This window comes from Thermobia domestica, chromosome 11 (genome assembly GCF_964235325.1).
Source record: "Thermobia domestica chromosome 11, izTheDome1.hap1.1, whole genome shotgun sequence".
NCBI classification, from domain to species: Eukaryota; Metazoa; Arthropoda; class Insecta; order Zygentoma; family Lepismatidae; genus Thermobia; species Thermobia domestica.
Genome location: NC_137464.1, coordinates 206,179,685 through 206,323,863, shown reverse-complemented (window position 1 = coordinate 206,323,863; position 144,179 = coordinate 206,179,685). Strand labels below are relative to the sequence as shown.

The 144,179-nt window shown below is 36.0% G+C and overlaps 2 protein-coding genes across 5 annotated transcripts; one reads left to right on the top strand and one right to left on the bottom strand.

Annotated features, from left to right (window-relative positions):
• Positions 1–69,391: 69,391 nt before the first annotated feature.
• LOC145664676 (uncharacterized) lies at positions 69,392–86,842 on the bottom strand. The gene is made up of 3 exons (XM_081731531.1): positions 86,545–86,842; positions 80,658–80,699; positions 69,392–72,706 (listed from the first exon to the last, which is right to left on the bottom strand). The coding sequence occupies exons 1-3, from the start codon at positions 86,787–86,789 to the stop codon at positions 72,445–72,447; spliced, it is 549 nt and encodes a 182-aa protein (XP_081587657.1). The 5' UTR covers positions 86,790–86,842; the 3' UTR covers positions 69,392–72,444.
• Positions 86,843–94,928: 8,086 nt separating this feature from the next.
• On the top strand, positions 94,929–133,951 carry LOC145664673 (uncharacterized). Of its 4 annotated transcripts, XM_081731522.1 has the most exons (5): positions 94,929–95,098; positions 107,565–107,758; positions 115,478–115,617; positions 119,051–119,207; positions 129,363–133,951. In XM_081731522.1, exon 5 carries the CDS (start codon positions 129,767–129,769, stop codon positions 130,982–130,984), a length of 1,218 nt encoding a protein of 405 aa, XP_081587648.1. In that variant the 5' UTR covers positions 94,929–95,098; positions 107,565–107,758; positions 115,478–115,617; positions 119,051–119,207; positions 129,363–129,766; the 3' UTR covers positions 130,985–133,951. The 4 variants fall into 4 exon arrangements, with proteins under 4 accessions (XP_081587648.1, XP_081587647.1, XP_081587650.1 ...); XM_081731521.1 differs by lacking the exon at positions 107,565–107,758; XM_081731523.1 differs by lacking the exons at positions 94,929–95,098; positions 107,565–107,758 and adding an exon at positions 96,633–96,655.
• The last annotated feature ends 10,228 nt before the right edge of the window (positions 133,952–144,179 follow it).

Below are 144,179 nucleotides of genomic sequence, written 5' to 3'. Positions count from 1 at the left end.
CTTCTTGGGGCGAGGGAGAAATGAGTGCTACTACTCCATTAACTGTTGTTTCGTTTCAGGATCATAGTGGTACAACCATATTTCGTTCATGGTTACTATTCGTGAGCGAAATGATCAGCATTGCATTCAAATTGGAAGAAGACTTCTCTTAATGCCGTCACTCTTTTATTCTCCTGACAGATTTTTGGGAACCCATTGTGTCAAGAACTTGCGCATACCCAAGCCATTCTGAATTATACTACCTACGCGTTCCAAAGAAATGCCCACAATCTCTGACACAAGTTTTACTGAGACGGTAAAAACTGGGGAAGGGGGTTGCAGCCAGACCTCAGACTATAAGTATATCGTGAGTTTACTATACACTTTCTAAAGTGTATAAATAATAGCTTAAATTTTTTTTGTCAGTCAAAATCTGGGGTGGCCTAGGAACCCCGGTCTCAGGTTATATCTACCACTGGCTGAAATGCTTATTTTCAAGAATAATGTCACAAATTGCATCCATGATTTCGGGAACAGTCACTGGATGTAAAGTCATCCTGGATGTAAAGCATAGTTTGTTGAGAAACCGCAACGTTTGAACTAAACCATCACTTCTTCACCACTGTATGTAATGGAGGAGAGTCCCGTAGTGTTTCACTGATTTTCTCATTAATTTACTTTGGTAACTATCCTTGGTGGAACAAAAATGTTATAATAGTTGTGATCTGGATGTTCGTGAAATTCGCTGTTTGGGCACACATAATCACTTCAGAGGCCTGAGAAAGCAATAAGAATTTCATTATTAATATGAAAATTTTTCATTATTATGAAAATTTGTTGAAAACATGTTTTTCAAAACTACAGTTTCATCTTTGTACCTAGTACCTACTCTCCATCTGGGTTGGATTACGAGATTTTCAGCAGCCTCTCTTAAATTTTATATATATTTCAGTATTCAATTTAATTCAAAGTAATTCAATTTAGGTTTCAAAAGTTGCATTGAAAAATATTTCATGTGCAGACGTTACTTATTTGTTAGTTACAAATTTTATTTGAAATAAGTTTATCATATAGGCCTAATATAAAAGCAACAATGAAGTACACGATGTAAAGTAACTCAAACATAATAAATCCCATTTTTGGTGTGGAAAATAGCCACCCCCCGAAAATGTATCTGCCCCTCCTTTGCCTCCCTAGGAACATATAGCTGGCGTCGTCACTGATTAGTAGGCAATCTATGTAATCCTCAAACTCTTGGGGGTGCAATTGCACTGTTCTTTTTCAGGTGTACCTAGGTAGAATAAGACAGATTCAATATTACACAAACATATTAGCTTCCCTCAACCCCGCAAAAATACTTTGAACGCCTCCCAGCAAAACATTTCTGTGTGTGCGGCGCCACGCTTGGCAACGGTCGAAGATATTTTCCGGGCTATTTATTAAAATCATCACTGGATCTACAGATAAAACTAAAGGGTGTGAATGGGGTGACAGTATATACAATTTAATCATACAATATATTACTATGATTGTCTCATTGTCCACAATAATGCCAACCCGTGGGGAAAATCCCATTTTGTGTTTTTTTTTTTTTTGACAACAATTTCTCCAAAAGAGATAAAGGGAATTTTCGTAGAAATTGACAGCATATATGGGATTTTTCATACATTTAGTTCATCGAACCCAATAAACTTCTCTATGCACAAGAAATAGACTAATGAGTCTTCAATAAACATGAGATCAAGGCTAATTTGTGAAATGTTGTTACTGTAAAATGCAAGCTAGTATGGAAGTGATTTATTTAGTGACTTGAGAACTTTTTTTTTTTAAAGCGCACCTTGAAACTTATTAATAACAGTGGTATTTAAAAATAATGCCAAACGGGAAACAACCATCTTCCTTTTGTTACATTCGATGGAAGATTACCACGCAAATGCGTGATGTAAATACTAATTTCTAACAACAAAATATACTTGTTTCCGTCAACACTTTTAAATTTCTCTCTTAATTACTTATTCATAAACTGTTTGATTAAGACAGAAGATGTAAATTCACTTATATATTGAAGAAAAGCAGTGACATACTGAACAGTAGTTTCAGTATTTGTATTTTGTAAATTTTGAAAATTTTGTAGAGCTTGGGTAGTTCAAGAGCAAAATGGGAATTTCTGCTATCAAGATGGGATTTTAGCACATTAAGAGAAACCAAAGTTAGACAGAACTACTCTTTCTTACCTTGATTTCTTTCAATATCCTACAGACAATCCTACGGAAAAGTTATGACTGGCCTTTTTCAATACTATAAATTGTTGATTACTTTACTCTCGTGTTCGCAACTATGGAAATTAGCATTGTGCGTTAGTCAAATTCTTAATATGGCGCTAAAAAATGCCTCTAAATAGGGCCTCGGGTGATTACTTCTCCATTTCTTGAGAAAACTACACACTCCTGCAATGCAATTTGGTATCACATCGCACGTCGGCGAAACGAAACTTATCGGGCCTAAGATGTTTACCTAATCTAAGGTCATTTTACAGCCAAAATTATGTTGAATCAATAAGGGAGGAAAATCCAAGTTTCTACATTCGTTTCGAGCTACTATAGATTTTTTTTTCTGTTATTTGAAGAGCCTTATCATTTCTCTGCATACAAAATGAAATATTGAGGGGAAAAACGAAATTGCGCAGATTTATTTATTTATGAATGTTTCAGATACAGATTAATGTCCATTTTACACTAAAGCAATGTAACAATAATGTTTAGATTTAAGCTTTAAGCGTGTAGATTCAAGCGAAAGTACATAGTAGATCAGTAGTTCAATACTAAAACCACTAAATCTAGTCATACTCGTATAGAGCCATCATATTATCCGTTTCTACCGGATGCTACCCATGTGGGAGGCTAAAACTCCCGCGTGGCTATATGGGTAGAATACACATCTTTGGAACAGAAGAACGGGTTCGATTCCTGGCGTGAGCTCATGTGTAGATTTCCCACGAGATGAGAGGTAGATTCTGAAGTTCGAGACGAGACAAGGAAGTTCTCGAGTCTCGTGGACTATACTAGTTCACCGAAGTTGTAGATATCAAATACTGTTCTAGCATTACATGATTCATAGTATAAAAGCTACAAACAGAAAAAAAGTTATTGTACGAACATAATGATCATTTACTATCGTCTAAAGATACACAAGTCATTACACACTATACTCCAATAACAAATATGGTTTAGATGTTCTTATATTACATTCTTCGTAAACCTCTTGTGATGCGCAAGGATTCTGATCACCTCTAAATGAAATTAATGAAAACAATCAAGACATATATTTTGTACAAAAATTTATAAAAAACGAGACGAGAACGATTTTGAGACGAGACAAGGTTTCCGAGAATCGAGACGAGAAAACTTTATTTCTCGTCCTGTCTCATTTCGTGGACAGCCATACTCATGTTATTCGAATCCCACGTTAAGCTGTAAGCCCACATCTTATAGCGTAGATTCCTCATGTGTAAGCAGGGACTATGTGTCTTTGGTATAAGATACCTGGGGGTTCGATTCCCAGTGAGAGCTCATGTGGTTAGGACCCCACATAAGCTTGTAGGTGCACGTCATAAATAGCCTCGCTGCTGAAAAATACGCTAAATTGTAAACGAAATCAGATCATGTCAAATATCTCATCATAGCGTAGGTGTTGAAAGGAAGGAGAGGATAAATTCTTATGGAATCAAACAGTTTTGGCGGTTATTTCCTTTCGTTTTTAACTATCGCTTGAGCACTATTTTCTTACTACAGAGAAAAGCCTGTTTTGTTTCAGGTCCAAGAAACAGAAGGAAACAGTTAAATTGCTACACTCTACTTATTAAGTACACCTCTTAAACCCTTTCCATTTGTACTTCTTTACCCCTTTCCATCCCAATAACTGTAGTCGTTCCATGTGCTATACTTATTACATCTGTAGGGCAGTGCTCAAAAGTTTTCTTTGAATCGGGGCGCCAGTTGCGAAAATCAGGCGTTACGATTTGAGGCATAGGTATTTTCTATATGTTTTGACCTTAAATTGTAACTAGTTGCAAAACTTAGGTTTGGTGTTGAAAATTTTACGTTACGTTCTCCTACATTATTATTATTATTATACCGTAAACTTTATTTGTAATAGCAGTACCATGAAAGAAACACTTACATAAAGTGAAAAATTTACGAGATATTCATTATTTGTGGAAAACTAAGTTTGAAAAATTTAAGGCGCTTTCACTTTTCACCACAGAAAATCATAATGTCGACGTTCTATCACTTTCATACGGGAATTACAATGTTTTCTCATAACTTTACTACTTTCTGACAAATTCCATCTCATACAGTTAAGTGACCCTAGTATACAGTATCTACTGTAAGTGTTTGATTACTCAAAATTTCATAGTTTAACCGAAATATCTCGTTAAAACAAATACTGAAAATGTTTAGAAATTAAAAAAATAATCAATGTATTCATTCAGAAAATAAAGCAAATTGTAATTAATGAACAGGTTGAATTTTGCAGTTGTTCTATTAATATAAATTATACAGTATATATATATATATATATATATATATATATATATATGTGTGTGTGTGTGTGTGTGTGTTATTTCTAAATTATACCACAAATTAATCAGTGGTGCCCACCCCCCTCATGACCATGACGCGCGCCCCCCTCAATTGCCTATCCGTACGTGTTCTTCCATGAAAAAAATCTTTTCGATTAATTTTTACACCCTCTCAAACATATTTATATAGATTTTTACCCCCCCCAAATAATTCAATGACGCAGTTTGCGTCATAGCCCCCCCCTTGTGGGCACCCCTTAATTAATATGACCATTGTCATAAACAGCTGATTTGTAGTCATATGAGGAAATGTGACAGTGTGCAGTAGTTTAACATTGGCGACAGGGACAAAAGATCCCAGTTTGGATATTGAAAAGGTCATGTGCTTTGCATTCGCTATTGGGGGTCTAGAAAGCGGAGTGTTCCTCACAGGAGCAACTGGAAGATCACGAAAAACACCTGCCTTCGAAACTTTCCTTGTTGTTCCGACTTGTTGCACATGATTGTAAATAAATACTTGGTTTGACGTCGGCTTTTTAGCCGACAAAGGTCAAATCGTACCCAACAGTGAAATTCACTGGATTCCGTTGACAGTAATTTGAAAAGAGCGGAAACCCTGTGGAAACTACATGTAGACCTAGTTCATGTGCTGTTTATATGCATAAACATTTTCACAAACCATTTGTTGCTGCTGGTGAGCAGTGTTGACGTCAGCTTTAATTTTCTAAGGGGAAGCAGAAGGGCGGAGACATGTTCGGGAGAGGCAGTTTTTTTTTTTTTTTTTTTTTTTTGTATACTGAAAATAATAGTTGTATATTACTTGATCTAAACTACAATACATGTCTGAGAGCAGTCAGAAAAGGCAAACGATACCACCGGATAACGCTCGCGCCCTTACTTCCGCTAGTGTCATCACTGTTGGTGAGCGCAAAGTGCAGTTTGCATTTTAGTATGGGGAAAACTGTAATTTGGAAGCACTTTAGAAAAGATACGACTGGCAAATTTGCGGTATGCCTTTTTTTGTAAAATAAACTTTAAATTGACTGGAACCACTAGCAGCCTATGGAAGCATCTGCAAGTTTTGCATCCAACAATATTATCTGAGTTACAAATTATTCTTACCGTTGAAGATGATGAAGAATATAAGTTCTACAAAGACTACCTACTAAGGAAACTAATCGCTTATCGTAATCGATAGTCAGTAATCGCTTATCGTGTCACCAGTGCTCCATAGAAAAAAATATGAACGAAGGCTGAGGGATTGATTGCTTGTGTTGAGTTTAGCGTCTCTTTCAGCAACGAGGCTATATGAGACGTGGACCTATAGCCTAACGTGAATGAAATCTGAGCAACGTGAGTTCTCGCTGGTAATCTAACCTGGGTCTCCCGCGCGAAAGGCGAGGACACTATCCGTATAGTTACGAGAAGGTTCACGAAGGCTAAGGGAGACGGTGGTGATGAGATGGAAGATAATGGTGGAATGATGAAAGTGGGAGGAAGCGGGAGAACTCCCACACACGGTGTTTGTCCACCACAGGCCCACTTTGCGGGAGCTGAGATCAGAGATGGAGTGGGTTAGTGGGTCGGTGTTTCAGTGGATCAAGTTTTCTGAGTGGGTCGTGGGTCAACAGCATGTGACCTTCTGTGATCAACCACCCACCGTGACCCACTGCGACCCACCACCCACTGTAACCCACCACCCACCATGACCCACTGCGACCCTCCGACTCAGTCTGACCTACCGACTCTGCTTACTGCATTGTAGACAGTATCTTCTGAAGACTGGTAAATTTGTCTGCATTTTACTTTCAAGACCTTCGTTTCTCTTCCATTTGTTTCTGTCTACTTATCTGAGGTGAGTATATCTAAGTGAAAAAAAAAAAAAAAAAAGAACTTCAGGTACTTCGGGATATTAATATTTGTAATTGTAATAATAGCAATAGAACTTATACTATTACTTGGCTTTCGAGGCCTGTGAGTTTTTAGAGGAGCTAACTACTGGAAAAATACATTTTTGAATCACTGTAGTATATAAATTATTATATAAAATTTGAATGTAACAATATGTGCCTGATCATCACTGCCAAATCTCAAAGTCAAATGAAATGATTTTTGGTATAGCCTATAGTTAGGCCTTAATCCAAACTGGGATGTTATATTGCTTTCATTATAATACATATCCTAAGGAGGTGGTGAGGATCCGAATTTTTTCGAAAAAAAAAAAATTGAGTACCCGCAAGCCATTAAATTTACGGAGCTGAAATTCAGTATATTAATTCTTTATTGAAAATGAACAGAATGTGTCAGATGAATTCTTATGTAATACATTTTTTTAATTTACATAAAAGTGATTAGTAAAAGCAATTCTATAGCCAAAACTGAAAAGTGAAATGTGAAATTTTTACATGTGTGTAAACGATCTAAGGACGAATAGACGGTTTCTTTTATATCAATTTCATAAATTTGATATTCTTTTAAGTTTTTGGCTTTGTGCACTTTTTTTTGAAGGGTCGGTTGTTGCAAGAAAAAAACGTCTCGACTTCGGGTTACAAAACAGTTTTCCACTCCTCTTTCCTTCCCTTTGTCGGTTTGTTGCTAGTGGGTCATCCTACAGACCTTCTTAGGTTGCGGGTCATCCTATCCTTGTTTCTGAGTGTGTAATAAAAAAAAAGTTCCTTGAAGAAAAGGCTCATTGGCAACAGAGAAAACAAGTTCAAACTACATTGAACCTAGCCAATATATGGTGCAGCATGAATGGGGCTTGGATGTGGTTAGTAAAACGCAGAAATACGTACAGTAGGTCACTGAAACAGTAACGGCATTCTTCAGGCCCGAAAATATAGAAAAATACACTCGTTTTTTCTCTTTTCAGTTCGTTTTTCATTTGAAGTATTGATATATCGGATACCTATTCACACCCGTTGTAAAAACCTACATACAGCATTTCCAAGATTTCTCCTCGTGGGACGCCACGAACTTTACTCAGAAAACATCCCGATCAAAGGGACTCTCTCTCTCTCTCTCACTGTAATTATTCTATAATTACTCATTATAGTACAGAAAATGCGATACAAAATTTAGGTAAGACGCCCTTAGCTCTACTAGGGGAGGAGGTAGGAAGGGGTGGCATGTATAAATAATCAAAAATCGAAAGATATTAAGTCCAATCCATAGTTTCCGGTATCGCTGTTATGAATAGGCGCTACTGTGGTATCCAAGTTCAGCACCCAATACGGAAGACACCCATGGGAGCAGGGATGGGAATGAGTGACTTGTAAAAATAATCGAAAACAAACGATATTATGGTCAAAATCATAGTTTCGTGGTCGCTGAGATGGCACGAAGACGTGAAAATAAAATGTCCGAGAATTGCGTTAAATCCATTGTTTTTGGAGGGCGGAAAAATAGCCATCTGTTTGAAATGGCTTCTGAACCAGTTATTATCAACCTCAACCTACTTTTTTTTTCTAATCATGTCACTTTCATGAAAGCTCATATTCTAGGGGTGTAGGGTGTTTGAAAATGTATGCCAAAAGTAAAGGACATTATGGATTCTTATCGTTTCAGCTTTATTGAAACATATATTCTAAATAGGAAGTAGATAGAAATAATTTCCATAAACCTATCCTTCCAGTGTTAAGAGTCTTCATCCCGGCGAAATTAAAATACCGCTAAGTTTACATTAATTATGTGATATCTTCAAATAGATAAAAGATAATTGAAATATGGAACAAGAGCGCCCTAGACAATGTTATTTTGCGTGAGGTACCGTTATCACAAGTCCCCTAGTGGCTTTATGTTTTCAGCTGTTTAGAAACGCGAAAATAAATGCCGATTTTCAAAATGGCTCGAAATCGAAAGCAGATAAGTGAGTCGTGATAACGGTTTCTCATGTAAAATGATATTGTCTAGGGAGCTCTTGTTCGACATTTCGATTATCTTCTATCTATTTGAAGATATCACATAATTAATGTAAAATTAGCGGTATTTTAATTTCGCCGGGATGAAGACTCTTAAGAGCAGGCATTCTAGCTAGTAATAAATTATTTCACAGTCAATAAAAGAGTGTTATAGTAACTATATACTTTTTAGAGCGGATATACAAATATTATTAGTTACTTCCAGGCTTACATGTATGCAATTTTAGTATTAATATAAAATTGCATACATGTAAACCTACAAGCAACTAATAATATTTGTATATCAGCTCTGAAAAGTACATAGTTACTCTAACACTCTTTTATTGACTGTGAAATAATTTATTGAAAAGAAATCTTTTTAAAACATTGAAATTTAAGTGCACAGTTTGAAAGAAATTACTTTTTTAATTTCTAAAAATTACTTAAGATTTACAACATATACATTAATGATTATTACTGCTTTTTATCTTTCTTTTTAAAGTTATGTTTCTTTCTTGTTTTTAATAGTATTTCATAATTTTGTCTAAGTCCAAACTCCTGCTAATTTAGAATCATTCGACAAAATTGCCAGACTTTTTGAGACGTATGTTGGTCTACGTATCTTGATCTGGGACTTTCAAATTTAATCCGTTTTTCCACTGAATTTCCTCGATAATTCACCAAGGAAATAATTAGATTATGATAATTTAATTGAAATTCATCGTAAGTTTGTCCATGATAAACACTTTACCTTGATTATCTAAACCAAGTTTTCATGAATTTCAACGTGGAGAAACTCCATTCCTAGACGCCACAGTGAAAGGGATTGTAAAGAAAAGTATATATTACAATGTATATATTCATATGTGTATTTGGCAATCGAGAGTAGCTTACACTCTAGTGCAATGGTTCTCAACCTAATCCCTATCACGACCCCTGTTTTATCACATCCTCTTGCCAGCGAACCCCCTTATGATTTCTGGTTCGTAATAAGCTTGTGTAGTATTTTTAATTTACCTATTGCGGAGATCTCACGATATCCATCTATTTCTATAATAGTAGAATCCATTCCTTGTAAATAGTGGATACAGTAACTTCCCTGAAAGAGAATGGATTAAAACGAAATTTGGTCAGTTCATTCATAATACTGTATAAATATCAAATCTGATCCGTCATACTGTTTCAAAATTTAGCCTTCGAAAATTTTAAAACTTCGTAACTCCCTTAATTTTGGGTCATATGATAAAAAAATAAAATATAAAGTGGTTTCTAATTTTGCTTTTTAAAAAACTTGGACAATTGTTAAAACAGTTATTGAGTATTGAGATAATGTGCGCCACGAACATTGAACCGGACATTGCCGCACTAGTGAAATCACACCATGCTCAGGTATCTCATTAGCTTTCAATCTTAATTGTTTCAATATGCAGTTCTCATTAGTTTCATATCGTACCTCTGTCATTTAAATGGATTTTTAAACAACTCTGCTCCTGTTGAAAATTTTTAGTAGACCTATTTTGTTGTTCTTAACAGTATGTATAAAAATAAAAATATGCCCATCAGAACAAAATTCAAAATAACACTTAAAATTATTTTCCGGTATTAGATTCTAATTATATTTATCTCTTCCGCATATCTTCACGATACCCATGAAACCCTCTCACGACCTCTCTAGGGGTCGCGACCCCCAGGTTGAGAAATCCTGCTGTAGCGCACGGGGCCGGACTCGAAATAATCGGTTTAATCGACGTAATTCCGACTTTCGAGTGCGACTAGGGCGTTCGATTTTTTAGAATAAGAGGTTATTTAATTAACTATTGAGAAATCAATGCGCCACTGAATATTAGCCCTTTAATAATTTTTCTAATTCTATATACAGCAGCCCTGCCCACGGCGAGCAGATAGTGGAAACTCTCCTCGTGAACGCTCACGAGCATTCTACGAGCAAATACCATTGTTCGTGCTTCGTGGATCTTCGGGTTTTGTCCTTAGAGGAGCGGAAGTGTTGTCAACCTTGGCGGTAATCACTAGCTTACCAAAATAAAAAAAAAAAAAAAAGTATGTATGGTAACTGATTGCCATTTAGTGTAAAGTGTTTTTTACAATGTGGTAACCGTTAACTGTAGACAATACAAACTTGTAACAGCAATCAAATGATAAACTATGTACGTTCCTTTTCTTCTTTTTTCTTTCCTTTTGTTAAAGAGGGATGTGGGTTTGTTATATCCGAGTGTGGGTTTGTTATATTATGTTGTTTCGCTTTTTAGGAAAAGAGATAATCTGTTGATAAGAAAAAACTGTAGCACTTGTTTGTAATTATCTAAGTATATCTCCAGAAAATTAGCTTATGCATGTATGTGTGTACGAATAGGCTTAGCAAGGGGTTGGTTGTGGAGATTAGAAGCCACTATTACACTATCAATAGGAAGAATAGTATTTCTTACTCCACTTTTAAAGTTACTTTGATCGCAAAGAATCAAACAAAATATTAAGAGAGCCAAAGAGATTTTCCATTTTTAAGTGTGACCGTTAGTGACTGCAATTAGTTTTTTTTTTTTTTTTTTTTTTTAACAAGGAGTGTCTTTTTAATAAGGAAAAATGTATTGTCCCTGGCTGGTTGCTTGCCGGTGGCTTGTTAAAAGTGAAAAAGAATGTTAAATCATTTCAACGACTGAAGATACACGCTTGTCTTTCTTCGATAGTTACTGACTGATTTTGAAAGTCACAATGTTGTAGGCCTACTGTAATAGCGTAGGCCTACTGTAATAGCGTAGGTCTACTGTAATAGCGTAAATTCGAAAGGAAACGTTCCAACTGAATGATACGAACAATTATTCCCAATGTCTTGAACATGAAACGTGGGTTGCACGGATAACGCTTAAAGTAGGCTGGACTGCACTGGAATTTCCTTCCGGCAAATTAGTGTTTGGTCGAAACTCGGTTCTTCTGTGTAATTGTCTCTTAACAACATTTGAACATTTCTTTTAGATAATAATAACTAACTAACTCTATGGTCTATGGAACCCGAAGGTTCAATGCCGCGTTTACAAAATATTTCCACTAACTTATGTCCTTAGCCAACTGGATCCAGTTTCTACTCTGTACTCTTATTTCTGCAAGATCCATCTTAATATTGTCTTCCCATCTACGCCTAGGTCTTCGCCCACCTGAGCCTTCTACACTTCATAACCCTAATAATGTTAGGTGAGCGGTATAAACTATGCAATTCCTAGTTATGAATTTCCTCCAATCCCCATTTTCATCCCTCTTTGGTCCGAATAATAATAATAATAATAATAATAATAATAATAATAATAATAATAATAATAATAATAATAATAATAATAATAATAATAATAATAATAATAATAATAATGCGTATTATTATTATTATTATTATTATTATTATTATTATTATTATTATTATTATTATTATTATTATTATTATTATTATTATTATTTTCAACCTCCCGTCGTTCTCCTATCAATCTAGCAACGAAAGGCGTTTACAACTTAGCAAACGTGAAGCGAATGACAAATTACAGACCGAGTGCTAATGTAATACAACGTCACTAATTGTGTAAGCAAGCTCTGAAACAATTCGTTTCCGATTTTTGCAGTCGTTTTTACGTCTGTAAGATGACATGTTTAATATTAGTTTCTTTCTTTCTTTCTTTCTTGTTCATTTGTTAGTTACTTCAACGCTAACTGTAACCTCTATCATGCGTCTTCCTCAACCAAAAAACGTACCAATTTTATTTCCTGCAGTGTTTTCGCGTCACTGCTTTCGAAATGGGGAGGGGGAGAGCACACCTGCACATTTCACGCTTGCGTCTGCTCAATGCATATCATCGTGCGAATTTCTGGCCAGGCTTGGCCATAGGTTTTTTGCCATCATGTGTGGTTGGCAACACTTATCGGATGCAGTGGAAGAAGCGAAGCTAGCAGCACCTGTGCTCACCTGTTCTTATCTTCGCTCGTGCCCGCTCACGCTTTGGCTCCGGGAGCCAATTCATGGACAGGCCTGATATACAGTATGAATATAAATTCTACTATCAACGAAAGAAATTAATAAATGAAAAAGATCTCTATTGTACTTAACAAAGAAAGAAGCCCTAAATGGTATAGTTTGCATCATTTTCGGAACAGTTTCTGGAGACTTGGAAAGTGAAGTAAACCAAACGGCATATATCCATAAGGCATGTCCTTCAAGCGATATTCGCCAAGTTAATAAGGACAGACAACTCCACTATAACAAAGTGGTTAAGTTAAAACTAATCATAATCTCGATTTCTCTCGGAGCAGTGCTTAAAGTGACATTAGATGAGGTGACGGTATGGAACAAATATGACCACTTAGAGCAGTAATTTAGACAGAACCCTAAATACCATCCTTACTCCTGACATTTTTGCACATTTTTTATGTGAAGAATACATAGAAAAAAGGGAGATACATTGAAAGAGAGAGAGAGAGAGAGAGAGAGAGAGAAAGAAAGAGAGAGAGAGAGAGAGAGAGAGAGAGAGAGAGGACTAATGTAGTAAATGTTTTACTCCCCACTATCATCAGCCTAACAGAAATAAAATTTATAAAATAATTTTGTTTTTCTACGATTTTGTTTGAGCATATCGGTGATCTAAATTTGGAAGAACGAGGATGGTACGTTTACTAAAACATTGCATTTATAAAAGTAACCAAGTATGTTCTGTCGCTTTTTGTGGAGGTCTATGTTCAATTCGCCGTCACACCATGAGTTGAATGCGAATGGAGATAAGGCGAAGGTCAGCTGTTGGTGCGGGTATATCCAAAATACTACCTGGTTGTGGCAGTTCAATTACACCGTGAACTTGCGTAACGACACAGTGAACATGGGTCTTCCCAGCGCTGTAGCTTAGATAGCAATAACACGAGTATATGGGCTCCCGTAGAAAAAGGTGTTTTTCTAATTCATAGGCCCCCTCTTTTGATCTTTCTATTATCCTTTATGGGCCCCCGGACCTGCGGGCCCTCCAGCACAGCAAGGTCTTCGGGGTCGTTAGTTACGACCCTGGGCCCGTTTCATACATGACAAATTAATGAAGGGGACATTATTGATAAACCTCAAAGCCATAAGAATGAATATTATTTCTAGGGTTCCTCGTAGCAATTGAGGCGATCAGTGGCCAGACATGTGAGGAACTGGGATTATAATTCAGTATCACTGAAGAAACCATTCGGCAGAACCTCCATCAACTTGGGAAGCACTACTGGTTGGGTCGATGGGTCCCACATGATTTGAATTCGGGCCAGAAGGCAACGCGAGCAGACACCTGTGTTTCTTTGATGTCTCGACTGAGGAAGGAGCCATTTGTGGACAGAGTATTGACATGTGATGAGAAGTGGTCCTGTACGAAGCTCCACGGCACCGTCATCATTAATTAGCATCCCATGAACCGGTTCCAAAGCAACCGAAACCATCACTACACCAGAAGGTCCTTCTGTGTGTTTGGTGGACTGCTTGCAGCTTCGTGCACCGGGAACTGCTACCAGCCGGTCAGAACATCAATGCAACTTTGTACTGTCAGCAGTTGAGCCGTGTTCAAGAAAAAGTCAACACTCTGGAGCCAGCACTTCAGAATTGCAAAGGGATTATCCTGTTACAGGACAACGCTAAGCCCCACGTGGCTAGGATGACCCGGGGTACCATTCTACGCCTTGGATGGGAAACACTAATGCATCCGCTATAGTTTCATGATATTGCACCGACCGATTATCTCCTGCTCCGTTCCTTGGATAATCACCTTAGAGGACGCCAGTTTAAATCCCTAGTAGAGATGCAAAATGAACTTGATATCTTCTTCGCTTCACGGCCCACCAAGTTCTACCGCGATGGAATCCATGGCCTTCCAGAACGTTGTAGAAAGTCGTCGATGCTGACAGGGACTATTTTTGATCTTCCAGCTACGTCTTAGATGACATATCGAAGTTCGAAGGTGGTGGGTGAAAAAGTGACAGAACTTTCTTGGTTACCTTCATACAATAACATAGTGATCCAACGTGGCTTTTAAGTCGATTCAAACAGACAAACAAAGAAAAAACATATATGCCCATAGCTTTTTCTTCTCGTTTTCAAGGCTTTGTAGGCACTTTCGTCTCGTCTCTAGTATCTAATATTTAATGATTCTTTCCAGTCTCATTTCTATTTTCAAAAGCTTCATCTGGTCTCGTCTCGTCTCATGGTCAACACTAATTTTGTTATAGTTGTAAACACAGAAGTTCAGACATTGTGAAAAGAATAATTTTGAATTTTTTTAAAAAAGTCAATGCCAGGGGTGGATCCATGTTAACCATTTTTGGCGGGCGATACGGTAGTTGGAATTTTTGAAGGGGGATGTTTGGAATTGCTCGCACAAATGTTGAAAAATTCAAGAGCACAAATTCTGCCATTAAATAGGGTGATATGGAACTGTTATATCTTAGGAAGCAGCACAAACGAAATCTTTGACAGTACAAACATATTTGTTGACTCAATGTTAACGTCATACTTATTTCTATTTGTAAAATCTGTTTTTTCCTAAGCGCAAATTGCAATTTAAATGTTATTTTTACCGGTATGCCATACCGGCCGATTTTCTAACTTTCGGATGCATAACCGGCTCATACCGGCTCACTTTAAGCACTGTCTCGGAGAAACAAAGAACTGGAAATTACTAAAATTTTAAATTAAGTTGTCTATTCTGAACCACAACCAAGTCGGGTAAGGTGCCATAGACCCTTGCCAATCCCACTCTAGCCATGGGTTTGTGTTGAGTAATTTCAGACAAGAGTATTTATCAGACCACGCCCTGAACGAGATTGGAATCCACAATAGTCAGGAATTACCATCGCTAGTCCAATTAATGGCTAACCTGTGGCTAGTGTTACAGACGAGACGACATGAGACGAGAAAGGATTTTCTTGATAAGATACTAGATTAGAAAGAGGTCTATACACTTTTAGATTTTTCAAGACGAGAAGCTACCATAACGACACCTTTTGGAGATGAAAAAATCCCTAAACTGCGTCTCATGGGCAAGGGCAACACAGCCTGGAGTCGCGGTATAGAGTATTCGAAGTCATTAAGTGCGACCTTTTGGGTCTGTAGTGAAAAATGATAAATTAGGACTATGAGACACAGGAGGAATCAACAACACTTTGAAAACTCAGATAACAATATACCTTGAAGACCAATTGATGCTCAAAATATTCATGCTAGAAAATGATATCCTGATGCTGTCTCGACAAAAGCAATCGCAAAGAAGTAAGTAAAAAAAAAAAAAAAAAAAAAAAAAGAAAAAAAAAATCATTGAGTTTTACGTCCCACGGTTATGCCGGTTAGGCTAAAGGAGACGGTGATGATGAGAGATAAATGAAATGGTGGAATGAAGAAAGTGGGAGGAAACGGGAGAACCCCGAGAAAACCCACGCACACGGTGTTTGTCCACCACAAGGTTCACTTGGCGGGAGAAGGGTTTGAACCCGGAACCCCAAGCACCAGAGGTGAAAGCTCTACCACTGAGCCACCGCGGCCCCACAGAGGAGTAAAAAGTAAATTAATAATAATAAATATCCTTACTTTATCTCTTTACTACGTTCTATATTTTACTGTAAATTATGTATTAGTGTAACTAATAAATGCAAAATAACTACAAAAATTAGGTCCTTTCAAAATTATCGTATACACCCTTCATGTGAAATGCATATTGTCAATGTGGAATGTAAAACAGAAAAGTTTCCCATCCTTGGTTTAGACCACTCGATCATGCTACTATCTCACTTGAACCTTTGGAAATATACTAAAATACAAGGGCACCTCAGTGAAACTACTGAGGGCACGGTTTCTCATTGATAGAGCATTACCTCTGGTGTGAGGGTTCCTTGGTTTGATCCCCGGCCAAGTAAGTATGTCGTCGACAGCATTGTGTCCTTGGTTTCTCTCCGGTTACTCCCGTTTCCTCCTACAACCTCATTCCATCAATTCTTCCATCATCATCCTAAAGGGCATAATCGTGGAACATTAAACCTCATAAATTGTTTCATTCTATATTAATTTTATTAACATTTAATTTACTAAAATTACACACGTACTATTTGTTAAATAACTAATAAATACGGTTGAGAGTGATAAACGGAAACGTTTTTGGAGCCAGCGTTAAAATAAATATAATTGTTCATCGATGTGAATAATAAATAAAAGAAATATAATCTTACCTTCAAATACAAATCAATCCTGCTCGTCTTCCACTACTAACGAACGATTAAGTTACACTCAACTAACTGAAATCCACCCAACTTCCTTCCTAGTGCAAGACAACGAAGAAAGAAAAAAATTACTTTTTTTTTTAGTATCCATCAATAAAAATAAAAAAAAAACGACTTGTCAACTGTTGCTGATTTATTATATGTTAGAAAGTCTCTAGACCTTCTCACTTTTTTTTTTTTTTTTTTTTGTTCCTGTGGTCATGGTAGAGGGAAGAAAACTTTCTAAATTTTATGATATGTACTCTTGCTTTGCTCATTCAAAGAACATTTTCGAGCCCCCGTCCAATCGAGTGTCAGGGGACCCTTTTCCTTTATCTTTTTCTTTCTGGTTTTGGAAGAGTAGAAAGACGCTTTACAATACGGTCTGGACTCAATCAGCTTTTTAAGTCAAGATTGAATAAAATAAAGGATTACGAAACACCAGTACTCCCAAAATACGAACAATTAATACACTTTTTGAAACGATACAGGTTTATGTACTTGAAATGAAAACTACATGATAATACACAAGACATAGGGTAATTAAAAAGTATGATTTTAGCCACCGACATGGGAGAGGGATTCAGATATATATGTATTTCATTGCAAGACATTGACTACCAAAATATCATTGTTCATTAAAGATTTTAACAGAAATAGATATGGGGTCTCCAATTAACCATCGGGGAGCGGCGACCCAGAATAGGTGTCTGTAATCTTAGTCCACATATGTGAATAATTATTGTTAACTGCTTTGTGAATTGTGTCAGATGCAGGCATATATATCTCATTTCTAAACTTTTCAATTTTATGTCAAGTTCAACCTCAACCTCGAGTTGACTTTCAAGTTCAACCTCAAACAACTTTAAACTCACAGCATTTTTTAAAGTTGAATTGATTTTAGTTTAGCGTCCTTTTCAGCAGCGAGGCTATATGAGATGTGTGCCTACTGATTAACGTGGAATCCGAACCACATGAGCTGCTGCCGGGAATTGAACGCGGGTCTCCCACGCCAAAGGCGCGTACGCTAACCGCTTAGCCACGAGGAAGCTCAGCATATTTTGAATTTCAATCTCTTATCATCTGGTGATCGCTTCATTAATTATCTGTTCACAGCCATAGCAAACACAGCTACCCAACGAAAAAAAAAAAAAAAAGAGGTTATGTCGACTATCGAAAACTAAATAGCAAATTCTGCTTTGACGTAAACCGTTACGGAATGCGTCCGTTTGTCAGAAACTCAGGACAACAGGGACTTTCCGGTTTTGTGAATAATAGATAGACCAGGAAGTTGTAGCTCTGGTATAATTTATTCCCGTCCCATTGAATTCAAAATAAATTTACTACACATGGTAGGCCTACCATATAACATCACTGGCGGATCTAACCGGGGGCCGGGGATTAGGCCTCCCAGTTTTTGAGGTACAGAAATATTGAAGCCATTATTTATACATTTTTGAAAGTTATAGTAAACTCATGATATATCTATCACAGTATGGGTGCTGGCTGCAACCCTCCAGCTTTTACCTTCTGGACCTCACACTGCACAGCATAGGAGTGGGCATTCGATGGGAGAATAATTTCACCATTTCATTGTAATGCGTTAGTTTGATTGTAGTTTTTCTTCTTTGCATAAAAATAATAAGTATTTGGACTTTAAATCCCTCCATATTTAAAAGATCTTGTAGGGCGGTGTACGATACAATATTTTCCTCTGGGAAGCCCAGGAAATAAATGTAGTCCACTACAATCGGGAATCTCACCCGGATCTCCCGTCCAATGCAATTGTGGTGCATACGGTGATTTGAGGTGCCTGTATCAAATGCCGCCAAATCCATTTTTTTTCTTACTGAAATTGAGTTATATATCGCTTGTTATATGTTTGATCTAAAGGAATTCCATGGAAACAGAATTTTCTTTAAAAGCTTAATATTTCATACTAAAAAAAACTAGTTCAAATATGGGACTTTGTATGCCCGTATATGGTGCTTCACTGCACTTTTTACGAGATTACTCGAAACTAAGCGAAATACATGTGGCGGATTTTGATACTAGGAGCCTCATTTATACATTTCCTACCAGTTTCGTTTAGTTTCGCAGTGTTAGATGAATACTCAAATCACTAGAAATAAAATATGGCTATATTTAATAATACTAATACTAATACTAATACTAATACTAATACTAATACTAATACTAATACTAATAATAATAATAATAATTCTTTCCAGTTTTTGCTCTTCCTCTACCCATTCACATCTTCTGAACAATTGGCCGTAACGATTGTCGTACGTAACCTTCCTCCATACCAGGGGCGTAAATAAGAGTCTCGCAGACCCCGCATTGCAAAGGGGCCGAAATCATGAAATGGGACGTAGAGAAGGGGCCTCACTCTATGCTGTTTGCGGGGAGGCCCCCAAGCCTTTAGTTACGCCACTGCTCCATACATATAAAGTTCTGCAGTTCTAAGACTTAAGAAAGCTAAAATACTTTCAATTGATTATAAACGGTCAATGGGAGGAGTTGCAACAACCTCCACCGATACCCCACTGTATACACGACTCCAAAAGTGCATTACCACCTGCAATTCTCCTTTTCCTGCAATAGCAGGCAACCCAAAAAGCTCAGCGGTTGGGTTGGTTGCAAATTCGAAAGGCCTTGGACCAAACCTCAATTTTGTCACAAATATATCAGTGTGCCAAACTGCAAATAAGAGATTAAAACAAATTATTAAGAATGACAATTTTATTATTGTGACGGAGTTGGATGACATCAAAAGTTACAAAATGACTTTCTTAAGCAGTTCAAACAGGATGAATGGTAAGAAACAGATATAAGAAGAAAGCATTTCTCTCTTTCCCCCCACCCCACCCAAAAAAGAAACTCATAAAAAGAAAAGTTATATAATATAAAGGTTTCATATAAAAGCCTCATAGCACAAAAAGAAATAGCTAAACGAAACGAAAAAGAGACAAATACAGAATAGAGGACACCAGTGGCGTAGCAGACTTGCGGCCCTCCCATGCAAGATAAACAGATGGGACCCTACTTGTAAACCCCATTGTTATAATAATAATAATAATAATAATAATAATAATAATAATAATATCATTATTAAAAAGTCGATTCCTTTACAAAATCTGACTCTGCCTAAGAGCATGAATGCATATAGCGATCATGTGTGCACGTTTTGCCAATGAGCGGTCCCAAAGCCCAAAAGGGGTGGAAATCTCCAAGAGAGAGAAATAAAAAACTTTCTTATGGTAAGTGCTTTTGCACGTGATTTTTTTGTTTCTTTTTTCAGGGAACAGAAAAGTTCTGGCGCCTAAGAAATTATACCATATAATATTGCAAATTTGCAAGTGGACTTATATACATTGCAATTTGTGGTAATAAAGATATTATGATTAGAATACAATATTGTAAAAAGTAAGTTTAATTTCTTCATCCATCGCAAGTCTTAGGGGCCCCTTATACCTCGCCGCCCCCCGAATATCGATATCGAAAATTTACAATGATATATTCATGTCCATATATTTGCGATATCGAATGTTGATATATGATAATATAGATATCGACGATAGCGATATATCGACATATCACAGGCCCAGGTCTGAGAAGTGATGCTTAAAATATACTGGAATCAACAATCAAATTCTAAATAAGTTCTCCATTTCTGTATTCAATGTAGAGGGGGAAGGATGTGAACCCGAATAGAAATTTTAAGAAAAAAAAGTAGGTTTTCCGTTTCCCCTTGAATACAAAACTATTAACAGAAAACTATTACTGTAATTTACCTTTTACTTCTGTTTCTGATTGTTATCACAAATCAGTACACATACTTTACATAGTATACCAATACACTCTATAACTTTTCACAACCAAGCAAGCAGAAAGATGAATTCCTGTGATATTAAAGTGGAATGATCTACAAAATAGTCATAATTCATTGGCCACATTTCTATCAGTGCATTGGTACTGACTAAGAGCTACAAGACTAACAGAACTAGAAATTAGAGATTTCATTCCTTTTTTTCTCAGACTAAAAGACTTCTGCATTTTCCTGAGACTTTCATTGTCTTCATATAAGTCCCGTATCATGGGCTAATTCTGGCTACCGCGGTTTGGAGGTAATCGGTAAACGAAAGAGTAAAGTTTGTCGACTCTAAACCTTCGACAGTTTGTGAAAAGATATTTCACCGCTATTAAAAGATGATCATCGGGCAGCGGTCTTTACCTTTGAAAGATACTCCTTCTCAAAATGTTTCCTAGTAACTTCCAATTTTCTTGTTTTTGTTGTGGGGCGCGGTCACTCAATGGTAGAGCGATTCCTTTGGTGCGTGAAGTCCTTATTCTTTCGATCCACGGCAAAATGAGTTGTGTGGTGGACAAGATCGTATCCGTGGGTTTTCTCAGGGTACTCCCGCTTCTTCCCTAGTTTTAATTCCACCAATTCCTCTATTATCATTGACTTGCTTTAATCATAAGGCGTGGTAGCTCAGTAATAGAGCGCTTCCTCTGGTTCATGGGGTGCTTATTGTATCGATTCCCGGCCAAGGAAGTTTGTGGTGGACAAAATCGTATCCGTGGGTTTTCTCGGGGTACTCCCACCTCCTCCCACTTTTCATTCCACCAATTCTTCTATTATCATTGATTTGCTTTAATCATTGGGCACGGTGGTTCAGTGGTAGAGCGCTTCCTCTGATGCGTGGGGTTCTTATTGTTTCGATCCCCGGCCACGTAAGTTGTATTGTGGACAAGATCGCATCCGTGGGTTATCCCAGAGTACTCCCGCTTTTTCCTACGTTTAATTCCAGCAATTTTTCTATTATCATTGACTTGCTCTAATCATTGGGCGCGGTAGCTCAGTGTTAGAGCGCTCCCTCTTATGCGTGGGGCCCCTATTGTTTCGATCCCCGGCCAAGTAAGTTGCGTGGTGAGCAAGATCATATCCGTGGGTTTTCCCAGAGTACTCCCGCTTTTCCCACGTTTAATTCCACCAATTTTTCTATTATCATTGACTTGCTTTAATCATTGGACGCGGTAGCTCAGGGTTAGAGCGCTTACTCTTGTGCGTGGGGCCCTTATTGTTTCGATCCCCGGCCAAGTAAGTTGTGTGGTGGACAAGATCATATCCGTGGGTTATCCCAGAGTACTCCCGCTTTTTCCCACGTTTAATTCCACTAATTCTTCTATTATCATTGACTTCCTCTAATTATTGGGCGCGGTAGCTCAGTGTTAGAACGCTTCCTCTTGTGCGTGGAGCCCTTATTGTTTCGATCCCCGGCCAAGTAAGTTGTGTGGTGCACAAGATCGTATCCGTGGGTTATCCCAGAGTACACCCGCTTTTTCCCACGTTTAATTCCACCAATTCTCCTATTATCATTGACTTGCTCTAATCATTGGGCGCGGTAGCTCAGGGTTAGAGCGCTTCCTCATGTCCGTGGGACCCTTATTGTTTCGATCCCCGGCCAAGTAAGTTGTGTGGTGCACAAGATCGTATACGTGGGTTATCCGAGAGTACTCCTGCTTTCTCCCACGTTTAATTCCACCAATTCTTCTATTATCATTGACTTGCTCTAATCATTGGGCGCCTTAGCTCAGGGTTAGAGCGCTTCCTCTTGTGCGTGGGACCCTTATTGTTTCGATCCCCGGCCAAGTAAGTTGTGTGGTGCACAAGATCGTATACGTGGGTTATCCGAGAGTACTCCTGCTTTCTCCCACGTTTAATTCCACGAATTTTTCTATTATCATTGACTTGCTCTAATCATTGGGCGCGGTAGCTCAGGGTTAGAGCGCTTCGTCTTGTGCGTGGGACCCTTATTGTTTCGATCCCCGGCCAAGTAAGTTGTGTGGTGCACAAGATCGTATATGTGGGTTATCCGAGAGTACTCCTGCTTTCTCCCACGTTTAATTCCACCAATTTTTCTATTATCATTGACTTGCTCTAATCATTGGGCGCGGTAGCTCAGGGTTAGAGCGCTTCCTCTTGTGCGTGGAGCCCTTATTGTTTCGATCCCCGGCCAAGTAAGTTGTGTGGTGCACAAGATCGTATACGTGGTTATCCGAGAGTACTCCTGCTTTCTCCCACGTTTAATTCCACTAATTCTTCTATTATCATTGACTTGCTCTAATCATTGGGCGCGGTAGCTCAAGGTTAGAGCGCTTCCTCTTGTGCGTGGGACCCTTATTGTTTCGATCCCCGGCCAAGTAAGTTGTGTGGTGCACAAGATCGTATATGTGGGTTATCCGAGAGTACTCCTGCTTTCTCCCACGTTTAATTCCACCAATTCTTCTATTATCATTGACTTTCTCTAATCATTGGGCGTGGTAGCTCAGGGTTAGAGCGCTTCCTCTTGTGCGTGGAGCCCTTATTGTTTCGATCCCCGGCCAAGTAAGTTGTGTGGTGCACAAGATCGTATACGTGGGTTATCCGAGAGTACTCCTGCTTTCTCCCACGTTTAATTCCACCAATTCTTCTATTATCATTGACTTGCTCTAATCATTGGGCGCGGTAGCTCAGGGTTAGAGCGCTTCCTCTTGTGCGTGGGACCCTTATTGTTTCGATCCCCGGCCAAGTAAGTTGTGTGGTGCACAAGATCGTATCCGTGGGTTATCCCAGAGTACTCCCGCTTTTTCCCACGTTTAATTCCACCAATTTTTCTATTATCATTGACTTGCTCTAATCATTGGGTGCGGTAGCTCAGGGTTAGAGCGCTTCCTCTTATGCGTGGGGCCCTTATTGTTTCGATCCCTGGTCAAGTAAGTTGCGTGGTGGACAAGATCATATCCGTGGGTTTTCCCAGAGTACTCCTGCTTTTTCCCACGTTTAATTCCACCAATTTTTCTATTATCATTGACTTGCTCTAATCATTGGGCGCGGTAGCTCAGGGTTAGAGCGCTTCCTCTTGTGCGTGGGGCCCTTATTGTTTCGATCCCCGGCCAAGTAAGTTGTGTGGTAGACAAGATCGTATCCGTGGGTTTTCCCAGAGTACTCCCGCTTTTTCCCACGTTTAATTCCACCAATTCTTCTATTATCATTGACTTGCTCTAATCATTGGGCGTGGTAGCTCAGTGGTAGAGCGCTTCCTCTGGTGCGTGATGTCCTTATTGTTTTGATCCCCAGCCAAGTAAGTTTGTGGTGAAGGACATTGTATCCAGGGGTTATCCCAGAGTATTTCCGCTTCTTTCCAGTTTTTATTCTGCCAATTTTTCTATTATCATTGTATTGCCTTAATCATTGGGAGCGCTGGCCCAGTGGTAGAGGGCTTCCTCAGGTGCGTTGGGTCCTTATTGTTTCGATCGACAGCCAAGTAAGTTTGTGGTGGACAAGATCGTATCCGTGGGTTTTCCCAGAGTACTCCCGCCTCTTCCCACTTTTTATTCCACCAATTCTTCTATTATCATTGACTTGCTTTAATCATTGGGTGCGGTAGCTCAGTGGTAGAGCCCTTCCTCTGGTGCACGGGGTCCTTACTGTTTCGTCCCCCGTCGTATTATGTTTGTGGTGGACAAGATCGTATCCGTGGGTTTTCTCAGGGTACTCCCGCTTCCTCCCACATTTTTTTACCAATTCTTCTATTATCATTGACTTGCTTTAATCATTGGAGAGGTCTTGGTTCCTTAAGCATTGCGGTGATGTCAGAAATCAGATCCGTGTCCCAAACATTTGGGTTGTGATGTAAACTGACGTAAACCTCAGTATTTGATTACGCGAGATAAAACCATTAATACAGCTATAAATATTGTTCTATCTTGCGCAACCTGGTATTGAGATTGAGCCAATTAGGAACCTTATTTCTGGAGCTTTGATTCCAGGAACCGATTTCGGACATTACCCTGTGCTCAAACGACTAGGACCTTTCTAATTTTACAATCCGCGTCCAACATCCCCACGTTTAAAAGAGGAATAGGAAGGACTCGCGTCTAAAATTTCGGGACCCCGTTTCTTGGGGTTCAAGGCTAGGGATCGACTTCTGACATCACAATTGTGCTCAATGGATCAAAACCTTTCAAATGCCACCAACTCCGTCCAACAACTTCATGTTTAATAGGTGAATAGAAGGGACCCTAGCACATAACGTCAGGACCCTATTTCTTGACCTTCGTGGCCTGGGCCTGATTTCTGACATTACTACTGCACTCAGGGGACGCGGACCTTTCCTACGCTACCACTCGCGTCCACAAACTCCATGTGTAACATGGCCCCCCTGACGTAGGAGAATCGACTGCATGCTTTTTTCATAATTATTCTCCAAATGGATTTGTATACAAGGTAGTTTTGTCAATTTTAACAGCATGTCTAAAATAAGCCTCTTGAGAGCGGCTCTTATTTATTAAAGAATACATAACGATCGCTTTTGGTTGTTGTAATGGTCTGTCCAAGTAGCTCGGTAAAAAAAAAAAAAAATCAGCGTAGCATAGCAACAAAGAGATGTTTCTCTTATATGTTAAAAGCACAGAAAGGAAAACTCAAAGCTTCGTAAGGTGAGTGTCGGGGGAGGCCGAATTCTACTTCGCCCCGGGCAACAAAATTTCTAGCTATGGCTCTGAGCTCCAACACTTATCGGTCTTTCAGAGTCTCATCCCTTACCTACAACAACGTAGTTTGATTAACCTGTTATACCAAAACGTTTGGAAAGAACCTGTGAGTGTGACTTATTGATAGCTATGCAATATATTGACAGAATGCCAATCTTCAGTTTAGCAACGAAGCTCCCTTAGGCGAAATATCACGTGACTCACTACTTTTGTCTGTGCCTTGTAAATCGTAACATTGTGTTTAAAGGCAAACAGAAACAAGGTCAGTTGTTTAGTAGCACAACTGATAAGACGTTTGTGTCTTTTACACAAATAATTTTTGCAATTGCTGTTTGAAGCCTTTTGCATTATACAGTAGAAAACAACATATCCAGATTCAGAGAAGCACACAGAAATTTTAAAGGGTGAAAAAATATCTTCATTATTCAGATGCTTTTATTATTATTATTATTATTATTATTATTATTATTATTATTATTATTATTATTATTATTGTTATCACCATTATTATTATTATTATTATCATCACCATTATTATTATTATTATTATCATCACCATTATTATTATTATTATTATTATTATTTACCAGAGTTAGTAGAACAGCTTCTCTTTGTTGATAAAAATCGTAATTTGGCATTTATTAAAAGTAATATGACTGGGTCTAGAGACAGAAGAGATGGGATCTTATTGCCAGATATAAAAATGAGAACTTTGTTCAACAATGACTACGTATTAAATAAACAAATGTATTGATTGCACCTTTTTAAAAGAAAAATTAGTATAATTACAAAAAAAATGCATTCACTGAAAAACTCTGAGGTAGTAAGTGCACCCTCTTAAACCCGTTTGAGAGCGTTTGGGTCCAAATTCAAGTAAAGCTAAGGTGTGGGAGAGCCGAGTTCGATTCCCAGTGGGACGTCATGTGATTCGGATCCCACGTTAATCTGTAGGTCCACGTCTCATATAGCCTCGCTGCTAAAAGGGACGTTAAACTCAAAATCAACTCAAGTAAAGTTAAAAGAATGATAAAGTTTTCAACTGTTTGCCGTATGAAATTCCACGTTAAATGAAACTACATATCTGATAATGAAAGCATCGTCAGAAATACAGTATCCAATACAGCAAACATTTCGTGGAGGATTTCTCTCATGATAAATAAACCTATTGCAAGTTGTTGAAAAAGGTGCGTAATGCAGAAATGCTATTTTATCGCGTGTGAACTTGAGGCTTCTGGAAGCGCAAGTAGTGAGCACACATATTCGCATCCTTGATCATCATAAAATAAAATACCAATTGATATTTCATAACATTCACAGACGGCACGATCAAGCACTGAACCTATTGAAAACTTACTACATAATAATTAATGAGTGATTGCACTTTTTCTTTTAAAGCTCATGGTATAGGCTATCATAATATAAATTGTTACCCATGTAGTGTGTACTAATGTTTAGAAAGATGGATTTCTTTAAAAAGAAAAAGATTGAAAGGATTACGGTGGTCTCGAACTGCCGCGTAGAAGACATGTAATTTATTAACCCGTCTCGCAATTCACTATTTTTCTAAAAATAACTGTTGCACCGAACGTGCCTCATTAACTTGCTTATCTACTTATTAGTACGTTTCTAATTACTTTTATTCGCTTTTTACTTATTTAACTTGATTTTCCAGTAACCTAGAACGACTGGGACACGTACACAAAACATCGAGGACAGTTAAATTTTGAAAGCTCTCCCACACGGAATCGAACCCGGGACCCCGTTTACCAAAGGCTCACGTGCTAACCACTAGACCAGTGGGGAGGACACCCACTCGGCCACATAGTTAGGGTATGCTCTTTACACTTTTTCATCCTATCTAAAGTATACGCTAATCTTCAATTCACATTGCCGATTTGGGTTTTTAACGAGAATTGTTATATTGCAACTTAATTTGGATGTAGAGGACCGCGGTAGCTCAGTGGTAGAGCGTTCACCTCTGGTTCGATCCCAACTTGCGCCAAGTAAACTTTGTGGTGGATAAACACCGTGTGCGTGGGTTTTCTCGGGGATACTCCCGTTTCCTCCACATTCTTCATTCCACCATTTTCTTCATTTCTCATCATCACTGTCTCCTTTAGCCTAGCCGGCATAAACGTCGGACGTAAAACTTAAAGATTTCATTTCATTTAATTTGGATGTAAAATCCTGAGTTAATTAGCATATAAGGACTTTGCACTACTATGTTGGTAGGAGATGAAAGTTGTTATTGATTTCTATTTTTCGCTTATTTAATCTTAATTTCCCATTACTTTTGCATAAAATTTTAAAGAAATATTAGATACTAACTTCTTTCTCCCAAGAACACTCAAAGAAAAAATTATACGTAACGAAACAAAGTTATTGGGGAAAAATATGTTACAGTATAAGAGCAATTTTTCTTTTTAACACAGTTGTACCTGGAAGATCTAAAATAGTCCCCATCAGCATCGACGATATTCTGCCAACGTTATGGAGGGCCATGGATTCCTTCGCGTTAGAACTTGTTGGGCCGTGAAGCGAAGAAAGTATCAAGTGCATTTTGCACCTGTACTAAAGATTTGAGCTGGCTTCCTCTAGGGTGATTGTCCAAGGAACAGTCCTACTAGGTTAATTATAATGTATTTCGGATGAGTACGTTTAATGAACACTACCGAACTTGCAACCGAACTATGGGGAAAGAAAGGGTGTGTATTAAACTTTTGACATGATCCTAGATGTGTCTCGGAACTCTACAGTGTCACTGGAAATTATTTAATTTGACCACCAAGTTTACTATTCATTTTCAAAGTGACTTAATGAATCTTTCAAGCATTCTCTATATATTCCAATATTTCTGAAAAAATATTAAAAAAAGAAACGCTATTTTCATATTACTGATGGACTTCTGGAAAGGGAACTTTATAATGCTAAGTTCTTTTACTACGTCGAATATTTTTATCTGTGGTCCCTTTTCTTTCTCTTCTTCTGTCTCCTTTTCTCTCTCTGTCTCACTTCTGTACCTCTAACAGATATCTATTCGTTTCAATTTTTTATTGAGAAGTGTTTAAGTTTCTCCCTACATTAATTATGAATCTCGTTTCGTCTCATTTTTATTCTTTCACTTTATTGATACTAATACATGTATATTTTGAAATTACAATTGTGCTCATGTTGTTGATTTTAATACGGGAGAAAGGAAACGAGAAGAGAGAGGAGTGGTCTTTTTACCAGACACGATTATGGGATAAGAAGGGGTATATTGGATGGTCTAGCTGCACGGTGTTAGCAGTCACACTATTTTTTTTTTTTTTCATGTGTATAAGTTCAATAATTCACCATGAATAGAATCAAACCATGAGTGTTTTTGTAATGAAGAAATAACAACATGAAATGTGAAATCTCTTTTAACAAACTGTTGAGATTTCAGAGTCGACAAACTTTACACTTTTGGGTACCGATTACCTTGAATCACTCAGTAGCCACAATTATTCCGAGATAGGGAGCTTATATTTAAAAGAATGACATTCTCAGCAAAATGCAGAAGTCTTTTAGTCTGAGAGAAAAGAAGGAATGAAATCTTTCATTTCTAGTTCTATTAGTCTTGTAGCTCTGAGTCTGTGGCAAAAGTACTGATAGAAATAAGGACAATGAATTATGAATATTTTGTAGAACATTCCACTCTAATATCACAGGAGTTTCATCTTCCGGTTTGCTTAGTTCTGAAAAAATATAGAGTATATTGCTGTACTATGTAAAGTACCTGTACTGTGACTGTTTGTGATGACAATCAGAAACAGAAGTAAAAGGTAAATTACAGTAATGGTTTTCTATTAATAGCTTTCTATTAAGGGGGAAGTATAACTAGTTTTATTTTAACCAATTTTTTGCCTTAAAATGCTTGTCCAAGTTCATCCTCTTCCACTTCCACCTTGAGTACGGAAATGGAAGAACATAATTAGATTTTGATTGTTGATTATAGTACATATCGATCATAATTTATCGGATCTCGGCCTGTATGATATGTCGATATAATCGATATCGTCGATATCGATATTAACACATATCAACGTTCGATATCGTAAATATATCGACATCAGTATATCATAATCCTAAATTCTCGATATCGATCTTCGGAGAGGCGAGGTAGAGGGAGCCCATAAGACTTCCGATGGATGAAGAAATAAAACTTATTTTTTACGACAATATCTTCTAATGACAATTGGAGATTTTGGTGCAAAAAACCGCCAAGTCTAAAAATTGAAAGTGTAAAAGAAATATCTTCACAAAGGGTTCTCTTCTCTTTTTATTTCTTTCAAATTTGGCACACATATACTAGACCAAAAATAAATCGACAGATATTTTTTGTTTCTTTCGGAAAATAGGTTAAGGGGGCAAAGGGTCCCTTTTCAAAACGGGATCCCCTTGATTAAAAGGATCACATTAAAGAAACGAAACTCTGCTGATGCACAGATGACTTCAAAGTAGAAAATATGGGTTTTGTCGTTTGCGAAAAAAGGGTTGCAGAGTCAATGCCCCTTCGAAACGCCAAAGACCCCGCACAATCCAGACGAAAATTGGATTTCGGTGGAACTTCTTGAAACCGTGGTATGTTGTAGAAATGGTGTTCCTGAGAAGAAGTCTCAATGGGCACAACCACAAATCACTGACCGTTTGGCAACTACAGGGTCACATTTTTGCAAACAGCAGAAGGTAACGTTATTTTGAATTTCGATGGAATTGCTTGAAACATGATATGTTGTAGATATTGTGATCGTGAGAGAGAGACTCAATTTGCACAACCTTTAATCACTCACCGTTTTGCCACTACAGGATCACTTTTTAAAAAGAGCTGAAGGTAAAGGTATTCTGGATTTCAGTGCAATTGCTTCAAACTGTAATATGTTGTAGATATTGTGATAATGAGAAAAACTCTCAATGGATACAACCACCAATCATTCGGTACCTACGGGCCCAAATTTTTTTAAAACAGCAGAAGGTAAGGATACTCTGTAATTTTGGTAGAATTGTATGAAACCCTGAAAAGTAGCATCCCACAACCCGGAAAAGAGATTTGGAGAGAAGCGACCAACATCATTTAAGAATAGACAATATTCAGATATTTATCCTGCGGGACAAAGGAAAACCCTGGAAAGCTCTAGACAATTTTTCTCAGGATAAAGACATCAACATATCACAGTTTCATTCATTTATACCGAAATCAAAATATCGTTATGCCAAGGTGTTTTTTTTAAAACTGTATCTGTAGTGACCAAACGCTCATAATTCGATGATTGTGTCCATTAAGATTTTCCTCATGATGAAATCAACACATCTTAGTTTTACTCAACCTTACCGAAATTCAGAAATCGTTATACTCGGCTGTTTTCAGGAAAGTAGCCCTGTAGTGACCAAACGATTAATGATTTGTGGATGTGTCAGTTGATGCTTATTCTCAGGATGACAATATCTACAACACATCACGGTTTGTCATTTTGACCGAAACTAGAATATCGCTATCTTCGACTCGGCTGCTATCAAAAAAGACGTTTCGTACTGACCAAATGGTCAGTGAGTAGTGGATGTGCCCATTAAGAGCTTTTCTCAGAATCAGCATATCGACAACATGTCACAGTTTCAGTCATTTTTACCGAAATCCAGGCCATCATAATTTTTGGTTACTTTCAAAAACTGGCCGCGTAGTGGACAAACGGTCAGTGATAATTGGTTGTACCCATTAAGACCTTTTCTCAGAATTACAATATATTACAACATATCACAGTTTCAGTCATTTTTACCGAAATCCAGAACATCACTTATTTCGGTTACATTCAAAAAAGTTTCCTCGTAGTGGCCAAACGGTTAGTGATTAGTGGTTATGCCAATTAAGAACTTTTCTCAGAATCACAATATCAACAACATATCACAATTTCAGTCATTTTTATCGAAATCCAGAACATCAACATTTTTTATTACTATCCAAAAAGTGGCCTCGTAGTGGCCAAATGGTCACTGATTAGTGGTTATGCCCATTAAGACATTTTCTCAGAATCATTATATCTACATCCTATCACAGTTTCAGTCATTTTTACCTAAATCCAGAACATCAACATTTTCGATTACTTTCGAAAAAGTAGCCTCGTAGTGGCCAAACGGTCAGTGATTAGTGATTGAGCCCATAAATACCTTTTCTCGGGATCACAAGATCTACAACATATCACCCCTTCAATCACTTTTTACCGAAATCCAGAACATGACCATTTTCGGTTACTTTCAGAAATGTGGCCTCGTAGTGGCCAAACTGTCAGTGATTATTGGTTGTGCCAATTAACACCTTTTCTTAGAATCACAATGTCTACAACATATCACAGTTTCAGTTATTTTTATCGAAATCCAGAACATCACCATCTTCGGTTACTTTCAAGGAAGATGGCCTCGTTGTGGCCAAACGGTCAGTGATTAGGGGTTGTGCCTATAAAGACCTTTCCTCAGAATCACAATATCTACAACATATGACAGTTTCATTCATTTTTACCTAAATCCAGAACATCACCATTTTCGGTTACTTTCTAAAATGTGGCCTCGTAGTGGCAAACGGTCAGCAATTAGTGGTTGCGCCCGTTAAGACGTTTTCTCAGAATTACAATATCTACAACATATAACAGTTTCATTCTTTTTACCGAAATCCACATTACCATTTTCGAATACTTTCAAGGAAGATGGCCTCGTTGTGGCCAAACGGTCAGTGATTAGGGGTTGTGCCTATAAAAACCTTTCCTCAGAATCAGAATATCTACAACATATCATAGTTTCAGTTATTGTTACCGAAATCCAGAACATCTCCATTTTCGCTTCCTTTCAAAATGTGACCTCGTAGTGTCCAAACAACCAGTGATTATTGGCTGTGCCCACTAAGACCTTTTCTCAGAACCACAATATCTATAACATATCACGGTTTCAGTCGTTTTTACCGAAATCCAGAACCACCATCTTCCGTTACTTTGAAAAAGGTGGCCTTGCAGTAGTCAATCGGTCAGTAATTATTGGTTGTGACCATTAGGACATTTTCTCAGAATCACAATACCTACAACATATCACAGTTTCAGTAATTTTTACCTAAATCCAGAACATCACCATTTTCGGTTACTTTCAAAAAGTGGCCTCGTAGTGGCCAAACGGTCAGTGATTAGTGGCTATGACCATTAAGAACTTTTCTCAGAATCATTATGTCTACAACGTATGACAGTTTCAGTCATTTTTACCGAAATCCCGGCCATCTACATTTCCGGTTACTTTCAAGCAAGTGGCCAGGTAGTGGCCATACGGTCAGTGATTATTTGTTGTACCGATTAAGACCTTTCCTCAGAATCACAATATCGACAACATGTCACAGTTTCAGTCATTTTTACCTAAATCCAGAACACCAACATTTTCGATTACTTTCCAAAAAGTAGCCTCGTAGTGTCCAAACGGCCAATGATTATTGATTGTGCCCATTAAGACATTTTCTCAGAACCACAATCTCTACAACATATCACATTTTCAGTAATTTTTACCGAAATCCAGAGCATCACCATCCTCGGTTACTTTTTAAAAAGTGGCCTTGTAGTGGCCAAATGGTCAGTGATTAGTGGCTGTGCCCCTCAAGACCTTTTCTTAGAATCACAAGATCTACAACATATCACAGTTTCAGTCATTTTTACCGAAATCCAGAACATCACCATCTTCAGTTACTTTCAAGAAAGTGGCCTCGTTGTGGCAAAACTTTCAGTGATTACTGGTTGGGTCTATTAAGACCTTTTCTCATAATCACAATATCTACAACATATCACAGTTTCAGTCATTTTTACCGAATCCAGAATATCACCATCCTCGGTTAATTTCAAAACAGTGGCCTCGTAGTGGCCAAACGGTCAGTGATTAGTGGTTGTGCCCATTAAGACCTTATTTCAGAATCATTATAGCTACAACACATCACGGTTTCAAGCAATTCCAATGAAATCCAAAATAACGTTAAGTTCTGTTGTTTGAAAAAATGTGGCTCTGTAGTTACCAAACGGCCAGTGGTTGGTGGTTGTGCTTATTGAGACTTTCTCAGGATCACTACATCTACAACATATCACAATTTCAGTCATTTTCATTGGAATTCAGGATATCACTATATTTGGCTGTTTTAAAAAAAGTGGCCCTGTAGTGGCCAAAAAATCAGTGGTTGGCGATTATGCCCATTAAGACTTTTTCTTGGAATCACAATATCTACAACATCACGATTTTTGTCATTTTGTCCAAAATCTCGAATGTAGTTTTCTTCGGCTTTTTTTTTAAAGTGGCCTTTTGGTGGCCAAACGGCTAATGATTTGTAGTTGAGCCCATTGAGACTTTTTCTCAGGAACATCATATCTACAGCATAACACGGTTTTAAGCAATTCCACCGAAATCCAATTCCCGTAAAGATTGTGTGGGGTCCTTTGTCATTTCGAAGGAGCATTGCCTCTGCAAAACTTTTCTCTCAAAAACGACAAAACCCGTATTTTGTACTTTAAAGTCATCTTTGCATCGGCAGAGTTTCGTTTTTTTAATGTGGACCTTTTAAATCAAGTGGACCTTCTTTTTGAAAAGGTACCCTTTGCGCCCTCAACCTGTTCTCTGAAAGAAACAAAAAACACGTGTTCATTTATTTTCGGTCTAGTATACCTAGGTATGTGTTCTAAGTTTGAAGAAAATCGGATGAAGAGAAACCCTTGTGAAGCTATCTCCTTTATAGTTTTACTTTTTGGACTTGACAGGTTGTTTGCCCCAAAGTCTTCAGTTTCTTTATGACCTCAAATTGTATTGTAAATAAATGCACTTGCAAATTTGCAATATTATATACTGTAATTTCTTAGCCGATAAAATTTTCTGTCCCCGAAAAACAAGAAAGCACCTGTCAAAAGCAATTCTTCGAACTTTCTCGTAGAATTTATCATATAATAAGTTTTTTTTTATTCCTCTCTCTCAGATTTGCATCCCTTTTGGCCTTTAGGGCCACTCATTGACAAGAGGTGCACACATGACCGCTGCAGACATGCCCTTAGGTAGGATCAGAGATTTGGAAAGTAAACGATGTTATAATAATATTAATAATAATAATAATAATAATAATAATTGTTATTATTATTAATAATAATAATATTCTTATAACAATTAGGTTTACAACTAGAGTCCCATCTCTTTATCTTGCATGAGAGGCCCGCTAGTTAGCTAAGCCACTGGTGTTCCTTATTCTGTGTTTGTCTTTCTTTCCGTGTCGTGTGGATGTTTGTTTTTGGGCTGTTAGGCTTGTTGGCTCTTAGGCTGAGATGATATGAGTTGGTCGCGGCAGTAATGTTATTTTGTATAAAAATAATACTTACTCCCGTGACCAAGTTGTGTCACCCCGTTATCTTATCTGATATTTAGTAATCAGAGAGATATCAGGAGTTTATGGAACTGGTCTATAAAAACTCCATTCAGTGAGTTCAGTCACTGAATACCAAATGTTATCGCAGATTTATATTTGTTCTTCGTCAAAATATGCTTAACCATTTCCGAGAAAATTACATTGTAGGAATTATGCAGAACAGTAAATCAGTGGTGACGTGAATTTTGAACAGGATATAAGCCTACTAGTTAATGCTGTGCCTTCATATCCAATTTCAAAACTAACAATATTAATTTAGCATCGACTACAGGATAGTAGCATTAAGTTACTTCAACTACATTTGAATTTATTTTAAGGCTTTGAAACATCCGAGGCTCAGAGAATATAAATGAGGGAAATGAGTCAATTGGGCCATAAACATTTCGCTAGTGAACTAAGGAAGAGTCTTGGTAAACTCCTAAGTTGAAATATTTGCCCACGAGGGATCGATCACATCATCTTCCTAATCTGAAGTAATTGTAATACCGCTAAGCTCAAATGCACATGGTTGATCATACTTTTGTTTTTGTACTTACAAGCAGTTTTATTAACTACCTAAGTAAACTACATACTTTTTTGTAATGTAAACTGTTACAAACTGGTATTGAATAATGCTTCTGTGTGTTACAGCTGCCAAGCACACAAGTGAAATGAGCTATTTTAACAAGACAATATAAACGAAGCGCTGTTTTTGAAATTTATAATCTTCCACCTTTTCTGAAATAATACTGTCCGTTCTACCGTTTAACACAACATAAAATAATTTGCCTTGTCACGTAATAATACTTGTTTATTAAAAGATTTAGAAAGGTAACGAAAGTGTATAGTTTATACAAGTGTTTGAAGTGTTATATTTAGTGTATTTCTTTGTTGTGAGAGTGAGGAAAATCATTACAATAAATAGAATAAGTTCAGTTTACTTTTAATGGAGTTTCCACTAGTCTGTTTGTGAAAACCTAACATAGCAGTATGCATATCAGCTTGATTCGAAAGTAGAGCTAAAGTTCTGGTAGCTCTGACTTAGTATATAATAAGCAAATTTCTAAAATAACTAGCACCATGATATAAGTGCAAATTTCAACGAGGCACTTTGTGTCTTTTGATTTTCAGTATGTGTGTGTATATATTTATCTGCTTCTACGTTCCTCCTAAATCAATCAGCCACACATATTTTAAACGCCGTGATTAAGTAACTACTTATATTAGAATGGAAATCAATTCTATAAATGTGCCCTAGTTGTTTGAGGTAGTAAATTCTTATATTTTCGCTGTTTTGAAAACAGTAAAATTCATGAACAACAAAGACGGAAATATTCATCTTGAACACACACACACACACACACACACACACACACACACACATATATATATATATATATATATATATATATATATATATATATATATATATATATATATATATATATATATATATAACTAACTCTATGGCCTATGGAACCCGGAGGTTCAGTGCCGCGTTCACAAAAGCTCTCCACTGACTTCTATCCTTAGCCAATTGGATCCAGTTTCTACTTTGTATTCCTATCTCTGCGAGATCCATCTTAATATTATCCTCCCATCTGCGCCTAGGTCTTCCTAATGGTCGTTTCCCTATGGGTCTACCATTCAAGACTTTGAAAGCGTTTCTACTTTCTTCCATTCTAGCTACATGACCTGCCCACCTAAGCCTCCTAGACTTGACGACTCCAACAATGTTGGGTAAACCGTATAAACTATATATATATTATTTATATATAATTTATGTGAATCAAGTTTTTCATTCATTGGAGATGGCTCCCTCAAAATTTTCTTTGGCCCTTCGTTGGCGCCCCCTGAAAAATATTCTAGCTACGCTACTGATCCCCGGTGGGGATACTTCAGTTGATATCTTTGAGGGGGACAAAATGTGACTGAAGGGGAAAATCCCCCTCATCCCCCCCGGTAATTCGCACCCTGAAAACTAGGGTACCATAATTAACTATATACAGTAAGGGGTTAATATAAATAAACTGTGTTCTGATGAGCAGGCCTACTGTACTACTAGAAAATAGTTTGTTGATGGTATTTAATATTGGAGTTCTTTCAGATCAGTTTGCGTATCCTACGCTTCTCTATATTCTGTATTTTTAATTTTAGATAACAACATTGTTATTATTATATAATTAGTTTAGGAGAATAATAATAAGCAGCCATTTTTTTCTGCCTTGGGATGGGCACGAGTCGAGCTAAAACTCGACTCGAATTCAAGTCGAGTTTCGAGTCGAATCAAAGGTAATTTTCTCGAATCGAGTTCCGAGCCGAATCATTGTTTTTGACGTCGAGTTTCGAGTCGAGCCGTTTGATAAATTGCTCGCTCGTTCCGCTCGTTTTAGAAAGACTTCCAGCATTTATGCACAGCATAGGTTGGAAGGTCATTTCTATATCAACTTCATGAATTAAAGGGAACTCGTATGCCTCGAAAGGCATTTGTTTTGTCCTTCAAGGTCAATAGAAGAATGAAAAAGCTGATACTAGGAGTATTTTAACACGCGACTCACTACAACGATATAACAGAATGTTGCCTCCGGCTGTTAATAAAAGGCTTAACTAGCTGGAACTCGCTAGTATAGTAGCAACGTTCTATGCTGTGTAAGAAATGCTAGGGGTTGTTCTGTTCATGCGCACCGACTACGTGGGTGCTCTCTGGCTCCAACACTCACACAAATAATCTTGTCAGGGCGCTGCAGGCAAAATTTTTAGGTTCATAGAAACATAACAAAATAAATATTTCTCACTTGCCACTATCAAAAAATAAACAATTAAAACATAGAGATTGAAGTTAAAATTTCTAACCTTGAAAGCATAATTATTTCTTTCAAGTTTGTTTGTGCAAAGGCAACCAAGGAACACACTAAGTTAGTCACTTTATACTTTATGTCCACAACAAAATCCTTGCAAGTTCTTTCTGCTTTAAAATTATTTTATTTTATAATGATTTTTTCATTTTAATTTGTATGAATGTAGTATTTTCTTTTAGTAACGTGTTGATAATATCACTGCCTCTTGCACTCATTGTGCATCATGTAAGTTGTTGAACATATACACTAAATGTCACGATTATATATGTTGGGAATATGCATTACAGTAATTAAACTTGAACCCGGGGGATTAAACCTGTTTCTTTACGTTTAAGTCAGCCGTGTTACCGACTGAGCTAGGACAGCTCCAACTTATCCTTATATTACCGGTATATTTTACTTTATCACAGCACAGCCCTTGATGACAGTGTTCATAAAAGATTTTAACTGAAAAGAAATCAACCAAAAAAATCGAGACTCCCCTGGAAACATATAATACGCCCCGCCATTGATATGCACCCACATACATTTTGGAAAGTCGGCGCCGTTGGTTCTATCTGTTGTGTTTGAAACCAGTGTTTCTTTCAGAAACTATGTTCCGGGGGGGGACATTTCGTATTCCGGGGGGCATTGTTGATATTATTCTGCTTATTATTATATTATAGACGTATTGTTTTGGTCTCTTCCGGGGGACACTCTCAGAGCTCCGGGCGGGCAGTGCTCCCTAAAAACACTTCTGGAAGAAACACTGTTTGAAATACACCTAATCTAATATAAATAAAATAAAAAGTTTGTTTCTGTGTCTGTCTGTCTGTATGTATGTATTTGTGTGCTGCCTGGAGACCAGACGAGAGGCCCGAGAGTTAACAAATTTTGATCTCGGGTACCTTGGTCCAGGTCCTAGATCAAGATGAAGCGTTTTTTTTAAATCGAACCAGGGGGTCTCAGGAGACGTTTACAGGGACATGTGAAAATAGCAGAAAATGACCGATATTAGTGTCGAATTCATAGTTTTTGCGGCTCAGACATCAATGGTGAAACTCCGACTGCATTAACTTCCAAATTCACCCCATTTGGTTGCGGGTCGGGGTACCGGAGAGGATATCCTGACATGTAAATATAATCCAAAATACCTATATTAATGTCAAATCCATAGTTTTCGCAATCGCTGAAATCAACGGTGATACTACTACAGGCGTTGATTTCCAAATACAGCCACCATGCGAATAATGGGTTTTTCAGATAGTTATTAATAAATGCAAGAAATAAATTATTAATAATAAATTGGAATAGATAGGAATACATTTTTAAATAAAGAAACGAAAGTGTAAACATACATAACCATATCTGACTTTGCATAATCTATCCTAAATCACTAATCACTGCACGATCACTAATCTAACAAGAAGAAAGTAGATTTTGGTAAATTAACTTCGGGGTAATTTTTCGCGAGGTAGTGTTGCGCATTTAAAATACGAATATTTAGGGATGCTCACGAGTCGAGACGTGTCTCAAATCTCGACTGGAATTCGAGCCAAGACACACTTTGTAAAATTCGAGACATGTCGAGACAAACGTATTTCTCGACTCTAATTTTCGAGTCGAGACACGGGTCGAGTCGGGACTGTTCGTAAAACTTTTGACTCGACTCGAATGTCTCGAAAATCTTTCTATAATTTTTAAAATTATTTTGAAGAAAGTATTTACTCAGAAACAGCCTTGAAACCAATTCCAGCATTTATTACTTTAGAAAGGTACAGAACGAATAAACTCAATAGTTAATCTTTCGAAATCAAGATTTAATTTTCAGCTCAATTCAGTTATTTAAAACTAACAATTAATGTCGTGATATTTGATTTTACTTCAAATATAATAATAATAATAATAATAATAATAATAATAATAATAATAATAATAATAATAATAATAATAATAATAATGCTCTGGGAACATCCACGTGATCATCCATGTGTCTGGTGGAGCTCGAGCAAGGCACAATGATGGCCGAGGCGTATCGCACACTGTTTGCAGACTACGTATACCCCTTCATGACGACCATGTTTCCCAACGGTAGTGGCATTTTTCGACAAGATAATGCACCATGTCACAAGGCCAGGAGTGTGATGAAGTGGTTCAGGATATGTTCAACAATGTTCTATATCTGTTGACAGTGTGCGAATTACAAGGGGGATGAGGAAAATCCCCATTGGTAATACTGGATGTTGCTATAACCAAAGGAGATTTCTCTCTATGTCAAAGAACTATGTGCTGTGTAATTAAAATGCTATGAGTAGTTTTATCTGTAGTGTGTATAAAATAAATTATTAAAAATGCAACCTATGTGACTTTATGATTCCAAAAATGGCTTTGGTTCCAATAACATCATAAAACTATAAAAAGAAACTAAATTTCATTGTCAAACCAGCATCCTTTGAAACTTAGACAGAAAAAGGCTGACACGTTTGTGTCTTTGTTCGGAACGAAAAAACTCATGGAACAATGATTAGTCACTGATGAAACTGGCATTAAGAGAACTTGTATTTGTATAAAGGATTTTTATACATACATATAAGCACCAGCCCTCGGAATGAAATCTTCTGAAACACTGATCTCGATGCATGGTTTAACATTTTATTTGAATCTGGAACACTATCACAAAATATTTAAACTTGAATCGATTGGAAAATGGAAATAAAAGCTGTTTGTAAGAATCATTTAAAAAAATAACTTTAGGTATTCCTTGTTCTTTAAGGATAGTCCTCATTTGAAATAATAAACACTGGTATACTTTCGAAGGCAATAATTTATTCCGAGTTAATACATTTTTAAATAATTTCAAAAACTGTGTTTGCATTTTTGAGACATTAGAAGAGACGAGGCATTTCAAGAGACGTCTCGTCTCGTCTCTGAAACGAGACGGGACAAATAGTCTATCTCGTCTCGTGTCTCGTATTAAAGGGTTCTGTCTCGTCTCGTGGCAACACTAGTTGAAAGAAAGAAACAAATATGTAAAAATACATATATGACTACACACACGGATAAAGTAGTCATACATGTATTTTAACCTTCTGACTACTTAACCCCCACTAATTTAAGATAATCTACAAAAAATGCAAGAAAGTAATTATTAAGAAGAAATATAAACATATAGAAATGTATTTTGAAAGGGAAAAAAGCAAACCGTACCAGCCGTAATATGAATCTGGGTTGCTCACTCAACAAGCAGACACCTTACAGAATTATCTGCGGGAGAACTTGCAATTTGTGGTTTCGAAGCTTTATTTATACTGTGTGTGTTACGTAACGACGCTACGGGATATCATTACTAGTGCGATCACCTCATTCAAGACCCGTTTTGTAGATTGATTGAGAAAAAAAGTGTGATTTCGTAAATCTACAAAACGGATCTTGTATATACAGAGTGTAACAAAAAGGTACGGCAAAACTTCATGGGTGGATTCCTTATGGGTAGGCAAGCAAAAAAGTTCAGATGACCATATGTCGGAAAATGCATCGTTCCAGAGTTATGGCCCTTGAGCCGCCTAATGGTGTGAAATAGTCACATTCTGATCACTCCTTAATGTGTCTCAATTTAAACCTCAATATCTCAAACTCTAATTAAGATAGTACGCGACAAAACATAACCAATTTTTCCATCGAAGGTCAAGATCTAAGGGTTTACTTGTCCCTACCATAAATCCTTCATTGTAACTAGATTTCGGCGTTGCCGCTCCAACTCAGGTAGAACTGTATAAAGCTCTCATTATGGCTAACCCCATTACGGTTATCATAGTAGCATCGTACAGCGTTTGTTCCGTTTGGCATCTAGCTTTTAAAGCGTGATTGAACAACGTATTTTCGGTAGCTAGGCTTTGCAATCAGCCCACATCATGTGACAATATATTATCTCAATGGATTTGGGCATCAAATTTCAAAATTTTGGGTGTGGGCTTTTGCCTCCTAAAGCCGTTTTTCCGCAGAATAAAAAACCGTATTCTTTTAATTTTTGCGTATTGTCCCTACACAATGTGTCGTTTCAATTCATGTCCTTCAAGCACTTCTGACATACTGTTATAAGCACTTTTGATGTTTCACGATCAAAGTTTTGGAGGGGTCTGTGTCCCACCTAAACGTTTTTCTTTTTTTTCCAGGAAAATACTTTGAAGCCTACGACTTGGTCTTAAACACCATGATCAGAAGATTTGAGGACTATATTTTCTTTCCGCTGTAGGATATTTAACAGTTGCTGATTAATAATACTAATGTAAAATCTGTTCACATATCTCCAATTTAATCTAAATGTATTCAAAGGACATATATTTTGATATTTTAAAAGCACAGTTAAAAATACTTTCCTCGCTTCACCGAAGCAAAACTGATTCTTTAAACGTATGTTCTTTCTAGAACAGCATCTCTTTATTGATAAAAATCGTAATTTGGCAGTTATTAAAAGCAATATTTCTGAGTCTAAACGTAGAAGAGAGGGGACCATCAGCATTAAAATGATGACAGAAATATAGTGAAATCTCAGTTTCAAATTTCATGTCTACCTTGAATCCAAATACCTGTGTCGTCATTTCCTTTAATGTTGAAAGGGGCCGAAATTTGCAATTGATCTAAATTTTTCGCTTATATAATCGTTAATTCCCACTATTTGTCATAAAATTTTAAAGAAAAAAATGAAATGAAATCTTTAAGTGTTAAGTCCCACGTTTATGCCGGTTAGGCTAAAGGAGACGGTGAGGATGAGAAATGAGTGAAATGGTGGAATGAAGAATGTGGGAGGAAACGGGAGAACCCCGAGAAAACACACGAGCACGGTGTTTCTCTATCACAAAGTCCACACGGCGCTAGCTGGCATCGAACATGGGGCCCCAACCACCGAAGATGAACGCTCTACCACTGAGCCACTGAGCCCCAGAAATTTTAAAGAAATATTAGTTACTAACAAGTAAAACTTCCGATGTGTAACACTTCGATTTTGATAAAGTTTGGCAGGGAGATATTACACATGAAATAAACGAATACGTGTTTCCTATTTTCTGCGGAAAATCAGTTTTAGGGGGCAAAGCCCCCACGCAAAATTTTGAAAGTTGACGCCCGAAAGGCAAAGAAAGTGAACAGAAGTAAACGAAATTTTACACACATATTGCAGACAAAATTAGGGAATAAGTGCTTCGTATTTTCCTAAAAAAAACGGAGAGGTGGGGCACGGAACCCTCCAAAACTTTCATCACGAAATATTGAAAGTGTTAGTAACAGTATGTCAGATAGGTGTAAAGGACATGAAAAATTGCAACGAAACTTCGTGTAAGAACAATACGCAAAAAATAAAGGAATACGGGTTTTTTATATTCTGCGGAAAACCGGTATTAGGGGGCAAAAACCCCCACCCACATTTTTTTAAATTGAGGCCGAAAGGCCAGAGGAAGTCAACCGGAGTCAATGAAATTGTGCACAGATATTGTAGACATAAAATGAGGGAAAACGGGTTTCTTATTTTCTTGAAAAAATGAAAACCGTTTAGGTGGGACACAGAACCCTTTTAAATTTGATCGTGAAATATCAAAAGTGCTAATAACAGTATGTCAGAAGTGCTTGAAGGACATGAAAAATCGGAACGACACATTGTGTAGGGACAATATGGAAAAAATAAACGAATACCGGTTTTCTATTTTCTGCGGAAAAAGGTTTTAGGGGCAAAAGCCACCATCCAAAATTTTGAAAATTGAGGCCGAAAGGCCAGAGGAAGTGAATTGAAGTGAATGAAATTGTGCATAGATACTGTAGACATAAAATTAGGGAATACAGGTTTCTTACTGTCCTGAAAAAAAAAACACCAGTTTAGGTGATACACAGACCCCTCCAAAAATTTGATCGTAAAATGTCAAAAGTGCTCATAACAGTATGTCACAAGTGCTTGAAGGACATGAAGAATTGGAACCACACATTGTGTAGGGACAATACGCAAAAAATAAACGAATACGGTTTCTTATTCTGTGGAAAAACGGTTTTAGGGTGACAAAAGCCCCACCCAAAATTTTGAAATTTGATGCCCAAAACGCAAGAAGAACTGCACCGAATTGAATTACATTGTACAGAGATATTGTAGATGCAAAATGAGATAATTGGGTTTCGTATTATCCTGGAAAAAGCGGTTGAGTGAGGCACGGACATTCTAAACCGTTGATTACTAAATTTCAAAATTGCAAACAAGCATACGTCAGACGTTCCTAAAGAATATTTAGAATTGCAACAAAACTTCGTATAGGGACAATTTCCAAAACAATAAATGAAACGTGTTTCACCTTTTGTGGAAAAACACTGTTGGGGCCTAGGCCACATCAGAAAAAAAGGAAATATTTTCGTAATAGCACAGGAAGGAGTGGACCGAAGCAAATGAAATTGTGTGTAGATATTATATAAACCCTATGTAAAATAAACACTTTCGTATTTCTCAAGTGTCCCTATCCGTTTTGCTTCAAATTTGGGAGATCAAGAGCAAACTGGAAATACATCGACACGTGTTTTTGTTTATGCTCAAAAACATTGTAAGGGTTAAAAGTGCCTCCTGAAATACTATAAAAAACGCTATACTGTTTGTGCTTGTAGTTGATCTGAAAAATTTAAAGAAATCGGATGGAGAAACGACACATTGAAACACGAAAGGCCATAGTTTATACACCCAATATCTACATACAATTTCATTCGCTTTCGTCCACCCCTCTCGCCACTCAAAGCCTCAAAGTCATCTTACCTCTACAATACTTGTGCACATTTCATTCATTTCGGTCCACTTCTTCTTGCCTTTCTTGCGTCAACTTTCAAATTTTTGAGTGGGAGCTTTTGCCCTCTAAAACCATTTATCCACAGAAAATAAAAAACGCGTATTCGCTTATTTTTTGCGTATTGTTCATACAAAAAGTTACGTTCAAATTCTTCATGTCCTTCACACACACCTGATATACTGTTACTAGCACTTTTGATATTTCTTGATCAAAGGTTTGAAGGGGCCCGTGCCCCACCTAACCGTTTCTTACAGGAAGATACGAAACCCGTATTCCCTCAGTTTATATCTGCAATATCTGTGCAAAATTTCATTGACTTTGCTTCAGTTCTTCTTACCTTTTGGGAGTCAATTTTCAAAATTTTGGGGTGGGTTCTTTTGCCCCCTAAAACCGTTTTTCCGCAGAAAATAAAAAACAACAGTATTCGTTTATTTTTGGCATATTGTTCATACACAAAGTTATATTGCAATTCTTCATGTCCTTAACACACATCTGACATACTGTTACTAACACTTTCGATATTTCGTGATCAAAGGTTTGGAGGGGTCGGTGCCCCAAACAACCATTTCTTCCAGAAATATACTTAACCCGTATTCCCTCATTTTATGTCTACAATATCTGTGCACAACTTCATTCACTTTGGTTCACATCTTTTCGCCTTTCGGGCGTCAACTTTAAAATTTTTTGGTGGGAGATTTTGCCCCCTAAAACCGATTTTCCGCAGAAAATATAAAACGGTATATGTTTACTTTTTGCGTATTGTTCATACACAAAGTTATGTTGCAATTCTTCATGGCCTTAACACACATCTGACATACTGTTACTAGCACTTTTGATTTTACGTGATCAAAGGTTTGGTGGGTTCGGTGTCCCACCCAACCGTTTTCTGAAGGATAATATGAACAACCGTATCCTCAGTTTACGTATGCAATATCTGTGCACAATTTCATTCACTTCTGTTCACTTCTTCTTGCCTTTGGGGCCTCAATTTTCAAACTTTTTGGTGGAGGATTTAGACCCTAAAAATATATTACCTCAAAACATAAAAAACCCGTATCCGGTTATTTTTCCGTATTGTCCATATACAAAGTTACGTTGCAATTATTCATATCCTTTACACACATCTGTCATACTGCTTTTAGCACTTTTGATATTTCGTCATCAAATGTTTGGAGGGACCGTGCCCGACCTAACCATCTTTTTTAGGAAAATACGAGACAGTGTTCCTTCATTCTATGTCTACAAAATCTGTGCAAAACTTCATTCACTGCGGTTCACTTTTTCTTGCCCTTCGGGCGTCAACTACCAAAATTTTGGTCTGGGTTCTTTTGAACCTAAAACCATTTTTCCGCAGAAAATAAAAACCAGTATTCCTTTATTGTTTGCGTATTGTAAATAAAAAAAGTTTCGTTGCAATTCTTCATGTCCTTTACACACATCTGACTTATTGATACGAGCACTTTTGATATTTCGTGATTAAATTTTTGGAGGGGTTCGTGGCCCACACAACCGTTTCCTCCAGGAAAATACGAAACCCGTATCTTCATTTACGTATGAAACATCTGTGCACAATTTCATTTACTTCGGTTTACCTATTCTTGCCTTCCGGGCGTGAACACTCAAATTTTTGTATGGGGGATTTTTAAGCCTAAAAACATTTCTCCGGAGAACATAAAAACCCATATTCATTTTTGTTTTTGTGTATTGTCCATACACGAAGTTATGTTGCAATTTTTCATGTCCTACACACATCTGACATACTGTTACTTTTGATTATTCGTGATCAAATGTTTGGAGGGATCTGTGCCCCACCCAACCCTTTTCTCCAGGAAAATTCGAAACCCGTGTAATCATTACACGAGTTCAATATCTGTGCATAATTTCATTCACTTCGGTTCACTTCTTCTTGCCTTTCGGGAGTCAACTTTCAAAATTTTGGGTTTGGGCTCTTTCCTCCAAAAAACATTTTTCCGCAGAACATAAAAAACCCGTATTCGTTTATTTTTGGCGTATTGTTCATACACAAAGTTTCGTGGCAATTCTTCATGTTCTTTATACACATCTGACATACTGTTACTAGCACTTTCGATATTTCGTGATCAAAGGTTTGGAGGGGTCTGGGATCCACCCAACACTCTTTTCCAGGAGTATACGAAAGCCGTATACCCTTTATGTCTACAATATCTGCGCACAATTTCATTCACTTTGGTTCAATTCCTTTTGCCTATCGGGTGTCAACTTTCAAAATTTTGGTTGGGGGATTTTGCCCCCTAAAAGAGTTTTTCCGCAGGGAAAAACAGTATTTGTTTATTTTTTGAGTATTGTCCAAACAGAAAGTTATGTTGCAATTCTTCATGTGCTTTACACACATCTGACATACTGTTACTAGCACTTTGGATATTTCGTGATCAAAGATTTGGAGGGTTCTTTGCTCCACCCAACCCTTTTTTGCAGGAGTATACGAAACCCGTTTTTTTTTTTGTCATTTTACGTCTACAATATCTGTGCACAATTTTATTCACTTTGGTTCACTTGCTTTTGCCTTTCTGGTGTCAACTTTCAAACTTTTGGGTCGGGGAGTTTGCCCCTAAAATGTTTTTTCATCAGAACATAAAAAACCCGTGTTCGTTTATTTTTTGCGTATTGTCCATACATAAAGTTATGTTGCAATTCTCTATGTCCTTTACAAACATCTGACATGGTGTTACTAGCACTTTTGATATTTTGTAATCGAAGTTTGGGGGCTTCGTGTCCCACCCAACCGTTTTTTCCAGGAAAATACGAAACCCATTTTTTGTCATTTTACGTCTACAATATCTGTGCACAATATCGTTTACTTCGGTTCACTTCTTTTTGCCTTTCGGGTGTCAACTTTTAAAATTTTGATCGGGGCTTTTATATTAAAATTTTGCATTATATAACTCTTTTTCCTTTTTATAAGATTCTTTTTTGGGATTGAAGGAGAGAAATGGTTTCCTCTGATATCTGTTTCTTGCCATTCATCTTGTTTGAACTGCTTAAGTAAGATCATTTTGTAACTTTTGATGTGATCCAAATCTGTTACGATAATAAAATTGTCATTCTTAATAATTTGTTTTATTCTCTTATTTGCAGTTTGCCACACTGATATATTTGTTACAAAATTGAGGTTTGGTCCAACGCCTTTCGAATTCGCAACCAACCAAAGCGCCGAGCTTTTTGGGTTGCCTGCTATTGCAGGAAAAGGAGAATTGCAAGTTCTAATGCACTTTTGGAGTCGTGTATACAATAGTTATTGATTGGTTAGATTGAAATTTAGCATCCCTTTCAGACAGCAGCGACTCTTAAGATTTTGTTTTTGTTTGGAGGGTGGAAATGAAGTTCTCCAGCGACACAAGAGTATCAGTTTTTTTTTTATTAATACTTGGGCATATTAGTATACAATTATTTTAAAAAATATATATTTTCTCAAACTCAGGGGGGGGGACAATTGACTCTGCCTTTTCTGACACTCCTGTTTACAGCTTCTAGGCTATAAGTGCGTAGACTTATAGCTTAACGTGGTATCGGAAGCACATGAGTTTCCACCGGGAATCGAACCTGGGTCTCCCACTCCGAAGACGCGTACACTAACCACGTAGCCATGAAGGAGCTCTTATAATGGCTACATTTCGAGTTGACTTAAACACATTATAGTTACAGGAAGATTTGTAATTTTCATTTAAATTTGCGAAAAAAGAAACTTGAAAGAATACACATATCAAAGGTAAAAAATCGAACTCCAATAAAAATAAATATAAAACACATAAGGGCCGATCATTGTCTAACCATTGCCAACCAAATACTGTTTGGAGCCAAAAATGCAACTTCTCAAAATTTACACTTTCATTGTTGTCGAAAGTGGCGAAATTAGATACTTGATCTTTATCTCATGTCTTACTGTTACGTGGATTCCTATTTCGACAAACGCTTGCTTATTGCATCCCTGGGGTGTCAGCCGTTTGACAAAACTGGAGTTCCTGTTTCGATGAATTATGTTTCACTAGGGATGCGCACGAGACGAGTTCAGACAGAATTTTTCTGACAAAATTCGAGTCGAGACATCACTTTTACAGCACATTTTCGAGACGAGAGAGTCTCAAAGCTTGTCTCGTGTGCATCCCTATGTTTCACTGAAAACTAAATGATCATCATCATCATAGATAGTCTGCCGTTATTGGCAAGTCACTTGATGCAACTGACCAGCTTCCTTGCTTCACGATCTTCCGTTAACCTCTTCGTCTTCACGTGCGATTTATGTTTTGATGTCGTCCAGTAATTGTAGTCTCCTTCGCCTCCTCCCTCTCATTCTTGCCACCATACTCTGGAAAACGTCCTTCATGATTTAGTTTCTTAGCCAATGTTCCAACTTGTTTCTCTTCTCTTTTTAACAATATCTAAAATTGTTCTTTTCTCCCCCACCATTTCTAACACCCTCTCATTTAATTTCCGCTCGTCTTAGCTAATTCTCTCCATTCTTCTCCACACCCACATTTCGAAAGCTTCCAGTCGTTTTTCATCATTTTTGTGTAATGTCCTTATTTCTGATCCATATAGCAGTACCGTGCCGTGGAAGGGGGCGGGCGAGATGACAGCCCCGGGCGCCAAAGTAAGGGGGCGCAAAATTCGGGAGAGAAAAAAGTAAAAAAGAGAGGAAACTTACTTGGAATATATGTATGGAGCGCCGTCGTACTGGTCCCGGGCGCTCATTTTCCACGGCAAGGCACTACAATAGAGTACAATACTCCTCCCGAAACACTTTGAAGGGAAATTATGCTTTAAAAGGGACGGGGAGGTGGTTCAGTGATAGAGCACTAGCCTTTCCGTATGAGATTCTTGGATTGATCCCAGCTCCAGGCAAGTGAGCTTTGTGATGAACAAGCGTCGTGTGCATGGGTTTGTGTTCTCCGTTTTCCTCCCACTTTCATTATTCCATTAGTATCATTTATCGTCTCCCTTAGCCTCCAGGCATGGTCGTGGAACGTATTTTTTTTTTAAAAAAGGAAAACTCAGGAAGGTATTTCTCCAGCAAAGTCTCCGCCTTTTTGTTTAATTTGTGTGGTGTTGGAAATTTTCACGAAAGGTTCTGCTGATTACGGAACAAGGCACTCTACTCAAGTGTTAAGTACGGATTTTTTTTTTCTTTTTAACAAAATGTCCAAATTAGAGACTAATTTTCGTTATGAAAAGGAGCGTTGACTCCACTACAGCAACGCAACTACGCTTGTTCTCGCCCAGGGCAAGAACTAGCCTTAGCGTCACCCTGACCAACCAAGCCAAAATGACCCCCCACATATATTTGCCCAATTTTGCGCCATCCCAATCCGGCGCCCGGGGCACAAACTCCCACCTAGTTACGTCACAGCTCCGCTAGTAAAAGAAAGGTGGGATTGCTCTCAATGAGCTTATTATAAATGTAATTTCTGATATTTGAGTTAATAATCAAAATTGAAGCATGAAAATATGTGATAAGACCAAGTCATCTTATTTTAAGAAAAAAAGAAATTCTATGATCACACTATACACACTCGTAACTAAAAATGATTCAAAATTTAGCAAATAAAATCAAACTCAAGACTTAAAAAAGCACATATATGCAGACTAAGCTGACAAAAGTAATATATATATATATATATATATATATATATATATATATATATATATATATATATATATATATATATATATATATCTTGTTTACGATCATAGGAACTAATCCTCTAAGGCATGGTTTCTCAACCTGGGGCGCGCGAAGATAAGCGGAAGAGATAAATATAATTAGAATCTAATACCGGAAAATATTTTTAAATATTATTTTGAATTTTTATTCTGATAGACATATTTTTATTTTTGTACATACGGTTAAGAATAACAAAAGATATGTTTACTAAACATTTTCAACATTTTTTTTTTATCATATGACCCAAAATTAAGAGAATTATGAAGTTTTAAACTTTTCAAATGGCTTCCATTTTGAAACAGTATGACGCATCGGATTCGATATTTGTAATATGAATGAACTGATCAAATTTGGTTGTAATCCATTCACTTTTAGGGAAGTTATTGCATCGACCATAGACCCCCAATAGAAGAAATGGATTCTAGTGAGATCTCCACAATAGGTATATTAAAAATCTCACACAAGCTTATTACAAACCAGAAATTATAAGGGGGTCGCTGGCAAGAGAATGTTATAAAATGGGGGTCGTGATAGGAATTAGGTTGAGAACCACTGCTGTTAAGGCAAGCCTACGCAATGTATATACAATGTCAAGCCAATTTTCAGTGAATACCATACTGACTGTTGAGCGGTATGTCCAGTTGAGACAGGCTGGTGACGCGACTGTGCAAAATACTCTGCATGGCTACGAACTAAGTAGCTGGCAACTATCATACACGATGATCACAATGATGGTATTTTGTACGGTATTATGGTACGCTCCAAAAATCAGGCATGATATATAGTAATTATTATTGACCCTGTTTATTTGTCAGCTGAAAATCTACTTATCCTCGAGCGCTATTAGTTTTTTTCTTGTGGTAATAGTATGAACGTTCTTTCATTTACGTATTGGTATAGTAACATCTGAACGAAATGAATGATCTCATTCTTATGATACGCTATGCTACATTGTGCATTAAATTATATAAAATTAGAACAACTAAAATACACACCGATAGAACTCCAGACCAGTGGCGAGGCTTGAGGGGAGACAGGGAAGACAGCGTCTACCCTTTAGAATTTTATATGTATTAAGCCATTAAGCCAAAATTACTAACTTAAAATTTTGTAATTTAAAGATTCTGAACTTAAAATTTCCTATAATTTATTCTGAGCTTTCTTTCTTTCTTTCTTTTTTCTTTTTTAATGCTTTCATATGAAAGACAAAGAGCAAAGTGTCTCGCGAAACCTTGAACATTATTTCTCTGCTACAACCATTTAACTTGCATCAACCTATAGAAGCGTAGGAGAAAAGCCAAAGTCCAAAGACTCGCGCTGTGTATTAGTACCTGCCAAAAGACATTTGCTGTTTTGTCTACGTTTAGAGGGTTGCCTATCTTGTTTATTTTAAGCTGGATTTGTAAGTGAAAGAAAGAGACCACTATTTCTTCTTTTTTGTTTTTATTTTAAACAATCTTTCGAGCTCCCTCTATAAAATGTTAAATTGTTATAACGTACCCTTGAAGAACATTAGTATATATATATTATCGCTATGGGTCTCCATCAGAATAAAAAAGACCCCCCTAACGAAAAGTTGAGACGTATTGGCAATTCTATCACTTTTGTTTTTCGCGAGAGTGACAAGTACTTTTACATGTCCCGGTAAACGCACCTCCTCCCCTCCCTGAGACCACCTGGTTCGATTAAAAAAAAAAAAAACGCTTCGTATTGGTCTGGGGCCTAGACCAAGGTACCCGTGACCCAACTTTGGTAACTCGGTCCACTTGTTTGATCCCCAGGACGCACACAGACACAAAGATAGATAGATAGACATACAAACAAACTCAACTTTATTTGTTAGATTCTTCGCTCAATAATTGTGTAGATGAAAGATTTAAAAAATACAAAAATCTGGTCATTGTAGAACTAATAAATTAAAAAAAAATAGTATATATCAACAAATTCTTCCATACGGTAAACTGAATGACTTGATATCCATCTTTCCTAACACTTTTTTGCTCAGATCAGCTTAAGAATGAACTTATTAACTTACGTTCCGATAGTAACCAACACATTTCTCTTCCCCAATACTTGAAATATATTTTCAGTAATGAATTTCAAAGCGTATATCAGGAAAAAACAAAGCTGCTAAATATGGTATTGAACATTCCATCAACTTCAGTTTTTTGAAAACATTCCATGAGTGCCCTGAAAAGAGTGAAAACTTACTTAACGAATAGCATGACAAATTATGAACCCTTCCTGAATTACGGACACTTACAATAACGAACTTGGTGTGGAAGCTTTGTAGGATACTTGAATCCAAAGAAAGAGCTATTAATATTTTCGCCGAAATGAACAACAAGGTATGGAGCTTATTTACAAGACTGTAAGGTATTAGGTAAGGTAGGCCTTATTTGATATTAGGTTAGGTGTTGTAAGGAATTTTATTTCTATCGTTTTCTTTTTTTTTACTTTACAGCTCATTTCTAAGGCATTTAGAAATGACTATCCCTAAAGAGGATATGGGGAACTAATGCCCCATTTCTAGCAAATGTGGTACCATTCAGAATACTTCGGAAAAAGAAATACTATGCATTAAATTTCATTAATTATAAATTTTATACTTAAAGGAACAGAGTAAACATTTGTTGCAAAGAATATTGAAAACTCAAACATTAATACTATATTTATGAATTATCAGAGGTAATCTTACTTGGAATAGTGATTAGTGTATATCAGCATCCTTTATACAGTACGAAATTTCAGAACTAAAAATAGAAGTATAAACAAATACCCTACAAATATATATATATATATATATATATATATATATATATATATATATATATATATATATATATATATATATATATATATATATATATATATACGAGGGTGGGCTGATAAGTTCTCGGCCCGACCCAGAAGGACTTGAGCTGCAGGCATGAAAGTGTGAGGCTATTTAACATAGTCCCCTCGAAGGTCAACACACTTCGCACTTCGATGCTGCAACTTCTCCCTCTCAAAAAAAAAAAAAAAAATCTCAAGGTCTGCAGAAAACTGTTCCGCAGCTGTTATCACCTCTTCATCACTGTGAAATTTCTGTCCTTTCAGTGCTGTTTTGAGTTTTGGAAACAGATAATAATCAGAAGGGGCAAGATCTGGCGAGTAAGATGGGTGGTCAATGCACTGAAACCCTAGGTCCCTCAGACAAATCCATTGTTCTGCCAGCCTTGTGGACGGGAGCATTGTCCTGCAAGAACAAGACACCTCGTGTCAACTTTACCCGGCGCTTTTCTTTAATAGCGTCCTTTACCTTAGTCAGTAGACTGCAGTAATACTCTGCAGTTATGGTTTGGCCCTTTGGAAGGTAGTCTGAAAGCAAAACACCATCCTTATCCCAGAATATTGAGGCAAGCACCTTCCGTGCGGACGTTTGTGCTTTGAATTTTTTGGGCCTTGGAGATCCTGAGTGGCGCCACTCGCATGACTGCTGTTTGGTTTCCGGATCAAAGTAATGTAACCACGTTTCATCCTGGGTAACCAGCCGATTCAAAAAATGATTCTTGAGTTCGCAAAATGCCGTAAAATCACCTGCGATGATCTCACACGTTCGCGTTTCTGATCCGCGTTCAAACATTTCGGAATCCATTTCGCAGAAAGCTTGCGCATTAATCATGGGTTATTGACCCAACACGTTCTTTGGATATGTACACTTTGTCAGCTATCTCCTGAAGCGAAATCCATCTGTTGCTCAAAATCAGGTCATGAATCTGGTCCACTTTTTCCGGAGTTGACACTGACACTGGCCTGCCACACCTGTCACCATCTTCTGTTGAAAATTCACCACGCTTGAAGTTTGCACACCATTTCTTCACAGTGGAGTATGAAGGGCACTGTCCACCCAATGTGTCTAGCATGCAACCATGGATTTCCTTGAGCGATGAACTTCATTACACCTCGCAACTCCTCTTTGGTGAATTTGACATCTGGCTCCACCATGGTTCATTCAATTACCTGTAAAATAAAAGCCGTTCATGGTAGAATAGTGAAATTTGGTACTTAACCCTCGAGAAGTCGCGCTGAAAAAGTAACGCGAGTAGTCGCGCGCGGTCAAAAAGGACCGCACGAACATAATGTGTTGTAAATATCATTTTAAACATTTTTCTTGTATTAGAAACGTAATTTTGTATATTTTCTGATTAAGAGGGAATAACATTTTTATTATTATAATAAGTTTTACAGTAATAACTAGTAGAGAAACCACAATTATACATGTATTTTTTTTTTAATTTCTCATTTGGAATAAAATGTTTTTTTTTTTCGTTACGTATTTCTTTAGATAGATTGCTCTGGTTTTATTGAAGATTCTAAACCTGATGATGATCCTTTGTTTTTGTCAACTCCGGTTCGTCTAAAATTAGAAATGCAATAGTAAATTAGTTAAAAATATACTATATAAACATAACACTAAAACAAAGCTTCACAGCGCATTTTACATTGAATTAGAGCTCACTTGTAGCAAAGCGGTTAGCATACACGCCTTTGGCGTGGGACTTCCGGCTTCGATTCACGGTGAGACTTCATGTGGTTCGGATCATTCGTTAAGCAATGGGTCCACGTCTTACATGGCCTTGATGCTGAAAAGGGCGCTAAATTGAAATCAAATCAAATTTACATTGAATTATTTTACGGTCCTGTTATTTTGAAACTTCCCCTATACAGCACTACTTTGAATTATTTTAGGTTATCTTCAAATTTACACTGTTCTACACTTCATCGTCGCTTCTTTCGTCCTGTCCTGCTCTGACTACATTCGGGGAATCGCTGGTTATTTTCTGGGTTTAAGATCTTCAGATTCGCTCGCAGACTCCTCACTTCACCTTTCGTGTTCACTCATATATATATATATATATATATATATATATATATATATATATATATATATATATATATATATATATATATATATATATATATATATATATATACTTGCTATCAGTTTGTTAACTCTGTCGACCTCTTTTCCGTCCATTAAAATAATATTTATGTTTATAAAGCTTAAAACATCTCCAAAGCAAAGGTCACGTGCAGAGTGAAACACTGAGAAAAAACATTACACGGTTAGTCGCGTGCGGTGGAAAGCACCGCAGAATCACTAAACAATCACTAGTAGTTAAACTAAACAACGGATAACGGAGTGATTGGGCAGAAATATTCGGGAAGGTGAGGGGGAAAGATTAGCTAGACGGAGAAGTCTGTCAGACAAACAGAATACACACGATCGAAAATAATTTCCCTGCGGTGCTTTTGACCGCGGCGCGACTACTCGAGGGTTAAACATATAAAAGATCAAAATTTCACATGACATCAATTACATCAAGGTCGTACATTCGGAAGTGGGTCGGGCCAAGAACTTATCAGCCGATCCTCGTATATATATATATATATATATATATATATATATATATATATATATATATATATATATATATATGTGTGTGTGTGTGTGTGTGTTTGTGTCTCTCTACCCAGTTTTTTACAGCACGCTTCTCCACTGCTCGAGACACGAACTTCTACAGTTAAAGGGAGAAAATTACTATCTTTTTAATTAGCTAATATTTCTTTTAGTGTGTTACACCGTCATGTAAGGAATAAGTACTAGACTCATTACATACAACAATGTATCATTTTTATCAAGCTGCATTACGAGAAAGGTAAAAAAGAAAACGCTTAAATGCATACAGAATTTTTGACTTCACTGAAACGTTAACTTGGTATAATAATTAAAAACTTGTAGGCTACAACTTTATTTGTGATGCACTTCAACGCGTCAAGTTCTTGTTTCATGCACGGAATAACAGATAGTGATTTTGAATATAACTAACATCTCTCTCATTTAAGATCGTTCTTTTATTTATTATTTATTTATTAACAAGATTTTCAGACACCAACAGAAGAGCAATTTTACACTGAAACACTATCAACTACTAGGGAAGGAAAATTTGAAAGCAAGTTAGCCAGGGCCTATATATTAAACGTAACATTCCAGCATTCATCTGGTGAGATTGAGGAAACTATGGAGAAACCTGTCAGGATGCTCGGCCTCGCGATTTGAACCGAAGATCTCCCAATTGCGGACCTCATGCTTACCACTCGCCTGGTGATACATGCAATGTTTTAAGAGAATCTCTGTTACTATCTTTGATGTTTGAAATTTCAGTCTGATTTCCGATTAGATTTCGTGTGGTTCGGGTCCCGATTAAATCTAGGTCTCTAGTATTGCCCACGAGATAAGGAAAGACACAATTTTCGTGATAGATTACGAGATGAGGAGGAATCTTCCAGTAAAACGAGATACTATTTTTTCTAGAAGAGACAGCTCTTTCACTATACCTTTTAGAGACGAGGCAGCCCCAAATCTCGCCTCAGATTCAATATTACATCTTTGTGTTGTAGCAAATGTTAAGCTCCAATCAAACAACCACGTACTACACTTTGAAAAATAAAAGAAAAAGAAAAGAAGAAAAAAACATTGATTGGGTAAGATTAACATGCGCAAAACTGAATCGCTCTATATGTACTACGTAACCCCATGTAGCAGTCACTAACGCCCTCGTCTTTGGTGCTAGCAGTCCGAGTTCGATTTCAGGCGAGGACATTCGGTAGAAAAGATGTAACAACTGTTTCAGTTCAGTCATCCTGAGTGAAGCATTTCCTGGTTTCTCCTCATTCACCCACATGATTATCATCATGGTATGATACCTAACATATGTCCCAGGTTGCTTTATTCCTCAATTCCCCCCTTACCCTAATAGTGTGATCGCCGAGAGTCGTCATCTCTCATACGTAATGGGCTTAAGAGGCCCTATCACAGTGAAATTAAAATACCACTGATTTTACAGTAATTATGTGATACCTTCAAATAGATAAAAGATAACCGAAATGTGGAACAAGAGCGCCCTACGTAATATTATTTTACATGAGATACCGTTATCACGACTCACTTATCTGCTTTTAATTTCCAGCCATTTTGAAAATCGACATTTATTTTCGCGTTCCCAAATGGCTGCAAACGGAAAGCTATAGGTGACTTGTGATAACGGTACCTCATGCAAAATAATATTGTCTAGGACGCTCTTGTTCCACATTTCAAATCTTTTATCTATTTGAAAATATCACATAACTATTGTAAAATTAGCGGTATTTTAATTTTGCAGTGATCGATAGGATGCTACTACGAAATCGAGTACTACGGTGATCGATTTTGTAGTAGTACTCGTTAAGCCATAGATGCCAGTAATGCCCAAATATGTATAAATAAATAAATCAATCTATATGCACTACAAAAATAAAAAAAAAGTTTCCTTAATCATCCTCCGTATTATTATTGAAGTTTATAATAAACGACTAAAATTATTCTTAAAATATTGCAATACAGCACAATGGTCGCCTTGCATTGTTCTTCTCTTCTCAATTTCTGCTGTTTCACAAAATCAAGTACTGTAGAACAGAGAGAATAGGAAACCACCCCAATGGAACAAAGTTGTCCTTCGGAAAAACATCAGGGTAGTAAAAACATTCAGGAACAGCATATATTTATGGTACCGTACAGTACGTGTGTCAAGTTAGCATACATTTAGCCAACTTGACCAAAAGCATACAATCGTTAGTGCTACATTAGTGCTGGTTAGTGCTAGCTTCCCAACGTTAGTGCTATTATATTTTAAAAAAATAGAGCGACTTTTTGTTGTACGCCAACTGGACGTTAAGTTAGCAAACGCATATTCAAAAAATAAAACACTAACGAAAGTAATTATACCAATCGTTAGTGCTACGTTAGTGCTAGTCTCCCACAAACTTGACGTCAAGTTAGTATACATATATACAAAAATTAAAGCACTAACGATAGTAACTATACCAATCGTTAGTGCTGGTTAGCGCTAGCTTCCCAACGTTAGTGCTACTATACATAAAAAATAGAGCGACTTTTTTGCTGTATGCCAATTTTACGTCAAATTAGCATACGCATATTCAAAAATTAAAGAACTAACGAAAATAAGCATACCAATTGTTAGTGCTGGTTAGTGCTACCTTCCCAACGTTAGTGCTGCTATAGTTACTATATGCACACTACTATGCCAGGACTATATGCACAGACAAATTCAGACCTCTGCGTCAGTTGTTTCCTCTTTCCAAACACGTCTTCAATGTCCAAAAATGTTTCTACTGTAGACCCTGATTTCATCCCCTTCAAGTGGTTTTAGGCAAAAGTGTTAAGAGATCAAAGTTTTAGCTGTGCACGAGTTGGAGACGTCCAGCAATTTTCAATTTGGTAGGACAAATACGTGCTTAAGATATTCAAAACAACGTAAACGCCTAAAATCGAAGAAACGCAAAATGGCGGCAGCCGCTGTGTTGCCATGGGATGTTGTAAAAAATAATTAATTGTGGTTTTGAAATACCCTGATATAGGATAAACATTCATGAACAAATTATATTTTTTGAAAAGGTCGAGCGGAAATTTTTCTTTTTTCTCGATCACGTTTCATGGATTGATCCAATGGTTACAATAAAAAAAAAAAAAAAAAAAAACATCACATATAAGTAGTAAGAAACTCATAAAAATGGTCAAACTGTAGACCATCATAACACTCTTATACCAAATGGTGTCTAAGATAGACGTTATAGGTTATATTGATCGTTTTCCTTACACTTCAGAAATATTAAAATTTCACTATTGTATTAACATGCTCGTTACTGTAATTAATTTTACTGAATTTTTGTGCACCCACATAGCAAATATGAAATATTTCTGTATCTCAGTATGTGCTTCGATAGTTTTATGTGTAATTACGTACACAGCTTTTTGTTGGAAGAAGTCATTTGCATACTTGTCAGAAACATGTTTATTAATTTCACTTATTAACACATTGTCGACCAAATGTTTTCTACGAAAGAAAAAGCTTTAAAATGTTTTTTCCAGATCTGATTTGTAACTGGGTTGCTTTACGCACTACTTATACCGTGTAGGCATTCAGTTGTGCTGCTTTTGAATAGATATTTGACTGAACCTTTTTCCACACTCTTCAAATATTTTTTTAAATATCAATTATAACAATTATAACGTATATATATATATTAATATATATATATATATATATATATATATATATATATATATATATATATATATATATATATATATATATATATATATATATATATATATTACAGAATTATTTTGTACACATCTTGCTTACAAAAAAGCTTCACATGGATTCAGTCAACTTGTGATTGGATGAGTGAATTTTTTCCACAATTATGACGAACATAAGACGTTCAGCCATTGTATGTTTTAACATGCGCCCTGGTAAATTTTTATCTCTCACTGCATTTTTACGCACATAGAAGCTACAACGTTCTAAGATGTATGCGGTAACATGTGCCGTGCCAATTTTCAGTAATGACTGAATCTTTTTCTACACAAATAAAAAATACATAGTTTTTACCTGTATGTGTTAAGATGTGGGCTGCATTTTCATTGCTTTCTAATCTCTTCGGAAGAATGAAGTGTTTCTCGTGTGTTGCGTATAACAGAAACACACAAAGATTTCATCAGCAAACTTACTTTACTGTAGGATTGGAAAACTTCTTTTACCGTTTATAAAAAATAGAACTGGGAAGGAATAAATATCAATTTCCATGGTCACGGTTTAGCTGTTAGTGAGTTCCTCACATTAAATATTTACTTTTCAAACTAACATCCAAAAGGAATTGAAACGATCCATCCATAAGATTTACATTTAAAGTATACCTGAATGAATTAGGGTTATGAACAATATTTGTTACATCTAAATTCAAGAAAAACGACGCAAATTCAAATTCCAGCATATGGAACGTTGTGATAAACTTTTCTTAGCAAATTTCATTCATGTCTTAAATATTGGACACTGAATTCTTTGAATGGAATCTTTAGGAGGAACACGCGAATATTCTACGAAACTACCATCGTACATCTACAATAAATTGATTATTAATAATGATAACTGTGTGCTTTCGTCTTTTCTTCTTTCTCTTTACCTAAATTCAAACTTTCCAGGATGTAATACTTCTATCTCCATTCCCATAAACAACTGTGAGAATCTACCTTAATGAACTGGATTTTTTCACTGTAATTTAGAATAACAGTTCGAATTATTTAGAGAACCACTGCTCGAGAAGGATAGTCAAAACGAGCCATTATTTATTTATTTCCTCCAACAGAGAGATCTCTCCAATTATAGGAAGTGTACATAATTATATAATAATAATAAGAAGAAAAGATAAATTTATAAATGAAAATAGCAAAAAATATTAAATTAGCAATAAGCAAATACAATACTGTGAAGTATCTGTCTATTGGAAATGAAGTGACTGTGTATTTGATATAAAGAAGCATGAACTTTTGGAAACTTATTGAAGAAAACTTTGACTAGAAGTGTACATTCTCAGACACTTGTTGTAAATGCATATTTGTTAAATAAACTCGACTAGCTTCCTTCTTTCCTTTCCGCATACCTTCGAGCACAGCCTGATACTTCCCGATTAAGTCATCATTCTTGAGTTGGACAAAACTAGGAGGAACAGAACAACAAGGGGTATTCGGTATTCGACACGCGATCAAGAGAGGTGCAGGATCATCGGAGAGAAGCGGATCCCACCATTGGAGGACCACCGACTCCAAGTTCAAAGAATACCATTCTGCTGGTTCATCGCCACAGATACATTTGTTAGTTACGATTAGTAGAATGGGAATGTAAAAGGACATTATCATAAGACGCATCATCGACGCCCCTTGCAGTTCAACAGGATTAAGATCCAGATGTTGACTGTCACCAGCTAATCCAGACTTCTCCAGATATTCATCCCAGATGACCAGGACGACGCCAGCTTCATTGGATACATCAGGCTAGTGCTCATTCCTATTCTTTAATTACAACCTTTCTCTTTCTCTCACCCTTTTCCCCAACTAGTCATTTTCTAAATTAAAAACATTTGAATTTTATTTAAATTCAACCACAATTTTACAGTTAAGTACCGTGTTGTGCATCAGTTCCATCCCCATTTGATTGCATTTATTTATTTCATATTCTGAGCTATAACTGATGACACAGCACCGGCACATGGTGGAGATGTTGTGAGGCTTACGCCTTTGTTACGATCCTAAAATTTTGATAAATTTCGATTCTAAATATTCGGTAAATGCTTTAAGATCCCAAATTTTGAGTAATTTGTACTGTGTAATTTTTGTTTGTCGAGAGAAATTAAGTAGAGTTACTTTTTAACCCACCCGTCCACCCTCGCTACTTTATTCATTTGCTCTGTTAGAGTAATCTTTTGTTTTGTTGTATTTTAATCGAATGATAAATGGGTGAGAAGAGAAAATTTTGCCAAGTTATTATATTTTGTTTTTTTTTTGTGGTGTTGGATATATATACATAGTAGTGTAAGATATTTATTATAAGTGTGATTTTGAAAATAGATATAATGGAGAATACTAGTGTTATGTCTTCTGCTATAGATCGTTTAGTAGAACCCCCCAAATTTTCCGGCAAATTGAACGAGTCAGTTCAGTCGTTTTTTAGTCATTTTGAGGATTTTTCTGTCCTTCATAACCTACGTGATGTACAGAAACGTCATTTGTTGCCGTATTGTTTAGAAAACGGGGCTCGTGCTTATCTGCTAGCTTTACAATCAACCGCAGAATATGATAATCTCATGTATGTTCAAATTAAGAAGAAATTAATAGAGGCTTATGAAGATAATATAGTTTCGCAAGTTTTAGAGCAAGGAATGAGAAATAGAGAACAGTTAGATTCTGAATCTGTCCTAGATTACATTTTTCATAAATGGAAATTAATACTTGAGTACGATCCGAAGATGCCAGTGACCGAACAACTTAACTTGATAATCAATGGGTTATTGCCTTCATTTTATTCTGTAGTTGTAAGAAAATCGTATAAGACTGTTATTGAGTTAGCAAAGTCCTTAGGTCTAGAGGAAAGAGTTAATTTTCTTGTCAGAATGCGTAGTCAGCAATTGAAGTCCTTGGCAATAACAAACGAATACAATATACATCCTGTTAGTAAGAATGCTATACAGCAAAAAGAAAATACTTTAGATGTTAATATTCAGAACGAAAATGAAATTGTAAGTCAGCCTGAAGAAAAAAATACATTGATAGCTCAGTTAGACGGTATCAAAGTCCAGTTACAAGATCTTGTGCAAAGAACAGCGCTCGCGAAAGTTTCTCACGCACACAAAGGAAAATCTGTGTGTATACAATCTTATGAGCATTCGCGTTTGGAGCGAAGAAATCCTATTCATGAATCCTCTCCATCTTTTGCTTATCCGTTGCCTTATGCTTCTGTCAATGTAAATGAGAATGTTAAATCGAATAATAGGAATAAAGTAGACAATAATATGTGTAATAATGTTATAAATAGTAAGCGATATTATGTTCCTATTCAATATGAAGCTGATTTGCCTCATGTTAAAGCATATATTGATAATAAGCCGCATTTATTTCTATTGGATTCAGGCAGCACTGTCAGCTTAATTTCTGGTAATAGTTTAAGCAATAAGCATAAAATACTCAAAGGAACTACTTTTATTCGTGGTATCACTGGAAATTCTCAAGGAAGTGATCAAATCGCTTTAGTGAAATTTAAATTAGGAGGACAGTATTTTACGCATCCTTTTCGAGTGTATAATAATTTTCCGTATAATAGCATAATTGGCCAAGATTTTTTGAAAAGTCATCTTGCAATGGTTGATCACAATAAGAATTCTTTTAGTTTTGTTAAATTTGGTATTCCTCCAAGAATTGAATTGCCGCCATACGTATCTTTTGAAGAAATTTCTAACCATATAGCAAAATTATATAAACCTCAATTTTTAGTGGCTCGCTCTGTTGTTTTGCCTCCAAATTCAAGTGTTCAAGTTACATTGAAAAAAGTAAATGATCTTGCAGGAAATCGCAATTTATTAGTTCCCAATGAGTTAATAGATACGCAGGCAGAAATTTTTGTGCGTAAATCAGTTGTAGACGAAATTCATCCGGTAATATCTGTGATTAATCCTACCAAAAGTAAACTCTACTTGAAAAAAGATGTTGTTTTGGGTTCTGCCGAAAATGTTATCAGTAATACCAACTTTAAGAAACAAAATAGCACTAATAATAAGGTTCATCAAGTTAATGCAGCAGATACGAAATCTTTTCCTGAAGGTTATGATAAATATAGAGTAAATGTTAACCCTGAATTGTTGCCACATCAACAGCAGCAATTATATGATTTAGTAGAGGAATTTTATTCTAGTTTTTCTTGGAATGAATTTGACTATGGTTGTGCTAAAGGATATAAGCATAAAATTGAATTAGTAGACAATATCCCAGTAAATCGACCCCAATTTTCGATACCATTTCATCTACGGGATGAGATCAAAAAACAAGTAGATATTTTATTGAAAAGTAAGATCATTGAACCTAGTATTAGTCCGTATAATTCTCCGGTAATGCTTGTTAAAAAGAAGAATGGACAGTATAGATTTATACAGGATGGGAGATTTTTGAACAAAAAAATGGTTAATGACAGTTTTCCGGTTCCTCCTATCCAGGATATTTTGACTAATTTGGCAGGACGCAAATATCTATGTTCTAGTGACGTTTTTGGAGCTTTCTTTAATATTCCCCTCACTGAAGAATCAAAACCTATTACAGCTTTTTCGATTCCGGGCGTGGGATCGTACCATTTTAATTTTTTGCCTCAGGGTGTCAAGACATCTACTAGCGGTATGAACAGATTAGTGAAACTCACCTTAGAAGGTCTTCCACAAGATAAAATATTTGCCTATGTTGACGATTATTTTTGGTCTAGTGATAGTTTTGATGAAATTTTGCAGTTAACTCGTATGTTGCTTCAAAGAATAAAAGAAATTGGTTTAAAGCTTTCCCCAGAAAAAACAAAATTGGGATATTTTTCATTAGATGTTTTAGGTCACACTGTTAGTAAAGATGGTTTGTCTATTTCGAAACGAATAATTAACTCAATCTCCAACTATCAACGTCCCAAAACAAAGAAACAAGTTAAAAGTTTTTTAGGATTGGCTTCTTTTGTTCGTTCGTATTTACCTAATTTCAGTCAATTAGCAGAAGCGTTACTTTCTTTGTTGAAAAAAGACGCTCCTTTTCGTTGGAAGGAAGCACAGGAGACAGCATTCAATAATATCAAACAAGCCATCATTTCAGCACCTTGTCTCATGAGGTACAAGCCTGATTATCCTCTGTATCTCTATTTTGATGCCAGCAAACTCGCTCTTTCTGGACTAATCAAACAACCTCAAAATTCACCTGACGACACAAATCTAGTTCCTATTAGTTATTGTAGTCGTGCAACGTCTCCTAGCGAGAAAAAATTACACCCTTATCAGCTTGAATTACTAGCATTATTGTACTCATTACGTTCATTTAGGTATTTTCTTTTAGGACGTCATTTTTATTTGAAGACAGATTGTCATAGTTTAATTTATTTGAAGCAAACAAAGAATGTAAGTAAGATTTCTAGATGGTTGAGTGAGATCGAATCGTATAATTTCACTATTTCACATATCAGTGGCTCCAGTAACGTAGAGGCAGACGCCATTTCACGTTTTTCTAACCCCCCTAGAGATTTGGAAGACGAGAAAAAGAATCAAGAAGATCCGAAAATTTTGTTTACTCAGACCACAAATTCATTTTCAATTTTAAATGAGCCAAATCTGGCAACAGAACAGCGTAAAGATCCGTTTTTTAAAGATATTTTTTCTTGGTTGGAACAGAAAGAAAATAGAAATCCTAAAATAGAACGCCAAGCATTATATTTTACTATTAAAGATGGAATTTTGTATAGAAAGCAGAAAACTTCTCAAGGTATAAAATTTTTAGTTGCAGTTCCTACTTCTTTGCGTTATAAAGTTTTTAATGCTTGTCATACGTCAGCATTGGGATCATCTCATTCTGGTTATTCTAAAACCTATGATATGTTAGTAAAAACAGTGTATTTTCCCAACATGAAGAAATATATATATCAGAAGTGTAAAGAATGTACGATTTGTCAAGTATCGAAATCAAAAATTGGTTCTCCATATGGCACATTGCTTACTTATCCCTCCGTTCCCCCCTTCTATCGCATCCACATAGATGTAGCTGGGAATTATTCTCCCAATAATATGTTAAATCACAAATATATGATAGTTGTAGTAGACAGTTGTACTAGATACATAATTGCAGATTCCCTTCCTGATGTTACAGCAAGTACTTTGGCTTCATTTCTTTATCATAAAGTAATTTTAAAGTTTGGAATTTTTTATGAAATTGTCTTAGACAAAGGCAGTGCATTCACTAGTGGACTATTTAAAGAATTATGTGCTATGATTGGTGCTAACATGCGTTTTGTAAATGTACATGGGCATTATAGTAATGGTGTTTGTGAAATTAGTATTAGAAACATAGAACAACGATTGAAATCAGCTTTATGTGACAAAGATTTAGGAGAATGGATTGACTTATTACAGCCCATAGTTTTTTCGCTTAACGTCACCAAGAATTTATCGTCTCAAATTTCACCATTTGAATGTCTTTTTGGCTTCAAACCTAGGTTACTTCATCAGGCAATATTAAATACCCCGTGTCAATACGAAGAAAATGCCGTTCGTTTACAGCAATTACAAGAGATTAGAGATAAAGCGCAAGAAAATCTTTACAAACGTCATAAAACGGCGACAAAATTTTTTGACAAGAGACATACGAAACCTGCTTTTAAAGAAGGAGAAAAAGTTTGGATATTAGACACCACAAGAAAAAAAGGTCACGCCAAAGCATTCAGCGGAAAGTTTATTGGTCCAGGCATAATTGAACGTGTGGAAAATCCAAATTCATATTTTGTTAAGTATAAGACCGCCCGAGGATCTTACAAGATAGACAGCATAGCAGTTCAGAGATTGAAGAAGTTTTATGAGAAGGAAAACCCGGAAGAGGAAGACCACCTTGAAGACTTTGACGAAGAGATGCCTATCAACGTCTGCACGGAAGACCATACGATGAAAAAGAAGAAGACGAGACGCGAAGACCATCAAGGACCACCAACTGAAGAGATTTTCAACCCCAGGAAACAATGTTTGGAAGAAGAAGTTTTCATCCCTTCTCTTCATATTAAGGATGTTGTAATTGCCGAAAATCTACCAACGTGGGCAACTATAGGGAAGAATTCTACAGAAGAAAAACCGAAATTTGCTTGTAATACTGCCATCAATCAGAAGATTAGTATTTATAAAGGTAACATAGTGGATATAAAAGCAGATGCCTTAGTAAATCCAACGAATGAAACCTTAACTCCTTTAGGTGGTGCAGACAAAGCCATTCAAGACGCAGCTGGATCTGAATTTTTAGAAGAATGTTTGACCATATCATCATTGAAGCCAGGAGAAGCGAAGATTGCCAATGGTTATCGTCTACCAGCTAATTATGTAATTATGACATGTGGACCGCGGAATTCAGACAAGAAGATTTTACGAGAGACGTACAAAAATTGTTTTAAAGTGATGTTGGAGAATGACCTATCTACAATTGTATTACCTAATATTTCAACTGGAGCATTTAAATTTCCGAAGTTAGAAGCTGCCAAAATTGCCTTAGCTACAACAAGAATATTTTTAGAGGAACATCTTGATGACGTAAACCGTGTCGTATTTTGTGTTTATGATAAAGAGAATTGGGACATTTATCAGCGATTACTCCCCATATATTTTTCCATTGATGAAGAATCTGTTAGTCCGTCTGTCCGTACGTAACTTGTATGTGGACTACTTTTCTTGAAGATTGGATTGTGCATAGGAACACCTTGTAGATGGATGATGAACTTTCTTTTAGCACTGGCCACGCTTAGAAGTTAGTTTATCTTGGTTTTGATTTGTGCATCCAAATCTACCGGTAGAACACTTCGAAAATTTAGAACACTTTGAAACTTGGAATACTTCGAATTTTGGAACACGTTGGTATCTTCAAGAATTGTACCATTTTGTTTGATTGGACAGCGTATCACTACAGAACTTTCTTTTATTTTTTTCAAATGTGAGTATGTGAAGAATGAAGAAAATCAACGACACGCGTATGGATAGATATTTCGATGGATATATTAAGAAGATGTAAGAAGATTGAAATCAAGATCGCAAGAACCATGCTCCATCCTTTAGATGTCCAGTATTCGATGCCCGAAGAGGACAAGATTTGAGAAGAAAGAAGATGAAGATAAGAAGAATTTATATGTTAGTTAGGGTTGTAGGTTATATGTGGTGAATAGTTCTCTCGTGCTGATTTCATATAGTTTGATTACAGCCAGTATATGGGGCTATAACCATATCTTGGAATTCTTTTCCAGTCTACGGACGCTTTAAGCCTAAATAACTTAAAGCTCATTTTTCTCAAACTGAAATCAGTACCCTTCTTGTGCAGTCTAACTTTACTATCTTTGGTTAGCTAGATAGTATTACACCGTTTTTTTTCTTTTCGCGTATTAGTCACGTGTGATATTGATGTTATTTTCTGCATTAGAGGAACATATATATATATATATATATAGAGGTCTACATTGGATTATGAAATATTTATTTATTTGATTATGATTTTTTATTATACGCATCTAAGTTTTGATAATCTGTGTAAGTGATAATTAAATTTAGTATTATTCCTACCTTTCATTTCCCTTCCCTGAGCACTTAACGGAACTCCAAACTAACACATGTCACTCACAATGATATTATGCAAGCACTAATGTTTATTTTTCTTTTTCTTATTTTCCATTTTCCCAGAGACGCTGTCGTCATATCTTCAGGTCACCTAGTAAACTATATGAACTGTCTTAGGAACGCACACTCAGCATTTTGCAGTTTGTGGTCAAGGATTAATTCAAAACAAACAATATGTTACACAAAGAACTCTCTTACCTTTAACGAACAATTTTTTTTTGGACTTTCTTCAATATTTTTATTTTTTCTTTTTCTACTACGGAAAATTAAAATTTTCGTGTATTTTGATTTCGAGGAGGGGGTGTGAAGTATCTGTCTATTGGAAATGAAGTGACTGTGTATTTGATATAAAGAAGCATGAACTTTTGGAAACTTATTGAAGAAAACTTTGACTAGAAGTGTACATTCTCAGACACTTGTTGTAAATGCATATTTGTTAAATAAACTCGACTAGCTTCCTTCTTTCCTTTCCGCATACCTTCGAGCACAGCCTGATACTTCCCGATTAAGTCATCATTCTTGAGTTGGACAAAACTAGGAGGAACAGAACAACAAGGGGTATTCGGTATTCGACACGCGATCAAGAGAGGTGCAGGATCATCGGAGAGAAGCGGATCCCACCATTGGAGGACCACCGACTCCAAGTTCAAAGAATACCATTCTGCTGGTTCATCGCCACAGATACATTTGTTAGTTACGATTAGTAGAATGGGAATGTAAAAGGACATTATCATAAGACGCATCATCGACGCCCCTTGCAGTTCAACAGGATTAAGATCCAGATGTTGACTGTCACCAGCTAATCCAGACTTCTCCAGATATTCATCCCAGATGACCAGGACGACGCCAGCTTCATTGGATACATCAGGCTAGTGCTCATTCCTATTCTTTAATTACAACCTTTCTCTTTCTCTCACCCTTTTCCCCAACTAGTCATTTTCTAAATTAAAAACATTTGAATTTTATTTAAATTCAACCACAATTTTACAGTTAAGTACCGTGTTGTGCATCAGTTCCATCCCCATTTGATTGCATTTATTTATTTCATATTCTGAGCTATAACTGATGACACAGCACCGGCACAATACATAATGTTGTGTGTGGACATTCCATAGACAATGCATACATCTTATGAACTATAAACTAATTTTCTCATTCTAGAAAGTCATACGTACATAATACATATATAATAAACTTACATATACATACAATTACATATACATTTATATGTGTACACATACACCAATATTTATACATACAAATATCTATCTATCTATCTATCTATCTATCTATCTATCTATCTATCTATCTATCTATCTATCTATCTATATATATATATATATCTATCTATCTATCTATCTATCTATATATATATATATATATATATATATATATATATATGCACGAACCCACAACATATATATATATCTCGCGCATTTCACATACACACATTCATGCGTTCACCATATATATTGTACACTAAAAAAAGATGAAAAGAATTAAATGTGATTATCGTAGTTAATGTGATAATATAAAAAATTAATTACTTTTGCTATTCAACTTCCCACAAATACCTGTTCAATAATTCTTTAGATATGTTTTTCTTTCAAAACTAAGTAAAAGTCACCAATACTTTCAGCTATATTAGTTATATAATGGACATAATCTTGTTAATGGGGAGTTATTATATGTGTTGGTTTTGCAATTGTGTACAATAATGATTTTATATTGAATTTAATATACTGCAAAAACTCACTGTTATCGAATCTATCATTTATTATTTCCAATAAACACATTTCTTGCACAATAACATATCTATCCGAAAACGTTGTGTACTCTAATTCGCCCAGTAGTCTGGAATACGAAACTTTATTAGTAATCGCGGATTGTGCAGTTTTCTTGTAGTATAGAAACCTTGAAAACGTTTTCTGAATTGCTTCTAATTCATTCTTTTGAGTTATGTATTCGTAGTCCAGACATCTAAGGCGTACTCCATCTTTGATCTTACAATACTTTTAAAAAGAGTTCCTGGAATATAACATCAATGTTTGTAAATATTTTCGCGTTTCTTATAATAAATCCCAATTGCTTAAAAGCGTTGTGTGTTACCAACAAAATATGTTTATTAAAAGACATATCACCGCTGTAAGTAATACCCAAATCTTTATATGTATATACACGTTCCAATACTTTGTTGTTTATCATGTACGGTCTAAGTTTAGTTGACCTTCTTTGTTTTGAAAATATCATGAATTTACACTTGTTGGTATTAAAATATATTTTATTTTCTATACTCCACTGATATATATTATTTAGATCGTCATTAAGTTTCAATACATACTGATTTTTCTGTATGTCTTTGTATAATTTAAAATCATAAGCATATAATAAACATTTGGAATATTTAACACATTTTGAGAAGTCATTTATAACCCTCAAATAAAGTTAAACACCAAATCCTCAAAAGCTGAAATATTTAATATTAATTGTGATAATTCAAAACATTTTGAACTAGTTAGTTTAAATAGACCTTTATCAAGGTAAATAAGCGAATTTTGGAAGTGTAACTTTCGTCAGATTATAGAAAATTGATTTCCGTTTGTCTTTTCTACAATTTACACCAAATTTCAGTTTCTTAAATCTAGACATATCTGGTGTACACTGCATTGTTTGCTCGGTTCAGCAGTTGCAGGTTGTTACGGTATTAGCTCATAGAATAACCCTTGCCCCTCTTCGAGAATTGCGTTGTAACTAGGACTATAACTTTCTACCTGACAAGGGTTTCCACCTCGAAGTCATTCTAGGAACTAAATGAAGATATTTATGTGATTTAATTTAATCGTTACACTTAACATTTGTCTTCCTTAAGTTACCAATTCACCACATTCCTTTCCATAGCATTGAGATCATTTCTCTGACTGTCAATTGGTGCTAAAAAAGGAGCTGTTCTGACAATAGTTTGCAGACTTACCAAGAATAAGGTATTTGATCTATATGCATTAACAAGCGACCCCTTAAAACTATTTTTCGAGTGAGTCTTTGTGGACGGGACATTTTTACATTTGTGAGTTAACTTAACGTATGTTAAACTTTGAATGAATTCCTTTCCACAGTTTTTATGCATATATTATTTCAGGTGCGAGTTAATAAAGCTCCGCTGATATTGATGTTTTACTGAATTTTACTCCAGAATGTTCAATGTTTGAGACTTCGATGTACATAAGATAACACATGTCATCCTGAAAACATTTTTGCACTCAATTTGTTTTCACACTACAGCGAACATGACGTTGCTACCACTATATGATACCATGTGCACTGGTATCTTTCATTTTTCAATATTCCTTGCGATTACCTAGTTTTCTGTTATGTGTTAACATGTGCTTCTCTAAAGTTGAGTAAATGCCTGCCGATGGTCTTGAAACTCAATTTTGACTTTAATCTTTGGTTATCAAAATGTGCTTCGAAAAACTTGATGTCTTCCCCAAACCGTTTTATCTTACCTCGCAACTACCGTTTCTCGCGTGAACGTGATATCATATATTTTCTTATAATTGATTTACGCTGAAATGCTTTACACGCTGGGAAAATGCAGTGGATTAGCCTGTGCTTTTGAAAAGTTGATTTCCTGCTAAATATTTTCGAACTCTCTTGGAAAATATATTTTACATGTGAATGGAACTACTAACCTACAAACTTTAACTATTTTTAAAGTGATTCTTTCTCCACGTACTTTATAGAAACAATATTTTCACATCAGGGTGAACATATTAACTGAAATTCAGCAATTATTTTTACACTCTTAACATTATCGGTTCTGGTACCTCTTCGTGTTCACATATGCCTTTGTAATTTTGAGTTTTTAGAAAATCAATTTTTAGTCTTCTTGTGAATTTGAGGCCTTTCACGTGCATTCTTTCATTCATGCTTGCTTAAAATTGATTTGTAGGTGAATTGCTATCCATAGACTTCTCAAATATTTAATTTTTCACCTGTATGTATCAGTGTGTGTTCGCTTTAAGTTGATTTTAGACTGAACCCTTTCCCACACTCTTGATCATATAAGATTTTTCACCTGTATGTGTTAGCATGGGTTCTGCGAGATTTACTTTTTGTTTAAAACGTTTTCCACACTGGTGATTTTTGACCTGTATGTTTTAACATATGGATTTGTAAGTCTGATTTCGCTGAATAAATTTCCACAGTCTTGGCAAAAATGATATTTCTCCCCTGTATGTCTTAACAAGTGCCGTACTAAACTTGATTTCAAGGTAAAATGGTTCCACACTCCTGGCAAGTATGTATTTTTTCATCTGTATGTTTTAGCATATGTCTGCCTAAAGTGGATGTGAGAGTCAATTGTTTCCCACGCTGATGGCATAGATTAGTTCTCTTGCCCGTTTGTATTAGCATATAGTTAACCAAATATGATTTCTTCCTGAAAGAGTTTCCACACACCTTGCAAGTATGAGGTTTCTCAATTGTATGTATTAACAAGTGGTCTCTTAAAGTTGATTTTCGATTGAATGCTTTTCCACACTCCTTGCAGATATGTGGATTTGCTGAATTGTGATTTAAGTTGAACCTTCGTAGTGTTGATTTTTGGCTGGACCCACATTATTAGTACATATGTAATCCCTTACCAGTTTGCGTTAGTATGTGCTCCATTAATTTTGATTTTTCACTGAATTGTTTCCTACAAACCTTGAAATTGTAAAGGGTTTCACGTGTATACGTTTGCATGTGCTGTCCTAAAAAAGATTTATTGGTGAGTCCCTCAACACAGTGCTGGTAAGTATGAGGTTTGCCATGCATTTGTAACAACATATCGATTTGTGAACTAAGTGCATTTGGTGTTTTGAAATTGGTACTTTTATTTAACCTGAAATGCAAAATATTCATTGATTGATAAATAATTGATTGATATGTGCAAATACCTGTGGACAATGTAACTGTCGCCAAAATTTGAATATTATAACTTGTCTTAGTGATACAGATAATATTATATCTTAAAGTGATTTTACTATATTTCAAGGCGTATTGAAAAACAGGCACTGTTCAGTTATTATGTAGAACATGAAGTAGACATGAAACCGAGACCTACAATAGATGTATTATCAATGTTTCCTAAATACCTGTCAATTTATGAAACTGTTTTACATATTTACTTTCAATCTATGAATAAGATTTTTCGGAATTTGTAGAAGGGCTAAAGCTATACGTGTCATTAATACACAATGTTATTACTTTTACAAAACAACAAATTCGTTGCTGGTATACTACTCGTATTTCCGAATACAAATGAAACTGATCTACTCATGTGGTGGAAGGGTAACGTAATATGCATAAAAGTCCATATAGAAATCAGAAAATTTATGTAAGGAAAGAAATATTTAAGCTTTTAATTGAAGGAAATAATGGAATATGAAGGAATGTAGAAATATTACAAATAATTTTTTTCGTTGCTACATTAATCATTTAAGGCAAATAATTGGTGATTTGTCTTTGGAAATACATTTTTTGTTCATTTCATTCACTGTTATACAGATAGTAGATATATTCAATTTTGAAAACCACTGATGCAGATGTTTACTATACATGAAATACACCGACAAGATACTTAACATGTTATCTTTGACTCGAAGTTTTCCGATATTCAGAGGAAACTATGTAACTTATGCGCTTGTGACATTTCAAAAAATAACATAATTTTAGGCAGTGTTACAATTTTACCAGTGATATTATACCTCCAGAACGGCTTGATATATCAAAGTAGTGTAAACGGCATTATAGTCTTTATATCTATTGAAAATCTTCTAACGAAGTGGATGGGATACTTATCTACGGAGGTTTTCGAAATAAATGCTTTTGAAAAAGTCAAATTTTCAATCGCTTTTATTTTAGTTCCTATTCACCCGAAATCCATTATGTTATGTTCATATAATCAAAAGCTAAACTACTTTGGATATTTCTTGACCTGTTCGTGTCACTTTCTATATTACTGCTGTAGAGACCACCAAAATTAGCGTATTTGTGACTACGCGTCCTTAGCTTCAAACAGTGAATAATAAATGTGATGCTGTAAGTTTACCTTTGACATTTCGATTTGAAATGTGTAATAATGTAACGTAGTGCCATTTGAAAAAATATAACTTTACGTTGAGTTGACAACATTGTTAACCTTATGGTATCACTGAGTATGCTAAATAATTGTCGATTTGCCTATTAGTTTAGAAGCGTATATCAAAGTAAATGATCAACCTTGCATGCATATATATACATTGTGAACTACCTGGGCAAACTTCAGCATGATTCCGTACACTTGTACAAGTAAAACGGTTTGGAAACGGATGTGAGCCGATCAATAGTTTGGGCGCTACAGAGCGCCAAAGCATGGAAGAATATTAACTTAAGAGCCCCATATCTCCACTATCTTGAGTGACAGAGCTAAGGCGGCAAGGTGACGTCAGAGGAACCGAAACTGCTCTATCCAAAAATGCCTATGCTCCAAGCGTGACATTCGTGCACAATGGAGTCCGAAAGTTTCTGCCGAAACGTGGGTCCTAATTTGCGTCGTTCGACGGTTAAACGAACACCAAGCAATAATTTGCTGTCGGAAACGTTATATTGCGAACTTTGTCAATATAGCGGAGGAATTTACATTTGCTATGTGAGGGTGCATAACTGTAACAGCAGACAGGCGTTAAGTAATATCAAGACTATGTTCTTGAGTGATCAGACCTGAGAGAGGGAGTATTTTGAAATGAATAGAAATAGCACATTATGTAAACAGCTGCAAAACATGGGAATTAGTCGGAACACAGTTGAAAATAGGGTGCAGGAACTCAAAACTATGATATGTGAAAGACCACTACATAAGAGAAACATTTGTATTGGAACGTGCATTCGTACAATATCTTATTGCATGCCACAGATGGTGTTATTGCTTCTGGAAACGTCACAGGAGATGACGAAAGTGCCCTCCCTGCGCGTCAATGCATCCAGCAACTCGTCGCATCATAGATTGCCGAACTCGCTTCATTTGTCCGTGTTGCACCCGAAGTTCGTCAAATGCTATACGATTACGTTGTTGAAGCGTCTAGAGATCAGGAATTGGTTCGCGTACACGAGACTTTTCACAAATAGTAGTAGAGCGGAATCAGGCCAGGTGACCATGCAGGCCATGCAACAGGAACTCCACGACCAATCCATCTGAAGGGGCAATTATGTTTAGATATTGGCGTACAAGACGTTGGATGTGGACTGGAGCTCCATTATGTATCATCCACATGACCCATCGTACTTGGGGTGGCACATCTTCAAGTTCAATAGGTAGAGGGTTCAGCAGCAAAAAGAGAAATGGTGTCCATTGAGGCGCTGTGAGAGAAATACTGGCCCAAGTAGGTGGTCCTCATGATTCTCCTAATTGGATGATTCAACTATTTCACGGGATTCTCTGTATCCCACAAATGACGGTTGAGTAGGTTAATGATACTAATCTTAACAAGAGTCGCCTCATCTGAGAAGAAAATTGACGAAGAAATCCAAGAATAGTGGTGACACTGTGTAATAACCGTCGACAAAACCTGTCTCGAGGAAGGAAATCCACAGGTAATAATACCTGAACACTTTGCAGGTGGTAGGGATAGTAGTTGATGTCCTGCAGAATACTTAACACAGTCGCTTGGCTTATATCATACTGGCGGGCCAGTTGCCTAGAGCTTGCACTGGGGTTATTCGCAATCTCTTGTAGCACACGTTTGCCGAACATAATCCACACGGCCTCTACGTTCACGAATTCCCTCAAATAATCCTGTTTCACGCAAACGCCAAAATATTGCAGCAAACGTTTGGTTAATCGGTTGCTGTCAATGAGGATACTTCTCCGGGTACATTCTTGCTGCTTCTCGACCATTGCCGTCTGCTTGGCCATACACAAACAACATACCGGCCTGTTCTCGGTAGGAACAACGGACCATTTTATCAGCACCAAACAACACACGTCCCCTCATGAGGCGCACTCGAACAGTACACATGTTTGATGGGCCGTGACTGCCGCCACATGACAGACAGCCATCAATGTACTGTACTATATACTACGTCTACGCCATTCCACTTTTTGTCTCTTCTCCTATGTGCTCTGCATTGCGGGCGTCAGGTTTGAAACACTGTACTGACTTGCTGCTGTGCACTGGGCTTGGCTTTCCACGCATATTTATTATGGTTCCTGTTGAGATACGTATTATTATTAATCATAATAATAAAAGCATGTTCATAATAATAATAATAATAATAATACTTATACTACGTATAGTACTAATAATACTACAAAGTTACGACCATCGTTCTTCTCGTCTTACTGTTATGTATTGCTTTGTGTTGTTTTCCTCTGACCAGTTTTATGTCACACAACGCGAATGTAAATATGGTACCTTATACAAGGCCTAGGGCGTTATCGTATCTGCCTTCTGCCCCGACATTATGCTGGCTGAGGAACGTACATGCGAAACAATAAGATTGCTACATCCTGGCGCGGTCATCATGACAGTTGTCAGGGTTTTTCTTCAGTACCACCAGGATTATGCCGGAATGGTATCTCTACTGCAATCAAGACCGGATAGGCATTATTAGGAGGGCGAGGGAGCTTTTTCCCCACAAAGCCTAGCATCTCACTTTCACAAATCAAGTTGCACAGTTTTCTTTCTACAGTAAGTCAATAGTATTAACAACTAACAATTAAAACCTTATATTCTTTCAACATATTACTCTGAGTTGTTCAAAATATATGAAGTTCAAGGAGTACGTATAATATATTACAAAATTAGCAGATGTTTTAGTGTACTATTTTTTGATGTTACAGGATCGATCACCTTTTCACTCGAAACATTCCTTAACAAATCCTTTTTAGTAGACATCAGTATAAATGTTTCTAAATGTTCCTGAGACATGGTACTCTTAACCTATTTATAACGTATTTCAGTTTTGAAAAACTCCTTTTACACGTTATCTGAGTTATGAGCAGAATCGACAGAAATTGTATGCTAGTAGCAAATTTCGATAAGCACTATTGTACAACTCTGCAAAATTAAAAAAGCACATTGAACAAGGTTTGCAACACGTTTTACACTCGCCTTCCTGAAGAAATGTATTTTCTTCTAATTCCAAATCACTTGTGCCATCAGCACAACCAATCGTTTCTTCTCGATTGTATTCGTCGTGAAGACTGACTTTCAAAAATTCCCATTTCCTTGAAAAGTCCAAGAGACAACTTTTACAGAATACTTGGAAACTTCTTTACTAAACTTTTTCAGAAGGTGAGTACGTTTATCGAAAGCCATATCTGGAAGTTCTCTTGCTTGATTGAAGTTTCTAGGACCCTAACAATCTATAAAGTATCTTGCTTCTTGAATCTTGAAGAAATACTCGAAAACACCGCATTCAGTATTGCGTTGAATGCTTCGGTCATCGGTTCAAAAACAGCTTCATCTTCACATTCATACGAAAACATTCTTTTCCACCTCGGAAAGGGAGTTGTCGACAGGTCAGGAGAAACAAAGAAATCACGTTCTAATCTTTCAAATTTGTTATTGGCCCATTCTGCAAATCTTAACAGATTCAAAATCAGCTTTCTGCTCTTTCAGTTGGGACAGAATAATCTGTACCATTGAATACGATTAAAATACACTAGCACCCTGTATTTAGAGATAGTTTGACAGAGGGATTGTCACTTGAAATATTCTCAGGAACATTTGTGCTTGCAAAATTGTTTTCAACTTGATATCTTTTCTATATATTTTCACTTTACACTTAGCTTCTAGTTTGATATTTTCCGTAGAAGCAATTTTCTTCATTGTTATGGTCAACTCCATGTACAAAGCACTTTCTGGGTTCGAAAAATGGCCGAACTTTTTCTCCTATCCTGTCGAATAGCGCTGTCCTGTTGAATAGTATTCAATAGAACAGAAAACATTCCAGCTGAGAACTTCTTTCGAAATATCTTCTCTGATAAGTTTGTTGATGGCATTCAAAACATATTCACCGTGTTTTTTGAAAGTTATGTGACCACCATCCTGCTTACTTCCTCGTACATGATTCAGTTTGCTCTTCTCGATCATCTTTAAATTATTTTTGAGCGGAAGGTCAAATTTTCTTAACAAAAGAATAATATCCAAACAGTTTTCATGATCTGTAGCTGTATCTTCCAGTCTATAGGCTGTTTCATGTCCTTTTCCTCTGTAAGTGAGCCTCTTTTACCAATGAGTTTCAGCACTTCGACAACTCGATGCATTACCTGTCTGTTCTTCTCAACCTGATATACTGCCGCTGTTTTATCTATCCATGAGGAAGTGGTTTCTTAACACTATGTTCTCAAGCATACACGCTAGTCCGATGAATTTTGAGAGATTCGTGTTCTCTTACTCGCTGATAAGCGCATTTAGTGTTACGTTCGTCACGTACTGAATCTTTAAGGACCATGTTTGTTCAATCTGCAGAATAAGTTGTGCACAGGTTTAAAAAAAACTCATTTTGAGTAGGAAATATAAGAGCCAAGCCATGTTGGTGCCATCTGCTCGTTTATTAGCAAACTTAGGATTAAAGGATATGTTCTGTTTTGGTTAATGGGGATGAAACTTAAAAGCTTGGGGATATCATCCTCTTGTGGACATATGAAATATATAATTGCTCTGTTCCCTACAGCATCACGCTTTTCAATATTTTCACTGACTTCGGAACCTCCATCACTAGAACTGAAGCTTTTCTCCTCAATTTCTTTGATAGAAACAATCGTAGTTGATGTTTTAAGCGCATTAATTTCAAGTCTGATGGAAGTGGAATCTTCTTGTTCATTTTCCATTCTGACAGTGACATTCGTAGCTGATGTGGTGGGGGAACTAATTTCAGCATTTATGAAACTAAAGTTTTCCTGTTCATTTTTTCTTCTGACAGTAGCATTAGTAGCAGATGAGATAGGATCGCTAACTTCAATACTATATTCAGTCTGTTGGCAGTCAGAAGTTGATAAAATCTTGCAGGCTTGGAAGCAGTAAATAGATATATAATCAGTTTGCAGGCATCAGCATCTGCATATAATAGCTTTGCATTCTTTCCATTACGCCGCAACGATTTTCAGGAGTTAAAGCTTGGTCCATTTAATGTGAAATTTTCTTTTATGTGTTGCATCTTAAGGGCGATTAGTTGAGGGGGCGTACCGGGCGACGCCCGGTGGCCCTATCCGCTCCTCACTGGAATGGATCTGGATAGCTCCTACATCTCTCAATTATTTCCCATTCCTAACAGCGTAGTGTTCCGGTGTCCTCATTAACCACAACTATTGCGCGTTCGTGCTAGAAGAACTTTGTCCTGTATTGTCTCGTTTCAAACCCGAGACGCGCCTTCGATACAAGACTGACCTACCAGTTGCGTTTACTTGGTCTACCTGTTGCATACTCGTGCATGTTTGCCTTATTTAGTAGTCTTTCACATTTCATAGTTTCGAGTTCTTGCATTCTACTTTCATCTGTGTTGCGACTAATTCCCATGTTTTGCAGCTGTTTACATAATGTGATATTTCTATTCATTTCAAAAGACTCCCTCTCTCAGGTCTGATCACTCAAGAACATAGTCTTGCTATCACGTAACGCGTGCCTGCTGTTACAGTTATGCAACCCCACATAGCAAATGTAAATTCATGCGCTATATTGACAATGTTGGCGATATGATATTTCCGATCACAAATTATTGCTTGCTGTTCGTCTAGTCGTCGAACGATGCAAATCGGGACCCACATTTTGGCAGAAACTTTCTGAGGATTCTCCACTTCGTTTGGGGAGTCCCTTGTGCACGAATGTCACGCTTGCAGCATAGGCATTATGGATAGAGCAGTTTCGGTTCCTTTGACGTGACCTTACCGCGTTAGCTCTGTCGTTCAGGATAGTGGAGATATGGGACTCTGAAATTAATATTCTCGTACCTTTTCGGAGCCCTGTGACGCCCAAACTATTGATCGGCTCGCATCTGTTCCCAAGACGTTTTACTCGTACAAGTGTTCGGAATCACCTGTTGAAGTTTGTCCACGTAGTTACTATTCACCCTGCATATGTATGTATATGTATATCTACGAAGGTACCTTACTCCGACCTAGGAGATATACTCTAATAATTCTGAATGAATTCTAACATGTAGTCTTCCAGGAACTAGTAGTTGAGGATGTAATACACTCTAGTGTTAAAGGACGTGAAAGTGTAGTTGGTAATCGCATTAAACAAAATATGACGCGTGAAATTTTGATAATAAGTTATTTTCCTACAGAATCACAAAATCGGCTTTAAAAAGGTATGATTTATCGTATTCATAATGACGTGTTGCAAACATCTTTTGAAGTGACAACGTATGAGTGATTCTAAACCAGTTAGAATGTACTAAAACCAAGGAACTGACGCAGATTAAGACTTACATTATGAATATAGATGGTATTATATGGTATGATTTATGAATACATATGCCTGTTGAAATAAAGTTTTGGACAGATATTACAGCTTTGCTAAATACTCATTTTATGCATTATCAGCTGATTTCTTTGTTTACCATATTCTTGCTTTCTCAGCGTTTCGTGAAATCTGGTAGCCTATAATCGTCACTAGGTATTCCATTCGTAATCTAGAGTATTTCAATACATACATAAAAAACGAAAACAATAGAAAATGACACGAAGTTAAAGAAAATATAACTAATAACAATAAGGAATTTAATAAAGTAAATAATGAAATAAAAGTAGAAATAATGTTACATATAAATAATGATAATATTTAAATAATTAAAATAGAAATACTAACGCATTTGCGTTTGGGCATCTGCTGAAGTCTGAAGTAGAATATCTGGAAACAAGAAAGAAAAAAAAAGAAGGAAACGGAATTATAGAAAGTACTACTTTTATGATGAAATTTACCACTACAAGTTAAGCATTTCTATCTAATTGACTTTCATAAATATTAAACATATAATTGCTGTACTTAAAAGCTCTAAATATAAATATTCTTTGATGGATGCATCATATTACTAATGTACATACTGAAAGCAAAATATAGGAAATTACAAACAAAAAGTCATAATTGGAAGACCTAAAATTAATAAATTGAATACATTCTTTTAATTATATGACCAATCATTTTCTACAATGTGTTCCACCTTAAATACTTCTAAGGAGATTACCGTTTATCCATATCTATTAGAAGGACCATCTTTCGTAGTAATTTTGCGAAAATACTCACGAGAAAGATGGGTATTGAGGCATATGAATGAAGTCAATGAATTAATTACTTAGTCCGATTATTTATTTTACTTGGTACGTACGAAATGAAAAGAAATCTTTCCGTTTTACGTCCTACGCGTACGCCGGCTAGGCTAAAGGAGGCGGTGTGGATGAGAAATAAAGGGAATAAATAAAATGGGAGAACCTTGAGAAAACCCACGAACACGGTGTTTGTCAACCACTGGATTCACTTAGCGCGAGCTGGGATCGAACCAGGGACCCCATGCACCAAAGCTGAACACTCTACCACTGAGCCAACGCGGCCTCTTGTTATGTACGCGTTGTACAGTTCTTTTCTATACGATCATAGTTAACTGACAATATAATTTAACTTCAATACTTTGCTGTAAATCATTTTAGCGATAGTAATTTGCTGGTTACTATAAAACACATTCAAGTTGCAATCAGTATTCTACATCTATTACATTCGGGACATTCATTAGGTTTCTTAGAATATGAGTAAGTTAACATTAGACACTTTTACAGCGAAGAATGTGGAAGTTAATATCTTTCTCAGCAGTGTTTGCTACGGAAGCGATCAATTCTCTGGTTTAAAAGGTCCCGTTTTACCGGGAATCGATGAGACTGTCCTAACAATAATTTAAACCTTGCTTAAAAGAACATGGGCTTAAAAGAACATCGAGTAGTACTAATATGTAATATATTTACGCAATAAAGGCTTCGTTGTAATGATAGTCCAAAAAATGCAGTCACAATGAGTGATCTTTTACATCACGCTCATCTCTACACAAATATCACACGGTAGTACGCTAGTCACATTGAAAGGGTACTCAACAAATGTCTGAAAATTTTTCGGTCTTTCTGTTGTACAACGAATCTCATACGAATCGTATTCAAGGACGTCTTCATATTGTGGTGATAAAAATTGATTATGGGTCAATGATTTTTATAATACTTTCCCGCAAATTCACGCTTGTGTTAAGGCTTGCAAGACCACAATTTCAGAAAAACGTCACTAAAGCTTTTTACGATACGAGGAAAATAAGCATCCTGTTGTATTTTCCACGTTAATCCCCGTGATATTGTGATGTGTTGTATTCTCTTCATAAGAGCAAACTTCGAGTATTTTTTCAATGACATTCCATGCATCCAATGGCGAGACGGGATTCCATTGAGTAGTAGGAAAATAATGTTGGGTGTACCACTGTCTAATATGTTTATTTTTAAGTTTACCGGAAATCAAGGCTACGTGAATATTTCGAGGTTGAAACCAGTGTCCTACACTCAAGGACGGAACGCGCCTTTTGGTTTTTTGAAAACATCAAATAACGATTGCAACAAAGTGTCATCCGCAGATGTTATTGTTTGGAAGATATAACTTTACTGTAGCACTCATGGATTTGTAGAACTCTTTTCATGCTTTGCACTGCTTAGGTACGAGCGTCACACATTTCCAGTTGCAATTTGGTTCAGTTTGAACTATATACACAAACAGTGTCTGAACCGTATTGATTTATATGATGTCTTATATCGTTCAAAAAGTTGATTGTTCTAGCAAGGTCGTAGTCTCCTGCTGGACGTCCAGAAGATAAAAATTTTGTTACTTTCTACAAGACATTGTGTATTTCATTAAGTGTCACACAGAGGTATGTGATGACGAAAATTGTGGTATAGTTCGCAGCAGAAAACCTGCAATATGAGCATGTAAGTTTATTGTGAAACGAGGAAATCTTTTACTCCAAAAATAAGTGTGATGGGGAGGACGCCAAGGTTTCTTCTGGCGTGATTTGTGCACTTAGACGTTATGTTGATTCCCTGCGCAGTTAGGCGAGTTTCACAATAAACTTACATGCTCATATTGCAGGTTTTATTCTGCGGACTGTACATCTAATCTGCTACTAAACTGCGAAGCCCATCTCCAGAGGTCAACATCGTGTATGGTAAAGTGTACACATGAATCATTTTCGAATGATAGTAGCAGAACCTGTGGCACATTTGTTCGTATTACTGTAATACGTGGTGACTTTCCGATTATATTCAAAGGCGATATTACCATTAGATGGACTGTCGCATCTAGTACACTCACGGCGCGGAAAGTAATCATCCAGATCTCTTTCTCTATCGCGATTTATGGGAGCTAACGTAAATTTCATTCTGAGACACAGTTTCTTGCGATTCAGGCTTCTTCCACACTTTGTAAAATACTTTCTACGTGGTTTTACTACGTTGAAATAGTGTATCCGGCATATTTATTACGTTGAAAGCAATCGTTGCTCCTGCTTCATGTCACAAAATGGAACACTATATGAATTTGATTAAGTCTGCTGCCTAAATTTGGCAAGATTCTTCACATCTGGTGTCTAATCTTCGCATATTTTTCACGTCTATTGGCGGAAGGTGGCGAAGATTCTCTTGTAAATTCTAACTTTGAATTTTATTTGTTTATTATTTCGAAGTATTTTTTGTATTGCGTCGTATTCGAATTCAAGGAGGTTGTCAAAATTTCCTTCCAGAGTTTGTTAAACCGTTAATACCTAGAAACACAGAAACAAGGAATATTGCAGAGTTTCTCAGAGAGCGGGAAGCTGTCAGAAGTAAAATTTACTAGTTACGTGTATTCAAATAAGAAAAGACTAAGCAAGGGGAAATCACGATGGCAGTAGAAAATAAGAACGGCATGGTAATCAGCGAGAAGACTGAAGTATTAGGAAAATGGAAAGAATACGTTGAGGACTTATATGGAAGTAGGGATAGGTCGTGTGTCCACGAGTTGAAGTACAAAATGAAGTACCCAAGGATGGTAGAGGGTTTCGGGATGAGCTTGAAGGAGCTACATCCGAGATTAGGAATGAAAGGCAATCGGGGTAGATAATATACCAGTTGAATTCATTAAAATTATGGGAGGCAAGGGTAAGAAAGAATTGTTTCGACTTTGCAATGAAATATATTAAACTAGAGAGTGATCAAAAGACTTCCTGAAAACGATCATGCGAACGTTGGCTGAGGATTATAGATTAATCTCATATCTCACGCAGCAAAAATTTTGCTTCGAATTCTGAACAGAAGGTTGTATGAAAGTACAAATGAAAAAGTTGAGGTAGGAATAGTTCGGGTTCACGAGAGGTAAGGGAACAAGAGATGCAATTGAATTATTAAGAGTGATCGGTGAAAGTTTTATAGAAAAAGGGAAAGAGGTATATGTGGTATTTATTAATCCAGAAAAGGCTTCTGACCATGTGAATTGGGAATTGTTATTGGAAGTTCTGAAGACGGTTGGGTTGGAATGGAAGACTCATAAGAAACTTGAATATGAACCAAGAAGTAAGGGTTAGAATAAGGGAAGAAATGACAGAGAAGAGTGGAATTGAAAGGGGAGTTGGACAGGAATGCTGTTTCTCACCAACATTACTTAATATCTATTTAGAAAGGATAGTGAAACAGAGCCAACATAAGACGGCATTTTAGTAGGAGGTAGAATTATTAAATATATACGGTTTGGAGACGATATGGCGCTTGTTGCGGAATGTGAAAAGAAAATCAATAAGATGTTAGAAAACTTGAGAAAGGGTTGTGAAAAAACACACGGTGGAGAGGAGAAAATAGAAAAGTAGGAGAGGAGAAAATAGAACAGGTGACTAATTTTCGATAAATGGATAGCATTATTAGCGATGACATGAAGTGTAAACGTGAAACAAAAGCTAACATAAGAATGGCGAAAGAAGTCTTTAGGAGGAAGAAAATACTATTTTGTGGGACCTTGAATAAGTTGAGAAAAAACTCATACAATGCTTTTGGTGGGGGAGAAAAGAATAGTTTTAAATATTATTAAGAGGAAGAGAAACTGGCTGGGGCATTGGCTAAGAAATGTGCTAGAGGAAATGGTGGCAGCAAAGAGAAGGAGGGGTTGAGTGAGACTACAATTAATGGGAGACATCAAAACAAAAAAAATCGTACATGAATATGAAAAGGAAGACCATGGAACGTGGAAGCTTCTCAGCTACGGCAATTCTGCCAATAAGGGCAGAATACCTATGATGATGATGATAAAGTTGTTAACAAGGATGTTGTGTAAAGTAGAAGCTGACATTGTTAGATGAAATATTAAGAGCTGTAGCGATTAAGCTCCAACATATGATCGACATTGTAAAAATTACGTCTGTCCGGACATTCGGAAGCAAACTATGGTAGAAGTGGTCGAAACGCATAACATTTTTGTTTCAAATTAGGTCATATAATAAGTTGCGCCATTATAAGATATAGAGAAAAATATGGTAGACAGTTCTTTACCACGAAAATTAGTTCTTCAATACTATTATAAAAACCATTTTGGAGAGATAAATTTGTAACATTATAGCGAAAGTTGAATCAAGATACGATAGTGGCACATGGTACGATATACAAGAACTTTAGAAAAACATAGTACGTCAAATACAGCGTGAGGACTTTTCGCTTTGTGTACAATATAAAAAGATATAACTTCTTTGTGTGTTTTGAGGAGGAAGAAATAGTTTTCTTCACTTTCGGCATCCGGGTGATATACGCCGGACACGTATGAGCGATGACATCCCTCGACGATCTCATTGCCAGAGAAACTGGGAAGAAGATAGGAATGGGGAAGGAAGCTGTCTGGGAGCATTATGTGAAATACCATTCCCTCATTTGCCTGGTGTGAATGAGGAAAATCCTGAATCAGAACGGCTAGTCTGAAAAAAGCTTAAATACTTTTCCGATCTCCACCACCGGGAATAGAATCCAGGACCTCTTGTTCCAAAGGCGAGAGCGTTAGCGACTACCGTGTTTCGAATGCAACGTTCTCAGTTACAGGGGATCCCTTCTAGGATATGACGCCAGGGCACTTCATGAACGAAAAGTGTGTTGTAATATAGTTGGTGATTTAGACAAACAAGTATTGTGTTTAACGGACAAGTTACTCTTGAAAAGCAGTATTAAATATATTAACAAAATTTCCTTCTGCATAATAAAAAATATTTCCCATTGTATTTATTGTATCAAAGTACTCCTTTCAACTATTCATGCAATTTGATAGCTTGGGTAGAACTTTAAAACTAGTTTTAAATATACTTTTTATGATATTGCTAAGTGGGTGTTATACTTACAATTGCCTTCTTAATTATATAATGAAACTGACTATTGGTCATTACTGCATTTGATTTCGGAATGGTGTGTCTGTAACTAATGCTAACGATTGGTGCAAGAATTAGAATCCTTGAAGCAGAACGCATCGGAATGTAAGAACATTTACTTTAGTGAAAATGTTCCATTTCTTACAATCGGCTGTATCCTTTTATTTACTGGTATGCAACTGTTTGCGATTCCAGTAGCCTACTTTAAAGTAAAGGAAGAAATATAATTTAACGAAGTTTTGCAACTCTTAAGTAAAATGTTTATACAAAACACAATATTAAAGAACGGAAGATATCTGAGCGTACCTGATTTCCTGAACACTGTTATCTAATTCTTGACAAACATTTCCTTCATCATTCTCTTCTGCTTTATCTGCAATAATGCAAGAGATGCTATTGGTTGATTCTCCCGTAGTGCGTATACAATCACTGAATTTTCGGTATAAAATTGCCAAGTTACTATGAAATATCTTGTCATTTAAAAGTGACTCAGAAGTAAAATTTGGTACCGAAGTTTCTTTCAAAATGTACATATCACTATCTCTTTCCATTCCACTTTCTTCTTTCTTAAATTCCAATTCTGACAGACGATATTGAAAGAGGATCCTCACATTCTAATTCATTAGTATTAAAATTACACAGTTTATAATTAGGCCCGTCTTCTTCTTTCATTTCAATTTCAACTGAAGCACTGTTGAAACAATCGAAATCTATTTGCTTGAAAATAATTTACACATACTACTTAAGACTTCTAATATACAGTGTTTAAGAAAATCGAATAATTCTGAAAGGAATAATAAAAATATTATTCGTTATTAAACAGCATTATAAGCAACGAAGACACAAATACATTGAGAACTTCGTTTGTTCATTCTAAAATATCTCTGATAATTGACCATCATTTCTATAAGTGGTGCGAAATTCACGGTATTATTGAGAAAAACGACACCACCGGAAATAGAACTAAAGCATGTATGACACATTTTATAGTAAAACATAGTATTCGAGTCACTTTACAATAATAATTTTATTTTGCTTTCTGTACGAAAATTATTCTAGATATCCAGAAGATTTTTAACCATGTTCAGGAGAGCTATTTTAACTAATTTGGATTCCATATAATTTCGCTTTTATGGAATTGTGGAATAAATTATAAAGTTTCAAAGCAAATTTCAATACTATTAAAATTTTCTTTTCTTAAAAGGACATCTCTATGCTGGACCATCTAATCTAAACCACATGAAAGAAGAAATAAAAAGCACAAAAGAAAAACAGAAAGTTACTACCCTGTTCAGAATTTGTAACACAGTACACTTTAAAAAAATAGAGTAGGCAAATGTGCAAAATAATTATAAGAAAATGGATAGTGTAGTGAATAAGAACTTACAAAAGTACGTATTTACGTAGAAATATGCTTCATAAAAGTATAAATGTAAAAAATGGGACATGTTTAAAGGATAAGGTAATATTGAAAATACATATGGATGACCATAAAAAAATTGTTGAAAATAAATGTGAGAATGACCAGATGTTTGCTGACATATATTTATTTGTTTCTTTTTATCTTTAACATATAGCCCCCAGAAAGCAGAAAGGTGCTAAGCGCCGCTTCCCTTGATTTCCAACTAAGTGTATATCCGGACTACCCATTTCATGTTTAATATTGTGCAGAAAGGAGACAAGTAGCAGGAGACGATATGAAAGGTCTACAGTGAAAACTGAATTCTAGAAGAAAGAAAGAATCAGAATTAATTAGTTTCATTCGTTTTTAATGGTCTCCTTAGATTTTTTTTTTTTTTTTTTTTTTGCGCTTAGCACCATTCTGCTTTCTGGGGGCGATATATACGCCAAAGAAATCAAGAAAATCGTAGAACTTGATATTGCTACGCATAGCATTTCCTCTTCTTATTCAAGCGTCATAAATGATACATCGTTGGAAAGCTAATGCAACACAGATTCTAATTTTTTATATCAATTTGTAGCATTCTATATCTTTACGGGGTTATAGCCCCTTCTTTAAATGTGGAAGGAGCAAAAAAGGAGAAAAGAGACAACGTTATCTTTCCCCTCAAAGTCCCCGACATCAGTAAAATGCACATCACTGGAAAGCTACATGCTTCAGAAATACATCGACATAAAAATGATTTTTCTAGCTTAATCAGGGAGTGAGATATGAGGGTTTAAAGGTTAGACGCAGGGGCGTCGGAAACCTACTTTCCGCCAGTTTGTTTAACTGCATAGAATTTCAGGTTATTATGCAAATTCTTATTCTGTATATAAAGACGAAGAGAGTGAGCCATCTCTCACACTTGTTTCATAATATATCCCATGGGAAAAAATTTGTCTCCAGACTATAGGATGAAAATTGAGATTTAAAAGAATAAAGAAAATGACATATAGACGGCGAAACTGCAAAATCTCGTATCTCTTCTTTTATAGAAGTTTTGATTTTTGTTGCATTCAATTACCCACATCTGGATCTACGAGTGTGCAAAAGTTCGTAAACCATAGCCTATTAAAAAGCAAGAAAAACTAACATTTTAAAACCTCGTATCGAATTTCTTATGGTTCAAGCCGGTGTTATTGCTCTCCTGAAAAGTTTGGTTTTGATGAGTTACGAGGTTTTGCACTTTCGCCGTCGATATACTAAAATAACCTACGTTAGGTTTACATAAATGTAATATAACCCACAATTGAAGGGAATCCTCACTCTATAATTTAGAGTATTGTTTAGCGTATACCCATTAACCTGAAAAAGAACACGGCCTCCTAGAAAGTTTCCTAGCTGATCACAGACGCTCTTTTCTGATACAAAATGGTTACGTGTTAACTATGTTGAATTTAATCATGTGGTTAATACTGGGCCAATCCATTTCAGATCACTTAATTTTAAACAAAATTGTTGCTTAACATTTTTTATTTTCCTTTCTTCAAAATTTGACTCGGTCATCAAAAATTTTGCGATCGATTGTTTAAAGTAACACAAGGATTTTGTAAATTTACTATTGCAAATTCTAATACATCAGAAGAACAGATTTTTTCTGGTTTTATTGCCAGTAGAGAGAATACTGTGACATTATGACAACTGTGCTTTACCAATTTTCTTTGCTTTAGAAAGCAGGAGCTTGATACAAGCCTTTGGTTTCTTGATATCAGTTATAACTATGATGTTACACAACAAATTAATCAGCTTATTATTATTGAATTTTGATTTGGGAGGTCGATTTACTTTCTCCTCACCTTTTTATTCCTTTCTGATTTTTCACTACACGCAACTATCTTTACGGATTAAAGTAAGAAATTATGTTGACTTTTTTTTTTTTTATTTTACTTGGTTTCTAGATTTGCCTGTGTGCTTTAGTTTTGTTGTTGCAACATTAAGAAAGGGCGTGTTGTGAACTTGTAATGGCGAAATAATAACTATCAACCTACTACTAATAGTTATTTTTGACTTGCATTTAATTTTGCTATTACTTCTCTCTTTAAATTTCCTACATGTGTGTGGTTTCCTCACATGAATATTACATTCTTCCTAAAAGGTCTGTAATTTTTGTGAGAATAAAATAAAGCCTTGAGAATAAAATACTGTAACATACAAATTTGACTTCTATCTATGTTTATTATATCGTTTAAACAACTTTTAAATTCATTCCCCACTCATACAGCCGTCTCCAAAGGGTTAAAGTTTGAAGTACAACTGAAAGAAACGTCACACGATCCGGATCACGTGACCAAGCTATAAATAGTTCATTACCACCAAAGAAACGATTCCAAAAGAGAAATGCCCTATACGCATTTTTTCCAACAGATTCTATGTATGGCCCCATGATCTCGAGAATAATATGCTTCCCTCTGAACGAATCCTGAGTTGAATCTGGTTCCTGATTTCGTAAACTGGTTTACTTCAGCTATAGATTGAGACGTTGAGTCCTACTATCAAAGAAAGACTTATCATAGGGTAACTGGGTTGTATAAATAGAATTATATAAACGAAAAAAGGTGAATCAAACCAAGTATGCCGAGCTGAAACACAGGAAATTAACAGCTCGTCAATTCATAGTATTAGACCTGTATCCTGAAACTCCGATCATGTTCTAAATTAAGGTCCGTCAAACCAAAATATAAAGGAAATGAACTCAATCGCGTTATTAAATTGGCGAATCGCTACCACAGATACAAAAGATTCGAATCCTACTGTTATAAAATTGGTGCATACCGAACAAATACATAGGAGAAATGAACCTACCATTATAAAATATGCAACAATCGACTAGCGACAGGATCACTAATTGACGGAACGTGTATATCAACCCAGCAAATAGCCCTATCAGTCACGACACGGACCATAAATCCACGACACAAATGCTAAAAACGATCGCGAAGTTGAACGATAAAATATACTTTTACGGATAACTTTTACCACCAGAACTCCAAATTTAATTAAGATTTTGATTTTAATTAACGTAAATGTAAATTTGCTTCACCTAACAATAAGATATCTATGGACTTTTTCATTGTCTTATTCTTTTTCTTTGGAATATCTTTATAAGCGTCTCCCTATCGCCTTTATTAACAGAAAAAGGGACGTATAGTACTCTTCTGTCTTGCAGAATCACTGTTCTGGGTGGAAAAAGAAAATTCTTTATAACATGAAATGTCGACAAATTATATTTAATAGGAACTACTGGCGAACAATATTTTGAGATTAATTTCCTACATTCTTTACTTGTAGCTTCGATATTTAGTGATTAATTTGAACTATTTGTCGCCATGATATAACGTCACTGTAAATGTGTCCAAAAGTGAGGAGAGAAATTCCGTAACTATATATCGGTCCACGAGTGTAAATAAGGGCCCCGCAGACCCCGCATTGCAGGGGGCTCCAAGCCATCAAGGGGCCCCACTCCTCGCTGTATGCGGGAGGGGCCTTCAAGCCTTTAGTTACGCCACTGTATCGGTCATCACAGCACTTGGACAACGACATACACTTGTACAGGGCTTGAAAGTTCTCCTTGCAAGTACTAACCATACCATATTGCAGTCACAGTGTTTACACAAACTTTACTCTCCAAATGTACAAAAAGCACTCGTCACTGGCGAGCAGCGGGTGGATTTTCCAAGACCTGCACATATATATTCCTATGTATTTCGAGAGCCTCTATTATGGAAATCCACTCAGCTGCATATCCACAGACTAACTTTATGCAAAAATATACTTTAGCACAGCGGACTTCCTTAAGGTTCCATAATACATACAAGTGCCAACTTTCGATCACAGATCGTTTTCTCGTTGTGTTATGTAGAGGTAGAGGTCAAGTGGTATTTTATTCACATATACACTATATTTGCATCTTTCTTCTTGTACATTTATTCGTTCGTACACCCCCTTCTTCCGTTATACTTTCTGTTTTTCATTATACATTTCTCAAATTTCCCCACCTTTTAGCTGTGTCCATCTGAATACTCTGCTCCCCTTCGCTTTCTGAAGGTCTCTCGATTTCGTCCTTTTCCTCATTTTGACATTTCCTTTTCCTGATTGTGACCTTGGATTCTGGACAATATAGTTTTGCTGTCACAAATCTTTCTTTTGAAATATACATATGAAGATTTTCTTTTATATTAGCTTACATGCTTTATGTCGGAGCCACACTTTTACCATAATTGACTAGTCTTTGTCTAGCTGGAGGCTCCGCTCCCCAGTCCCCTACGTTTGCTTGGCCTACGCATCATACAATTCTACTAAATTTCAAGTTTCTTCTCCTACTTCAACTATCTATAAGATAAGATTTTGTATCCGAAGAAAACGCCCATTTAAATAATATGGCAATTTCTTCATTCCCGTTTAGGCCCCATAAAACCTAAAATATTCATTTTGGCAATTTTCCTGTGGGCTATTTCCGAAAGGCAACTATCATGTCAAATTTCACCATTCTAATCCTGCCGGAAGTGCCTAAACATTTTGTTGTGTAGAAGATGTCCTATAGGAAGAACATGGGAAATATTGTACAGTTCCCCATAAAGCCACTCTACAGTTGAAAACTTTCGTCATGCTAACGCTAATGAAAACGTATAAGCATACCGCATTTCAAGTTTTTATTCGAATTCCAAGTATGTATCTAAAATGTGAGATTACTTAGGTCCAAACAAAGGTCCATTTAAATAACATGGGATATTTCTTCATCTTCCCCTGTAAACTCTCTTGAAATTAAAAATATTCACTTTTGGCAATTTTCATGTCGGTTAGTCCCAAAAAGCGGGTATGACATCATCGAGGGAATCGATGGAGTGGAGGGACTCGAGGGAGTAAAAATAATGACTAAAGGGAATCGAGAGAATAAAAATATTCACTCGAGGAAGTAAAAATAATGATTGATGGGAGTTGAAGGAGTAAAAATAATCACTCGAAGGAGCCCAGGGAGCAAAAATAACCAGAGGGAGTAAAAATATTTACTCAAGGGAGTCGAGAGAGTAAAAATATTCACTTGGGGGAGTCCAAGGAGTAAAAATATTCAGTCGAGGGAGTCGAAGAAGTAAAAATTATCACTCGAGGAAGTAAAAATATTCACTCGAGGAAGTCGAGGGAGTGAAAATAATCACTCGAAGGAGTGCAGGGAGAAACAAATATTCACTTGAGGGAGTAGAAGGAATAAAAATATTCGCTGAAGGAAATCGAGTCATTATTTTTACTCCGTCGAGTGAATATTTTTACTCCCTCGACCCCCTTCAGTGAATATTTTACTCTCTCGATTCCCTCTAGTGAATATTTTTACTTCCTTGAGTCCCTCGAATCATTATTTTTACTCCCTTGAGTAAATATTTTTACTCCCTTGAGTAAATATTTTTACTCCCTTGACACCCACGAGTGAATATTTTTAGTCCCTCAACTCACTCAAGTGAAAACTTTTGGTCCCTCGACTCCTTCGAGTGAATATTTTTTACTCCGTCTACTCCTTCGAGTGAATATTTCAACACCCTCGAGTGAATAGTTTTAGTCCCTTGACTCCCTCAACTGAATATTTTTACTCCCACGAGTGGACATTTTTACTCCTTCCTTTGAATATTTTACACTTTCGACTCCGTCGAGTGAATATTTTTACTCCCTTGACTCTCTCGGGTAAATATCTTTACTTCCTCGACTCCCTCAAGTCATTATTTTTATTCCTCCGGTGCGTATTTTTACTCCCTCGAGTGAATATTTTTACTCCCTCGACTCATTCGATAGAATATTTCTGGTCCCTCGACTCCCTCGAGTCACGATTCTTCTCCCTCGATTGAATATTTTTACTCCCTCAGCTCCTTCGGGTGGTTATTTTTAATTTCTTTGGTGGATATTTTTACTCTCTCGACTCCCTCAAGTGAATATTTTTACTCCCTCGATTCTCTCGAGTGAATATTTTTAGTTCCTCGACTCCCTCGAGTGATTATTTTTAGTCCCTTGACTCCCTCGAGTGATTATTTTTAGTCCCTTGACTCCCTCGAGTGAATATTGTTAGTCCCTCGAGTGAACATTTGTACTCCCTCAGGTGAACATTTTTACACCTTCGAGTGAATAATTTTACTCCCTTGACTCCCTCGAGTGATTATTTTTTGCTGTCTTTGGTGAATATTTTTTACTCTCTCAAAACCTTTGAGTGAATATTTTTAGTCCCTTGACTCCCTTGAGTGAATATTTTCTCCCTCGAGTAAATATTTTTACTTCTTAGACTCCCTCGAGTGAATATTTTTAGTCCCTCTATTCCCTCGGGTAATTATTTTTACTCTCTCGAGTGAATATTTTTACTCCCTCTATTCCCTCGAGTCGTTATTTTTACTCTCCCTCGAGTCATTATTTTTACTCCCTCAAGTTATTATTTTTACTTTCTCGAGTAAATATTTTTACTCCCTCGATGAAGTTAGACCCTTAAAGAGCTGCAATCATGCTGAATTTATCCATTCAGCACTACAGAAAGTGCCTAATAATTTTGGGGTGTAAAAGATGTACCATATAGCTAAATAACATGGATAAGATTTAAAGTAACCTATAAATCCACTGTAAAGTTGAGTGTAGTGTCCAAAAAGAGACCCATTTAAATAACATGGGGAAATTCCCCCTTCCCATTCAGACCCTCTAAAAGTTAAAAATATTCACTTTTGGCAATTTTCCTGTCTGTTAGTCTCGGAAACTACAATCATGCCAAATTTCAACTTTTTACCTCAACCGGAAGTACTCTTTTCATTTATGTTATAGGATTATGGAAAAGAAGAAGAAAAAGAAGTTATATCAATTAGTAAATTCCAGAAGGAGTTCGACAGTGGCCGTTACTGAGAGTGCCTCATGTGTGGTAGTGCTCTGTGAGTCAGAGAGTTGAATGGGATTTAATATACACCTACACTACATTAACACTTTCTTTTACATTTACACGTACATACATCCGCTTCTCTTTTATACCCTTTCTTTTTTCATCTTATACTTTCCCCTTTTCTGTAATTTTTGCCTGTTCAAGTTGGCTTTCAGCCCTTTTTCACTATCTGAACTTCTTTTCCGATTTTGTCCTTTTCCTGACTGACCTTTTTCTCGATTGTGTTCCTTACTTTTCAATTATGTCCTGTATTTTATTCAATTAAGTTCCTGAATCACAAATCCTCCCTTTGAGGTCACATAAGTCAATTTGGCACTTGTAGCACATATGACTTTAATGCTGGTGCACCTACTTTTTTGACCGATAATGGTCTCAAGACAAAATAAGACAAAATTCACAAGTTCGCATCATTTTGTATATTTTGTTTGGAAAGTGTTATTAGTCTATGGGCAGAAATATATTTTTATATGATATTGTGCAAAATTGCGCTGAGATATTTAACAGGTTTCAACATGCCTTAGGTTAGTACTTGAGCATCTTGAGCATTAACCTTCATAAAGAGGGAAGTATGTATGTTAATGATGCTCTTAGCAACATCAATAAGCAAACATTACTTTCAAAGGAAAATTCCTGCAGATTTACTTTTGGAGCACTACTAAAAAGGGAGTAGGTGTAGCAGAAGGAGTCGAGAAACACGTAAGAAACATAAGGAGAAATGAATGATGTCTCCTGTCTGTTATGTCTTGGACGTAACATAACGTAACCAAATCAAACCTAAACTAACCTAATATTAGTAGAAACAAGCGAAATTCTATCATTTTTTTGGAAAATTATGAGGACCCCTACATTAACATGATATAACATAAAAGAACTTAACCTAACCTATACTAGGTAATAGTATACATGAGAACCCCCCGTCTTCCGTGCGCGAGGATACTTCATATTATATATTTATACGTTACCAAATTAAATCACTGCGTTGTCTTCATTATATGTGCTTAACATTCTATTTTTACTTTCTAGAATAAATTTTGTTGATTTCGATTCGAAAAATATTAAATATTTTTAAATTTATATCGTGATGCAGACCAAAATCCTTGTTGCATATAATGTAATGCGCTATAGCATATAAAGTACAAGGGCAAATAGGTACGTTCTTTTTTATTTTCGTATCAGTGGATAAGTAAATGAAAGTGGGTTTGTTACCCCCTTTCTAAGTTCGTAGATACTCAATGAATAATCCCTAAAAGTATGAGCATCCAGCTTCTTCTGGAACTCAGACGGTCTTACGTATACTATATCCCTATACTAATCTAATGTAAACAGAAACTGTACCAAAATTGTACATTTTTTTTTTGGGCCTATGTTTAGCAGAAGGGGTCCAGCTCTTTCCTCTAAAAAATGTTACAATTTTGGTAATTTCTGTTCACATTCGGTTAGTTTAGGGTAGGGTTGGTTAGTTTAAGTTAGGTTAGGCTAGTTTAGGTTACGGTAGGTTAGTTTAGTTTATGTTATATTAGTGTAGAAGTCCCGCATAATTTTCCAAAAAATGGTAGAATTTCGCTTATTTCTACTAATATTACGTTAGGTTAGGTTAGATTTGGTTACGTTATGTTACGTCTAAGTACTTGCATCACTCATTTCTCCTGTAAATTTTGTGTTTATTACGTGCTTCTGGACCCCTTGTACTAAACATACCCCTTTTTTTGAAAAGAATTGAACCCATTTCTAAACAAACGTGGCCCTGGAATGAACTGTTCGAAAATTGTAATTTCACGAATTTCCTCCTTGTTGTCCCCTAAAAGGTTTGCACTGGGCGACATGAAAATATCAGGTGAAGCATAGATGAAATTCAAGGGGGCCACCAGGAGTAATTGTTGAAAAATTACAATTATTTTACGATTGTGTATAAGTACTGCTTGTGGACGTGTAACTTAATAACTACAGTTCAAGAAGCACAAACTAATGTCTGTTAGGTGGTTACTAAATGTACGAATACTATCTAAACGCTTCAGGGTAGGACGAAGTTTGTATTCCCGCGCGGGGTGCGTGTGAAGGGAGCAGGCGCGTCAGCGATGGTAGGTATACGCGCGAACAAGGTAGTGGAAACTAGTGGGCTTTGGTATTAATACGAGTTTCAGTAGCATTTGTCATTATTTCATACTAGTAGCACTTCACTTGTAAACAAAATATATGTTCTATGTTCTGTACACTGCAGAAATATGTCACCGGTGGAAAATAGAATCGAATAGAGCCACCTTCTTGTGCAGTTTTACTACGGTTCCACAGATTGTAAAAGGGAAGGGAAAAATTTGGAGAGGTCTTTAATTTGCCCATTTTATGTTGAGAACAAAACCCAATGAAACCTGCGCGGCTTCTGACCCGTTCCTACTACTACTACTACTAGTTATATTATGGATCACTATAGTAAAACTGCACAAATATTTCATTTGCACTCATTTATTTTGTCCGTCGTAAAGTACTTGTAATGACTTTACACTAGTAGCCTACACTTGTAAGCTTAAAATACAGCTGTATTACTTTGTATTTAATTTTGTCACCTGCATAAAATTGTTCCTTATATATATGTTTTGCAAAGTACTGAAGTGTACTTGTAAATTTCTCAAAATTTGGTTCACCAAAACCACATACCTGATCGGGCATATTATCGGTGCTGTTCGTCTTTTTGACCATTCCACTGTGATGATGGAAACGTCATAATGATCTTTCTATGTTTATTCCATTTTAAATATATACATTTCTTAATGTTTTTCTGCGTTAAATACTTTAAGCGCCTTTATTGAAAATACATTGTATGATTATTAGACTCCAATTAAACTAATACTCCACCCGTAAATTGTGTAAAGTTTCACTTTTGTTTGCTGAATTTACAGTTAAGTCTTTGCTACAAATTTTTACTTTCATTTGCAATATTTTTTCTGCCTAGTGTAATTAATACATTCCTATTGTTATTGTGCACTTTATGTACTGACTTGCTTCTTGTTTCCGATTACCGAAGTTTCATCGCTTGTTTCGGCATTGTTTTTTGAATGAAATTTTGCGTTTTTTAAAAACAGTGCACGTTTTAACAACAGTGAACTGCAATGTATGTATTTACCAGTGGCGGCTGGTACTATATGATGTATGGTTGTGCAACCGGATATTTCTTTAATGCTAAAGATATTTTTAAGTATTAAAGTGGACTAACAGTATAAAATAAATCTTTACTCTTGAGCGCAAAACACTATTGATGCATTTCTTTAAAAAATTAATTAAAAAACTGAAAGAAAGTGAGTGATATACAAATCCAGTGGCAGCGAGCGTTGCCACTGGAAGGAGTAACATTGAGCATATGGCAGCGAGCTCCTATCTCTTAACATGAGGAAGTGCATTTATTCTTGCATCGCTGCTATCCTCCCGTATTACGCTCTTCCAGTTGCGAACGAAGTAGCAACTGGTACATAGTGAGCTTCTGTAGTAGTTACGAATTCCTCCGTTTGGCAGCGCTTGACTCAATTGATAGGTTCAGTGAGATTTAGACGCTTGGAAGAAAGAAATCACCAAACAGAAACTCGCAATGAGCATATACGCATCTGGTGGTAGCACGGGCGGATCCAAGCTGAATATTTGGGGGGGGGGGCGGTCGTTCGAAGTCAATAGATTTTATTTTACATTTATAAACAAAGGTAGAAAATCGTGGGGTAGATTTTATTTTTAAAATAAAAAATATATTCTGGAGGGGGGGGGAGGGAATAATCGAGACTCGAAAAAGAGAATGTCTTACCACTGGTCTAATTCCTAGCTGTGTGTCGCTCGTGCACATGATCCCGTGTTCGATTTCCGGCGGAGAGCATAGAAAATTAATCTCAAATTATTCACTTTCAATACTCATCTGTCTTCTTTAGCCTAAATTGCTGGAATGTTAAACTATTATTTTTTTTTTATTTTCGAGGGAAAAACTCTTATATTTCATGCTTGTTTATATTAGAACAGCTTACAAAAATACGTAGTTACTGAAAATGAACTCTTTGTCCCTTATTTTCATACAAAGAAATGCTAACAAAATGCATATTGTCGGAGTAGAGAGGTGTTTCTGTACCTTTAAGAAAATAAAGCGGAAAATATTTGCAGTAGCGATGCTTTCTATTCAGAAAAACTTAACGAGCAGCATTTCAGATTTCAATGAAGTCAGAAAAATTTGAAGCTTGAAAAGAACAAAGGAAGACCTTGCAATTTAAAATAATGCATAGTTTACTGAATTAAATAATTTTGTTTAACTTTGTGCATGAATATGTGCAATTTTCTTGCCTTTTTTCTTCTTTTTGGGTTAACGATATCATTCATGGCTTACAGCACATGCTATATATTCGATTTATCTCTTGTTCAATAACATGAATGTAGAAGTTTTTGTATATAAATAGTGTATAAACTTACATTGATAGTGGTTGTTTGAAAGAAAGGAAATAACATGTATTAAAACAATATTAGAGAATACATTTTAATCAATAAATATACAAATGGAGCTTATAAGGACTTTCCTCTTCATATTTCCTGAATATTTGACTCAAGAATGCTGGGGGAGGGGAACACGCGCGTAACTACATACCTTTGATATTGCAACATTGCAACCGGTACTTCTACAGACCACGAACCGCTACTGGTATTTACATAATTTTCTTTATCATGTTGTTAAAAGCTGCACAAGAATTTTAAATATCTAAATTGTGTCCGCATGATGTAAAGTACACCACAAAGTTTCCCTTTGTGTTTTCTTTTTTTTTCCCGGTAGGAGAATGGTTATCCTGCATTTGTGTCGTGAGTGAAACTAGTAATCTCACGATTGCTACATCTTGCATCACACGGCTAATCTTCCGCAGATGGTGGCCTCTGATAAGATACACATAAACCTGTCTTCAACGTTGTGTTACTGGTTTTCCCTTGTTATTTTGGTATACCTTACTTACAGTTATTCCTTTTTCTCCGTCATTTATTTTTCACTAATAACAAATATTTATGTTCATTTTTCCTTTATGAATATAAAGTCAGTGTATGGCACAAAAACTTCAGAGCATAAAACACGGAAGAACTAGTGGTAGGTGGTCATTAAAATGCGCGAATAATATCCAACCGAGTCATGGCATGAATGCACATTGGGGCTTGTCCGCGTCAGCGTCGGTGGGTATACGCATTAAACAAGAATAGTGAAAAAACAGTTTATTTGGCATGAAATAAATGCCTTCTGTGTTGCACAGGTTTCCGAGACTTGTATTATTTTGTACACTGCCTTGACATAGTACTTCAGTTGATCCTGTCTTTCTATGGAGTACTATTTGGTTGACATCACACTCTCCATTTGATGTTTCTACCTAGGAATATATGTAAGATGTGAAGTATGATGTAACTTTTTAATTGTGCAATCCTGTCGTGTTATCAAGTTAAATATTCTGGGGATTTTACAAATTTTGCTCCATTTCAGTATATTCAGTTTAGACGCAACTCCCCTCTTATTAGTTTCCGTTTTACATTTCCCTCCATTACTCTAACATACACGTCATAGGTTGGTTAGTAATGTAGCTGGTTTGAAATGCTGTCATATTGTGATCTAGTTGTATTACACCTAATATAACCTAAACCCGTGACCTCTTGTAGTCCAGAATTTAAGCTTTTCAGGACGAACGGCTCAACCCTTGAGCCAGCAATTCAAACGTCTCTAGCTCAGCTCCTAATTAACCTAGATATGATTTTGGTTTGTATCTCTTCAGAAAGGATGGAACTTTTTAATGCTGTGTATATCATTCATGTAGTGCAGCGTTTCCTAACCTTTTTCAACTTGCGGCACACTTCAGGGTAACTTGAATTCTCGCGGCACACATATTATTATTATTATTATTATTATTATTATTATTATTTGAAAATATAAAATACTGTATTATTTTTTCTAATTACTGACATCCTTCTCACAGAGAAGAAAGCTCGATCATTGGTTTTCCCCGTGGTAAATCATTATGCTTATTTTTCATTTTAATTTAAAAATAGAAAACAATTTCATTCAGATATACGACTCAAGTTGTTAAAAATACACTTTCTTTTTCCAAAACTGTATCCAATCTTTCATTAAGAAGGAGGATTACTAAATAACGAACGAACCAACAAATCGCTTTTACTTTAAAAACACAAATGTACGTAATTCGTATGCATGTTTGCCGGGAGGATTGAATAATATTTTAAAATTTCAAATTACGAAATAATCTGCAACAATAAAGAAGCAATAATGGTCATAACAATTATAACAAATACTTTTTTTTCAAAATTAGAAATGTACAGAAAAATGTTCTACAGAAAATTAAAAATGTTCTACAGAAAAGTAACACAGTATGAAACTTTAAATTTTAGATTCATAGTAGTAAGGTGAAATACAAATATACCTTTTTCTCTGTCTTGCAATTTGATTACTATAGAATTAATAATTTTGTTTCGATTTCCTCGCGGCACACCAGCGACCCATTCGCGGCACACCATTGTGCCGCGGCACACCGGTTGGGAAACGCTGATGTAGTGGTTCCCGGCGTGAAGGGGGAGGGGGCAAAGTTGGGTGTTTATAGCTTTCCCTCTCTCCCTTCAGAATTTGGGGGGAGGTACCCCCCCTGATGGAGCTACAAGGATAAAAAATGGCATCCATAGAGAGAAATGAACATACTTACTAGCCATACCCAGTCCATGACTTTTGGGCTTGAGAGGGGTGAATAGGAGGGGTATTGAATGTACCCTTTTTCTTATTGTATATTTTCTTATAAAATTTCAAATTTAAAGAACCTCTGGCAACATTGTTATTCATCGTACGCAAGAAAAAAAATCTCACATTTACGACAGATATTTGGGACAATGATACACAAAATTCATTCTCGTCGGTTCAATACGAATGGAAAAAGAAATTCGTAACCCCACACCTACGTGACACATCCTGTATATTATTCAATATCCACTGTAATGTACTCTAACGTTGACAGCCCTAGGGACATTCCTAATCATCACAGACTCACAAACCATACCTAGTCGAAAACCTTATAGACCAGCCATTCCAACAATGTAACTTTTGTGTGTCTCGGGCCAAACCAGTAAAAGAAGAAGAAGGCGAAAGTCAAAATTTTGGGTGGAAAATCAAATTTTTCCAAATTTGTCCGACTATGGAAACACTGGTATTTGTCGTATGCAAGGAAAAAAATTCTTACATTTACGCCAGACATTGGGAACAATGATATAAAAAATGACGGGTTTAGGCACAATAGGAATGGAGAAAAAAATTCGGAACATCCAACCTACGTGAATCATCCTGTATTTTGCTCGAGAGATTGTGGTATACGCTAACATTGGCAGGCTTGGCCACGCTCCTAATTGTCAAAAACATATCAGCTATACCTCGTTGGAAAGCTTATAGAACAGATAATCCAACAAGGTAACTTATTGAACACACACACACACACACACACAGAGCGAAAGGAAACCAGTTATCACCTCAGAACGCACCGTTCTATTTTTAACCTGGTCAAGGTCACCTATAGTTATCAGTTGAACCTAAGGGTCGTAAATATGCAATACATTTCTTTCAACTCCAAAATCTTCCTGCCGAAGCAAAAGGAAAGAAAAGCAATGATTTGCAAGGATTTTTTTTTTCAAAAAATCACTTTTCAGGGAACTTTTCCCCTCAGGTAAATTAGATCAAAATGGCAGTGGTAGTGTGAGAAAGGATGCTCATTCGAAAGAGAACGAGGTACGATTAATGGGCCTACGATAAATAGAGATGTATCGGTAAATTTTCAAATAATATGTGGTCTGTTATGATAGAAAGAATGGGGGATTTTCTTCACAAATAGTTAAATATTTTTCCCGCCTCAGTTTTCAATATATGATATTCAAGTTTTCCACAGGTGTTACATATAGAGTGGTCCAAAAGTAGGTATGCAGTCTCGTACTGATCGCTCATGATATTTTATGTCCTTTATTATCTATACAGGTATTGACTTAATTTCTTCCTTATCTGTTCTTACTTTATTTTTACTTATACGTTAAGATCAGAACAAACCAAAGCAAATAAATTCATTATCTTAATTACAATGTCATACTTGACCGATGCACTCTGTATACCTAGTTTTTGTACATTACGTAATATTTTTCCGTTGATTTTGAGATTTGAGCAATAACCAGGGGGTACCAGAGTCGCGAACTTTGTAGAAAGAGATATTTTTTTAAATTCCCCTTTTTAGGGACTTCTTTATCCTCAGGTACAAGATAATGACATGGGAATAATACTATTAGAAAGGATACTTTATTCCGAAGAGAAAGAGGTACAATTCATGGTCCTATGATAAATAGTTTTAATGTTAAAGCTGATTGGATAAAAATTGAGTAAAAATATAATATCCAAAAATGGTTAGAGAAAATTGGTAAATCGGTAAGCATCAGGACTATTTTTGCTAGGACCATTTCTCGTATATCATCTCTTCAGAATATAGCAAACATTTTTTTATATTTGCATGTCTGTGTCATGTATCTGAAATTGAGCATTCATGACAAACGGGAATTACTTTTTAAAATTTGCGTTTTCTTACTTTGGGGGAAATTTCCTGTCTCTGGTATATAACGGAAAATTAAGTGGTACAGTTGGAAGCACTGCTTCATTCCGAGCAAAATAAGGGTCGAACCATGATCGAAGAGTAAATAGTCTAGATGCAATAGCTGATTGAGTGAAAGCGTGAAGTCGTTGTCTGGTATAGAAAGACTGGAAGAAAGCTTCTCTCACATCGTAGACACGAAATTTTGACACATTTTCCAGGGTGCTGCAGCTTCCTTAATTATCCTGTTGAAGCTTTCTTTGGTGCGTTGTGTAGGCGAAAGAAAGGGTTTTCAGATACCTTTACGTTTGTTCCAGTGTAGCCAACAAGATGGGAATTATAGAGTGAAAGATGGAAATTTTTCGATTTTCTCCCTAAAATCGGGAATAACAAATTTTATGGCTGGAAACAGTGCTACCACACAGACGCAAACCATCATAATATAAACTTCGGTATACTAATAATATATTCTAAAAGTATCGTTTCGATATCGAATAATCTAAGGATGTAATTAAAAAAGAATCTCATTCTACCTAAGAAACTTCCACTATTGTAAACTTTAACCATACTTCCCCTAATTATACAAGTCAAATTTTCGTTGGTCTGGTGTGTAGGCTAAAATCGAGGATTTCAGACACTGGTACGTTTGTTGCAATGTAGCCAATAAAAGGGAAATTAAAGAGTGATTTTTTCTTGAATTTTCAACCGAAAATCGCGAATTAAAAGTTTTTGTGGCTTAAAACGCTGCTGCTACATAAATGGAAGCTATCTTAAAATAAAGTTTGGTACGCCAGTAATATATCCTAGAAGTATCATGTGGATATCCAACAAATTAAGCTTGTAATTTTATAAGAATCTTATTCTACCAAAATTTTATTTTCACTTAGAGAACAAAGTCTACTGTAAACCTCAACTTTAGCTCCCCCAATTATCCAATTGAAATTTTCTCTGGCGCATTGTGTAGGCCAGGGATGAGGCTTTGAGTTGCTGTAAGTTTGTTTGAATGTAGCCAATAAGAGGGAAATAATAGAAGGAAAATTGGACTTTCTCCGTATTTTCTCCCTAAAATTGGATATTTAAATTTTCTGTGGGTGGAAACACTGCTAGTATATTAACCCATGCTATCTTAGAATCAACTATGGTGCACCACTAATGTATCCTAGAAGTATCTTGTCGATATCTAAGACACAAGTTTCGTAATAAGAAAAATGGTTATGGTAAACAGTAAACTAATGAAAATCAAGATTACAATCTTCTAATTTTTTGTGTAGCCTAATTACTCAATTTTAACGATCTTTACTTGCTTTTTTTCAGTAAATACTGATCTTTGACTGGCGTAAGTTGACTTGCGTTCATACATATAGGTACGGATTTATAAATATGTTTCGAAAATTTTGAATTTTTTACCGAAAAATAGGAAAGTAATAAGTTCTCTAGTTGGCAACACTGATTGTGAGTTTTTCAAATTGGTGTAAAAGTAGTTATCTATATGGGATATATACCTGATAAGTCCTAAGTAGATCTCTAAAGGGAAGGAAGGTATACTAAAGAAACAAAAAAAGAAAAAAAACTGAAAATTTTCGATTTTTTGACTGGACTCAAATTTGGGAGGGAATTTCGAAACTCAGGAAAAAAATAACATCAGTATAAACTTTAGTCCAACTACATGTCACAGAAAGTCTTCCCCATATCTAAATTAGCATTCACATAGCAGAGAATTAAATAAGTTGCCATCCGTATGGTCGTTTTCAAGGTCGGTCTCATAAAGGTCAGAGACCCTCATAGTGAGATCATAAGAAAGTAGCTTGTAAAATTAGTCGAAAACGACCTATGTTAGTTTCGAATCAATTGTTTTCGGTGTCATTGTGGATACTGACTCTTCCGATACCGGTACTGTTTGCATCCATGTCCAACCTTCAACAGCGTGATATTGGACAATGTGTGAGAACAAAATTACCAAAGAGACCGAGAATAGTGACGAGTGCATAATTTTCATTGTCAAGAAAACGTGTTACCAATTTATAATACCTTTTCTCAAATCTCAAGGTGGGCTTTATGTTTCTTTCATTAAGATTCGTATTCTATGCAGCTAGGTGTTTCCCCTATTGTGTCCATGCAAAGTTTGGTTAATTAAGCTAGTTTCAAATAAACAAATCGCCTGAAATGGCAACTTCTAATAAGACCTACAAGAATCTGTTTTCAACGTTGTATTACAACTTATATGTTCTTACTTTCATATGTATCTTACCTTTAGTTACCCCCGTTTCATTTCTGATCTTCACTATTCACTAGTGATCACAGAAATTTATTTGCATTTTTCTTTTGCTCTTTCTTACTGCGCAAAATTAGAGCCTTGAAGCTATTAAATGTTGCAAACTAAACACAATTCATTAATGTCTAAAACAATTGTAGCTTGTTACATATTGTATATTCCGATCTCAGTGTAAAGCAAAATTTCCCTTTTTTACTTTACGAAATATTAAATATATCGATGTTAATCATTTCACAAATTACATTTAGTGTCATTTGTCACAAATTGATCTTGAAGTTCGTTTGTGATCAAGCAAGTCAATATTTAAGCGAGAGCTATGAATTTTTCACTCCAATGCAGGATATAGCTTTGATACTGCACTAAAAATTCGTGACTACCATCATCCTTACTTCATGCGTTCCAGGGGCGTTTAAAGGTGCTGTCGCCTATCTAAGACGTGTCCCTAGAACATTAAAAGTTACAAAACCCATACGAAAATACTTTTTGCCGTTATGCTAACTATTCAATGAATGAATACTTACATTCATGAAAATTAAAGTTTCTTTCAGAGTCACATTACATATATTGCCTTAGAAAGTATTTCGTAAAGAAGGAGCGCCATTAATAGGCGAATATTGACTTCACAACGGCTGATTATAAATGATGTGTGAATATACGACATTGCAACTACTGTATATTAAGAACGAACTAACTTGTGCTAGGTGGCCACCAAAAAGCGCAAATGCTATCTTACCGAGTCAGGTCAGGAGCGCAGCAGGGTTGCATAAAATCAAATACAAAACTTCTTCCGTGGATTTCACAAATTTATGCCCCAATTCATTACATACCTCTCACATGCAACATTTCTCTCTTATTAGTTTTTTTGCTCTTCATTTATGTATTTACAACCATTACAGCAGCATACATATCCTAAGTCACTTGATAACATAGTGGTTTTGAAACACTGTACGTTTTCTCCCTTAATAATCACACTAAAGTGATGACCTTTCTAATGTTTGTTACTCTCATTATCGTGTTTCTTGTGATCATTTCTCCGTAAATTTTGTATTTTTTGGCCGGCATCAGCGGCTGTTAACCCAAGAAATGTATTTAAAAAATCCATTTTGGGAATAACTTTCGAACAATTTAGTGCTGTTGGGACAGTGAGTTACGATCATAACAGCTTTAATTCTGAAACATGTCTCTCCAGAACAATATGAGAGAATTGGGAACAGGTTTGAAACAGAATGAGTACGGAACTTTTCGTTACGGACATTCTTGCGTCCGTCTAGATTACAGAAAATAATAACTGGATTTTTTTTACATCTAAAATTTATTTTTCACACTCTTCTACTCATACTATTACTATACATAGATTCTCCTACAAATCTCTCTCTAAAAATTTCTCTTTCGTTAACAGAAATTGTATATAATTTCTTTACCATTCTGTCTTTAAGAATTCTTGTAAATTAAAAAAAAACATCACACAATTTTTACTTATAATTTCTCGTATTCTTTCTTTTAAATTTTTCGTCAGTTAACTAAATTTGTTTATAATTTTTACTTAGAGATTTCTTATAATTCTCGCTTTTAAATATTCTCGTAAGTTAAGGAGCTTCTATATATATATCTGTTTTCATACTCTTTGTGTTCTCTTTAAAAATATGTAATGTAGAAGATCTTGCGTACAATTTTCTACACAGTTTTCCTACCATTCTTTTATATATTTTTTGTATAGTAAAACTCCTTACATTTTTTTTTAAAATTTAGTTCCTCTTCAAGTATCAAATTCTGAAATTCCGCAAACTGAGAGAATTGGGCAACATTTTTTATACTTTTTTTTCGTGCTTTTCTCTTTTTAAAAAATTCTTACAGATTAACACAAATTAGAATATATACTTTTACGTAGAGTTTCTGTTACAACCCTTAGTATAGAGTTTCGTTTTTTTATCTATAAAATGGGGTTGAGCTTATCAAATTCTTCTACTGTAAATATAGCTAAGTGTAATGTTAGGGAGTAAATCGGTAGGTTTAATGCTGTTGACTAGAGAATTGCGTCGTCGTTCTTTATGGTTAGCTTAAAAAATAATATTTTTGTAATTAATATTGAACTTATTATTTTTACAGATGGAGATTAACTGTTGGAAAATTAAATCCGATTACAAAACCGCTTTGTGATAAGGTTATATTAATTAAGTTGACAGATATTGGTGATTGTAAGAACGAAGAGGAAAATACTAATTTAGTAAAGTAAATTAAAAAGTTATATTTGATCACATTCGATTGGGAGTCCATTCCTGCGATGTTTTTCCCTCAAGTCGGTGGGTTTTGCGATATTTGTAGATTTTTTATATATAAAATAAAGTGTAAAGCCGTTAGAGCAATGATATATTTATTTTCTTTAAATATGAACTTAGTACTAAGGAATATAGTATTACCAACATGTTTTTTTCATTCTTATCTACCTTTTTATACTTTTTTTTATGAATGTACGTTTTCGTTTATAAAAAAATAGTCCGACAAGCAAAATGATTGATTACGAGTATGCACATATGAGCTTTTTTGGTGCATTGCAGCGCTTGAAATGTTGCAAAGCATCTATTCAAACATTAGATATCTTGAAATAGCAGAAAAGTATAAGTATGAAGTAGGAATGTATTGCAAGGCCGATTATTTCTATTTTGAAATATACATATATTTTTATGATTCAAATCATCAAAGCTAGCAACTTGAAAAATGTATGTAGGTTGAAGATATCAACTCTACATTTGAAGTAAAAGACAGACTTTATAAAAATTATTTGCATATAGCCTTGCACTGCTCTTAGGAAACACTGGATTGCGACTGTTTCGCAACTGAAACATCTATACCACTACTTTCTATATCTAGCCTTCTGATGATATATATTGAAACAATATGACATTCATGGAGCTACACATTGAGCACACTTCCAGCTTGTTTCTCTTCGTGCTCTTTTACCTGAAGTAGCTTTTCATTTATTAGCACACAGTTTACATGCATGGTACATATACTTGTTTCTTTTTCCAGGAACGACTACCTATTTGTAGTCGCCCTTTTTGCATTTGCTCTTCTGTCGTGCTACCACTGCGAGAATATGTATCAGAATATAATTAAATAAATACGATTGTTGTACCTAAGGAAATATTACGTTGAAAGACTCCCTTCCACTCACATAAATGCTTATTGTTACTGTCAGTCTTATTGAGCAGTCGTTACAAGCTAAAAGGAAAGAAAATTAAATTATCTGCTACAGAAGCGCCGCCAACATAATCTGAATTATCATTTTCAGATCCAGAATCAACAGCAAACTTATCAAGCATGTTCCTTATTTCTTCTTCTTAAAAATTTCCCATTTTGAGTCAAAAATGCGTATAAAGCCACGAAGACAGTGATTCACAGCCCGGTGTTGGAGAAGCGAGAATGCCACTAAACACGCGGGAAACGTATGCCAATTGTTATTGCTCTAACTCGCTCTGCACCGGATGCACTGCCACCTGGATTTTTTTTGCAAGTACTAAAACGATCGGAAATTATATCTGAGAAGTCGACAATCGTCTATGGATAGCCATCCAATATTCACGGAAATTTCATCACGACGAGGAGACATGATCCGTCCACAGAGGATAAAAGAACACGGTCATGTTGCTTGTTGAGACCTGAATGTGTTAAATCTGTTTCTGTTCATATAAGGTAGATTTTCCAGGTGTAAATATAGAAAAGTTGTTGGAGGAATTACAGAAAATTTTAAAATTCCTTAGAACACTGTTATTATCTCTTGAATTAGGATATTATTACGCAGGATTTCGCATGTGTGATTAACAAGCAACATATTGTTTCCTATTTTACAGAAAAAAGTAATCAGGGAAATTTAAGAGGTTATCTTGAAAACATAGTGGAACCGGAAATTTTACAGAGAATTAAGCACCATTTGAAATCATACGTAATTAATCGACCATAGTGTTGGAACATGTTGTCTTTTTTAAGTCCGAAAACCGTTATCTAATAATGTATTCTAGTTTATGTGCCTAATTTCTAATCCTTGCTTTTCCGCAATATACAACGACTCACCAAAGGTAGTCGTCAACCCTGGTTCGGCTAATAATATAAGTAAATCTTTAGTGGCAATAATTGTTCACACCTTAAAATATCTTCCGTAATTATATCCACTAGTAGTATCACCTTTTCTACTGAAATTACAAGTCGATGATGAGTATTAAATAATTTATTCGTTGATTCACTTTTAACGTATATTCACACAAACTGTCTTGCAATCATACATGTTAGTTAGGTATCCATAAACAACTACATAGCAACCAACTATACAATAATGTATATTTCTTACATATATTAAAACATTCTTCTTTTGTTATTTTCAATTAACATTATATCAGGTATAGTGCTTGTGTAGAAGCACTTTCTGCCCAAGATACAGGTAATTATCAATCAATACAAAGTATCTCGTTGTATAAAATGTCGCCCGATAATGGGACTAAATATAAAAGTTACAAGGGAGCTTGACTTTTATATTTAAGAACCACTGGTCTGTTTATAATAATGATATTACATTAATTATGTCCTTTACATTTTGATCGCCCCTCGTATATAACTTCTTTAAGTTTCTTTCATATAGATACACTTATAATAAGTCTTTTATTCCATTAATATTTATCTTTTATTATAAAAACGTCGTCGCTTACTAATATAATCAACGAAGGGTGCGAAGTCAAAAACGTAAGAGGCAATTACATTTTAAAACATAAATCACAATGATCAACAGTTTCAATCATCATTAAAAACGGTGATGTTAAAAAAAAATGTTTGATCTTTCCAGGGCGCATTATATAATAACTACGTTAGATGATATTTTTAATGTATACATCGTATCAATAAGGCGTCAGAATACAGAAGAATCTTATTCGAGTAACATATAAGGTAGCGCATGAAGACAGTCGTCGGATAATTAGCTTAATAGAATGAACCTTATACTTAACATAATCTTTGACAACAAAGTTTCAACACAAATCAATATAATATAAATAACCTTTGCTTTTAATCAATTATGAATCGAATTATAATTCTTCACATTAACAAGAAAGAATTAAAATCATTTGAAAATTATCATTTGTTGAAACAAACGTGATAAAGTATCTAAAAGTCATAAGGGTTGTTTTCATTATTAATATTAACACATAAATTTGAAGATAAATGTTCATAAGAATCTATAGCTGATATGGGTTTAATCCTTACTTCATCAACTGCAGTCAGTTTAAATTCACACTTGCATATGATTCTAATAAAGTACATTGTACTGCACAATCGTGATTATGTTCCGCATTATTTTGTACATGAATTGCGTCATGACTTTGATTTTGATACGAAGTGACATCTCTTGAACTACGGTTATGTCTATCCATAGGATTTATAGCATTTCTAGAATTTCGCCATGTATTTCGACTGTTTTTGAGTCTACTTCGATTAGGTGATCTGACATAATTATGGTCACGATTGGTTAGGTTAGGTGGATTCCCATCATATCTTTGCCTATTTTGATCGTTCTGATTGTTTAAATTTGTTCGAATTAAGTTATGTTCCGTATTGTCTGCATTACGGATATTTAGATTCCGAACAGGTACAAGGTGATCTGAATTGTTTTTAATTTTACCTACTCCCGCTTGATGATTCAGTGCCTGATATTGAGTTTCATAACATTGGACAAGCATTAATAGGTGATTAAAACTCATGCACTGCGTAGAAAACAGGATCTGTTGTAGTTTAAACGGTAGTAAATTTCGAATAGATGCAATCACTCTAGATTCCGATTGCAATGGATTTACGACTTTTAATTCGTTATACGTATTTACAACAAAATCAACAACAGATTTGTGCAAGCGAGGATTAAAAGGTTGGTTTCTAATCGTGGCATCTCTGCAAGTAAAAAGTCGTTTTCGTAATTTGCAATCAGCGCTGCTTTGAATTCCTCATATGTATTGACGTGATCCCGTACTGCTTTAAACCATAAAGAACATGGTGGGAGTAATGAATGAGGGATTAGTTTCATATATTGCGATTTATCTATACACATTATATTGCACTCATCCTGAAATTTTTCTAAGAAAGAAGTGGCATTTTCATTACATTTACCACTAAACTTACTCATAGCACGTATTTCGCTCATCTTTACACTTAACTTTACCTTCCTTTCACCATTTCGTGTTCGTGTTGAGTGACAATTTCTACCTACTGCATTATGCGTGGTTCCACCATCTTTTTTCCGCCCATCTGTATTCCTTGGATGCATTCTTTCCAAAATAATGTCCTCATCGGATGGATTACTTGAAGAAGAGATAACGTAAGGTCCACGTTGATCTGCTGCGGGTGAATGCGAGGTCATCTCTTGTGAACAAGGGAACTCCAAACGATCATTAACCATGTTGTTGGGGTATGCGTTGTCCTTAATCTGTAACGTCCTAATTTCCTCTTGTAAGGTAGATATCAATTGAGTATTTGCACGTATTTGGTTAGAATTATCTGTGACCTGAATCTTTTGCTGTCGAACAGAAGATTCTATTACTTCAAAATCCTTTTTTACACAATTGACTTCTTGAATTACATGGTTGTAATTATCCTGGCAATCTTCAGATAAACTTTTTAGCTTTTCATCAAACTGTAATGTGATGTCTCTCACCGCCTGGATAACAGATTGTTTCGTCTCTTCTGATTTTTGGTCTATTTGCTCCAATCGTTTACTTAATTCTTCATATTGCCTACTTGATTCTTCGGATTTCTGCTGGACCGCTTGTTTTAATTCGTTAGACATCTGAATTAGATTTTGTTCCAGTCGTTGTTCTTGTCGCTGTAAAGCTAGTAGGATTCTGTCTTCTAATGTCAACATTCCTGGTGCAAGAGGAGCTGTATTTTGCTCGTTGTTAACACTGTCAACAGTTTCTTTCTCCACTGCCTCACCAATCATGCTTGTTCTTGTGATTACTCTGCCACTTCTAAGAATAGTTGTGTTCGTATTCATAAACCTTCTTACTGAGGTAAATTCACCCTTACTTTAGACTTTGGGATATGAATTTACAAGGGTCCCGGGTGAGGTAAACCAAAAATTTTACAACGACTCACCAAAGGTAGCCGTGAACCCTGGTTCGGCTAATAATATAAGTAAATCTTTAGTGGCAATAATTGTTCACACCTTAAAATATCTTCCGTAATTATATCCACTAGTAGTATCACCTTTTCTACTGAAATTACAAGTCGATGATGAGTATTAAATAATTTATTCGTTGATTCACTTTTAACGTATATTCACACAAACTGTCTTGCAATCATACATGTTAGTTAGGTATCCATAAACAACTACATAGCAACCAACTATACAATAATGTATATTTCTTACATATATTAAAACATTCTTCTTTTGTTATTTTCAATTAATATTATATCAGGTATAGTGCTTGTGTAGAAGCACTTTCTGCCCAAGATACAGGTAATTATCAATCAATACAAAGTATCTCGTTGTAAATAATAAAAAATAATGTTGAAGTCTACCTATTTTGAGGGGGGCGCGGTGGCTCAGTGGTAGAGCGTTCACCTCTGGTGCTTAGGGTCCCGAGTTCGATCCCAGCCCCGCCAAGTGAACTTTGTGGTGGACAAACACCGTGCTCGTGGGTTTTCTCGGGGTACTCCCGTTTCCTCCCACTTTCTTCATTCCACCATTTCACTCATCTCTCATTATCACCGTCTCCTTTAGCCTAACCGGCATAACCGTGGGACGTAAAACTCAAAGATTTCATTTCATTTTTCTACCTATTTTGACTGATAAAAGTTAAGAATTACATAAAAATCATATTTGACCCAGATAATTGACGTTACATGATTGAAGGCTACTGTATATAATTACTTCATTAAAGTTAGTGAAATCGAAGGTTGTTGTTATTATATTCGAGATTGTTTAAAAGTTTAAGATAACATAAATTGTATTTAACATGTTCCTTTTTGTAAAATGCAAAGTCCTAAGATGTAAGAGATACTGCTCGATAATATGGTGAGTGATTGTAGTGTAGTTAATGGGTAAGTTAATTATTTTTAATTTCTCTATTCCCTGGTTTTGCTTTTGTATTTTCATTATTTTCTATACATAGCGCTTGTCTAATGAAAACCTCACAATTTCTTTTCTACAATTATTTTTTAAATCTACCGACAATATATCGGTAACACCATTTCTAATCTCACGTAACATTTTTTCTGCAGTATATGCGTTCTATTGGGCATTACGGAATCTGCCTTTTTTTACTTAGACGATTTTCCAATTTAAATAAACCAGGCGAAATGCCCGAATTTTAAATTCGAATACAGTATTGCATAATCGAACTGATATACGCGTGAAAAATCGTAGAATAATGGTATCGATTTCTTTCAACATTCAAGGTCGAGGTGTTCTATTGGATTTGTTTTTTATGTGCTGAATGTATGTTTTGCAGATACTATTTTTGACTAATAAATTTCAAATATTTAAATTTTTGTACTTATTTAATGAGGATCATGTTCAGTTCAAATTTCGCAACTATAGTTGTGTATGTACCGTTACTTTATAATTCTGATTTCATATTAAAACTCATGTATGTGGTTTTACGAACATTTATGCAATGTATATTAACAACTAAAACATTCTTATGGTACATAAATGCGAATTTGCTCTCCTGTATAAATCCCTTACGTTGATTTGTGGACAATTAGCTCGATATCTTTGACTCAATAGATGCTTCCGATAGAAGTTTTCCTATTCCTTTTACATAAATTTCAAATATCAGTGGTGATATGCAGTAGCCTTGGGGAACCAGAATATAATTTTGACCAACAAGAAACGTTAGCTGCATTTTAGTCCTGCCTTGAAAGACATTTACAAAAGATTGAGCAACACTACAATGATACCAAACGATGTGATATATAATTTTTGCCAGTTTCTTGTTCTTTCTAACGCACTGTGCCCATTTCTTAAATGGGCGACAGATTAAACCACATAATATAATTGAGTTATTCTTAGAAATTTGTAGCAGACCAGCCGTTTTCACGAAATTATTCTTCTACTTGTATATAGGATGAAACGCAACAAAATTATAAAATTACACCATACAATTCAGTATGCTCACTCTCGGATTGCTGAAAGTTAGTTCCAGACACGGTGATATTTTTTTTTCTATTCTCTTCTTGTTCGTTGGAATTAAAAACGAAAATTTCTGCATAAGTGTTATACAAAGGAAAAAAATACAACAGCGATAATTAGATTTCTTTCTTTTTTGATTTGATCAATTACACTAATTAAATTTTTATAAACAAGTATTAAACACGAGAGGTAAAAACTTCTATTCTTGTGGACAACTAACGATTTTCACATCTTCCATCATCGTTCACTTGCCTTAAACATCATCTCTCTTAGCGTAAATGGCATAATCGTTGGACGTTAAACTGAGAGGTTTCATTTCACTTTTGAAAGATACACTATGGAAGGTTGGGTTATAAGTTAAAAACCAGCAATATTTTATACTTATTATTCTTCCATCAACAAAATATTGAAAACTTGTAAATGAACGGTAGGAAGAAGTACAAAAGAATCGGAACGATCAACAATTAGGCCTCGTTTTAGTTGCTAATTCTTAAATTTCTACAGTGCAAGTTAATATTTCTTCTGTACGGTTTAAGTCTGGAAGAGAAAGGACTTCTTTATAGCTTTGTTTTACGCCTCTGCTTCCATTTATCTAATACAAATAACTTAAATTCTTGTAGTAGAGTGGAAAGAAAAATTGTTTATAGTTAAACTGGGAGAATAGTACCCGAGAAGGAACTATATGATGCTAAAATAAATAAATGTCTATGACACAATCAATTTACAAGCTTTTATGGAACGGTCGAGATTTATCTTATCAAAATATATATATATATACAAGTTCTTGTTTCTGTTTGGGTCTTTTGTGATTGCCTATAAAGTACAACTATTTTTTTTTTTTTGTTTTGTTTAGCAATTTTCTCATACCTTCAACACTCGAAAAAATCGCTTTTCATACTAGAACTATTAGAGTTTACCTCTTTGTCATCTAGAGGAGTGGTGCAGAACGCTAAATTGTAAATGGTGATATTTGGACAATTCTTCTTTGCAATGGTAAGTAATATATATATTGTTAGTAAAATATTAAATTAAGTCTAAATTATTCGTGTTAAAAATATTTACTTACGTATCAGCTAGAAGAACTGAAAAGCGGTATATATATATATATATATATATATATATATATATATGGTAGACTTACCACCTTATTTTGTTGAAACAACATCCCCCAATTTACTGCGATATTTCCTCTTTACAGGAACATCGCTTAAAGGAATAAAATTGGGACAGGCTCACGGCATCTACTAGATTGGAGTAGAAAATTTTCCATTTATCATGTAAATCTTTTATTTTTTTTCTTTCACTTGTCATCTTGAGTATATTATTTAATTCATTTATATAACGGGAACCTATAAAAAACTTACGAACAGGAAAATGGAAGCACGAATTACATACATGGCACTAATCAAGATGGAAAATTAGAGTCGTAATCAACAGAGAGAAAAATCTTTTAATATAGAAATGACTACAACTTGTGCACACCAAGTATTAGAAGCCAGTAACAAAGAGTATACTTATTTTATTGGTCTTCTCGTAAAACTAAATAAAAGAAAAATTGAAAACCTTGTTAGTATAAATGAAAATCACAAATATAATAGCTCGAATCATATTAAAAATAATCATAAACTTACAAGCAATTGTTGTTCTTTACATTTACGTTTAGCAGTTGTGACTTTTAGTTCGTCTAATTTCAACCCTTAAACATACAGATTTATCGCTAATTTCTTTTTCCACCTAGTATTTAGAGAAGAACAGGTCTTCCAAACCGTAAAATTTAAAGAAATATATTACTTTTTTCTTAAAAGTAATTTCTTTAATACCTTCAACTGAAAGCACACTTTTGGATATATTGGAATATTTGTTATCGCAAATTATCTTCGCAAACTTGTCTTAAAAATTTTAAATCTTTCATCTTGCGGAAAATATTTCAGCAATAATTATTTGTACCTTTGATACCCATTCCAAAAAAAAAAAAAAAAGTCTATATTTACAACCAAAAAATCTGCTTCTCATTTCCTCTTATGTATCGCACTTACATTGCTAACATTTACTAATAACCCAACAAAATTAAAATTGTTATGTTTTCTAAGAACTTAACAGTTCTAATTCTCCCCATTTCTGTGGAAAATACGATAAAATTTGTGGTTTTGTTGTTTTATGAAATTAGAAGTCAATTCTAGTGTTCCTTGTTCGTCTCTAACAACTTTGTAATTATCCAAAACTACGTCTTTCGTGCACAGCAACGTTTTACAACTCCTTTTCTGGAATGAGTGTACGTTTCCGGAAAGGTTTGCTAGAGGTTTGACTTCAATGTCTATATTAACATAAGAAAATTTATATTAACTTTGCACCTCTAAATTAATTTTTTTCTGTGCGGATAAGATCAAATTTGTAAATGGAAATCTTGTGGGAGTTTGTAAAGAAAAATGTGTTGAATTTATAATCGAAAATTTTTCCCTTTCTTAAAGAAACGAACGAACGTCGAACGAGTCTTCGGTTTCGGATTCTTAATATACAAGGGGTCTAAAATTCAAGTGACAGTCCTGTAACAGAAAAGTGTTGGACTAGATATCCATTTTGGCCATAGGTGATGAGTAGTATTCGGGAAACCAAAAACACAAGTGAGTACCACGACCGTCATCTTCAAATGCCATTTTGAATATTATTTTAATTTCTTAAATTGGAAGGTGGGCACGTGGCACATGTGTTCAGACTGTTTTCGATCGGAAATGCAATGCTGCTCTCTCTTTTGTCATATCGCTAACCATTGATGAATTATGGCCTGTTTTATCGTTGCATATCAGTGACTGAACAATATTGTTGGCGCCCAGGAAGATATTGAGATTATCCTGGTGTGTAAAAATCGAGCTCGCGTATGATGGGTGCAGAGTTTAATGCGCTACACTTCAAAAGGCAGCCCATATTCCACAATGGTGTGGCCAAACTCATCAGCAGATGTCGGGATTCGGGTTCTGTGCACGACAGGCATCATAGTGGTCGTTCGAAAACATCTGCAGATGAGAAAACCACAGTTGCTGTCCTCGCATCCTTCAGTAAAAGCCCCCAACATAGCACACAGCGTTTATCCCAGGAATGTGGAGTTAGTCGAACGTCCATTCGGAAGATACTTTCCACTAACAAGTGGCATCCGTACAAGATCTACCTTCAGCAGTATCTCACAGAGGACAATCCAGACCGTCGTGTACAGTTTGCAGAATGGGCAACAGCACAACTGGCAACGAATCCAGATTTCCCATCGACCGTGTTGTTCTCCGCCGTGGCGAAGTTTTACATCGAAGGAGAAGTAAACAAAGAAAGCCACCGCTACTGCATTGACAATAACTCTTTAACTCTCATTAGATGCATACGCCAGGAGTGAGTGGTGGTCAGAAGGTTGTGGTATGGTAGTTTTTGGCACGAGAATCATAGGCCCATTCTTCATCTACGGCACTCTGAACGTGAACCAATACCTACGGCTGCTGAATGAGGATATCTTGCCGTTAGTTCATATCCAACTTTTTTGCAACAGTATCCCCTTCCCATTGCGGATTTGGCGTGCGGAAATATCTGGATGAACAGTTCCGTGGGAGGTGGATCGGACGTCGGGGACCCGTGGAGTGGCTACCACGCTCTCTGGATTTCACGCCTCTCGACTTCTACCTGTGGGGCTACCTTAAATCCATGGCATATGCCGTGAAGATCCGGAATATACAACATCAAGTGGAGCGGATTGAGGATGTATATTCTTCTGTTCGTCCAGAGACATTGCTGGCTGTGGATGAGGAGTGGAAGACGTGTATGGCACACATCATTGTTGCACAGAACGGTCATTTGGAGCATGTGTTGTGATGGTATAAAAAGGGATAAAACAGACCATAATTCATCAACGGTTAGGGATATGACAAAATGGACAGCAGCATAGCATTCCGGATCAAAAACAGTCTTAAAATATGTACCACATGCCTAACTTCGAATTAAAAAAAATAGTGATATTAAAAATGACGAACTTCATAATTGTGGTCGTGATGGTGACGTGTGTTCTTTTTAGGTTCCCCCGCTTCACTTATCATCTATGTCCAATGCAGACCTCTAGCCCAACGGACGTTTCTGTTACAGGACTGTCACCTGACTTTTGGCCACCCTTTAGTTTAAAATAACAGGTAACATTAAAACCAAAAGCAAATAAAACATAATTGTTTCTTTGTGTCATTTTGCTTTCTGCTGATTTTACAGAATTGTCGGTTAATTTTGTTATGTTTAGATTCCTCATTTAGTATCTTTAGCTCATTCATTAACTACACAGCGACTAATTTCTCTTTCATTGTACGAGCTGCCACTTTATAAAATGGCACATTTTAAAAATAGTGTTTGTTCATATTTAAAATTTTTAAACAATGTCATATAGCATCGTAACTTTCGTTTTCAGAAATTGGAGTGCAGTAATTACATACAGTATCTTCCAGTGTCGTAACGCCGAATTTCTGGACCAAAACGACTTAAATGCTATTCGTACCACAACGAGATTAAGAAAACCAGTGTTATTTCCAATTCTTTTGGCAACTCAAGAACTGGAAACTAAGCAGGTAAATTTGTTAATAAGTCTTACGTACATTTTTGGTGTTCGAGCGAAGATAGTCCTTTTCAGCAATATTGTCATTTTTGAATGTAGTTTTTAAATTGTCTTTAATTCTGTGTAATTGTTTCCATTTTTTTCTCTTTTATTTGATTTCCTAGTTCCACCTGTAAGCAAAAATTAAAAGATTTTCTGTAAAATAGATAGTATATCTTCCTGATTAAACACATCTGCGAAATTCTGCGTAATATCTGAATATTATCTTCTAAGCCATTGTGAAGTTTTCGGTTATTACTCCAACAATTCTTCTAAATTTACCTCCGAGAGTAGTACCTTGTATTCAGCAATTTTTTTTAGGAATCTCTTCTTTAGTTAAATAAAATCTTCTCCAATCATTCTATTGTATTTTGCGGTAATGCGACTTTAACGTTTTTTGTGATTTAATATTCTGTAGAGCGAGTGAAAATTGAGAAAATTTCAATCATAAATATTTTTTAAAACTTCCAAACTTTCGGTTCAACTAATAAATTTCTGTTTTGTCTCTTCATTCTAATTTTCTCTTCAACTTAGCTTCATTTTTTCATGATGAAGTTCTTAGCCTGAGGCGAAACCCTGAAGCTGTAGGACCACCCCTTGTCGTCTTTCCGCGACTTTTTATTCAATATATTCGCAGCTTACTTTTATATCTTAAGGCCTTCTCCTCGATCCGTAATGTAAGGACGTAACATGCTATGATGGTAGCAACCCACATTAGAATAACAAGGAAATTTCATATAAATATACTACATGTAATATAAATATTATTCACATAGTAATATAAATAATTTCTACTTTCATATGGTATCTCGCGAGTTGGTCAAATACAAGTTCTACTTTTCTTATAAAATATATCGTCATCCTTGTCTCCTGCTGGGTCATACATATTTCAAACAATAGTATCAGACCACCGATCGAATAGACGAACAGTCCGCTGCAGTACGCTGAAGGTGAACAAAACGAAAATGCATCCAAGAGACCAGAGCTGTCGATAGTCATCGTGGAATTCCTAGCCTATCAGGATCGGAGCATTCCCTAATAATATTAGTGCCAACCATATGCCCATCGCAAATAATGTTTCAGTTATCGTACAAATTATTGGGAAATTAGTAACCGTTCCGTTTTATGCTTGTGAAACTTGTTCGCTCATCTCAGGGTGTTTACCGTAATCATCATGCTTTCCCCTTTCACTTAGTGTAGCGATCTATCACGCCCAGAAGTTTGTTAAGTCTACCACACTCTCACCGACCCCAATTCTTTCGATGGCGATAAACCTGTAGTAGTATTTGGAGCCAATAAGATGCTTTGACAACAGACTCAAGTTAATTGGTCTACAACACACTTAGTTTTCAATACAGTAGAGTCTCTTTAATTGGAAGTCGAAGGGGACACGAAAAAAGTTCGAATTTGAGTCGAACCAAGAACGACCAAAAAAAGGTCGAATTAACCAAGAACACTCATTTTTAAGTAATAATAAAGGAACAAAATAACTGTTATATATGAAAAACTAATTAACATGCAATTCACCTTATCTTAAAAGCAGCACATTTTCTGCGTGATCCAATATTGCCGCACACAAACAAACTTACATTTACTGTACTCACATAAACTAAACGTATAATGGAAAATACATTTATATATACACAGCAGTATCACATACCCGCACAAGACCACATACACAAGTAACAGCCTTAATTATCTATTCTCTCACTTGAAAAAAAGTTCGTGATTTTCGTTTTCTTTCTTTTGTTTGTTTTCACGCGGTCTACAAAGTCTTCAATTTCGTTGCGTGAAACACGTCTTAGTCTCGTTTGGTTGAAATTCAATAAATCGTCTTAAATTTTCAACGATTTCGAAAGCTTCTGATGATGTAGATACGCGTTCTTTCGTTACTTCACCGCCAATCTCTTCTTCTTCATCTTCTTTATCATCACCAGATGAATCGTACTTTTGTGTCACTTCTTGCACAAACTCTTCTTCTATCATGCCTCCGCATACAGTCACTTCACGGTCGACCTCTACATACTCGTCGTAACTGATGTCGGTTGCCACTTCTCGCCACTGCTCAAAACTATAGCTTCAGATTCTTCTGGAAAGACTTCAGCATTGGATTCTTGGTTGTAAAACCCGGCTTTCCGAAAACAGTTCGTAATTGTATGTTGACTAACCCGCCTCCATGCTTTGTTCAGCATACGACTAGCATCTAACAAATTAATGTTTGTTTTCTCTGTAACATTGTCTAAGATTTTGAGAACAACTTGCCGTCGGTATAAATGCTCCAAATTTTGTATTATCCCTTGATCCCTAGGCTGCACCATTGATGTTATGCAGGGAGAAAATAGATTATCTTCATACACTTGAGTTTAGGAATCTTACAATGAGCCATGCAGTTATCAAGAAATAACAGTATTTTCCTGTTATAGTTTGCAGTTTTCTCTCAAGATTTGTAAGCCAGTTTGCGAACAGTTCACTGCTGATCCACGCCTGTTTTATTGGCCTCGTACTGGACTGGAAATTTTTTTTACAGATTTCAAACACCTTGGTTTTCCAAATTTTCCTATCATCAGTAATGGTAAATTTTCAGAGCCATCCATGTTCGCGCCAACTAAAACAGTCACTCTTTCCTTACTACCTTTCCCGCCACTGCATTTCTCCCCTTTGAATGTTTTATTCGGCATGCACTTAAAAAACAATCCTGTTTCGTTCACATTTAACACGTCTTTTGGTTCATACTCCTTAACGATTTCAGATAAGCCCTGAAACTACCCTTCAGCTTCTACATCAACGGAGGCACTTTTAGCACACACGCTTTTGAAAGAAATGTAATATCTTTCTTTAAATCCAGCAAACCAACCAGAACTTACTTTGAAGTTCTTTATTTTAAGGTTTTCAGCAAATTCTTCAGCTTTGACACGAATTAGTGGGCCACTTATTGGTATATTGTACTCACGCGATAGTTTGAACTACTTATACACACGCCCATCTTCGTCAGGAAATTCACCACCTCATACGCGCTTCCTGTGTCCTCCACTTTGTAGACTCCAGTTTCCGAGAAGTTTTTCTTTATTTTTAATAAAAATTGATGATGTATTCGGCTGTATCCCATATTTTATGCAATGTCACTTTTCTTCATTACACCAGTTTTCATTTCCCGTAGAATTTCTACTTTTTTCTCTAACGTTAAAAAAGTATACGCGCAATGCTTCGACATTGTGCATAATCCAGGCCAATAGATCACAAACGAATCTGCTTACTTTTTTGTCACTGCTTTTAGTTCAGTTGAAAAGAATTGCACAAATGTCTCGTTCTTACAAGTCATTTGCTAGTGGAGGAACAGGGTTCAATGTTGTTCACATGTGTTCAGAAGGGAATGACACTTCTAGGTTATTGAGAAGGAGGAGATATGCATACCAACACCCGCCGGATTCTGTATAGCGGGAAGAAGTGCAGCGGAGGTGGTATCAACAAACAAAACTTTCTCTTTCCCACGGTCATCTGTGGATAGGATAACAGATAAACAAAAACCAGCTAAAATTGCATTGTTCTGTTCGCAATCTGTCGAACACTGCAAATTTTTCCACTGGAAATACTTCGAATTATCCAAACAGGAGGTTGAAAAGTTCGATTTACCCACGATTTTTTACCATTGTTTCTAATACAGTTTTCAGGGGGAATAAACTTTTATCCAAGTTCGAATTAAAAACAGTCCACTGTATATTTTCTGTACTATTAAATACATAGAAGTTGCACAAAATTCATGCTTCCTAAATGGTACCTCCAGTAACATGTATAAGCAAGCCTTAGGCCACCGAGATCGGGAGGGAAGGACTTTCAGCAAACTGAATTAATTCGACCAAGCAGACACCCTTCCAGCTTGAGGATTCTTACTGTCGGTAGTAAGATGGAGTGCTAGAATTCAAAGGAACGATCTCGAGTTTGAACATATAGCGAATACTTTCGTTTCATCGCAAATACTATAATGGCATAAAAATGGATCCCGCTATAGTGCACCTAAATGAAGAGAAACAACTTTCGTGAGCTATGAATTGTCTAGTGGAGGATCGTGAGGGAAAGTCCTGTTGTGATCGAATGTAGGTACCATAGAAGACGACGTGAAAAGTGTGTAGGTGAGATATTGTGTTACAGGAGAATATAAGAGAAGATCCCAGGGATGCGTTAACTAATTAATGGTATTTCTGCATAAGTATGGCAGTTCATATAATTGTGGAGGTGAGAATCTGCATGGCTGATTGTCTCTATAACGAATTCAGTTTCGTTTGTCATTAGTTAATGTGTCATCAGCTATGAAAAGATTGTTTTAAAATGAAAAGAAAGCAGCGCTGAATCATTTTATTTACTGGAAAAAGAACGGCATCGGGAAGAGGAAGGATTTTCTTTTGTAATGGTAATTCAGTTTTTACAACTATTTGATCCATTTTAACAACTATTAGCAATAATAATATTGATTAGTTATATATTCGACGATTCAAGGGTTTCTGCCCCTGGGTGCTTTCCTCCTGTATCGTATATTGTACATTGAAATGCCCGCAGTAGGAGAACCGGGCACTTTTCCCGATACTGTTAAAAGTATCCTCTGAAAAGAAAAAATATTTATAATCATTCCTTGATGTATTCATGTTGAATTCAACATATGTGTGTGATCTTTTTCTTACAAGAACTATTTTTGCGTAAATTAGCGGAAGGGTAGGAACGTAACAAGAAACATAAAAGCCACGAAAATGATTACTTGTGTTCTTGAATAGGTTGTTGATAATAATTATAAAGATTTTATAGCTACTGTTAACTAACAATAGATTAAATTGAGTCTTGTTTATTCTACAAAATGAACTAAAAGGAAAGATGTAATTGTTTTTATCTGGAGTAACATGTGTATTATATTGGCCACCGACCATATCTTAATCGTGGCTACACAACTAGTTGTCGGCGTCATTCAGAGTATGGGAAGACACGTACCACCCCTAAGCTTGAGAAATGTAGTAGCTTTATGATATTACACATAAGGATTAAAATATCAATGAAAAATCGGATCCTGAGGAACCTTCCCCCAAATGCAAACTCAGAATAACCCCACAATGGTCAACTCGGTTTCGATGGTTATTACCCTGGCCAATATTACTTTAATTAAATGTTACAGTAAAAAGATGCATACACCTCAAAAAGAAAAAGTTATTCAGGCACGCTGATGAATATTGTAAAATTTCTTGGGTAGAGCAAATATGTACTCGGGATTTGGACTTTTCCCATCACCTTTTTATTATAAAAAATTCCTTTAATACAGAAGTATGTACAATAAAAGTTTCCTTTAAATACTTTAGGTTAGAGTGTGGTAGGAACCCGATGACCAAGCGTCGTGGGCTTTGAGGTGAGGTAACTCTTTGACCAGGCGTCGTGAGAGGGGTTAAGTTTTGTGTGATTAGGTGTCTCCCTCGGTGACCGGGCGTCGTGAGAGAGAGAAGGAACCCAATGACCGTGCGTCTTAGGGCTTTAGGTGGTTTGATCAACCTGTGGAGATTGATGTTGGTCGAGACGTGCAGCTCCCTTTTATCCTGTAGTGTCAGCTTCCTTCGGTGATCCTCGTCCTTAGTGGCGATGGTGGACAACTCCTCTTCGGGATTGTCGTCTGTTTGTGTTTATTTACTATTAACACATGTAGTTCACACGTGATTATTGCATGACGTGTAGACATGCGGAACCTTACAATACCTTCCGACCTTCTTCGTTCAAGAATAAATGGCTCGTTTATTCATCTTCTCCCGTTAGTTGATGATTACACTTATTACCATAGACCATTGTTAGTAACTGTAATAATAATAATAATAATAATAATAATTTTAACGAAGCAAGAAAACGAGTCATACAGACAAGCCTGAGTTGTTGGGACCCAATTTTGCGGAGACAGTTAATTCGAACCCCAACCGGTGAGTTTTCTCAAAAAGGGTACATATCGTCGGTACTATTCAGCTACCTCGTATCTCAAAAAAAAAAAAAAAAAAAAAAAAAAAAAAAAAAAAAAAAAACACCTACAGGAGAAGAAAAAGTTTGAAAAAGTGGGAAATTAGTTGTCTGCGACTTTTCTGATGGAAAAGTCAATTTGCTATCGTAATTGATTTCTCCGTCAGAAAGTCGCTGACTTTTAACTAATCTCTAACTTTTTCAAACTTTTTGTTGTACTGTAAAATAGTGTTTTAATTATGAGTAACGAGGTATTTGCAGAGTACCGTTGGTATAATAATGTCACAAAAAGCGACCTGGCTAAAGAATGTTTAAGCCTTGCAGCAGTAAGGAAAAATAAACTCAGTCAAGCACTGCATTACTTACAATTATTGTAACTTTTAATTACTCAGTGAACCATTGTGTTACTTATATTTAATTAGTGTATTTCTTAACAACAGTAAAAGATTACAAATATTATTTTTAGGAATTAAATCCTTCAGTGTAAGCAATGTCACGGAAATAACATTTTGATAAACAAGCAGTAATTGTATCTAGTTTAATAGTGTGTAAAGTAGTGTAGCGTGTTAACCGGTGAACACTAATAGAGTGGGATCAACTAAGAAAATAATCATGGCAGAATAGTATGGTACAGTTGGCGAATCACGCCGTTGTGGTGATGTTATATATAAAATATGTATTTTTTTGTTGTTACCTGTACTTAGGTAGTGATCTTGTATATGCTCATCGCCTCATAAGGGATATTACATAAACTTTCTTTAGTCAAGTTGATCCCAGTTCAAAACATGTTGACTGTTGGCTATCCAATCAAAATACCATTACTGCATATTATACCTTGTAATTATAAAACCTAACTTATTATTACATTCTACTTTATTGCCGGCAAGTCACACCTTAATACCATGGAAATTTATTGGTGTCGGTTACACTTCTTTGGAAATTTTGTCACAGTACCAGCATATTTATGAATATATGTAAACTTTGTATTGTATTGTTACGTGTGGTTATCAAATTGTTGTTATTGCAGCAGCAATAATTCTAAATCAATCTTTAACAACTTTTACACACACAGGGTGTTTCACCTAACTTTGCGACCTAAAGTATTTCCGAAATGACAAAAAATTTGCCCAATGTAGTTACGCAAGAATGTACCCATGCCAGGGGCGTACAAAATGTTGTAAACAACAAGTGTCCCCAGGGGTTCCAAAGTAGGGCTTCAGGGGCCAACTTAAAAATTTCAAAGGGGCCGCGGTGGCTCAGTGGCAGAGCGTTCACCTCTGGTGCTAGGGGTCTCGGGTTCAAACCCTGCTCCCGCCAAGTGAACTTTGTGGAGGACAAACACCGTGTGCGTGGGTTTTCTCGGGGTTCTCCCGTTTCCTCCCACTTTCTTCATTCCACCATTTTCATTCATTACTCATCATCACCGTCTCCTTTAGCCTAACCGGCATAACCGTGGGACGTAAAACAAAGATTTCATTTCATTTAAAAATTTCAAATGGAAACTACTTATTTTTATTGCAGATTCTGATTCTGCGATCAAAACTAAGCAACTTTAATTTGAAGCACTTTTTCGTTATTCTAATAGATGGCGCTGTAATCGCAAAAAAATGAATATCATCGTACGTACGTCCCCTAACTTTGCGGCCTCAAATATTCCCGAAATAGCAAAAACGTGACAAATTTAGTTACGTAAGAATGTACACATTTTAGAGGACTATACATTTCTCTAAACAACAAGTGCCCCCAGGGGTTCCGCCCCAGGGGCCAAACTTAAAAATTTCAAATGAAAACCCCTTATTTTTATTGCAGATTCTGATTATCCGATGAAAACTAGGCAACTTTTCCTTGAAACGCTTTTCGTTATTCTAATAGATGCCACTGTAATAGCATAAAAATAAATATCGTACGTAGTCCTCTAACTTTCCGACCTCAAATATTTCCGAAATAACAAAATAATGTGACAAAGCAGAATGTCGAAGCAGTTTTGCCCAAGTGGAGAATCAGAATAGTATCAAACACACAAAATTGAAATGATGCATGCGCTTGGGTTGACAATCGATTAGCAGGCTCACATTTCCGATGCACGTATTATTGTATCACCTCACACTTTATTGGTTTTGTTATAATTTGTGTTCCGTGCCATCTAACAAAACTTAATTTTGTGGTCAGTTGGTAACACTGCATTACGTTTGATGTTATTGAGCATGTCTGTGGGTACAATGTTTGCTTACTTGTTGTGTGTCATTTTGATTACTTTCAAGTTCTTTCTGTGTCAATGTATTTTTTGCATTGCTTTCTTCATATGATTCTAGATCCTTCTTTCGTCTGTATCTCCTGTGTTTCTGGGAGTCGGCCCGTAAAACTTTGGATTTCTTACTTTTCTTCATTCCCCTGTCAATTGCGTATTGGGCAACGCTACTATTAATATAAGATGTTCCCTTGTTAGTTTCAGGATTTCTTGTGTTCACTTTCTACATACATTATTGTATACTTAAATATATCTATATTTATCTATCTATCTATCTATATATATATAGGATCATCGAAAATGAATGACTGGATTTTGATTACTTATGGAAAAAACTGATAAAGGTACTTCAATGGTTTTAGGCTTGAAATGTATAGAAAATATGAAAGTTTTTGTACATACCTTAGTAAATTTCAATATGTGCAGCGTGTGTTGGTCTGCATACGTCTAATCTGTAGTCAGTTTGGGTTCACGTGGGTTGAAGCATATCAGGAGTAACAGTCAAGATGACGCAGGAAAGCACTGCTGAAGATGTATCAAATCGCGATTTTTTTTGCATACATAATGTTTTTGATATACCTAAAAGAAAGAGTAATCCAAAGGGATAAGGTCTGGAATTCTGGGAGGCCATGAAATGGGGGCTTCTCTCTCAATCCAACTGTTCGGATACCGGGCATTCAGTGCACTGCGTACATCACGGTGGTGAGAGTGGAGGACATATAGCACAAAAATGAGACGCTCGTCAGTATGGTATTCGATTTCGTCAATTTGAGGGAACACAAACATTTCCAACATATCTAGGTAAATGCTGCCTGTAATAGTCCTTTCAGGAAAAAGAAAGATCCAATAACTCGCTCCCGACACCACACATTGAGCTTCGGAGTATAACAAACATACTCGTGGATATCATCCCCAAATGTTACAGTTATACCGATGTACACAACTATTAATGTGTAACGTTACTTCATCAATAAACAACACATGTCCTGAAATTGGAACTGGCATGAATTTCCTGCAGCATAAAAGTAGCAAAGGCAGTACGCTTAGGGCGATTAGTAGGTTTTATTTATTTTTTAACTGAAGTTTATAGGCTTGAAGGCGTAGCCGTTTGCTCAGTTGATTTTGTATTATTGTTTTTGAATCTGTGACTCGAAGAGAGCTCTTTGGGCAATTGATTTCTCTGAGCTCCTAACACAAGAGTTGCGGATACGTTCCACATTTTCTTCTCATGTTCTTGGTCTGCTTGTCGAATGTTGCTTCTTCACGCTTCCTCTGTCTCTGAACTGATTAAACCCATCGTCGAATAATTTTGTTATCAGGTGCAGTTTGACGTGGATAAGTTTTCCGAACGAGCCGCTGTACACTGACAATCGAGTTTCGCAAACCAAAGAACATGTTCTGGTTTCTGTTGCACAATCAACATAGAGCGCAGCTAGTCACGCTTACGCATTCGACGTGTCAAACGAAACTTACGCGGACCAGTTACCATACACTGAAACAATCACTGAGTTAACGTGTTATATTTTTCAATGTTATATATTTTTATTCCCAGCATCCAGCATTTTTTGAATGACGATATATATATAATATGATACTGTGAAATTGTGGTTTCAGTTATATTAGTGAAAATAAAATATTAATATCCGGTTGTCTCTATTTTTAGAAAGGAAATAAAGGAATTGGTATGTAAAATTTACTGAATTTTTTTAGATTATAATTGTTTAATGTCAGTTCGCAATGCATTTCAGACTACACAATGATTTTTTTTTTTACTTCGAGGATGCGATAATGTTAGTACTCTGAAACAAGCCTTTTCTTTTTCTTTTATGTTTATATTAGAAAGATTTACATTGTTTACTGAAATATTTTATTTCAGTTACATTTCATTGGTATATAATTTTTTTTCAGGTGCCATAAATAATTTTCTCTACTAAGGGAAATAAGTTACTTCACGAAGCTAATATAGTCTCTTCTAGTTAACAATTTACTTTCTACATATGTGACAGTGAATTTACTGGAAAATCACATAGTGGAGCTCATACGTAATGATATGGGATATCATACTCTCCATGTTTGTCAGAAGGAATGGAAACTTCAGTCTATTTAGAAAACGACATGTTGTTAACACATACATTTGATAAACTTATATGATAGAGAAACATGACAAGAAACTAGTCTTATATGAAAATTGACAACCTGGAATTTAGTTTATTCGGTAAAAAGAATATATATATGTAGCACATGTCCGAAATAATTTATCAATCTACCTCGAAACATATTTGGACATACACGTGGGAAATATTACATGTATAATGAATGTGGAAAAGACTTTGGCGAAAAATATGATGGCTAAACATATTTCAGGACACACGCCAGAGAAATTTCTTACATGCAATGAATGTGAAAAGGTATTTAAAAGTAAATCCCATTTGCTTAGACATATGCTAGTGCATTCAGGAGAAAAACCTCATAGGTGTAATTTGTGTAAGAAAGGATTTAGTTTAAGTGAAAATTTGGAAAGACACATGTTAGTACATACAAGGGAGAAACTTTATACGTGTAGTATATGTGGAAAAAGTGTTGGTTCAAAATCATCTTTGGACCAACACATGTCAACACATACAGGTAAAGTATCTTACATTTGCAATGAATGTGGAAAAGGATTTATTCAGAAACCGAATTTGGTGAGGCACATGTTTGTGCATACTGGTGAGAAACTTCATAATTGTAACGATTGTTTTAAGAGTTTTACTGACAATTCTACCTTATGTAAACACGTTTTATTCCATACACGTGAAGATACTCTAAGTTGTAATGAATGTGGAAAGATATTTTTTCAAGAATCACACTTAATTAGACACATTTCCGTTCATACAGGAGAAAAACCATATTCATGTAATGACTGTGGAAGGAGTTTTACTGAAAAATATAGGCTGGCTAAACACATGTTAGTCCATAGAAACATTGAACATCATAGTTGTACTGATTGTGGAAAAGTTTTTACTGACAAATCAAAGTTAGGTAAACACAAAGCAGTCCATACACGTGTGAAAACTCGTAACATGTGTGGAAAGAGATCTTTTGATAGATTAAGTTCGGGTTCAAACATCTTAGGACATGAAGTGCAGACGTTTCATACTTGTAACCAATGTGGGAAAGGGTTTCTTTGGAAATCAAGTTTGACGAGGCATATGGTACTTCATTCAGAAGAAAAACCGTATAATTGTAATGATTGTGGAAAGGGTTTCAGTAAAAAATTTAAGCTAGCTGCACACACATTGGTCCATGAAGGTGTGAAGCCTCATACGCCTATTGAGGACGGCAAGCAATTTCTTCAATTCTCAAATTTGGCTAGACAATCGGAAATACACACAGCAGAAAAACCTTATATTTGTGATGAGTGTGGAAAAGGCTTTACTGAAAAATATTTTCTCGCTGGACACATGTTAGAACATAATGACGGGAAACTTCCATCTACAATAAATGTGGGAACGGAGTTAATAGAAATAGTTTGGTTTAAACCATGTTAGTCTGTGCGTTTGAGAAAAGTGGGAAGGAGTTTATCCTAAGGTTGGCTTAAATCATGCTGTTTCGTACACATGAGAAAAATGGAAGTGAATTACTGTAAGATCGAAGTTTTCAACACACTAGTACACAGAAATTTGAATACGATGCACATCTTAGAAATTTACTACAATACTTAATGAAAGGCCTAATTTGTTATGCATATTAGGATATAAAGATGAATCATTTCAAAGTTCTGAGAAGTGTGATATTTGTTTTACTCAAAGTCATAAGTTAGCAATCCACATGGTAACATATTTCACAGGTCATAGTCCTCGGATGAGTGTTTATTTTCTCTTTGTAAAGTTTTCTTAGGTGCAATAATCGTATTTATTAATTTATATTATACATTTTGTCGCAACGACAGAAAGGCAAATTCGAAAAGGGTGACACCAGACAAAAAAAAAAAAAAAAATAAAAAAAATAAATAAATAAATAAATAAATAAATAAAAAAAATTAGAAATAATCGGCGTTGCACTATATTTTCACTTTATACTTATACCTTTCTGCCATTTCAAAATATCTAGTGTTTGTGTTGATGGTTTGTAACATTTTAGGGGCCATAATAGGCCAAGAAAAGTCATATGTACATACTTCTAATCATCATACTGCTTGTCTTACTTTCTTATAATTGAAAAAGCGTACTTTTATAAGAAAATTTAAAAGTACATAAAAATGAGAAAACACGTTGATAATATATTCTGTAGCACTAAGTTCATATTTCAAGAAAATATGTCATTGCTCTAACGTTACTATTTTTTTAAAAATAAAAATCGAAAAGTTTTGCAAAACCCTCTGACCAGAGAGAAAAGTATCGCAGGAACGAGCTCCGAATCGGATGTTAAAAATTTAATCTAGCCGAACTGCCTTGAGTAATTTTCAGAGATTGTTAAACATCAAAATTTCTAAATTGAATTTGCTTCAGAATTGCGGAATTTAATTCAACTGAGGAAACTCACTATCTAATACTTTAGTGCAAATCTTTTTTAATTCTTATTTGGCGTTTAAAAGAAATGTCAAATCAGACCGTTTTTTCGCTCGAAAACTGACAGACAAGATATCACAGCTTTGCCTGCTTTACGAGATATATTTCCACTTTGTAGGATGTCACCAGCTGGCCCAAATTCTAGCATTTGTAACATTAGAGCCTTAATGAAACAGAATTCAAATGTGCAATACTTTCCTAAATTCCCGTAGCTTCAATACATTATTCAGTATCTACATGAGGTAATTTTCTCAAGGAGAAAAGAGAAAGAAACTCCCGACCAAAAAGCAGATTATCAAAATACTCCGAAATAGTTTTCACAGTTTATCTTTGATCCATCATCAATTTAAGCTTTTGACCTTTGAACATTTGTGACATTTTTTCTGAAAAACCTGTACAGCAGCTTGATTAATTCAAAATACTCTTTCACATTAGAGATTGCTCAACAATTACGAATTATTGGAATATAAACTTGACTGCAGCAATAAATATAAAGGACTGGTTTCGGAAGTTCTTTTGTAATACTTATTAAACATTCTTCACATTCCGTCATCACACTAGCACTGTCATAACAATCAAAATTTATTTATTTTCGGAATCCGCTTCGAAAGAGCATCAAATAATTTTTCCAGTATGCCCTTAGAAGATAAATCCGATAATTGGAAAAGATTCAGCAAGTATTTATGGACTTTCCTTTCTTTCACAAATCCCACAACCATAGACAAATTTTCCATACGAAAGGAGTTTCATGTGCTTTAAACAAAAAAACTGTGATGTGATCTAAGTATATTCTTATTTTGTCCAGTACCATCTCTACTGACATATATTATTTTGTCCCGATTTGCAGGTGACGTATTTCGATCTTTCATATATTAATGGTTCAGTTTCGGATCTTTTGCGTTGTGTACTGGAACAGTGCTGTGAAATGTCCATTAGAACTTAATTAATAAGGATTTAATTCTTGCGAATCCCCATTCTCAGTACACACGATATAATGCTTCATTTAGCGCGAGAAAGCACTGCCTGAGCAAAACATTCAACATGGTACATATTTCATGCTACCTGTAAACCACCTAGAATTTTATCAATATCTCTCCCATTGAACCGTTTTAATTGAAGATCTTTCCAAATTTAATTTGCTTTTGTGAGGGCTTTAGACGAAGATAGTTTATCAAATCTTTTTTCCTGCACGAATGCCGACTTCAATTCCAACATCCTGTCACTAAAAATCTAATCTCTAGACTATTCGTTAAAAATCTTCCAGAAGGATAGCATAATACTTAGTCTGTGTATACGGAAAATTCTAAGCAAGGTCTTATGTGATACCACTGACTATGTCTGTGGGTTTCAAAAGAACTCTCGTAAAACTTACTATGTATTAATCAGTGGCAAAGCGTACTATGAGGCTAGGCCAGCCCTGTTTTCTACTGCATATTTTCTTTAGTTTCGATTTCTTATAAAGTCAATACTTCAACATTTCGTTTTTTTCGGTGAAACAGTAGTAGGTTGGGAACACTTGGAGAACCTTCCGTCTGAGACTCACCAGCTCGCTAGACAGGCTTACGGGCTATGCTGCTCAGGAGCGAAGCTATTATCGCTGGAGATTGCACACATTGTTGCGAAGATGCAAAGGCTCGCCTCTGGGAGTTCAGTTTTAACGCTGAAGACATCTTTCAATGCTAATGTTATAAAATGATTTCCTTAACACAAAATAAGAAGTTTTTGTGTAGAGTTATGAATTTATATTAGTGATGCTTATTTAATTTAGGTACATACTCTAAGGAGTTATTCGGATTTGCTGGTTTTTTTTTTTTTTTTTTTTACATGGGGCCCGGTTCATAATAGCTTGTAGAATATAAGTCTGATACATTAAACACATGTATATATTTACCAAACCCTACCGTACAGGATAAAGTAATAATATTTGCGTCTAATTTTAGTTGAGTTTTCCATTTCATAGATCAGTGCCGTATTTACGATTGTGTTTCGGGGGTCTTTGCTTGTTTCATGAGGGGCTTTGTTAGCTTTATTCTTGGAAATGTAAAAATTCTTCAATATATATAAAACACTAAATACTTGCGCGGAAGCCACCCCCTTATATATGCTACTGCATAGAATACAATATTAAATATCTTGCGTTGATTCAAATGAAGTTCCTTCTGAGCATTAACTTTTCTAATGAAGACATTATCATATGATGCATTAATTAAATGCAGTATTGTACTTACTTTAAAGTGGGAGAGAGGCACGTATTCAGAAATCAATTTGGGGGAGTCTGGAGAAAAATATTATTATTATTATTATTTTACCAACGTTGACAACACTGCTGCTGCTGATTTTGTCTACTTTTAGTAGTTTCAGTCCACAATTGTAGTAAGGCTATGGCTCCAATAAGAGGTGTCACAAAATATACAACTTTTTTTAGACCACGGTCAAAGCATAAAGCAAACGATCTCAGTGATGATTTGCGAACGAATAACTAACTACAATATTTTGAACTAACACGTACTTAGTGGAAAAATTTCGAAGGGTATTCAACTGTCCATCTCCCCGAATTAAACCTACAGACATAACTAGTGCTTTCAAACGTGTCGGGTTCAGTAGCTCGGAGTAACTCGGATCATGGGTCGAGTCGGATTGAACCTTGACACAATCCGACCCGACCCGTTGAGAGCACTAGACATGCGTGTTTATATTGGTTTGACATAGTCTACTGTACAATTAGCATGAAATACACTAAGCCAAACTTAGATCACGAAATTATAAATAGTAATATTAACAATTAAATCCTATTTTACTTTAAAAAAGTCTATTATAATAATATAAAATAAAATAAAATAAAATACAACTGTGTATATTGTGTTGGTGTTGAAAGACGTTCATTTTCCTTAAGATTATGGACTGAGCAAATGTATCACCGACTGATGGTAACGAACCTACTGGGCCCATGTGGGCTTGCCATCAAGTCACTGATCCACTTACCGAGCTAATCATCTCCGGAAAATAGAACTCAAATTTGTCCAAATGAGAAGATTCCAGAGCCTCTTCTCAACTCACAGTCCGGTATCCAGGCCTGCAGTTCATCATCCGCATCCCATCGTAAAATAGGTTGCGAACCACAAACTACCGACACAGGACATCGACCTACGAGTGGAGCTGGCAATGAGCACCATGAAGATCATAATTTTGTCTGTAATAACCCTATCAATTAAATAAAAAAATCTCATACGAATCCCAAACAGAATTTAGTAGCGCAACGGAATTAAATAATAATAAAAAATCCAAACTGAGATTTTGATCAAACTGGTAGAAAAAAAAATGAAATTCTGCAGACTCGGCTGTTTCAACCCCGGTCATACTAAGGAAAATCTCTTTTCTTCGATTCACAGCAATTTCATTTCACCAGTAAAAGAAATGTGTATGTACTGCTCCTTACCTTGTCCATACTTCACACACTGTTAAAACATAACTGTACTCAAATTTACCACTTAAAACTAAATGATACATTCTTGTACTCGAAAAGAAAGATGTTACTTCACGGCTAGTAATTTTTATTTGACCATTCATTGAAACAGATCTGACAGGAAGATTCATATATATATAAAAAAATCTTTACATTTGCTTGTACGGATATACCCATCTGAGCCGAAATAAACCAAAAGAAAATAACATTAAATCTTTTCCAAATTCTCAGAGTCGAACATTGTTTACATTTCGTTCAGTTTTCAAGAAAATTCTTAAAATATGTGTATTAATATTCTCGATATTTGTAGACATTTACATCATGACGACACAAAACAATGAAAATCAACAAACACATTACATTAAATCTACACTAAGCCAATCTACAAGTTTCTGTGGTTCGCTATTTTGATTTTTCATCTCGGTGCTCAAACACCTTTAGAATGATTTAACAAAGAAAAGCACAATGCCAAATTGTAAAATTTCGAGCAGTACTACGATTTTTCCGAAATAAATAATTTACAGGTTAACAAGGAATCTAAATTTTCTTTCTTTGGGGTAATGTGTGTATCTGTGGTACACATTTCTTGTTGTTATGACAATCGTCTTCGTAATGTTGACTCTAATTCCCCCCCCCCCCCCATTTGAATGTATTCACGTAATCACATTCTGAATATGTACGCAATTTTGGGGAAAAACTACGGCAATTAGCACATCATGTTAGAATTCAACACCTGCACAGAAAACCACACTCGTTCTGTGACGAAACAATGAATTTAGAGGTTAAAGTTCCTAAACTGATTTTCTTGGTTTTCTCGCTTCTATAAATCACACAACGTGGACTCAAAACATAGCTGGAATAGCATCGGACATGTTCTTCTGAAATATGGCTTACCAGTTCACCTCTTCTTCCACGACGCCAATCACCATTCTCAAAATTTTCTTATTTTACCACTGTCTTAGCCTGCTACCAAAACAATTTCTCACTGCTTTAGACCACGAATTTGGAACGAATCACCATTCCAAATGAGTATCACTGTTTTAAAATAACAATTTCAACAAATTTGTACAGACGTTGAACACTTCACTTCTATCTCCTATGGCTACTTCTGATGAAAGACAAAGACAATGGGAAGAAGATCCCTAATTGGAGGATTATTGTGATGTAACTATAGGATGACAGGTTTTCCTCCTGAGATGAAAGAAAGCCGAAAATCTCAACCACAGCTGTGATTGCGGATGATCCAATCACAGATAATTTACTCAGAAAGAAAGAGATGCATCAAGAATGCTTTCTAAATTATGGCTGACTTTCTAAATTTAGAATTTTGAAGAAAATTACGAAATAAAATTTTTAGTTTTCTTTTGAAGATTCCCTATACCAAAATATCGATAAAAATAAACCAAAAAAATCCTATAAAACACTAAAATATACACTTATTTTCTAAAATAATGCCATATTTTCGGTTAAATATGTGAAACTTACAAAATATAATTACTACCCATGTATTTTCATGTAATACATATTTGAAACTATTTACTTGAATAAAATTTACACAAAATTTGCGACCTACCTTTTCCATAATACGAGAAATAAACATATTTTAACTTTTTCACTGACGATAAATTTTCTTTATATACACTAGGTGTTCAAAATTACCGGGCCATGTTACATTATGCCGAGCATAAGGTAACACCTAGAATTGTAAAAGATGAGAGAATTTTACTTACTGAATAATGTAGGAGATGAGCACATGGTAAAGTAGTTCCTTAATTCTTGAAAGGCACTGATCTTGCATTTATATATATATATATACAAGCACAAAAAGACATACGCCAAAAAATCATATGTACACTCATGTCCAAAATGATTGTCTCATATCTATAACTGTCTTCTTGTAAGAATATAATTAGATAATAATTTTGCAGGGCACTTTTAATACTGATACTATGTGTAGAATCAGAAAATGTATATTTAGGGTAACTTGAATAAGAAAAGAATTATTAATACGAATTTTAGAATGAATGAAACAAAATGTTGCTAAATGTAAAAGAAAGTTTTATTTTCGTTTTATTGTTCTTATTTACTGCTCTTTTGACATGAAATTTGCCACATACATGTCTTTGCCGATTATACACATACTAACATTATAAAAAATACCGGACTAATTCGTTATCAAATTATATTCCTACAACAACATACTTATAGACATGCGACAATAATTTTGGACATGAGTGTACATTTATGTATATTTACACTGTAGTTGAACATTTGCACTTACAGTTCCAAATCAATGCGTCTGCTTCGCCTTGCCACAATGTCTAACATTCTCCAGGTATAATATCCTGGTCCCAGTGAACTGATAACAAAGAAAGACTGCTTAAGCGTTCGTTTCTTGTGCGGTTTCTTAAAAATGTCTTCAGGCGTTTCATGGTTGAAAATGGCCTCTCTGCACTAGCTATAGAAACAGGTAGGGTAGCAAATATTTTTAGAAGGCGGTGAACGGTGGGATAAAAATCCGCAGGACATGACGCCAGGGCAGATACAGCTTCAATAAGCCGGACTTCACTTTGAACAGACTTCCATTTCTGACATCAAAGTAAGTACTCCGCCATAATTTTTGATTCGGTTGTGTCTTCATCGAAGTATACAGCTAGGTTCTTTAGCTTGCTAGCTCCACTTTCATCAGCTTTTCTTGGAAGCAAAACGTCGAAAGCAGCCAACATCTCTTAATTGTTTTCAAACCGTGATTTGAGACTTTCAATGAGACTGTCAATACATGGAATAGAAACTGATCTTCTGAAATATTCTTCAGGTGTTTGTGATGGATAATTTTCTCTTTGAGCTTGCTTCTTTACAATGCGTGGCATTGTAATTTCTGCATCAAAAATCTTCATAAGAATAGAGGCTTGCTGAAAGATTTTTCTGATTTTTTTTTTTTTTCAATATTTTCTCTTACAACTTCTAATTGCTTTATGATGTCCTGAGCATATTCCACTGCCACTCCTAGGTCACATTTTGGGCTTTGCAAGAATATAGAAAGCCTTAGTGTAAATCTGAAGAGTTTTTCACAGGAAAAAAAGCGAAACAAAGAGAACACTCTTCTCCAAGGTTGCCAACAGGGTTTCTGCAGCATGAGATATGGTTTTATGATTATCGGAGAGGGATTGCAAACCGGCAACAATTGGTTCAAGAAGTTCCGCGAAAACCATGACGTTCAATGAACCTTGTATGGCATTCCGCGACTAGTTTCGACTTTTTGCTGTCGGGTAATATTTCACTGATGCAGTTTTTCAGAGTTGTGGAAGCAAAAATGTCATTTTTGAATAAATCGCTCATATCGTTCATAACACCAAGCCTGTTGCGAATATATGTAACATTCATTGCAGTCGACAGAGACAGTTGTGCATTCAATCGGTGACTGGCGCAATGTACATACGTTGCTTTAGGATATTGTTCTTTGATTTTAGCTGAATACCATCATACTTGCCAGACAGGGACGACGCCCCATCATGCCCCTGTCCTATTAAATTTTGCAGGTCAAGACATCACACACTCACCAGTCACTGCTTCTGCAATTCCGTTACCTGTAAGATCATATATAGGAACAAAGCCTAGAAAATCCTCTCGCAGCATATACTTTGAGTTCACATACCTAGCAGAGTGAGAGTTGTTCAGTTCCAGAAATGTCCATTCTCTCATCAGCAATGATGCTAAAACAACGTGCTTCACTAATATTGGCTACCAATCTTTCCCTTATAATTTTCCCCAAATGCTTAAGACATCGTTTTGAATAACAGGACTTACGTATGTGGCATTTTTGTTGGCGTTAGTTAAATGCTGTTTTAAATTTCCGTCGCCTGCACTTGCTTGAAAGCGAAGAAGAGCTCTGAATTTGCCATATTTTTATCAGGCTTTGCAGAACTAAAGGGACCACTGTCTACATCGCCCCTCAAAGGAATTCTTGCTGCTCACAAAAAATTACAGTTTCTATTATTGGAATAAGGGCTGCCTGATTTTTTTCTACGTTTTGTTTTTTCTGAGAACTCACCTGACGTGCAACATTCTCTTGTTTTCCACGCTTCACTGCCGAGAAATTCTCCGCCAAAAGAACACAAGATTTATGATAAGCAGTCTTCTGGTTGTAGTTGAATACTTCTACAGCTCCTTCCATTTGTAGAACTGCTTCACCAGTAAACTCCCTAATTTTGATGCGAACCCTGACCAGCACCATGTTTACAAAAAAGGACACAATAGCGACAGTAAGCATCTTCTTTGGCGTTTGAATACGTTAGCCATCCCCATCTGTCGAACCACTGACGCTGAAATGAGAGCTTGGAACTGTGAAGACGCACAGGAAACACATGATTTGTCTGGCTTTAAGTCCTTACTGAGGATTTCGTACCGAACTTATCTCGATATATTAACGCACCTCGTATTCTCTACCAAAACACCAATATCACTGCTATCGTATGTTTAAGTCTGCGGTTGTTCACCAATACTAACCGGAATGTCTTTCTCCAGATCTAACTTCTCAGGAGAACAGTTAGTTTCAGGAGAAACCGTATTTGTTGCCCTTAAAGTTTTACTTACAGGCTTAAAGAAAATTATCTATTTTGCCGGATCTCTTCATTTTTTACACAAAAATGAATGTACCCGCCAAAATCGTAAACACGACGCACTAGGCACAAAATTGGACTAGCTTTATTTTTTGCTGTTTCTCTCCGCAATAGAATAGGTTGTTGCAATGTTGCCAAACGATCAACTTAAGGATGTTGGGAGAGAATGCTAATGTGATGCCTCTATCACATCGACTATATTCTCTCTGAAACGCATCGCATGAAAGTCTTCTCCCATATTTTTAGAAATGTACGAACTAAAAATGTTATACCTACAGTTTGGCAGAGATCATATGCAATAATTTATTTCTTTAAAAAAGGCCTATGTCGTTTCTTCGTGGAAATTACCTTACATAAAGAATTAAGATCGTACAGTTGGAAACATTGGCCGTGTCACTTCAGCTACTACTTTCTCTCTTCCCTTTCCTTCTAACTGTTCTAAAAGACAATAGTTCACGTGACTACGTGAGTCATCAGTGACTGACCTCATCCCTGACTGCGGAGCAAACTAACTAAGGGTTTCGCTTATCAGCGTAGCTTCAACCGGAGACAGTGTAGATGACCTAAGTCGCGGCGTGGTAGTAATACATTCAGTTGTATTTATTCTAATACGCTGTACTGCACCAATGCCGGAAACTAAGGCTTCCACCGGGTCCGGAGCGTCAGTTTAACAAACAATTCACGGTAAAAATACTACTACCCTCTTCACTTTTTTATCTGAAAAAATATTTTTTCATTATTTAAAGAGTGGAATCTGGCAATGTAGAAAACAAAGATTCTATATTGATCGAAAGGTAAAAACAACAATCGAACAAATAAAGTTTACTGAAAGTTGCAAATAAGAGTAAATACATTTTACCGAAAGTAATTGCTGGATATTAAAGACTACATAGGCTTAATAATAAGAACTAAATTATATTTACGATAATGACCTGTAACTAAAAAGTTTACACCCCCCACCTGTTAAGCAAAGGCATAAATCTGATACCAAAAACATTACATTTTGTTACTTTATATTGTAAGACTTTGGAGTTTTTGTGCATATAATTCCGCGATTAATAGATTATTACATTAAAGTTGTATCCATTTGGAGGGGTCCGGACCCCCCAGACCCTCCTTGGTGGGAGATGCAAATAACAAACGCTTATCCAAAAAAAAAAAATGACAGCTAACTGTAAAAATGTACTTTCTTTTTCTCTCAATCTATTTTTAAATATGTAGGAAATGAAAACAGCAAGTGAGGGGGAAATTCCACTCGTCCCCCTGCAAATCACAGACAGAAGAAAATATGAACTGCACTTAAAAATATTTGTAGTGGGGCTAAATGGGAATATTCCATTAACGAACATTGCGTGTTTTTCTCCATGTAAATGTTTCTTGATTAATAATAATAGACAACCTTCCGTCGAACAACTCTTGTCATTTAAGCATACATTTAATAACCATGATACGATGCTATCGAAAATGCCTCAATGAACTTGTAAGATTATCCTTATATAAATATTCATTCTTTCCTGTTAAAGTAAACAAAAAATACTATGTATACATTCACATAAATTTAGTTCTAAAAATTGTTAGAAACAAAACTAAGGAAGTTCTTTAGAATAAATATTTTTTTTGTTTAACTCAATAAGGAAAGTAGAATTATGACTACAATTTCAAGCATTTTATGATGCATTAATTGTAATTTGTGTTATTAGCTTATCGAGCCTACCCTACTTGTCGGATTACGCTTTGCCATTGGTATTAATGATATTCGGTATAAATTATATCCCAAAAATCATACAATATATTTTCTTAAGAAAGGATTTATGAATAAGATCTGTCCAAAAGGTATTCTTAAAAGTATTCTCCCTGAGCATCTACACATTTTTTCCACAGACTCTCCCATGCCCGGTACTCTCCTTCGAAGGCCTCGACGGAAAGCTGTTGTGTCCTGTAAATCTGTTGTCACAGCCGCGTGGATAGCCTCAATGCTGTGAAAACAGCGTCCTTTGAGTACTTTTTGGATCTTCGGGAACAAGAAGTCGACAGGAGCGAGGTCGGGACCATAGGATGCTGTGGTAGCGTTTCACGTTATGCTTCGCCAGGAACTCACGGACGCGCAAAGACATGTGGCTTGGCGCATTATTGTGATCAGCAGCCAAGTAGCAAGGATGTCTTTTCGCATGCGGATGACCCTTTCCGCAATCTTTCTAGGATACCCACGTAGTAGGCAGCAGTAACGATCTGTCCTTGAGATATAATCTCGTTGTGAACCACCTTACTATTCAATTTGAATTTGCTCATCCTCACATTCTTCTGTTTCGGGGACGCGGGGATGTGCCATTGGGCATTCTGGTCTTCTTCGTCTCTTTGTCGTATTGAAATGTCCACGTTTCATCACTGGGAATAACGTTGTTCAAATAATCCGTTTTATTTCCACACATTCCTTTAGTTCTCTCGTGATCAAAACTCGATTGGCCATTTGCTTGTCTGTCAACACTTTTTGGGACCAGCTTAGCACACACCTTTCGTAAGTTCAATTCTTCCATAATGATGCGGTGCTTAACGGTTCTCGAAATGTTCAGAGCGTCAGTTAATAGCCGTAAGCTTATTCGACAGTCAGCATTCAACACATCACGCACACGAGTCACATTTCATCAGTTCAGCTTATTGACGGTCGTCCAGAGCAGGAATCATCGTCCGTCTCTTCCAAATTCACCTTGAAGTTCTTCATCCCTCTCCTAACTTGCACATACGATAAAGCAGACGCCCTGTAAGCTTGTTTAAAAAGTTCGTGAACTTCTGCTGTATTTTCGTTGAGTTTTCTACAGAACTTGATCTCCCAACATTGTTCGAAAGTATCTGCTACGAGGGGATCTCAAAACAGAATTGCACTAAAACAGTTATCTAGATGTTACCGATGCTCGAACACTGGCGGTGCCAGGCTCGTAATAGTAGGGGGCAAGAAAAATTGTGGGGAGGCGAGGCAACCACACTTGTTTCGGTTTTATTATTATTATTATTATTATTATTATTATCCAATGCAATTTATTTCTGACTGAACAGCTTTATGCTTGTAGGTAGAAAATGAACTGCAGCACGTTTCTGGACACACTTTAATGTAAGCACAACACAGGAACATAAATAAACTTACAACAAATATTGAAAGAAGTATATCACACAAATACAGTAAACTAACGAGAGAAAAACGAATTCTGGGTTATTTGTTGTAAAATTAAAAAGACAAAAAATGCTTTAAAAACGTGGATTCAACGTTTAAGATAGAGTATTGCCATTTTTACGTATATAATAATAGTATCTCTTTTGTATTTTTCATTATTATGAGCTAAACATTTGGCCTTCTTCATGACACAACAAACAAATAATATAAAATATCGTCTATCGGATAGTGACGCTCAGGCTAAGCGTATTTTCTTACTGTGAGCGCCGTTTCCCAGCTAGGCCTACTTGTTATTAACACATATATATTTTACATTTAAATTTCGTTTGCTCCGTGGGCTACTAAATTATAATTAATTTTACAAAAGGTTTACGAGTTATGGTATAGAAAACACCAAATATGTAAAGTTGAAACTTGAGCAACCAGGATAAAATCAATGATTTTGACAGCAACACTAATGACTCCCAAATTTCAAGCTAAACAGGAAAGGAAACAGTCATCACGAAAGCAAAGAACGCAGGAAAAGGAGATAAATCAGAAAGGTATTCAATTAGGAGAAAGGAAGGGAATTCTGTTGAAGAGGAAGAACTGTCTTCGGTTCGAAAGTTCGTCCGACAGTCATGATGTTGCTTTTGCAGATCTATGTGATGATGAAAATGATACGGATGGTGTAATATGTGGAAAGTTTGGTTAAAAAAAAGAAAAAACGAGCTTTTAGAAGTGTGGAAATTGTCTGCAGTGGGCACACTTTGCGTGTAGTGCAGCTTCTAATATTCAAGAATATATTTGTGAATTTTGTGGTTACGGAGATGAATAAAATATTTCTCTTTGCTTCCATATAGCAGTCTGAGTTTTCCAGTATTATTTTGTGTTTGGTTATTTGAAAGAAAACTCAGGATTTTAACAAACTCCGTAATTAACATACCT

What these genes read in the sequence shown, in the direction of transcription:
- LOC145664676 (XM_081731531.1), bottom strand. Translation starts at nt 86,789, where the DNA reads ATGGAAAGAGATAGTGATATGTACATTTTGAAAGAAACTTCGGTACCA. An exon ending in AACAGTGTTCAGGAAATCAG is followed by an intron (nt 80,700 to 86,544) that starts GTACGCTCAGAT and finishes TCTTGTTTCCAG; the next exon opens with ATATTCTACTTCAGACTTCA. An exon ending in AGATGCCCAAACGCAAATGC is followed by an intron (nt 72,707 to 80,657) that starts GTTAGTATTTCT and finishes TTTGCATTTCAG; the next exon opens with GTTAAATAAAAGTACCAATT.
- LOC145664673 (XM_081731524.1), top strand. Translation starts at nt 129,767, where the DNA reads ATGAATGTGGAAAAGACTTTGGCGAAAAATATGATGGCTAAACATATT.